Here is a 144,179-nt window from a genome sequence, read left to right as displayed (position 1 = left end):
ACAAGTGGTGTCATAAAATCAACAATATCGTATTTTTTCCCCAAAATATGTTCAATGAATATCCAAACCACACCCTCCTACTCAAAATAAACCATCTCCAAATATGCCGCCATCTGCCACCGGCTTCTTCTACATTTCCACCTGGTTCCTGATGCCAGCTCACCAAGGTTATACCTCCAACTGCTCCTATGTTATCTAGGTGCCAATACTGTCCCATGGAGAATGCACATGCCACTTTCACTAGGAAATGCTTCCTCTGCATCCAGAGATCACAGAGCAATACATAGCAACTTGCATCCTTTTAGGTTCATACTGTGACTCTCAGTGTCACAGATTTTATTTCACTCACTCCTTGTTCTTGAATCCCTCTTCTAAAAACTGTCAAACTCACCTGAAAAGTACAGTCCTGGGATTCTGTCTCCTCATCCCCTGAAGCTCCCTGTCTTAGTTTGGATGCAGCCTGCACTCATCGAGAAACAAATGGTGGCTTAAATAGGATAAAAGTTTATTCCTGTCATTGCACAGTGAAATAGGCGGTTCTGCCATCTTGAAATCCCGGGTTCATATCAGGGTCCCAGGCATTTGTTCCAGTTGTTACCATCAACTAACCATTGGGAAGAAGTGCCAGTAGAGTGATGGTGGCCAGTCCCTTTCCTCCTTCTCAGTACAAAGCTTATGCATCCTGACTTTGTATCCAATCAGGCAAGTTCCCTCCCCATCCAGTATATCACCAAAATAGTTAAATGTCAGCTATTGTTCTCTAAGGAGTGGAGATATTTTTCTAGTTTTGTCCCTGATGTCACTGCCCTCTACCCCTTCCAGTTCTCATTCCTTAAGCAAAGAGATTCCTGGAAGGCCCAGATACTTAAAGCTGCTCAGACTAACCTGAATTAGGCAAATCTCCATAGCATCCACTTAAAAGTAGTGAGAATTGGAGAGACAAAGTGGAATAAGACACATACTAGGAAACAAATCCACTTTATTTATTATTCATTTATTTGTATGACAGAGGTTCTGCCCTTGGCACTGGGCATACTGGTGAATTAGGCAGGCATGGGTTCTGTGTTGGACATCCCTATTCACTCTCCACTTTTCTCCACACTTCCCTTGCCAGATGACATCATGAGTATCCTCATCCTTGGATTCCCAGCAGAAATTTGGAGGGAGAAGGGAGAGAGAAGTAGGGGACGTCTATGACCCTGGTTCTCTTCCTGTTGAGTTGGTGTATCCTTCAATCAAAGTGGACTTCTGCTCAGGGGGTTCCCCTGCACATGATTCTTTCCTCCAGCTGCAGTGACTTCTCCCTTCTCTGAAGGGGTGAGAGAAGGGAACCCCAGGCTCTAATGTATAAATAAGGTGATTGCATCATCTAAGATCTCTAAGATTCCTTCCAGCTCAAATACTTCCCAGCTCTAATGTTCTGATTCTACACAAGAAAAATATCATGAATATATTGTATTTCCTGAGAAGCAACAGAGCACATTTTGGTAAAACAAAATAGTCATTATTTGTACAGCCCTGTGTGGTCTTCGAAGGCATTTCTTCCTATTGTTACTCAACTCACATGACCCTGAGACACAGCAATATTTATTGTGTTTCTTTTACAGGTGAGGAAAGCTTCTAACAAGCTTCCCAAGACAGTGCTCCTTTCAGAGTGTTTTCTACATGTCATCAGAGTGACCTTTCTAAAAATAAAGTCTGCCCCTATCTATCTCTTACTCAAAACTTTCAATGGCTCCCCATTGCTTACATAATAAGGTACAAGGACCTTACCAAGTCATGCAAGGCCCTACTGCCTCCCCAGCCTCATTACCCACTGCTCCCTCCTTATACTCTCTGGCTCAGCAACCCTGACCCATTTGTAACTGCCCCCAACACATTCTGTTGTAGGAGGAGAGAGAGAAAAGAGAGGTGTTACTGCAAACAGAAGTAAAAAACATTTGCGATTGAGGAAGACTTCAGCAGGGTCAAGAAAGATCTGAAAATGCTTTCATAGTTAGGGGGCACCAAGGGCTTTAGAGAGAGCAACTCTGGGAGGAATGGGACAGAAGTGAGGAGTGGGGACAGCTGGACAGACGGCTCTGTCAAGGAACTTGATCTTTAGAGGAAAAGAGGCAATACAAACATAGTCAAAGAGAAAGCCAGGGTAGACAGCAGACCTTTTTAAGTTATAGATTTAGGATCGATCATATTGACAGGTTGATAGGGAAAAACAACAAAGAAGGGTACACTGACAATACAGGCAAGAGAAAAGGCACCTTTATGAGCAAGCTCCCTGCCCCCATAAAGCCATCTTTGAGCAGCCCTGCCACGTAACCCCAGACTAGGCAAGGGGCATTGCTTCTTCCCCAGGACACTGTGTACACCCTGTTGTAGCTCTATCATACCAAATTAAAATTCTGTGTGGATTTCCTCATCTCATACCCTGTAAGCCACTTCAATGAGTTGACTGTTGCTGCCCCGTAAACTTGGGGCGCTGGGTGGCTCAGTGGTTTGAGTGTCTGACTTCAGCTCAGGTCATGATCTCTTGGTTTTTGAGCTCAAACCCTGTGTTGGGCTCTGTGCTGACAGTTCAGAGCCTGGAGCCTGCTTGGATTCTGTGTCTCCCTCTCTGTCTCTCCCCCACTTGTACTCTCTGTCTCAAAAATAAATAAACATTAAAAAAAATTTAATAAATGCCCACAAACTTCGTGGCTTAAAACAACAAAAATGTATTATCTCAGAGTGCTGGATATCAGAAGTTTAATATGGGTCTTATGGGTCTAAAATCAAGGTGTTGGTAAAACTGTGTCCCTTCTGGAGGCTCTAGGGGTGAATCCATTTCCTTCCCTTTTCCGGCTTCTAGAGGCTGCCCGCTTTTCTTGAGTTAAGGCTCCTTCTTCAAATCACTCAGACCTCTGCTTCCATTATCACATCACCTTCTCTCTGACTCTGATTTTACTGCCTCCCTCTTTCTCTTATAAGGACCCTTGTAATTACAGTAGACATACCAGATAATTCATGATAACCTTCTTATCTTAAGATCCTTAACTTAACCACACCTACAAAATCTCTTGCCAGGCAAGGTAACATATTCACAGATTGGGAGGATTAGGATGTGGACTTTGGGGGGACCTTCAATCTGTTCATCACACCCTTCAAGGGCAGGTCCTCTATTAGTCATTCCTATATCCCAAATGCCTGGATAGTAGTATATTCTCAATAAATGTCAGTCATCTTTTCTGTCTACACTTTATACAGTGTTTTCACGTATTCTTTTATTCAGTTTGTACAGCTACCCTATTGGAGAGAAAATATTGTTATTTAGGAAAAAGTACACCGGATTAGAAATAAGGGATCTAGGTTATTAGTCCCAGGGTCCCCATTTCCAAATGGGCAAACTGAGGCTCAGACCATTAAATTACTATGTCATACCCAAGTGGTAAAGCTAGAATTGAAGCCCACTTTTTGTCATCTTAGTGCACTATTTTATAAGCCTAGAAGCAGGCTGTTTTACTATGCTGTGAAGGCAGGTCAAGATCCTGATCAGCATCTTATGCCAATTAAGGGGGTTAGATGGAGTGGGTATTTGTAACAGTCTTAACTTCTCCAGAGGTTAGGTATGCATTTACTTAATCAGTAACCCTAAAGAAGTTATGCTTTGTTCTTACTGAGTAATTTTCCTTTTACCTCATTTGATTTCCAACTGTTTATTTCCAAAGGAAAGAATAATCCATGAACTTTTGGACCTTATGGTGCCAAACATAGGCCACACTTCCCTGTATTGTACTGTTTGTGTGATTCCTGACATTGGCACAAGCCTCCATCCAGATGAAGCTGTTTTATATCCTCTCTGGAAATTTCCTCTGGTGCTCAGGCTGCCTGGGGTTGGCTGTGTTGGTTTGCAGACAGGAATTCTGGCTGAGGTCACCATTGCACTTTCCAGCTCTTTAAAGCTTTGAAGGCATATCTGCATATCTTCTCATATCCACATATCTTCCCAGACAAAACTCCCACCTTTGCTCCTTCTTTCTTTCTCACTGCAAATCCACTTTGAGGTTTGAGTCTTCCAGGAAATCCACTCAATGCAATCCTAAACCAACAAGTAGATGACATTTAAACCGGTGAGACCACTTATTTATGTCAATATCCATTACTCTAGTCCTCAAACATTTCCAAACTTCAGTTTATCCTACTTCTAATAGCACACTCTACTATTAACTATTCTTCAATACCTAAAACTTTCAAATGTTTAGGATGATCTTCAAATATTTTTGTCATTGTGATCATTGTTTTTAATTTCATTTCCTCTCTACCAATTTGTCCTTTTCCTCCTGCATTTCTTGCCTTATTATTCTGCTTTGCATCTACTCCCTTTCCAAAGTTGGGAAAGGATTTAATTCTTTTTTTCATCTCTATAGTGAATGTTAGTTGTTTTGCCTGCTAAATATCTCTTGTCTTTTTTTTTTTCCTTTTACAGGTAACTGTTTCTTTGGACGTAACTGCTTTTACCTCCCTCAAAAAGCAGTGTGATCTGGGGAGCTGCCAATATCGTTCCCCACACACGCAAACACACACATTTGTATACACACACCACCTGCCACAGGAGTGGACAAGTGACAAGGGCTGGTCCAGGTATAGTCCAGTAACAGCAATGTGATAGGCTTGTGACCTCAGTTGAGCAAATCTGATTCTTTCACTGTGATTTATATGCATTGAAGCAGGGTGGAAAAGGTCCATCTGTTCCTCCATGGTCACTGAGCTGGGAAGATTTTCCTTAAGCCTTGGAACAATGAATAAATCATGTGAGCTACCTTGGCCATTTGCATGGAGAAAATATATCTACCATAGGACAAAAGAGTACCACCAGGCAAAGGAGAGCAGAGACAGTAGAGATGCAAAGAGAGACTCCTGGTATCCAGCTGACCTGAAAGCCAGTTGTACTTCATTCTTTCTAGCTTCATGAACCAATGAATCCCATTTCTTTAAGTTAATTTTGTTACTTACAGTCAAAAAGTTCCCAATTAATACAGTGGTTTTCCCCCACTGCTTCTTTTTTTCTTTTATTATATTTAGAATCTTTGATACAAACTTTATTTCTTCTTTACAGCTAATCTTATATCCTAAATCATTGTTAACCAACTCACAATCCCCTAAAACCAATAATGGATAGAATAAAACTTCATCTTGCTGGAGCATCAATAACCCAAAGATATACCCTTTCCCAAGATTGAGATGTGCCTTCCTGGAATACTCAACCTCTGATCCAGTTCTGAACATTATGGTATGCAGCATACATTGAATACTAAAGAATGTTACAATAATTTATGTACATAAAAACCCTGGCTCTCCTAACTGGAGTCCTCTGGAGCCATTAGACTTTTGGAATAGCTCCAAGTGCAAAAAGCCCCGGGAAACTTCAACAGAGCAAAACAAAAAGTTCTCAGTGGTAGAGAAGCAATTTCTAAAACCCAAAATCAAATGAAGGAAACACAGAATTCTGAGGAGTTAAAGTCCTCCCATGGCTATGGGAAATGGAGGAAAAGACTCTCATTAGATGGCAATATCTATATATTTCATTATCCAAGAAATGTGAATAAAAAGAGAGAAAATGTAAGAGGCTAGAAAGAAGGAAAGTAGAAAAAAAGGAAAGAGGGTGACAAATGTGAATTAATATGGAGGTCATGGAAGAGATGGACTTTAGGGACAGTGACACCACAGGTGAGAAGTTGCTTTTCTGACACCATGAGGATGCCCACTGGGGGAAGATAGTTAAGAACTTGGCCAAGGGGAAAGAAGTCAAAGGAGAGTGCCAGCAGAACATAGGAGATCATAGGAGATGGGATTGGAAAAGAGGAGAAGCCACAGCCACCTGCCCTGTACCCCATACTCATTGAAACATCCAGGGACCTCATCAAAGGCACAACACCTGGCATATGGCTTAGTAGTCAGTGGAGTTATTTTCTGTTCACTGCATCAAGGCAGAACTAAGTCTTAACAGTTACTTTGCTGGCACCATATTGTAAGCAAAAGTTTGGCATCTCAGTGAAACTATTCCTCGATTCAAATTTCATTATTTTTTAATGAAAGGCAAAGTGCACAAATTTACAACATATTTGATGATCTTAAAAAAGAAAATAGACTATGTTCCCAGCTGCCCTAACTAGTACTGGATCATAGTGTTTGCTTGTTTGGTTGTCTGCACAGCTTTTGGGAGTAGGGAGTAGGGGAAGGAGGATAGGAATGGGGATCAGGGGCATGGACAAAGGCACTGTTATGAGCAAAAGGTAACTCCTAAAGTCCTGTTGAGAAAATTACCCAAGACAGGATTTCCCTTCTGACAGGCAATGAACGGTGGATGGGGGGTGGGAGGGGGAGGAGGGGTCCAGGAAGAGCAATATATGGTGAAAAAGCTTAAGCTTTCCCTTTCTCCCTTCTGTTTGTATTTCCCAAGCCATCAGTCACTTTTGTTAACCTCATCAATGCTTTGGGAAATTAAGGACAGGGCCTGGGTCCATACAGGGACATATCAGTTCAAGGAAAACAGCACCAATCTCGAGACTGTTATGGCAAGAGATGCTCAGAGCACAGAGAAATCACCGGGAACAGAATGATCAGCTGAAGGGAAAGCCACACAAGGATAGATTTGTGGGGCATGTAGACATTCTTTGGGGATTCTCAGGAATATGTGGGGATGAGTGATGATGAAATACAGCATTTTCTGGTCCTATGGAGAAGATGCTTACATCATCATCATCATCATCATCATTAATTATTCAGAGTAAGGGACCCTTAAAAACTAGAGAATTTGAGGACACAGTTTTCACTGAAAAGCAAGAAGAATGCTATAAAACATATATGTTGTTGAGGCATCTGGGTGGCTCAGTCGGTTAAGCATCCAACTTTGGCTTAGGTCATGATCTTGCGGTGCATGGTTCGAGCCCCACATTAGGCTCTGCTGACAGCTCAGAGCCTGGGGCCTGCTTTGGATTCTGTGTCTCCCTCTCTCTGTGTTCCTCCCCTACTCACTTTCTCTCTCTCTCTCTCTCTCTCTCAAAAATAAATAAAAACATTTAAAAAATTTTTTTTAAAAATACAAGTTGGGGGCGCCTGAGTGGCTCAGTCGGTTGAGCATCTGACTTTGGCTCGGGTCATGATCTCGCAGTTGAAGAGTTCGAGCCCTGCGTCGGGCTCTGTGCTGACAGTTCAGAGCCTGGAGCCTGCTTCAGATTCTGTGTCTCCCTCTCTCTCTGCCCCTTCCCTGCTCATGCTCTGTCTCTCTTTGTCTCAAAAATAAATAAACATTAAAAATTTTTTTTTAAAACATGCAAGTTGGTCAGAACAACATTGTTTATTTACCTGCTGTGATGTTGGTAATATGAAGAGGCAACTTTAGCCATTCATCCAAGCTTGCAGAGATATAGTAAAGATGCACTTTTCATAAACCAAAGAGTTCACACACTTTCTCTAGTTTCCAGCCATACAACTCCCTAATTATCCTATTTCTGGTTTAATGCTCAATAAAAAATCATAATGTTTTATGAATAATTGAAGCTGATGTAATCGTGTACATTTATACAAGGCTAATTTTCATGTCTCCAACCAAGGTATGGCAAACCAAAGTTAAATATAGTTGGAGAAAAAGATTCATTAAATCGCATCTCACCAGAGAAGCTGCAAGTGGAAAAAAAATATTTTGAAGATGTTTTCACTATCAGTGATGAAGAAACCAGAGAAAAAAATTAATTGCACTCACACAAGAAAACATCTCACCATACCCCACTAAAGTATATGATGATTTTTTACCATATGGAGGTTATTGTGATAATATAAGGCATTGCATGACTAATTAGACTTGTATGAGTGGCTGGTCACACCTGAAGTGTATGATGTCATTCCTAAACTCAGTCACATAGGAAAGAGGCAAGTCTGGAAATATGGAATCCAGAACAAATCTGAAGATTCTTGTACAACAAGAGGATATCAGACTTTTTCCCTTTTAAAAAAACTATTAAAGAACCCATTTATTTTTGGTAGAGCTTGTGGGTTCCAGGAATGAAGATTACATTTCTTAGTCACCTTTGTGACTAGGTATAACCAACCATACGACCAAGTTTTGGCCAATGGGATGCAAATAAATCTGGAAAGTGTCCCACAAGGGAGAAGGGATGATTTTCTCTTCTCTTTTCCCCTTTTTGTTGACTGGTATATTCTGTTTATGTTGTGTGGGTATAATTGGGGCTCCAGCAGACATCTTGGAATACACACAGTGCCCCTAAGGGACAGCACAGAGGTTAACCAGAGGAAGCCAGAGGGTCTAATGTACTTGGAGGATGTAGATTTCTAAGAAAGTGTTTATTGGGTGGCACATTTAAAAACTGATAATCAACTCATGGAGTCGAGCCGGATCCTAGAAAGTTACAGACCGAGGTCAATCGTTTTTACATCTCTGGGGTACAGATGGAATGGGACAGATCCTACAAGACCCGGAAGCAATTATACCTTGGAGGCCAGATTGTTCAGATTCATTCTACATAGGATCCTTCCAACTCTCCATAATTATTTCCCTACTTTTTTCCTTTACCAGGTAACAGAGTTTGGTTTGATTTGTTTTCCTTTTCCTCAAGCCTGAGTCTGGCCTGAGAGGACTTGAGGAAAGGAGCTTTATCCACGCTTAGGACAAAATGTAAAGAAGGAGGACATCCTGATGCTTTCAGACCCGTGTGGAGGTGGTAGCCGAAATAAGTAAGAAACGCCTAAATGAGTGGTTCTACTCACCCCTCCCAAACCAGCAACATCTTTTTGGAACAAATATGTTGTAACCCTCTCTCCATTACCCTAAGACAAAATTCAGAGGGAATACAACTGATCTACATGTATGAATAAAGAAGTTAAAATAATTCCCAAACTATAGTATGATAGAAAAATGAAATATAAAGCATGTGCGTTTTTTTCTATGTAAATGTACAAGTACGATCACAATAGAAAAGCGTCCCCACCTTTTTTAGTGTTCCCTGGGGAAATGCTCCCTTGGAAGGTGATAAAACTCTGGGGTCAGAATAATGTCTCATTCATCCCTACAGGAGTTTCTCCTTCCAGGAACAACACTGAAGGTGTTGATGGTTTTATTTTATTCAGAAATGTAGCATTTTCTTATAGCAATATTACTTCAAATGTGTTCCTTAGCAAAAAAATTTTCTATTAATAGGTGTTATGTTTAAAAACATAAAATCTAATAGTTTTACAAACATTAGTTTAAGCAAATTGGAATGTGTTTTTCTGGCTCTAGGACATTTCTAGTGACATTTCCTGAAGATGTCACTGTGCGCTGTGAGTCTAATTCCCAAACGTATTTCATCACAGAATCCTTTTTCACTGAAACATCTCATAAGTCCAGTTTTTCATGGAAAAGACTTATGGAAACTTTGCCTTACAGCCTGTCAAAGAGCACATCACCAGAGAGAAAGGAGGCCCTTCTGGAGGATCCAAACTCCACACATGAACAGCCTTTACTGAACTAATTCATTTTGCAGGAAGTGGCCAGAGCAGACTGTCTTGGAAGTCACAAATTTGCCATGTTCACCTGAATTTCATGAGAGGCAAATAAATGAGTAAAACTAATCTGACATCAGAGTCAATTTCAGGAAAGCACAATGTTAATGCTGTAGTGGTATTGACACGTATCTACACCCAGATTTCCTACTGCATGCACCTATCAATTTTAACAAGACATCACAGAAATTATCTATTTGTAACGTTGGCAATGAGGCATTCCTATGTGGCTTGATATCTTTAAAGAGTGTGTTTCACAAGTAATATAATATTTATCATTTCGGAAATTCCTATTTTGTGTGGGAATGTTTTTATAATCATTGTTTCATTTCACACACAGAACACACTTACGAGCTACCATTGGTCCTATCTTACACATAAAGAATCTGCAGCTCAGGCTTGTTAAGTCCCAACGTCACAGAATTTTTAAGGTTTATTTATTTTTGAGAGAGAGAGAGAGAGCAGGGGAGGGGCAGAGAGAGACAGAGACATAGAATCCAAAGCAGGCTCCAGGCTCTGAGCTGTCAGCACAGAGCCCGACACGGGGCTTGAACCCACGAACTGTGAGCTCATACTCTGAGTCAAAGTCAGACGCTTAACTGACAGAGCCACCCAGGAATCCCGGCAGAGCTTTTTAGTTGCAAAACTTGGACTCAGCCTGGGTCTAGCCTGCTCTAAAGCCCTTGTTTTTTTCCATCACCTCCCTTAATTAAGGGAAAATTTCAGAACGTTTTCCATTTTGAAAACAATCAGTTACAGCAATTACAAGTCAGCCATTAACTACCAGGAAAAAAAGCCGTCATGATTACCAGGATCACTCATTCCTTGAGGATGCCGTAGCCTGTGTTTTAGTGCACATATTTTAACTGATGAACCTCCACAGAACTGCTAAAAGTTTATAAGGGCTAAAAGATGATCATGTTTTTCTTCCTCCCTTGGTGTCACCTGTTTTAACTTCAAGGTGTGTTCTTTGAAAACCACTTGTTTCCAGTGACTCATTTTGAAATCACTGATTTCATCTTCCTGGTTCTGTGCAAAGCCAGGAAGAGAGATCAACACCACATTGTTTTCACCTTCAAACACATTTACCCTGTAACCGGAAGAATCCAGAACTGTTATTGTTAATTCGTTGAATAATATGCTTTTCTTTCATCTTTTCAGAAGAGCAGAAATTCATTCTGAAAACAGCGTGTCTTGCTTGCCATCTGTTTCACCCAATGGCAACATAAAGGATTCACCTACTTAGTCAACACATATTTACTGAACACCTGCTTTGTTCCAGACATTGTTCTGCATTGTGAGAGCGCCATAGCAAGACAGACTAGATCTTTTCTCTTTGGGGTTTATACTCTAACGACAAACGTACAGACAAAAATTGGCCTTTCCAGATAGTGAAAGGATCTATGAAGGAAATAAAAGGGGGTGGTGTACCACAGTGGGCCTGAGGTGAAAGCTTTCCTTAGATTTAGGCAGCCTTCCTGAGGAGGTAACATTTGAGCTGAGATCAGAATAATAATAAGACAGAAATGAGGTGATTTGGAGGAAGAGAGTTGGAGGTGGAAAGAAGAGCCTTAAAACAAGAACAAAACTTGGAAGCTTGAGGAATAGAAAGGAGTCAGGTGCACCTAGAAAGTGGTAAGAGAAAAGAAAAATAGTAGGTGAGATCAGAAACGTTAACGGCGTCCAGAGCCCACGATAGAGAATGTGGGTTTTATGCCAAGTGCAGCGAAAAGACATTAAAGGATTTTGAGGCTGAATTATTGACTCTAGTTTGGCAAAAATGGAGCAGCAAGGCCAGATAGGCCACAGACACATGAAAAGTGATTTATATCACTAATCATCAGGGAAATGCAAATCAAAACTACAATGAAATATCACCTCCCAGCTTCAGAATGGCTAAAGTCAACAACACTGGAAACAACAAGTGTTGGAGAGGATACAGAGAAAGAACCTTCTTGCACTGCTGGTGGGAATGCAAACTGGGGCAGCCAGTCTGGAAAACAGTATGGAGATTCCTCAAAAAGTTAAAAATAGAACTACCCTATGATTCAGCAATCTCACTAGTAGGTGTTAATTATCCAAAGAATACAAAAAATAAAAATTCAAAGGGAGACATGCACCCCAATGTTTATAGCAGCATTTTCTAGAATAGCCAAATTAGGGAAACATCTCAAATGTCTAGGGACTGATGAAAGGATAAAGGAGAAGTGGTGTATATATACACAATGGAATGTTACTCAGCCATAAAAAAGAATGAAATCTTAACATTTGCAATGACATGGATGGATCCAGAGAGTATTAGGCTAAGCAAAATAAGTCTGTCAGAGGAAGACAAATACCATATGATTTCACTTATATGTGGAGTTTAAGAAACAAAACAAACAAGGAAAGACAAAAAAAAAAAGGAGACACCAATGAAGAAACAGAGTCTTTTCTTTCTTTCTTTTAGTGAGACGGAGGGAGGGACAGAGGGAGAGAGAGAGAGAGAGAGAGAATCTTAAGCAGGCTCCACACTGAGGGGGCTTGACCCCACAAGCCATTGGTCATGACCTGAGCCAAAATCAAGAGTTGGACTCTCAATCGACTAAGCCACCCAGGCGCCCCAGCCAGCTCTTAACTATACAGAACAAACTAATGGTGACTAGAGGGACAGTGGGTGGGGGGGATGGGAGAAATACAGGACGGGGATTAAAGAGGGCATTGTCATGTTGAGCACCGGGTGTTGTATGGAAGTGTTGCATCACTATATTGTACCCCTGAAACTAATATTACACTCTATGTTAACTAACTGGAGTTTAAATAAAAACTTTAAGAAAAAAAAAGAAAAAGACCAGTCAGGCCAATTGCAGATTTCAGGTGAGAAATAATAATGCTTGAACTGGATAGTTCAGTGAAGATGGGAAGAGGGAAATGACTCTCAGGGCGGAACTACCAGAATTGGCTGATAGATTGAGGAAAGTGAGAAGGGTTTCTAGAACCTTGCCTAGACAACTGGATTGATAATTGGTGATGCTTTCTGAACTGGCAAAGAGTAGAAGAGGCACGGATTTAGGGAAGGGATAGAAAATGCCACATGCATTTGCACATGTTAACTCTGAGATCCCTTTTAGTCATCTAATAGAGATGTCAAGGAGGCAGCTGAGTATACAAGAGGTCAGAGGAGGGGTCATAGCTAGAGATAGAGTCTCTTAAGGCCCTGATGGCTGAACTCTTTGCAAAGTGCTACCCCAGCTTTCCAACACAGTCATTCCCAATTCTCCAGGTGTAACTGACATGCCTGGAGAAAAATTTCTCCACAGAAGTATTAGTTTCAGTCTGATTTCCCACTCCCCCGGGGCTCTTTCTGGGCTCTCTCCCCTTATCATGAGTGTCTTCTCTAAACGCAAACAGTATTGGTAGCCAACTAAACTAAAATTAAAAAAAAAAAAAATGAAACTGAAAATCTTCAGTAAGGTTGTAACTTGCATTCTAAGACAATCTATATGACTTTTGTAGGTTTCTTAAGAAGGATGGCTTCTGACCACCAGTCTGACCCTTGTCCTTTTCACCAGCCTTCACCTCTTCTTCATTCACTCCTGCACTCTTTACTTCCCCTTTCCAGGTACCTACCTGCCTTCCCCGTTCATATAGGTCCTAGAGTTTGGCCAATCAAAACTAATCAACCCTTGGATGTTTAAAAAACATTTTTTTTTACATTTATTTATTTTTGAGAGACAGAGAGACAGAGAACAAATGGGGAGGGGCAGAGAGAGAAGGAGACACAGAATCCGAAGCAGGCTCCAGGCTCTGAGCTGTCAGCACAGAGCCCAACGCGGGGCTCCGGCTCACAAACCGCGAGATCATGACCTGAGCCGAAGTTGGAGGCTCAACCAACTGAGCCACCCAGGAGCCCCAATCTTTGGATGTTTAAAGTCCTACTTATCTCCAGGTATATTTGCTTTTTACCTGAGAGATGGAAAGAACAAAAGATCTTGGGGATCAAATAAATGGCCCTCAGATGGTTGGAATTTAAGCAGAATTTTCCAATCTTAACTGTGGCCTGCTCTGTCCATTGTTTTCTCGTATTTTCCATCTTGAAAATTCCCTTCCCCATGAAATTCTGACATATGCTATAACATGGATGAACCTTAAGGACATTATACTAAGTGAAATAAGCCATCACAAAAAGACAAATACTGTGTGATTCCACTTATATGAGGTACCTAGAGTAGTCAAATTCATAGAAACAGAAAGTAGAATGGTGGTTTCCAGGGACTGAGGAGAGAGAAATGGAGAGTTGTTACTTAATAAGGTAGAGAGTTTCAGTTTTGCAAGATGAAGAAGTTCTGAATATTGGTTGCACAACAATGTGAATATACCTAACACAACTGAATTGTATACTTAAAATGGTTAAGATGGCAAATTTTATGTTATGTGTATTTACGACAATTAAAAAATTCTTTTTAATTTTTTAAGTTTATTTGTTTTTGAGAAAGAGCACAAATGGAGAGGAACAGAGGGCGGGGGGCAGGGGGGGAGACACAAAATCTGAAGCAGGCTTCAGGCTCCGAGATGTAAGCACAGGGCCCAATGCGGGATTTGAACCCATGAACTATGAGACCATGACCTGAGCCAGAGTTGGATGCTTAACTGACTGAGCCACCCAGGTTCCCCTAAATTTTTTTTAAATACAAGCTAGTAGCTAAGAAAAAAAAAGAAAAGAAAAGAAAAGAAAAAGATTTGCAGCATGAAAGGATTCATTTCACTGTGGCTTTGAAGATGGAGGGGACCACATGGTGAGGAATTCAGGTGCTACAACCATAAGGAACTTAATTCTGCTAACAACCTAAAAGAACTTGGAAGTAGATTCTTCCTTGGATTCTCCCCATAAGAGCCAACCTGACACCTTGATTTTAGCCTTGGGAGACCCTGAGGAGGAAACCCAGTTAAGTCATGACAGACTTCTCATATACATATCTGTATGATAAATATGAGATAAGTGGGTGTTTAAGCCACTAAAAAAAATTCGTTCCTTAACCTCAAGCCCTTTTTTCCATAAGCTCCCATTCCACCTCTTCTTTCCTTTACAGTCACATTACTTGTCATTCACTTTCTCCTTCAGCTCTTCCAATGACTCTACCTTCCCCCCAAAATGTCAGTGACTTCCTTTAGTTTCCAGTTCCAGTGGACATTCCAAAAGTCTTCTCTTACTTGACCTCCGTGACATTTGATGCTCTGGGCTACTTTATTTTTTATGTAATGACTTTACTTTCTCCTTTGGATTCTGTAACCCAGTTCTCATCTGGTTTCCCTCTTACCATTCTTGCTGCTTCTTCCCAATCTCCTTGTAGATTCTGCAATCACTAATTAATTCTTAAATGTTTTGTCCTCCAGAGCTCTGTTATTACCCTAGCTTTCCCACACCATGTATTCTCACTGAAGAAGGCACCTACATACACAGTTTCAATTCTTAATTATGTGTGGATTATTGACTCCAAACATATTTCTTTGGCTTGTATCTCTTGGCCAAGCTTGAGATTTACATACGTAATTTCTTATGAGACAGTTACTCCTGGAAACCCCAAAGGGCTTCCAAGTCACTACATCCAATCAATCTTTCCTTACCAGATCTGCACATTTTCTTACAGTTGCAACCTTGATAAATATCGGTCTTTCTAACTCAGTCACCCTAAGTAGAAGAAAATAAGTGTTGGCCATATTCCCCTTCACCCATCACCACCTTCGCCACAATCCAACTGCTTAGCCAAGTTTAGTAGATTCTACCTCCTAAATATCTCTTAAATCTGCCCCTATCTATATGTACTGTCAGTCCTTAGTTTGTGCTCTTTCACTTTATGCTTGATTATAATAATAGTTTCCTAACTCTTTTCCTAACAATTTCCTAATTAGTCATCTGATTTTCATTTTATTCCATTACAATTCATTCTCCATACCAGAGTGACCTTTCTAAAATGCAAAGCTGATAATATCACTTCTCTTGATTAAACTTCCATAATAACTCTTCATTTTTTTTTTCAAATCTTTTTCTTAGCATGCAACACCCTACAAAGTCTGGCACTAGCCAAACTCCCTAACTCATCCTCTCTCTATGGACCTTTTGCTTGGGACGTAAGAAATTACTACGAATTCAATAATACATCAAGTTATTTCTTATCTTTATTCCTTTGGACATGTTGTTCCTTCTGTCTATAATTCACCAATGCATTCTTCAAATCTTAGCCTCTTTAAAACCTGTTCTAATGACAGTTGTATTTACGTGTCCTCGTTATATCCTTTAACATTGTACCCCGTGTAAATTGATAGCACTATGTCCTTCACAGCTCCATTAATAGTGGTCTTCTCTGGCTCTGCCATTAGAATGTATACTCTTTGAGGATAGAGGATGGGCCTTATTGACCTTGTACACCTAATATCTAACAGGGCCTAGCACCAATCAGTGAAACAAGTATATTTTAATACATGCATGCATGAATTGTTCTTTACTCATTGCTTATTGAGAGCTGGCCATAGTTGAAAAGTGACACCAAGACAAAGATATTATTTTTGCCAGCCTAGTAATAATAATAATAATAATAATAATAATAATAATAGCTAATACTTACTATGGGCTGGGTACTATGCCACTTTACCTTTGTGATTTCATTTTACTTAGAACATTTTTAAAGGATGTAAGTACTATAGTTATCCCATATTTTATTTTTTTCATATGAAATTTATTGTCAAATTGGTTTCCATACGACACCCAGTTCTCATCCCAACAGGTGCCCTCCTCAATGCCCATCACCCACTTTTCCCTCCCTCCCACCCCCCATCAACCCTCAGTTTGTTCTCAGTTTTTTAAGAGTCTCTTATGGTTTGGCTCCCTCCCTCTCTAACTTTTTTTTTTTCCCTTATTTTAGATGAGAAAACTGAGGCATAGAGAAATCAAGTAATTTACCCTAAATCCTCAAATATGAAATCAAGATTCAAAACTCGATCTTTCTGCCTCCATATATAAACTGCCAACCATATATAATAAGCTATATAGACAGTCTAGGCTTTGAAATACTCTTTTCCATTATCAGACAATGTACCAGACCAAAATTTTAGTTCAGAAAATTGAACGTATCAGTATGTGGTGAATATATGAAAATGAGATAATAAAAACAATGTTTTTTTCTTTTTTTCCCAAAACTATTGATCCACATACCTGGTCATGTAAGCAAACAGCTGTCCTCATAGTTGTTCATCTGATATGTGTTGTGTGTATGTTCAAATAACTTACCACAAAGCAAGTTTCACACTGGCTACATTTTGAAAAGTAGTCCTTTCTTTTATTTATTTATTTTTAATGTTTTTTTAATGTTTATTATTTTTGAGAGAGAGAGACAGAGCACAAGTTGGGGGAGGGTCAGAGGGAGACACAGAATCTGAAGCAGGCTCCAGGCTCTGAGTCAGCACAGAGCCCGACGTGGGGCTGGAACTCACGGACCTGTGAGATCATTGCCTGAGCTGAAGTCGGACACTCAACCGACTGAGCCATCCAGGCATCCTTATTTATTTATTTTTTAATTTTTAATGTTTACTTATTTTTGAAAGAGAGAGAGACAGACATACAAAGCACGAGTAGGGGGAGGGGCAGAGAGAGAGAAACACACAGAATCCGAAGCAGGCTCCAGGCTCTGAGCTGCCAGCACAGAGCCTGACGTGGGGCCTGAACTCATGAGCCTTGAGATCATAACCTGAGCCGAAGTCGGATGCTTCATCAACTGAGCCACCCAGGAGCCCCAGGAGCCCTCTTTTTTAAATAACATTTGAACTTTGGAAGTGCCTGAGTGGCTCAGTCAGTTGCGTGTCCAACTCTTGATTTCAGCCAAGGTCATGATCCCAGGGCTGTGAAATCGAGCCCCATGATGGGCTTCACACTGGGCATGGAGCCTGCTTGAGATTTTCTCTCTCTCCGACTTGCACACACATGCACTCTCTCTAAAATAATAACAACAGTAATAATAATGATGCTTGGACTGTTTACATTTTGTAGTAGAATGTAACCAAGTTCCTGCTGCACAGAAAAGGTATGATGAAATTGCCCAAAGCTCCACAGGGCCCATCTGTTCCTCAGTGTTGTGGGTGCAGGTGAAAAGAGGACTGGGCAACACATAGACTGATGAGCATTTCAGACTCTGAGTCCTCGTGGTGGTTTCCACCTCTGTGGCTTCACTTTGACTTGTCTTACTTTACTAGACTGCTTTGCAAGATTTTATTTGAGAAAAAAGAAGCTTTATTTTAAATAAAGCTGGAAAACCATTCAGATTATGAAAGCAAATTTTCTATGACTGTGTAGTAGTGGATTTTCCCAGGAAAGAATTTTTTTGGCTGGGGGTGTGCGGCGGCTTTCCTTTAGGATGCTCCTTGCGTATCTGCCACTTAAAACACGTTTTTCTCCTTTTGGTCAATGGGTTCTCCTCTAGATATGCTGAAGACTATAGGCCTGAAGCATAAAATAGACTTATCCCACTCGATTATAATACAACAGTTTGAATTTAGGCAGAGTTGTGTTTGAATTGCATATGTAAGATCATCGAGTGTAAATTTCAGGTGCACCTGAAATTCACATCCTACCTCTGCTACTTGCCAGTTGTGTGACCTTAGACAAGTCACTTAACCTCTCTGCACCTCTGTGTCTTCATCTGTAAAACAAAGTTAATAATAGAAGCTACTTTACAGTGCCGTGGTTAGGATCAAACAAGTTAAAATATGTAAAGCTCTTCAAAGAGCCTGGCATACAGTATGAGCTCAATAATTGATCATTCTACCGCTCTTATTACTTGTGCATGAGCATCCAATCCCTGAGGGCCACAGGGGCCAGCACTACTCCTGGCCAGCTCCATAAGAACGACACTGTGGTTTTCATTTAAAGGCAACCTAAACCAACATAGCATTCATCTAGTCCTCACCCCTATGAAGACCCATTGATAAGTCTGCAAATTCTACCTCTCAGGGGAGGACCCGGTTGCTTAGGAACCCAGAAGCTTCCAAACTGATGCTCATCCATGTTCTTCACGGTGGGTGTGCTATTCCCTGCCTGAGAATGTGGAACCAGATACGTTGTTACCTCTGGGAGGAATTTGTTGTTATAAGTAGAATGCAGAGAAGGAGCCACTGTTCAGCTTTTGTAAGAGAGGATATTGAAGCCCATGGCAAAACAGGAGGGATGAAAATCAGAGTTTGCTCAGAAATAAAGGTGTTCCTAAAGTTCAATAGCTTGGTTTTTCATCCTAGGAGCAAAACTTGAAAATTTGAAACAAAATTTTATTATAAACTCTAGATAGAGAGAAATAGTAGGGATTACAATTTAAAGGAAGGTGCCACCCACCTAAGCAATGAGAAGGAGGTGGAAGGAACTTCTGACTTGAGGGACAGTGGTCAGACAGGGAGATCTAAAAAAGACCAGAGAGTGGAGAGAATGACAGGAGGTTCCTGAGTATATCCCCAGTACAGCAGCCAGGTGTGTGCGGAGAGAGGAAGATGTTGCCAGAATAGAGATTGCCACGATAACCCGCGACTTGTTGATGTGGAAATCAAGAACATTGGTGCCAGCGCCCTGTTCCCCAAGCTGTCCAGGCTGGCCTTGCAGCAGTAAAGCAGGGAAGAGTGGAGGAAGCATCTGCAGAGGGGATCCGAGGACGGCATGCCTGACTCTGGTATGGCGCATTTGGTGTGGTGCTTATATTGTTTGGAAGGAACCCAGAAACTTCTGGATGCCTCACGGAATGTGGACCATAAGTGCTGGCTGTGAACTTGCTAGAGGCAAAGATAGGCCGAGCAGGGGATGGAACAGAGTCACCGGGGAGCTGAAGCAGTAACAAGAGTCAAGATGGGCCTCATTGACAGGAGGCAACGGCCAGGCTCTTTGGCAGCAAGCACTCTGTGCCGTCCATCCTGGAAGAACCAAACTGAGTCATAACTGCTGACGCTCCACAGCAGTTTTAATGTGAATAGAGGCTGACTCCCAAAGACCAGGTGCGAGATGCTAAAGCAGAGGCCCAGAAGGAAGTAAAGGAGGACAACATTTAAATGATTCTTCACCTCTAGTTCATGCAAATATTCCCCCACTCAGACTCCATCAAGTCTCTTGAAAGAGAGAACCTTTGCAGCTTCTGGTTACCCGAAAGAGATAGAGTTACCTTGAAAGGGGCAAGTTTAAGGTTTTCCAGCATTGCCAGAGACGAAGACACCAGAGCAAGATGAAGTCAGTCACCAAAAAAAAATTGAAAAGTACATACTTTGGCCCATCTAAGTGGTAAGTTATCAAATCCGACCCGTTGATACTATTACCGAGTATTCATAGTGTGATGGGAACTAAGAAAGTCAGTTTCTTCAACTATGGAGTTAGAAAAAGCTTTCTAGAGCAGTAACATGGAAAGCAATTTTTGAAGGGCAAGCAGGCGTTATCCAGCTATGAGGAAGAAGTACATTTCAAGAAATGCAAAAAAGATGACTCAAGGTACACTGGTAAAATTAAGAACAGCATGTTCAAGGAAAGCAAAGTTGTCTGAGAGGAGGCCTGAGCTTAGGAGCAAAGAGAAAGGAGGTTGAACAGGTAGGCTGCAGGACCCTGCCAATGGCTGTAGAGGTTGTGACCTACAAGGGCCTCCTAGTGGTTGGAGGCTGGAAAACAGCCTGTGCTCTGCCCCACAAGGACACTGTGTACCCCACAGAGGAGAGGATGCACCCTGAGGATGCAACCACCCTTTACAGTTCACGCAAAGACTTGCTTCGCCCTCCAAGTAGCCCACAGGGGGCGCCGTCTCAATTTTGCACATTAGCAGGGATCCTTTACATAGGGTCAGAATATGGAAGACCTTGCAAGTTACTTTAAAGAATTCGGACTATAAAGAAGAGAGCAGCCACTGAAGGTTTTCGGACAGCACTGTGACATGACAAAAGAAATTATTCCATAGCAGCTGTATGCAGGGTAGATTGGAGCCGAGAGATTGAGGAAGTTACTGCAGTGGTCCAGGCATGAAGCAAAAAAAGAGATTCACTGGTATCCATGGTAACAGAAAGGGAAAGATATGGAAATTATTTTGAAGGCAGAAACAACAGGACTTGATTACTGATTGGATATGAATGTATGGAAGAGGCGGTGGTAATAAATGACTCAGGGGTTTTGAGCTTGGAAAGCTATTAGAGTAAATCTGAAATAGGGATGCTGATCAGGAGGGCTGCTTTGAGAGGGAAAATAGAGAGTCTGGTTTCAAGCATGTTGAATTTCACATAATGATGCAATGTATAAGTGGAAATGCTCTCCATACACTAAAAAGGGCAAGTCTGGCGTTCTTCCTTTTCTTTCTTTCTTTCCTTCTTTCTTTTTCTTTTTCCTTCCTTCCTTTTCTTTCTTCCTTCTCTTTCTTTCTTCCTTTCTTTCTTTTCTTTCTTTCTTCTTCCTTTCTCTTTCTACTATTTTTGCTTTCTCTCTATAATTCTGACTGTGTCTGAAGCTTTTTCTGAGGGCTTTTGGGAACAAATTTACTGCTCTCCTTACTATTCGTGAACTCTGAAGGACGTTGTCATCATTATCCTCACCAACCTTGCTTTCAAGGTATCACAAAGTATTTTCCAACACCTATTTGTGTTTGTTACTTTTGTAGACACAGCTCACAGTTACAGATTCCATGCCCTTGAGAGATTTCCGCTCTATGACAGCCGATATTTACAGGATCATTGCTTAGAAAACACACAGAGTGGAATAATCATTGAAACGAAATCTACACAAGATTAGAAGTAGTATTTTTGCTCTACAAATGGAAATAGGAAAGAAGAGGAGCAAAAAGACAAGAGGAATGGCATCCTGCTAGATAAGACCAGTGGTGGGATATTGGTGGTTGGAGATAAAAAGAAAATTAGCTAGAATTTCTTTTCTGGACAGGGCTCATATAAGTCATCATCTCCTTAGGAAAGAAAGATGGATTTGGGATGCTGCTTAGATAATAACAATGATTATTTTCATTCATCTAGGACTTGACACTCTCTTTCCATTATCTCATCCTCTCCATGGATTCCAGGATTTGTACAAGAGCATGTAACTATTTTTTCAGGGAATCTGGGTCTCAAGCTCAACAAATTTCCAGTACAGCAGGCTGAATCACTTGAATGATGATAAGAGAGACCACTGTACTTTGTAAGGACTTTCAGTTACTTGAAAAAAATTAGAATGTAAGAACCCAAAAATATTGTTAAGGGCAGCTACTGTGGAAAGCTTTTTCTCTACCTTTTACAAACCTAGGTCCTTCTGGAAGAAAGATCCCAAGGGTGGGCTGCTCATCTCTGCCCATTTGAAGAGCACATCCCTTTCACTCATTTGTCCGTTTGCCTTTGCTGCCATTCCATGTATGGAGCATTCTGTGGGTTTGTGGGAAATCAGCTACCTGTTATGTGCTCTCCCACTACCTTAGAGAGGAGGGTCAACTTTGAGCAAAGAGAGAGGAAGAAATAACATGTTTTCTTCCTTTTCTACTTTATTAGTTTCCATTGAAGTTTAACATTGTGGGTCAAAATCTGGGCTCAGAGTCCAGTGACTCAGTTCATGTTTTTGGTCCACTGATGAGCAAATTGTTTAACTTCTGTGCCAGTGTTTCCTCTGCTGCTAAAGAGGTTCACTAAAGCCTTGGATGGACGTTGAGAAAATTAAGAAGTTCAATCAAGACGATGCCTTCTGGATACAGGTACCATTCACAATCAAAGTCAGCTGGTGCTGATAGAGTCCCATTCCCACCTATACAAAACTCTGGGATTAATTTAAGTTTCCTTGTAAGTTGTAACTATCAAACATTCACCTTTTACTTACACAATGTGTTTTCTTCAAGTTTCCCTTGAATTGTTCGCTATACTAAATAGAGGGACTTTTTCTCAAGTATCTTTATCTTTTGCAGCTAGTTCAATATATGAAAGCTTGATTTCTCTGCTACCCACACAGTTTCCTCTGGGGCCTTAGCCTTACCAGTATTCTATGACTCATTGCTTTACTTTTCATAAATAGATGCTAAATAACTGTCCCTGGGTCTGTTGGAAATGTCAAATAGAAATACTCAAGGAAAAATCTTAATTAACAAAGTTAGAGATTCCCCTTCTCCTTTTTTTTTTTGTCTCCTTCTCTCTCTTTTTTCCCCCTGCTCTCAGGTTGCTTGTCATAAACAGTGGTTGCCAATCTCTGTCAGATAACTGTTCACTGTATTTCTCCTTCCCCACAATACCCAGCCTTTTATTAGAAGGGGAAGTGGGAGTCTTTGGTCTTCCTCTCTCTTTCCTCTTATCGTTCATTTGTCCAGCCCCCCCTCCCCCCCACACACACACTATATCCTTTCCTCTCCTTTTTATTCACTCCTCCTTGTACCTAGGTCAATCATATGTCACTATTTACCCCAGAAAAAATTACTTCCTCCTACCAGTGACCTACTTGATTAGTCATCTTTCTTGGTTGCAAAGATCCCTAGGAATCCTTACTGGTTCCAACTCAAGGAAAATAAAGATACCCAGCGTAATTCCAAACCCAGCTTGAGAGCAGAAACTGGAGGTAGTGAGAACAATTGTATTCCAATTAAGAAGGTGGTCTAGAAATAGCGGTGGAAGAGAGAGAACACGTGTTGGGCATGGATACCACATTCTTTCAAGACAGTGTCTCCATGGGACTCTCATGTTTCTGAACATCTCATGAGTAGAGGCAACGACTTCCTTTGTTTTGGACTATCTTATCAAGGATATTTGTATAGAAAGTACCTTGGGAGATAGAGTGTTCCTTCCAGAGCAAAGGACTGAGCTACTTACTGTCCATTGTAGTGGATTTGGGATCCCCAAGCTCAGGGTTCCTCTCCTGCCATGCAACCTACTGCAAGTGCAGGTGTCACCTGGTCCTTTTTGTGGCACTTTGTAGGAACTGGGGCTCAGTGAACTGCCACAGAAAAATTTTGATACTCTGCTCCTTCTCTGACTAATAAAGTTATCTGTCTCTGACCCAGGAGTCTTGTGTCTTCTGCCAGGATCCATGCAGCTGTAGCAGGCTAATGTATTAGCTTACAAGTAGGGTAGAATCTCAACCCTTCACAGTTCTTGACAGTTTCCAGACATTATGAGGTTTTAGGCTGTCGGTAAGAATATTAGACAGATCATAACATAGAGGCAAACTTTTTTTTTTGCTATCAATATCTTGAAATAGTTAAATACTTCTCCCCCTCCCCTTTGTCTCCCGCCTCCATCTCTAATGTACTTTCTTAACCTTGATAATGATGGGCTTTAATGGCCCATTTATTCAGTGGAGTGGATTTCTAAAACCCATTTCCAGATTACAGTTTGTGTGCCAGGATTACATTTGTTTTCATTAATAGAGAAAGGAGTCGGGCAGCAGATTAGGGCTGACTTTTCAATCACTTAGTCAGCAAATGCATCCTGAGCAACTTTGTGCTGTTGTGTTAAGTGCTGCACAAAGCAGCCTCAGTTCTCAGGGCATTTTAACTTCCTTCACTCCAATGAAGAAAAACTTCCCTATAAAAAGAACCCAAATGTCCAAGCAATTCATACAGGCAGTAACCTGGAGAAACGTTTCTAGAAGAGGGCTTTTAATAGTATTCTCCCTCATCTATCCTTCTCCTAAGCAGGAAAGCAATCTCAGGACCCAGAGTCAATACACCTTTTTTTTTCCATTTTTTTTTTTTTTTAAGAGAGTCAGCACTCACACAAGGGGGAGAGAGGGGCAGAGGGAGGGATAGGGAGAGGGAGAGGGAGAGGGAGAGGGAGAGGGAGATATGTACCCTTAAAAAAAAAAAAAAAAAAAACACCTCTGACTTTTAGGGAACTCAAAGACTAAAATGCCCAGACCTACCAAGGCAACATATTCTGGTACTACTGATTTATAGTAATAATAAAATAAAACCTTGCCATCCATCATTTCCAGTTAATTCAATACAGCATGATAATTGTTGGGGGAAAGAAGGCAGTGAATCATGGTAAGGCTCTGATAGCTGATAAAAGAGCCATGTGAACACAGATACACATAGACATACACGGACAATCACAGACTAACAGACATACACGTATACACACACACATCTTCACATCAACTTGAATCATGGCATTTCTTTAACAATTGTACTCAAAGGATAAACACATTCAGCCAAAACTATAACCTGTCCTCAGTCCTTCTAAGTCTCTGTGATCCCTAATTCAGTCCAGAAATTAGCTTCCAACCCAAAACAGTCCTGACCACTTTAGTTTCAACCACTGTTTTCAGAGAGACAAAGCTAGCTAACTGGTGCAGCTTGGTTATATGTGAAGATGAGGTAAGTCTGAAACCTCACTGAGTTCTATTACCAGGATACCTAGCAACCAGCCACTAAGCTAGTGAAGGGTTTATAAAGGATGGAATATTCTCAGGCCTTGCATTCTTTCTTTCTTTTTTTTTAATTTTTTTTTTTAACGTTTATTTATTTTTTTTTTGAGACAGAGAGGCCTTGCGTTCTTTCTATGGGAAAAAGCTGTTCTCCTCTCTCTGACCTACCCAACTATTCACAGCTGATTGCTTTTAGCAACACTGCCTGTTTTCTTTGTACTGGTTTCCCTTTAGAAAAAGGACTACAGCATTCATCAGAGTGTGCCACAGGCACTGCTTCTGTTGTGGCCCCAAGACAAGAATGAGAACGAGTACCCAAGGGTGAAGAAAGATCCTTTCTAGGGCTGCATAACCGAATGGACAAAAAATGGTTAAAGACCTCCACCTACACCAAGAAGATCAAGGAATTAGCCTAAAGTTAATGACACTTTCATGATGACAAAGACTGCTGGGTCGTTCTACTTGGATGTTGTTTTCTCCTCAATTAAAAGCCGGAGTTATATATATAACTATACACACTGCTTCCACTAAGTGAGAGGGCTGAAAAAAATTAAAACGTGAGGCATAGGAGTTAAGTCATTCTTAGGTGACCAATGCTGTGAGCTGACTGAAAAAAAAAATTAACCACAAGTTCCAGCCTTACACAGAGCCAGCAGTAGTACTTAGGGAGAGGGGTAATTAGAGCTAAAGAAACACAGCTGACAGAAACTCATCTTAAAGTGTGAACTCCAACCAGCTGCAAACAGAGAGCCTAAGAAATCTCCATAGTCTAAGAACTCTGATTCGAGAAGTCACTGTTCCAAGACAGACCTATTAGAAACATGGAACAGCATGTCACATAGATGATAATAAAATCATGTCCTTGAATTTGACAAAAAGTGGGAGGAAAGATGGAGACCTATATGTGGATTGAGCATAGACATTTCTCTTAGGCATTCCTGGCTAAATCTTTTACCAGTTCCCTGATGAGTTAAGATCCTGTGATTGCTTGAGTATACACTATTTGTAGTTTCATGTGTGCATGTGCACGTGTGCATTTACTTGTTAACTATTCAGAATTGGATGTAGTACATTCTTTGATATGTGTTTAATTATCCTCATTTAATCCTTTCTGTGTTCATTATACCAACCGATGTGAAACTCTCCCACAAATACTGTGAGGGATAAATCAGCTGGACTGGATGTGCCCAAAGGACAATCATAACCAAGATTCTGGTGACTAGAATAAACATTAGCAATAGCCCTTCCAGAATATTGCTTCAGCAGGATTATTTCTATCTGGGTATGCCACACTACATACTGGCAGATCACAGGGCTGCAGAAGAAGGGTCCCAAGGGATTTGGTTGCTATATATAACTCTTCTCAAAGACAGTGTGATTTGACAGAACTAAACGACCTACCTACCCCCAAATCATCTCCTTCACTAGCCTGACATGTGCCTAAAATTCTTCACTCCCTTTGTTAAAGCAAGCATAATGTTAAAATGTAATTGGGAGAAAGGAATGATTAACACTTTTAGCTCTTAATGTTACAAACACTGAAAAGGCCATTTCTTCATATTAACAAGCAAGGGGTCTTGAATACAGTGAACATAGTTTAAACTTGACCCAAATCTAGAATTGGTTGCACAAGTAAAAATGTAATTATGAACTTTAAAAAAGTTTGAAGTCACAACAGTACTAGGAGAACAAATTTTAGGTTATCATAGGCATGAAACGAGGTTGTTTTCATGGAGAAAGAGGATGATGAGGCAACAGATCCGGGTGGAATGGAAGAGTGTGGGGCCATCATCGCCAGGGAGCCTCACAGCATTTGTAAGAAGAATAGGAAAACGGGAAGGGAAAGGGAATCAGCTGGTTCTAAAAAACAAAATGTCACAAGACTGCCCTAGGTGGGACTTTATGCTTCCACTTAGCCCTCAATATTTTTGCTGCAGGCTTCAGGGGAATAAAAAGTAAAGGAAAAGTGAGCAAATATAAAATATCTTACTTTCTTCAACACAAAATATGGAGAAAGTGGATGCTCAACTCACTATTTTCCGAGTCCCTATTCTGAGTCAAGTCCTGAGCCCAGCACTCTTCTTCCATTGGGCCAAGGACCAAGCCATAGAATACATGTTACCATAGCAACCAGTGAAAACACCTCACGTCCCACCAACACTGAACTTTCTAAATATTCCTAATATTCATCTCCAATAGAAATAGACTTTTCTTCACACTTCTGAGAAAGAGCTGCAATTATCTATTGTTTATTAATTAATTTATTTATTGCCATAAAGTTTAGCAATATCACGCAAAACCTAAGCCCTGGAAAAGAAATAAAATAGACCTTCAATGGGCATGCAAGTTGTTTTTCTTTGAAACACTACCATCTACTTGACATCTGGGCAGAATATTAAGAGCTCTTAACGCAACTCTCAATTCCATCTGCCAAAATGAGCTTTAATAATATCTTTAAGAAATAAATTTCCCAGCCCCTACCCCTCAAAATGTCACAAAAGAGTTAAAGAGTTAAAATTAAAGTTGTAAGAAATACTCAAACAAAGGCATGATGATACTTTTATCCAGTTGGGAAGCTCCTTACTTCAGATTTAAGGAAGGGTGGAGCGGGAGTCTGACCTTGCCTGGTCACCTAGTGCTGGCTCTTCCTGTCTTGGTTGGAGGGCGCCACCTACTGCATCTGCCCCACTACTCTCCTCACAACCATCCCTTCCTCAAGGCCAAGCATCCCAAATGCCCATGGCTTTGCAAGCCCAGAGCCATCTCTAATATTTATAAGCATCAATTGGACAAGTGTGTCTTGAACTGTAGGATAAAGAAAGGGGTAAGAACGGCCAGCTTTGAAGCTTGGAAAGAGTCGTATATTGGAAATTTGGAAGGAGGGTTTTAGATTTCTTCTTACCACCTAGCAGCCTGGTCTGACACACTCTGCTCCAATCCACTTTTTCAGCCTCATCTGCCACCAGGTCTCTGCACCAGACTGGATTGCTCATGTCCTATATTTTTTTCTCATGTCTTTGCCCATTTCATTCCCATTGCCTTGGCCTCACCACTTAGCCCAAACCTGTCTATCTTTCAAGGACTAGTTAAGAGTATTTTCCTCCCTTCATGAAAACTGTCTTGTCAGTCTTTACAGTTCTTCATACTACACGTGGTCGGTAACAGTTACTTATCAGTGAAACTGTCTAGTGGCACCTCTTATAAGTTTTATTATGTAACTCTTTCCTGGTCCTATAAGTAGGACCATGTTTTGGGGTGCCATTGCCAACAGGTTTTTAAGTTCCTGGAGGGCAGCAGTGACATGAGATATTTATCCATCTCACACAGCACCAAAAATAGGGCCTTGGACCAGTAACTTTTTCTTTATCTCATCATTTCTTTTTCAAAACTTCTTTCATTGTGTTCTGTGTAATTCTTCAAAGGAGCTTATCTTTGTAAGAGGTTTCTGAATTCAGTTGTTAACCACATACCCTACATTCCCTTATCCACACAGCACAGCGGACAGAAGGATGGAGTGAGTATAGGCAAAGCCAAAGAATGAGTAATTTTTTCTTTGCTTCTAGGGATTCCTCACTATCCAATAAGGCAATGTACTTAATTTTAATTACCCAGTGATGCTATGGAAATTCTTGAAGTCCTTGTTTTCATTAATATTTAGCAACAGGTTAAGGATATAGCCAGCTCTAAAGTATAATAGCTAAGACTATAAATTTTAGAGAAAGAGAAAAAATTGAGTTTTTTCCATTCCCATCTCTACCATTTAAATCCCATATAACCTTGGGCATGTTTCCTGACAACATTAAACTTGTTTCTTCATATATAAAATAAAGATAACATTCACCTAATGGGATATTTGTGAGGAAAAAATGACTAATGTGTGCAAAGTGCTTATCACGGTGCTTAATAGTAAGCATTATTGGTGGTAGTATTTATATTCATAAGGACTAGCATGGAGCCTACCCCATAGGAAGTACTCAAAACACACACACACACACACACACACACACACACACACACACACACGGAAAATAGAAAATAGACAATAGACAAGAATAGACTCATCCCAACCCAGGCCCAATGAACAGATCTAGCCAACCAAGCAATGGGCAGCAGGAATATGTAAAGTTCCAACTCCAGGCCCCAACCCTCAATTCCTATCATTTGTCCCCAAAACTCATTGATGACAATCTGCTCCTCTCACTCTCATCTTCTCTGTCTGAACTTTTCTCCCAACTTCTACTTCTGGCCACTTCTTATTTGTGGACACAGTAGGACATTCCCCTGTAGCCTGGCTGGTGTGTTCTTAGGCCAAGTTGAGCAGCCATAGTCTGGGGCCACATACTCTCCTCTGAGAAGAGGTTTTCTTTCCTTCTCATCCTGTCCAGGGAAGACTTCCGATCTCTCCAAGAAAGGGGGAGGGGCCACAAATATCCAAATGGGCAATTAGCTAACAAAAACAAAAATATCCGTCATCTACTTGAGAGATGACTACACATCCAACTTTGTGATCATATTTTCACTTGTGGCTGAAAAATAAAGTATTCCACATTCTAACATGTATACTAGTCTGTCTATTATTAGAGACTAATATTCACTACTGTTAATTTTTAACACAGCCTATAATGTGTGTCCTACTATTGGATGTGCCAAAGCCTCTTGCAATGGGATGCTGAATATCTACATATAGAGGACCCAAAAGGTGTGAGCTTGTCAAAGGCTGCCCTGCTTTGTTTGCTGTGTTTTGTTTTGTTTTGTTTTGTTTTGTTTTGTTTTGTTTTAGCACCATTCCCTGGCAAACTGATTCTGAGAATCACTGCTTTTCCTATTATTTTGCTTTTAGCCAGTTGTCAATGAATTATCCCTCAGTTATGGACTGACATTGACTCAAGGTGTTTTAAGTGCAAAAAAGTATAAGGCTTAAAATACCATACCTTCCAATGGTGTTTACACTTCTATATGGGAGTCTTGAAGAGAGTCCCAAAAGAATGAATCTCTCAGGGTAAGATCTCAGATATCTTGACAGGGGTTGAAAATTACATCTGTTCCTGAAATTATATCATTTTGGGTCCCACTTACTCCACCATCCGCCAATGTTAGAACTCTGCACAGACTGAAAGTAATAGAAAGATGGAGATTAACATGTAAAATATGAGGCTCTCTCCTTTCACTTAATTTCTGAGGTTAGAAGCAGAGTCATCTACTCCAACAAGAGTTTTAGAATAAGTAAGGCCAGTTGTGAAAAGTTTTCCCATGGTTTGGCTTCTGCGGCTGCCTTTGTATGAAAAGTAACAGCTCCTTTCCCTCAGGTAAAAAACCTGCAAAGCCTGTTCCAATAATTTTGAAAGAATATAATTTTGATACTGAAACTACCAGCACAGAGAGAAAGCAGAGACGTCCCTTTTAAGTGGGAGAGAGACAGAGAGGAGTGGGAGAAGGAGAGCGAGATCGGCAAAATGAGTCCTAAAGACTGGACATAAAGCTATATAATTCAGCCTACTTGATATTATTTTCAGGGGGCTCAGGGCACCATTTAGTCCGCTCCATGGCCCTAACGCTAGCATGTTGTGTTGTCCCTATGCCAAGTTCAATATCACAAAAGTCACCAATTCATTTTGCTAACAAGAAAAACAAGTATACCTTGGAGGAGATGGTGAAGAAAGACTAAAGCAACCAGTACAACACACAATAGGATATTAAGAATGCATATAGTTTGGCTGAGATGTCAGAGGACCAAAGAGGAGGGGTGAAAATGGTAGTCAATGCTGAGCATGGCTCAGGTGGAGAGCCTCAAGGACAACTAGACACAACTCTGGCCAGAAAATAAAGGACCTGCAGGTAAGGTATGGTGAAAGGAATTAAATCCCCATTCTGGAAGTATATATGAGCTTTGTGTATCAGAGTGAGCTTAAGTGGAATAATTCCTAGTCATTAAGTCATGACCTTGAACTTGGGCAAGGTCAAAGAATTTTACTACATGAGAATGTAGTAAATGCAAAGATGTGACAGAGGAGAGATTTCTAGCTTCATATAGTAACCTCTGAATCGATATTTTATCCTAATTAAACTTCAATCTAACTATGGCAGGAGATCCTTGCCTCATATAATCCAAGATTTATTTCTGGGAGAAGGAAATATGCTAACCCAGAAATATTCCATGAAACTAATTGCCTGGTAAATTTGCGGTGTTGGGGGCGGGGGGGGGGGCGCTTTCTACAAAGTTATTAAATGGAAAAGCTGAAAGAAATTCTACTCTAAGGTCAATAGACTAAAATCAACCCATCAATGTACAGTGTAGGATAATGCAGAGAATGTGTATTGGGGTGGATGGTAGGGAAGTAGAATTATCTCTGGCATCTTTTCCAAACTACACATATCGCCCCACACATAGATTGTGTTGGAGGAGAAAACTCCCACCTTCTCCCCCCACAGATGGGTGAGAAGGACAGAAATCATCAGATTCACTGAGTGAGAAAAGGATGAGAAAAGAGCAAAATGAGAAAAACCATGGCCTACAGTCAGATGAAACCAGAATTAAATTTAGGTTCCTATACATATGAAGTATGTATTGTCGGGGGCTATTATTTAATTTCTCTCTGCATCTATTTCCTTATCTTCAGGAAAAGGAGAGAATCGTAAGAGTTACCTTACAAGTGTAATGTAAACATTAAATGAGATATATGATAATGATATTAAATAAATGTTAGTGGAATCCAAATTATATTGTGCCATTTATAACTATGATATTTTATTAAATAAATATGTCAGACTCTGCCCACTGTTTTCACTTTGCCTTATTTTTATTCATATCAATTTGCCCTGGTTTGTACTAAGAGGATTTCCTGTATTGTATAATTTTAATCAGTTTGTGGGAAAGGAAGTTCTCAAAGGAAAGACTCTTTGCTCTACATCCGATGGAATCACTGCTGTAGAATTTAGAAAGTTAAGAAATAACTCATTTGTAATTATTTGATTTCACATGGAAATTTCCTTTGCGTTTGGATTTCTTTTTGTTGATGTCACCGGCACAAAGTGCACTGCTGAATGTGAAGGTATGAAGCCAGTATTAATAGAACAAAGTCGTAAAACTGTACCAACAAGCCCGAATTTTATTCTCATTGATGTTATCAATTAACTAGAAGTTGAACAAATAATTTTCTCATATTATAAGGTAGTCTGCCCAAAAGTCTAAGGAATGCCACTTATCCATCAAAATAAATAAATATGGCATAATTCTAATGTAGAATACCACCACATAACTAGGCTTCTGTAAGTCAATGCTCTTATGAATATAGTCTTATTTACCCTTTTCTATTTATATATCACTAATATTTATGTGTTATTAATATTTACCACAGTCAACACTGTGTATATACTAGGAGCACCATAAAATTTGCAGTTTAGTGGATCAAATGAGAAGATTATGCTGAGATTGACATACTCCTTTCTTTACCTCATGGTTTATTTGCCTAACTGAAGGTTACTGTGCTCTTTGGGAATTCATAAGGGCCCTTGGCGAAACTGACAAAATAATTCATTTTCCTAGAGTTAATATTCATGTTGGAACCTTCAGAACCCCAGAAAAGATCCAGGAGTAAAAGGAAACTCCAAAGTATTTTTAAGACCCCCCCCCACCACCAAAGAAGTTTCCTCTTTTCCCCATCACATACCTCTGTCCTTGATCTACCTAAAATTCTGAGAAAACAAATCAAGAGAGTTAAATTAATAGAAGTGTGAGTTTATCATTATCTCTCTAAGTAAAATTATGCCCAGGCTTTACAAGCTGCATTCCTTCAGCTTCTATGCTGTCATAAACTGCAGTTTCATTTAGCTGAGGTTGAGAATATTGGAGAGAGTCAAGGTGAACATCTAGCAAAGAGCTTTGGAAACACTCCAGGGAGAAAGCTGAAGCCATTAGTCACCGGAACAACAAACGAAATGAAATCGTTCTAGAGTTTGCTCCTTCACCTCTCCCCCACCTCTACTTTCACTTGGTAACCAGTGAAAAAACCATTAAGTACTGGTCCTATGGCTGTCCATGAACTAATATGCCTTTTCATCTTGAACCAAGAAAATGGGATGTTTCTAATACTTCCTCTCAAAGATGATTTTAAATGTAGCTATAGAAAACATCTGAGAGTTTTTTTAAATCATGTTATTAATAAGAAATAATTCTTAGATACAGAAATCTTGCCTAAAGAACCTCATTCTCTGGAGTTCTGATAGTACAGAACAGATACTCACAAATGTTTAATTACAAAGTTTCACTCATAAAACAGGTATCTTACAAATGAAGAAACTAAGATTCAGGAACTGCAAATGGTTATGTCATGCAGCTAGTTAATGAAAAGCAAGTTGTTTCCTACGCTAATTATCTTACTTTTTTATTACTCATTTATACAGAAATTCTATGATATCCACAGTATTATTGAAGGGCTGTGAATGATACAAACCCAAATGAGTCATAGTTCCTGATCCCAAAGTTACTCTTATTAGATACTTTACACAGAGCAATAATAATAATTGCTGTTTATCAAAATTCATCATGTGAGGAAAACTAGATCAATGGCAGGGTCACGGACATATCCTTTAGATAGGAGAGTTATGTTCCTCAGTTTACAGATGGGGAAGCTACGATACAAAATAGTCATGTAAATTGTCTCAAATTATGCAATTCATCTAAAGCAGAGGTCAAACTTGAACCCAGACCTTCGTTCTTAACTATATCAAATCCTACAATGGAACCTTAACCCATATCCCCAGAGGCAATGGGAGCTACTTCAGCTAAATGTAAAAGGAATTTTTGAAAACAGGTTTATTAACTCTGGAAGAACTTATCATAGGAACCTACAAAATTTCATCTCCCCTCACCCCCAGGTGATGTAGAAATGAGAAGATACTGTATTAGAGGTTTCATGTAAGAGTGGGCTCCCTGATTGCTTAGTAGGAAGTGATACCAAAGGACATTTCAAGCTTTCTTCCATCCTAGGGCTCTAAGGGAAAACAATAATAATCAAAACAACAGAACAAAACAAAACACTCTTCTGTGTTTTCCCTTAACATTCAAGAGAGCTTAAAAGTGATATATTACAAATAAAGTAGTGACACAATACTCTTGAGAAATACTCTTGAAAAAATATGCTTGGTCTATGAAGTTTTAAGGTGGTCCCAAGGAGATTTTTCAGTCTTTCATAGTAAAGCCTGATACCGGAATTTGGGCAAAGGTGTGTGTTTGTGTGCAGTGACTAAGCCTGTGTGTGTGGGAGGCAAACATTGCAGATGGCTGAAAAATATGCTAAAGCTCGAAGACCCATGTGATGGCTGGCATCCTGAAAGAGAGACAGATGTTTCCTCAAAAGAAGAATTTTAGAACAAGTTGTTTGCTGTACTGTTTGGGCTTGGTTCTTTTGCTGCATCTCAAGGTCATATCCACATGAGAAAAATTCCAGCAGCAACTACGCTTCTCCCTCTGTATCCTAAGAAAGAGACAGAGCACCAGGAAAGATCCAGCTAATTAATCAAGGTCTTTATCGATACTGCCTTTCATTTGAAATACTTTTTTTTTCAAGTTTTCAAGATGTTTTCATGTTCTGTAACACTTGCTTTGGGAATATTGCCTTTGTTCTCACGCTGTGGCCCCCTGCAGTGCACCGTGATGTTCTGTACTTTCTTTTTCATTAAAACCAATCCTCTACTATTTATAATACAATATCTCTCTTCTCTGCTACAGTATATGCTCATTTCATGGCAGGCAGCATGACAATCTTGTTAACCCTAAAATTCCAAGGGCCCAACACAATGCCAGATGCAGAATAACCTCTCAAAAACATTTTTGAGTTTCTCTACTCCTGAAAATAGAGATTCTCAGATATTCTAGAGTGGCAGAGCCTAGATCGGCTCTTTCACTAGACTGCTGGAACCAGATCATTGATTTATTTGTTCATTCATTTCTTCAACAAATATTTTTGAGTCTACACAATGTGCCAGGCACCGCTGGGAGTGATTGGGATTTTGCAGTGAAGAGAACAGACAAAAACTTTTGCCCTCATGGAGCTTGTGTGTTAGCCCAACGACTTTTGAAAAAGAAATGTAAAAATCTAACTGTTTTACTACAAAATAATTTAGTTTTCAGAGTAGATAACATCGCTAGGTATTGTACAAATTTTCAATCTCAATCAGGGGGGATATATTTCTAGAAAACCAATAGAGTTTGAACCTGAGAAATATAACTTAAAGTTGGAGGACTCTATCATAATGATTATCACGCTAGCTGCATACTACTCCGTGCCCCCCTTTCCATGTGTGACTTCAGAAGCTCCCAAAAGCTTTAAACATGAATACGTGTGTCTTATTTTTTATTGTCACCTACCAGGATTCTGGATGGTAGGCACTAGGTTCTGATAGAAATAGAAATGTGTGGAATGTGGGAGTATTCATATGGGAGTATCCAGAGAAGGAAAGTATAACTAACATATACAGAGCTGTTTGCATGTGCTAAGTTATGAAATTTTCACATGCATTTCCTCAGTTGATCTTGATGTTCAACAAAAAAATACACTAAATCGTACGACCTCCCTTTTATTTTCTATCAACTGAGGAAATAGGAATAGAGCTAGAGATGTGCCTTCACATACCAATAGAAATTACAGTTTTTGCAACGGCCGGAGTTCCTAAACCACAAATTAACTTCCTCACTAAGGGATTTCTGGACTTGCTTAAAGGGGGAATAAATGAATGATCTCAGCAGACACTAAGAAAGTTTGTTGTTCGTGACCCTGTGCCAAAAAAGAAATAGAAAATCATCAGACCAGAGAGAATGGCTATCTACCTTCTATTCAGCCAGGCAAGATTTTATAGGAAAGATAACAACTGGCTAGAGTTGATCCCATTTAAAGAAATCCTGACTTTTTAATTTCTCCACTCCCTTTCTTAATGGCATCCTTTTTTCCCCTGTCCTTAAGGTCACAAACTTTTCTCCAGCTGAAAACACAGCTGCCTCACAGAAAATCTGCATAAGAAAATTAATAACAATAAAACCCAGAGGAATCAGGAATGTAGTGATAAGGCTGCTTTATACTTTTCCCTTATCCAACTGGGAACTTCCTGAGGGCCTCATTGCTGAGTGCTAGAAGGCCAAAGGAGAATGCTGGAACACATACATAGAAGAGTGCAAAGGAGGGGGGACAGGAGGGGCCAGGGGGAGGAGCATACAGAAGAGGGAGCAAAGGGAATCTTAAAAAAAAAAAAAAGAAAGGTCTGCAGCTGGGGCTGGCCCAAGAACAAATGGAAGGTCAGTAGAGGGGGCTTAACCCAATCCTCTCCATCTCTCTTTCTTCTCTACAACGTTCTCATCTCTTCCAGTCCCCACCCCTTCCCAGCTGTGCTGCTTCCCACCCTCTCAACCACCTGAAACAACAAATGCTCCAAATCAGGAGTTAGTTTTGTGCGTACAGTGGAGCCCCACTTTGAACAAATTTATTTTATATTCTGACCCTAGAACCTAGGCTTGCCACTATTTTGTTTTAATCTTCAACCACAAACAAATTCATTGTCATGTATTAAGGTTGCAGTGGCTTAAAGGTAAAAACCAGAATGGAATATGCCTTGCAGGCAAGCTTTAGAATTTACACCTGTCCCCCATTCTCCTCTAGAGATGTAACAGATTCTTCAAAGGCAGAATGTTGTGAAGGGCCAGACAGCAGAATATATGTACTCTTTCTATTCCAACTTTGATCGACATCAATGGTAATCAAATTTCAATATGCTTAACAATTATTGAACAGCAAAATATTTTAAAACCACGTATAGGATATCTCCTAGGCTATCTAAGGGCTTTTCAGGCAAAATTGTTTCTCTATCAAGTTTTTATATAGTTCTGACTTTTGAATATGCCTGGCTACAAAAGGCACTTCCACAGTATGTACACTTTCTGGGGAGAAGGTCTATAGCTTTTGAAATATTCTCTAAGGAGTCCACAACCACCAAGGGTGAGAAGCACTGCTCTTCCCACATCAGCTCCCCCATCTCCACATTCTGCTCCTTGAGGAATATCCTATTTTCTTGCTAAACTATTGTGGCTTAACTGATAAATGAATCTGAGTTAAATTTGCTTACGGCTCCTGCCCCTAAATGGCACAAACGGCTCTAGTGCCTGAACCCAAGGGATTAGATACACTGGGGGAATTCCAAGAACTTTGACAGAATCAGGAAGGGAAATGCTTGGGTAAAGGAGTCAAAAGGGTTTATAGAGCCTCTTAAAAACTTATCTTGTATGTAAGCTCTTCCTCCTCCTCCCAGAACTTTCTTCCCGCACCCACATCATGGCTGCTCCGTGGTGATATGAGGGGAACTCTAAATAACCTGATTCTGAGGGTCTTCAGAGGAGTAACATAGAAAGGGAAGCTGAAGAGAATAAAATCAGAAAATCCTGTAGCTAGGCTTTTGAGATCCATCACATGTCTTCAGGTCACACAAGTACACAGGAATTACAGATCCCAAAGCAGTTCAGCAGAGTGAGCATACTTTTCCTTTAGAAAGTATTGCCCTTACGTGGAGGCTGACACCCAGGGTTACCAGCCACCAATTCTAGATGGAGAGAAATAACACAGGCAACACCAATTCCAACTGGCACACCGGGAAACTGATCAATCTAAAGAATCCACAAGTTCTGTGCCTTTGGGGAACATTTTCAGGGCATACCTACTTGGGCCAAGTTCTCTTCCCTTCACAAAGCAAAACCCCATACCCTGGCCATCACGACAACTTAGATCAGATCATGCATGGCGTAGAGAAATACAGAGAGATGAATCCAGGATCTTTCTGAGCTTTGATTGCTCAGATGTTGCTGAGCAACTACATGAAAAAGATGGCTAGAGATAACAAACATCTTTGCACTCCAAACATTGCATCTGAACCTTGGGCAATCACAAATAGAAATACACACACACACACACACACACACACACACACACACAAATGCAATTCAGTGTAAAACCCATGAAGAAAGTAATCTATCTTCAAAGAGAGTCTGGGATGTAAGTATTATGAGGCACAGCAGACTAGCAAGTGAGGCCCTGGATAAAGGATAAAGTAATATATAAAATATATATAATATTATATATATATATATATAATATATATAGTATTACTATTATATATTATATAAATATTACTATATAATAGTAATAATATATATTATTAATTATATAATAATTGATAAATAATTAATAATTATTATTAATTATTATTATAATAATCATAGTAATTATTATTATTATTATTACTCAACTAACTAGTAAAGTTCATATCATTTAATTTCATAATATAGATTTGTTAACTATCAATTAATTCTTTTATTATCTTAATAAAATACAAGACAAAGAATTCCCCAGATACTGGTAAAAAAAGGATTTCTGGACTGGGATGAAACTTCACTGGATTTTGCGGTCAACATTCTCGTCCAGACAAAAAGGTTAGGTAAAGAGCAAATGTTCTTATTCCGTCTCTTTGTTTTACACACAGTAAATGTAGTAGATAGGCCAATATACTTCTCCCTCCAGTGTCCCATAGAATTGATTTAATCTGTGTAGGTTTTTAAAAAGATACAAGTTCAGGGTCAGGAAGTAGCATTGTTCTTACTACAAAGCTAACAGGACTGGACATAAAGTGACTTTTTGCCTCAGCCGCATAAACGTGGCCCCATATTACCTCATCTGTCTTAGTGCCTGGCTTCAAAGATTTGCTCATTCCCATAGTTCCTGCCTGTATTTCTGTCGTCTCATAATTTTCTTAAAAATATCCCTTGCCAGTGGGAGTTCTTCCAATTCTACCCACAAAAGCTAGCATCATTATTGTAAAAAAGAAAAAAAAAATGATCACACTGATGGCCTTGGTATGATCTCCCTTCTGCCAAACTTCATTGGGAATTTACCAAGTCACTGGTCCTCAACTCACTGACTTAAAACAAGGGTTTGGTCCAGAAGATGATCTGTAAGTTACACATTCACAGGAAATGTGAGTGCATGACTTTTCTATAAAAAATACATCCACTTCACAACAAAGAAATACTACTACACAACTACTGAAGTTGAACTAAGAAAAAAATTCATTTGTTGTTGGTGAAAATGCAAATGGTATCACTACTTTGAAAGGCCGTTTGGCAGTTTCTTATAAAACTAATATAGTTTTAGCAGCAATGGTGCTCATGGGTATTTACCCAACTGACTTGGAAACATACATCTACAGAAAAATCTTCACATGAATATTTATAGCCGCTTTATTCATAATTGCCAAAAACCGGAAGCACCCAAGATGCTCTTCTATAGGTGAATGGATAAACAGAACTTGGTACATCCAATCAATACTATTCAGCGATAGAAACAAATGTGCTATCAAGCCACAAAAGGACATGAATGGATATTTTTTTAAATCTTTTATTTATTTATTTATTTATTTATTTATTTACTTACTTACTTACTTACTTTACATCCAAGTTAGTATATAGTGCTATAATGATTTCAGGAGTAGATGCCAGTGATTCATCCTCTGTGTATAATACCCAGTGCTCATCCCAACAAGTATCCTCCCTAATACTCCTTACCCATTTAGCCCATTTCCCCCACCCACAAACCCTCCAGCAACCCTCAGTTTATTCTCTGTATTTAAGAGTCTTTTATGTTTTGTCCTCCTCCTTGTTTTTATATTGTTTTTGCTTCTCTTCCCTTACGTTCATCTGTTTTCTATCTTAAATTCTTCATATGAGTGAAGTTGTATGATATTTGTTTTTCTCTGACTAATTTTGCTTAGCGTTATACCCTCTAGTTCCATCCACGTAGCTGCAAATGGCAAGATTTCATTCTTTTTGATTGCTGAGTAATACTCCATTGTGTATATACCACTTCTTCTTTATCCACTCCTCTGTCAATGGACATTTGGGCTCTTTCCATACTTTGGCTATTGTCGATAGCGCTGCTATAAAAATTAGAGTGCACGTGCCCCTTTGAAACAGCACACCTGTATCCCTTGGATATATACCTAGTAGTGCAATTGCTGGGTTGCAGGGTATTTTTGTTTTGCTTTCCAGAGTGGCTGCACCAGCTGGCATTGCCACCAATAATGCAAAAGAGATTCTCTTTCTCCACGTCTTCGCCAACATCTGTTGTTACCTGAGTTGTTAATGTTAGCCATTCTGACAGGTGTGAGGTGGTATCTCATTGTAGTTTTGATTTGTATTTCCCTGATGATAAGTGATGTTGAGCATTTTTTCATGTGTCAATTGGCCATCTGGATGTCTTCTTTGGTGAAGTGTCTATTCATGTCTTTTGCCCATTTCTTCACTGGATTATTTGTTTTTTGGGTGTTGAGTTTGAGAAGTTCTTTATAGATTTTGGATACTAACCCTTTATCCGATATGTCATTTGCAAATATCTTTTCCTATTCTGTCGGTTGTCTTTTAGTTTTGTTGATTGTTTCCTTTGCAGTGCAGAAGTTTTTTTTATCTTGATGAGGTCCCATTTTTGCTTTTAATTCCCTTGCCTTTGGAGATGTGTCGAGCAAGAAATTGCTGCGGCTGAGGTCAAAGAGGATGTTGCCTGTTTTCTCCTCTAGGGTTTTGATGGTTTCCTGTCTCACATTTATGTCTTTCATCCATTTTGAGCCGGTCTGAAAAAGCTACATACCATATGATTCCAATTATATAACATTCTGGAGAAGACAAAACAATAGAAACGGTAAACAGATCAGTGGCTGCCAGATGTTCAGGTAGGGGTATGGTGGGTAGTAAGTAGTTTGAACAGGTGAACTGCAGGGCTTTTTTAGGGTGGCAAAACTCTTCTGTATGATACTGTAATGGTGGATACATGACAGTATACCTTTGTCAAAGCGTACAGAATATTACCATACAAAGTGCTACCTTAATACATGCAAATGGTTAAAAATCATTTTGGAAGTCAGGGGATCCCAGTAGTGAAAGCAGAATGTGACAAAAGAATCAAACTGTATTATAAATGTATGGACAACCTCACTGAGCGGGTTGGAGGGCTAAGGTGCTGACCTAAATAACTTTAGAGATCAGTGGAATCTGTAAGTCTAAAGGCAAAGGGACTGTATATGTACACCAGTTGATAAAGTTGGTTCCCACAAAGTCTAGGTTAACAATTCTGAAACCACTTTACATGGATACTGGAATTCAACAATTAAGTAAATGGATAGCAGATGGTGGGAACCAGGTTTCTCACGATTAGTATGGGAGATTACATATAAGCAGTGGGAGGAGCCTACAATATCTAGGAGTTAGAGTAGGAGGCATCAGAATCAACTACATACATAGCTTCATACATATACAGATGACTACCTATGGAAATGTTTATGGATATGTGTATAAATTCCAGTAAGAATATACATGTATATCTCCTTGCTCTGTCATCTGAGAGGATTTTGAAGCAATGATACCCCCCGTAGCAATGTCCATATCTGCTGCCCAGAGCTTAGTTTCTAATACCATTCTTCAATAAAAGAAACTATGTCCCCTTAGAGAAATAGCTGATTCTAGGACTCGGGCAGAAAAGATACAAGATGACACTAAAGCATCCTATAATGCCAGAAAGTAAGCAACTGTTTAAAACAAAATCTAGCAAAAACCCTGCTCGGGTGGGGCTATGTCAAAGGCGTATAGGAGCCAGCTGAAAGAGTTGAATGGCAAAGGTTGGAATAACTTGAGTAAACAAAACAATGGAGCATTGGATTCTAACTGAAGACATAAAGTAAATATCCGTGCGTTGACACTGATATGATTGAATACAGAAATGGGGGACAAGAAACAAACGCGTACAGAAGAATTCCAAATAATTTATGTTAGTCCTCCACTCTAAAGCAGATGGAGCACAGTGCTCCACAAGTGACTTTCTTCCAAAGAGTACAATGGCAAGGAGAAAAACAGAGTAACTTTACAGTGGAGAAAGCTGACAAATACCACCTCACAGCAGGTGACCAAGGTGAATATCAACAGCCAGAGGTCATACTGATAGTATGTACCCTTGATATAATGTAATGGCAACGGCATTTTACCTCTGTGGTCATTCTCCCAGACACGTTACCCAGTCTAGCCATGAGAAAAAAATCAGACACATGCCAATTAGGGGACATTCTATAAAATATCTGACTAGTGCTCCACAAAACCATCAGGGTCCTCAAAACAGGGGAAATTTGAGAAATTGTCACAGGTAAAAGGAGGCATTACTACTAAATGCAACATATCTTCGCTAGGATTCTGAACAGAAAAAGGACATTTGGTAAAAAAAAAAAAAAAAAAGGCAGCAAAAGGAACAAAGAAATGGATAAACAAAAAACATCAAGCTAAAGATATCACAGGAAATCTGCATAAAGAATGGAGTTAGTTAACAATAACATATCAATACTGGTTCATAATCGGACAAATGTTCCATACTAATGTAAATATTAATAATAGAAGAAGCTGGATGTGGAGTATATGGGAAGACTGCTATCTTTACAAGTCTGTAAATCTAAAACTGCTCTAAAAAGAAAGTTTATTTTAAAAATTATGCATTCAAGGGGCACCTGGGTGGATCAGTCGGTTAAGCATCTGACTTTTGGTTTCAGGTCAGGTCATGATCTCAAGGTTTCATGAATTTGAGCCCCTCGTTGAACTCTGTGCTGACAGCACAGAGCCTGTTTGGGATTCTCTCTGTCTCTCCCTCTCTCTGTACCTCCCCCATTCATGCTGTCTCTGTCTCTCTCAAATAAATAAATAAACTTATAAAAAATAAAATAAAAATTATCCATGCTACCTTCAGCAAATGTTGCCATACTTTTGCATTGGACTGTGCTGCACTGCATATAAAGCAGTGAGCAAAACAAAACTGGCCCATGCCTTTGGGGAGCTTATAGTCTAATTTGAAGCAGTGACATTCAGCACACACACAAAGAGAGAGAGCACCTATGTTGTGAGGATTTCATTAAGTCTAATGGCCACAGGGTGTGTAAAGATGTCGTGAGACTGCTCCCAAAGGGAGAAGTGACATATCCTTTATTCTGGGCCCCACAGCCGCGGACTGCCTTTTAATCCAGCCAACGAGCGCTTTGTTGATGACAAAGGGGACTCTGGAGAGGGTGGGGGTGAGGGGGACATGAATGGACCTATTGGAATCAGAAGACCTGGGATCACATTCCACATTCTAGTCATTTCAATTCCTTGAGCTACAGATTCTTAACCAGTAAAACTTTAGATAATAATACTCTTCAGAGTTGGTATGAAGATTAGATGTAATTGCATAAATTGCCGAGCACATTTACTGTCTACTTCCAGCAGCTTTGCTGGAACCTCACACAAGTCTCCTCCCTTAGTCCAGACCACGTTCTACTCCAACACGTTGTCTTCCCTTTTGTTGGAGAGATCCCAACTACAGGTTTGCTGAGTATGGTTTCCCCTTTCTCCCCTAATTTGCCTCTCTCTTCTTGAGAACTCTTGTCTCTCCACACCTGCCTTTTTTTTTTTTATCTGTAAAAGCCTGCTGTGCAATGACGCCATAGCTCAACAGAGCTGCCCAAAATGGAAAAAGTATATATATTTTTCTAGTTGCTTTGCTTTCACATAAGGAAATGCAATTTATCTTGCAGAGGGTGAAAGGAAGCTTTATCCAATTTATTTCTGGAAGCAGGGAATATGCAATAGAGAAAGGAAACACTAGACAGTCCATTTGAACTTAACATCTAAGCAACTTTATCTCATTAATTTGTACATCACTAATTGAGAATTTTTGACAATTCATAAAGAATTCATGCGCTTCTGTTGAATGAAAATGAAAGCAGCTACAGTGTTAGGTATCTTGTGGTATATTCTATTTACATTAACTGACTTGATAGAAACACAACCATGTTAAGTTATATTAAACATCCAGGAGCACACCCTTTTAGATTTTTTTATGTACTGGATAATTTAGTCACAATCATTCAGGATATGTGATGTAATATTAGTGTCACCATGGCTACTTGTAACTGAACCCAAGGGCTCAACAAACATACAAATTTGTAAAATAATGCTGTAAAATAATTGTAAAATTTGTAAAATAATGCTGGAAATGATGTTAGGATGGAAATGAAAGGAGAAAGCAATGTGAAACTTCAAATTAGAGGATGTCCTGGGGTGAACTGTCACCAGAAGTCATACAAATCTATTTAAGCCTGAATTCATTGTCTGGTTAATTTTAACTTTAACCTAGTTCGATTTTAATTTTAACCTAGTTCAGGTGACGATATCTAGCACCTATTGAAGAATTGGCTCTCTCACCATCGTTACCAGCCCTGAAGCAAACATAGAATTAAACACTGTCCTTGCCTCCACTCCCCCATCCTAAAATCTGGAAGTGTTAATGACTATTTAACTAGGTTGATGGTAGTATATCTAGAGAAGAAGATATGACCTGTATCAAACACTAAAAATACTACAAAGAAGATTCTGATGCAAATACGTATTTCATATCCACCTATGATTTCATAAATATATACTTTATCCTACCAAAAATCTTTACTCATTCAAATATATTATTATTTCTCTACCAGTTTTAGCTTGAATACTATTTGAAATATTTTTCTTACAGTACTTCCAAAAGTATTATGAGACAAGTTCATATATGAAAAGTTTGCATGCCTGACTTCTATAGAGAAACCAAGATAAAAGTCTCAATGTCCTTTTGTTTACAATTTTCATTATTCATACTCCACATTTTCTAGGCTTCATATTTTTCAATGCCTTGTTTGTAAAACGTATGTCATTCATAAATGACATATGTCATAGATGATGTATGTCTGTTTCATAGATGATGACATACTTTCAGAGGTACTAAGGGCCTGGATTAAAGTCATACAGTAAATAAGAGAAGGACCCAGGACCAAACTGCAGGTTTCCTGGACTTTACGAGTCCATACTATTTGCAGGACAGCTACAGTGAGAGTTGTTTATCAAAAGAACTTATTATGGCGATCACTTTGTAGTGTATACAAATTCCAAATTATTATGTAGTACATATGAAACTAATATAATGTTGTATACCATTTTTACTTCAGTAAAAAAGAACAATTTTCAGTTTAGTGGTTTATAGACAGAAATACACGAGACCGAGAATGTTAAACAGTGCAGTATCAGAAGAAAATGAAATCACCTAACAATCTGTTCAATTAATCAATGAAGACAACAAATCACATCAGAAAAAGAGTGGAGTCCAGAACATTAATTAATTGAAGAGAGCCTCCTTCATTCACTGAGATATAATTAGTGATGGGGTATTTTGGATAATCTTGAGAATTCTGAAAAACCGGAATGATTTACAACAGGAAACGTAGCATACAATGTTCAGAGACAAACATACCGCCCTTCCTTCCACACTTGTATCATTCGAGATTCTGTCAGAAGTGACAGACACTAACTTCAACCTGCTTAAAGCAAAACATAGGAATTTATTACAAGGACACTGTGCTGCTTCAGAATCTAAGATCATGTGTCTAGGGCTCATGATCCCAAAGACTCTTTTCAAACATTCTTTGCAAGAAGGCTTTCTTTATCATCTGAAGGAAAGGAAAAGAGACTGGAGTAGGAAGAGACATCTCCACAGAGGATGCAGCCGGTAGAAAAATCTGAACAGACCTGTTTCTGCATGCTCAAGATGGTAACTAAGGATTCCGCCACTTAAGTGGAGAGACTTGGGCAAGGATAGGATTGGTAAATTCCTACAGTTTTATAAATGAGGGCTAAGAAGCCAGTGAATTCTGGACATTATGCTAATGTGATTGCATTTCTGCCCACAGACTGGAGAAGCCAGAGGACATGAGTCACACATATACCAGAGATGTGATACAAAGAGGGAGAGAGGGTTTCTCCACAGACCAGTGGAGAGCACAGCATGAGATTTCTGCACTAAAGCTTCCCCCATCAGTGGCTCTGGCACAATCAAAGAGCTTTAGTACTGAGGAAAGCAGGAGGTGGGAGGTAGAGGGGAACCAAGGCAAGCGCCCTGGGCAGTAACATCTGCTCTTTGGCGTTGGGAAATCTGGCAGCAGACCTTACCCTAGGCAGCAGAGTTAGGGCTGGAAAGAAGTAAAAGGATGGTGTTTGGATGGATGCATTATGGTGAAACACTCTAAGGATAACTCAGACGTAATCTGTAAAGGTTTTAAAGGAGTCTGGGGTGAATTAGGCAGAGCCAGAGAAATAATACATTCACACTGCTATTCTGACCTTCTCCTTTTATCTCTTACTTAGTGTGGGTTGGGAAACATGGTGTATACATCACTAGAAATATGTGAAAATCCCTCTATCTCTGTATCTATAGAATTCTCAGTGTTGCCTCTGAACCATACTATTTCATGGTACTTCGTGGTATAGAAGTTTTGTGCATGTGTTTGCCCTTGCCTGAATGCCTTCTGACACACTGTAGGAACTCAATAAACCTTTGTCATTTGTGTCCTGATGCAAAAAATTCTCCCTATGGTATTAGTCAGGATGTTAGGAAGTGATACATATGGACTATAGCAACAAAGATCTTTTGAAGCCCAGACAAACCTACAATTTTCATTTTAAAAGACATGTCTATATCATGTAATACTTACATTTCTGAAAAGTCTATATGTTATAATGAATTACATAAAAGGCAAATGACATTTTATTGATCAATGAAAAATTCTAGAGTGAATTCATTTGGAAAGGAAATAATCAATCATCTCTCTTTCATTTCTTTGTAGATTGGTAGTTCCTCTCTAGTAGGTTTGCAGAAAGGGGATAGCACAGCAGAGTGAAAAAAGTAGGACTTAAAATCAAAAAGACTAAGAATCAATCTCTATCTGCCATTAACTAGCTCTATGTCCTGAAACTGCTTTCTTAGATTTATTGAGCATTAGTTTCCTCATCTGTAAAGTAGGACTGTTATTGATCTCACAACTTACTCCGAGAAACCATGTAAACAACTTATACATAGCAGTTGATCATATGCAATATGGCATGCTTTATATTATCTCTCTCTCTCTCTCTCTCTCTCTCTCTATATATATATATATATGTGTGTGTGTGTGTGTGTGTGTGTGTACACATACATACATTACATATTACTAAACTTATAAACTATCCATATATGTATCATACCCACATTTTTTATTTCCAAAGAAAATAGTATTTCTAGAATTTTTAGTGTGTATATAGGAAGTAAAAATTAGAAAAAATATGTAACACAGGTAAACAATTACAACTCCTCAATATTCTGGGTAAGAACAATTAAATTTACATTTTTTACCAATTTTTTAATTTTACTGAAATTAACATATTAGCATACTATTTTATTACTGCCTAGATAAAGTCGACAGTTTCACCTCAGTTCCTACTAAATGAAAAAATAAGTGAATTAGATGCATCTTTTCTACATTTGATGCCTCCATCTGTATGAAAACCCCAATCAACTGATAGTCAGTAACTGCCTTGGGCACAGGACTGTTTGGAGTATATCTGATAAGATCTTACTAAGTTTTTTTTTTTCCATTAGAATGATATACCCAGCTTCCCTCAAATCCTATTTTTGATGATTTTATTGATCCTTTAAATTTTGGGAAAATAGCAACGCATTCCAAAAGTCAACTTCAGATGGTTTTTGTTTTGTAACAGACATAGTCACAGAGATACCATGACCATTAGCTGCTGTTTAAACTTCAATATTTGTAGATTACAGTTGCAAAACGAGCCTCAAATATGTTCAAAACCAATGTGTTTCAATTGCAAAGTTTTTCCCAAGAGAGAAATTAGAATAAATTTTGTATGGTAAAATCACTGCTTTGCATTCTGTGGCCTTAGCTGATTTCTATACTAATGTGGAAGAATTATAGGAATCATTTCTGCAACACATCCGTCATTAAGTTTGCTGGAAGATGGCTGTTTGAAGGCTTAAAGAGGCCAAAACATGAGTTGGAATGATGTGTGCCTCAATGTTGGGAACTCTTTGTGTCAAACAAATCTGTCAGTGTGTTTATTTTCCACAAAGGACATTAGTTCTTATTTTTAGACTCTCATTAAACCCAGTAAAGCAGGTGTCTGCATAAACTGAAATTTCGTTGATATGCTTGCTCTGCATACAGATAGAAATTACATTGCCCCTTATTATTGGTAGTGCTTGCCTTAAAAGCAGAATCCTAAAAGTATTTTAATAACTGAATTTTAAAAAAGCTCTTTCGTTTCTCTGTAACTCACTTGGTCAAACCCTGTTGTCACAAATGTAGTTTCAAAGAAAAAGAAATCACTATTTAGCAAACTGTTGGCTTAGTACCAGCCAGTGTGCTATGACTAATCTTAAGTGCTTCAAATCAAGTGATACAATTTGATATTTGGAAATGACCCTGTAGATTATCATATTGCCCAACCTACTTATTTTATGGGTGAGCAATTAATGCCCAGAGCTCTCTCTCACACAGATCTCATAGTGTCAAATGCTGATGTACCCAATTTTGTGAGCCATCTTGACTCACAGGATATAAACATGAAAAACCTGAAAGGTTTTTTAACCCCAATAACCAATAATAGTTATGCTCTGGTGAACACCCCACACCGTTTCCAGCCCATATCATTTTCCAGGCTGTGTAGCAGGCTCCCTGAAGGTAATTTATTCTGGTTCCACAGCTTTGTAGACTCTTTCAGTTATTTAAAAAAAATCACATTTTGGATCCTAAAACTGTGCTATTCACTTAGCTTAAATCTCAGATTTGATTCAAAGTCCTTTTCTTCTTCTCCCCAGCACAAGCTAAACACCTGACTCTTGAAGTTTGAGAGGAAGGTGAAGACAACAGGGTTATTGACCCCTCCCCTCTTCACCCTTCCTCATCCTGTCATCTAATCCTCCTGTGATGTGGAGCCAGGGAGGAGGGAAAGGGAGAAGAAACTGTGTCTTCTGTACTCTGCTTTGATGAGGTTTCCATCCCTTTCCTGTGGTCGTATATCCTTTCCAGCCTAACATGGGCCAGCAATCCCTTGACTGTTGTTGACATCCAAATAATTTCAGATCTCTTTTTTCTCTTCACACTTGATTCCTTGCTGATCTCACCCAGTCTGGTGGCTTTTAGTAACTTCTGTATGTGAAGATCCCAATATCCAACTGCCTAGTCATTGTTTCTACTTGGGTGGTCAGTTGGCAGCCCACACTTAACCTGGCCACAAAACGTGCTCCAGGCTTCCCCATCTCAGCCAATAGCAACTTCATCTTTCTAGTTGCTCAAGCCAAAACTTGGAACAAAATCATTCCTTTCTTCCTCTTGAATCCCACATCCAATCTTTCCACAAATTCCATCATCTCTATCTCCAGAATTATATCCGACATCCACATTTGTCTATTTCCATTGCTGCCCCCCGTCCAAGCCATCATTGGCTCTAGCCCAGATTATTGCAATGCTCTTCGAATGGATCTGCCTGGCTTTCCATAGTCTTTCTTAACACAGCAACCAGAGTGATCCTGTTAAAACCTATATCAGATCGTTTTATGCCTCTGCTCCAAATCTGACAGAAGGTCCCTATTTCATCTAGAACGAAAGCCAGGGGCGTTACAATGGCCTAGCTGGCCTTATATGATTAGCTTCATCCCCTATTCTACTTTGGCCTCCTCTCCTGCTACATTCCTCCTCACTCACTCCACACCGAACACCCTCATTCCCTGCTTATCCTTAACAAACACTCTAGGCACTTTTTAAAAATTGAAGTATAATTTACATACTATAGAACGTGTAAATCTTAAGTGTACAGTTCATAGGGTTTTGACAGTTATAAATATCCATGTAAATACCACCCAAATCAAGATCCAGAACATTTTTGTCTCCTCAGAAAGTTTCCTCAGGACATTTTCCAGTCAATTCCTTCCCATGCCCTTAAGCAACAACTTAAATTTCTGTCATCACAGATTTCGTTTCACCTGTTCTTAGCCTTAATGTAAACAGAATCAAATAGTATATATTCTTCTGTGTCTGGATTCTTTGATTCAACACAATGGTTTTGAGATTCATTACTGCTGTAGCAGTATTCATAGCTCTTTATTTTTAATTTATGAGTAGTATTCCGTTGTATCCATTGTATGGATATACCACAATTTATTTACCCATTCTCCTCTTAGATACAAGGGATGTTTTCCATTTGGGGCTAATATGAATAAAGCCCATATAAATATTAGTACACAGTCTTTGTGTGGATATTTGTTTTTGCTTCTTTTGACTGGAGACCTAAGAGTGGGATTACTGGGTCATAGGGTAAATGTATGTTTAACTTTATAAGGCAACTCTTGCCTCTTGGCCTTTGCTTTTGCTGTTCCCTTTATCTAGAATGCTCTTCCTTCACTTCCTCAGCTCTTTGCCAAAAGTCACCTTCTCCACAAACTCTACACTAGCCGTTCCAACCCTCTCCTCTACCCCACCCTAACACTCTCGCTAGCTCTAGTTTTTCCGTAGCACTTTTCCCTTGTAGCATACCATGCAATTATAACTTATTATATTGATCGACTGTTTTCCTTGTTTTCTTTGAAGACAAGGGATTTTTTTTGTCTGTTTTTATTTATTAATGTGTCACCATTGCCTAGCACAGAGATTGATACTTAAGGAGACACTCGTATGTGGCACCTGGGTGGTTCAGTTGGTTAAGCGTCTGACTCTTGATTTCGGCTCAGGTTGTGATCTCACGGTTCATGAGTTTGGGCCCAGCATCAGGCCCTGCACTGTCAGTGCAGAGCCTTGCCTGCCTGGGGTTCTCTCTGTCCCTCTCTCTCCGTCCCTCCTCTGCTCGCTCTCTCTTTCTTTCTTTCTCTCTCTCTCTCTCTCTCTCTCTCCCCCTCTCTCTCTCTCTCAGAATAAATAAATAAGCGTAAAAAAATTTTTTTAATAATTGTTAAATGGAAGGAAGGGAGGGAGGAAGGGAGAGAGGAGCGAAGGAAAGAAGGAGTCAGAAACAAGGGGACAATGTCTGAGATGTCTCTCAAAATGCCAGGACATCTCTACTCTATGTGACTTCTAAGGTCTCCGAAGCTGCTGAGACATTGCCAAATTCTTCCCAGTGAATTTCAGCACTCACTCCCGTTCTATCTGAGCTATTCGTGGAAATCCCAACTTTTCTCTTCAACACGTGCAACCTGTTCTCTTGTGCAAAAAGCCTCAAAGGCTTCAGGTGGAGTTACTAAAATGTTTCACCCGTCAGGAGATAGTCGACTTCACTTCTGCTTTCTGTGTCTTGATGTATCCATATAGGCTCCCTCCTTATCCCTTCCTGCCCCCCCCCCCCAGTATATACCACCTGTTTGTGAGAGAGGTCTCAGACTTCCTTGCCCTCTCTTATGAGCAGCACCTAACCTCATCTCCACTCTGTCCCCATTTTCTCTGACCCAGTAGGCACTCCTATACTCCACTTCCAGAATTCCTTCAGCTGAATAGATTCATGGTTTGTGTTTCCTTTCGGGGCATTCACTACATGGAAGTAGCTGTTATTTACCATATTACCTGGCAGAAAATTCTAAGAAGCTACATTTCTTTTGCCTTCTCAATATAAGCCCTCATGACAGTACTAGGATTTATTTATTTAGGCTTCTTCTTTTGAGAAAATAAAACAGTGATGGTCATGTGTGGGGAAAGGAGATACATGGGAACTCTGAAACTCTGAACCTTAGACTCAATTTTGCCATGAACCTAAAACTTTTCTAAAAAATAAAGTTTATTAATTAAAAAAACGAAGTGATAGCTTTGCCTTGTATATAACAGTGAATTTATGTAAAAATCACTGCCCATTCATTTTCTACTGGTCCAGTAAAGGAAACGTGAACTCATTCAGAATGTAAGCAAATTCTGTCATCATGTAAGTCAATATCTGTTACTATTACAGTTTAACAAAGCGGTTTGTCTCAGAAATCTTAAAATGATTATCAGTGCCCATTTCGGCCAGGGTATAGCCCGGAAAACACAACTCAAAGGATTTAAAACAGAGATACTTAATGCAGGAAGTTGTTTGCACAGGTGGCAAAGGAGCTGAGAAGCCAAATGGAATAGTGGGAGGGAATCCAGAAATTACTAATATCATGGAACCATTGCTATCTTTAGGCTGGAAAGATAAAGAGAAGAAGCAAAGTTACCAGAGCCCTGATGTCAGGGTCACCAAGCAGAAGCCAGTTTCATGGCAGGCCTGTCAGACAGGAATTAGTTCCATGGAAAATACATAGTTCATCCAGAGATACCCACAAGAAAGAGAGGGACAGAGAGAAATGCCCTGGCATCTTCAATTCTCTCACCCTCCAATCTCCTGCATGGCTTCCTGTTGGCCACCCTGACCCAGAAGCCAGCTGACGCATGAACCTGGGAAACAGCCCACAGGAATCAGCCCAGTCAGGCAGGGGAAGGACAAGGAATAGAGCTGAGGGCAGCAATCAACTCTGGGCCAAAGCTAGAATAAACACATATTGCAGAATTTGGAAAATGTTCAAAAATTTCTGTCAGAGTGGATGATTCCCTATATAGTGCTATTCTGGAACATTTCAAATTGCATGTATCAACATGAAGGAGCTTATGCTTCTTCAAAATGCCAAAAGTCCTGGCATTCTGAGAGAGAGAGAGAGAGAGAGAGAGAGAGAGAGAGAAAGAGAGAGAGAGAGAGAAAGAAAGAAAGGGAGGAAGGAAGAAAGACAACCTAGTGATGAAACATTATTAGAATAAATCAATATCCCAGGAGAACTTCCCAATGGGGGTCTTGTTGGAGTCCATCACACAACAACCCTATTCTTTTGGCCTCTCGTGGCATAGAGATTGGTGGTAATGAGGCAAAAAAAAAAAAAAAAAGCGGCGGGGGAGGTTAGAAGTTTTCGTGTTATTTCTGGCTCTTCCAGTTGCAGCATAGGAAGAAAAAAAAAAGAAGGAGTAATGGTTCAAATCTTATCTTGACATTAATCTCAAAGGTTGGTATATTTTTAGACAAATGAAACTAGTCAATAAAATTGGAAGATATGGTTTCCTTTTCATCTTTTTGACATTGTGAAGTTATTTCGAAAATTAAAACAAATTATGTCTGAAAAAAGATTATGACCCTAAAGTCCAAGGAATTCATGTACTTCTTAAGTCTGTAATTTTCTAGGCAGACTGCTATGACAAGACTAACAATTAGCCATTGTTGTAGAAGGACTTTGATAACTCGGGAGCAGTAAAGAGTGCCCAGGATTTTGAGTTCCAAGACATGGGTCTGAGTACTCCTTGGAGTACTTTCCTAGCTGCACATCTTTGGACAAACAACTTGACAACTCTGAGCCTCAGGTTATTTGAAATAAAACCATCACAGGCGTGGTATCACGCCACAGGGTCATTGTAACAACCTAACAAAGCCGAGTTTGTGATCGTTACTGCACAAATGTTAGCTATTGTTGTTTTCCTTTTTATTTCAGGGACCCAGGAATGAGCCTTCCTTTTAGCAGATGAAAATACATGGGCGCAAACATTATGTAGTCAGAAGCAACCTAAAATAGCCACTGTATAATTAACCCAGTCTTCAGAAGAGAAAACAAGTACAGGATGAGGCAAGGAAAAACACAGACGATTTTCGATCCCTTTCTAGTTGCAGCAGCTGAAGGAAGACCCTCAAACCCACTTAGGCACCCAGCTGTGCTACTGAATCTTTACAGCCCTCAATATTCCAGATGCGTACTGCTCACCCATGGTTGGTAAGCCACTGAGCAAGCAAACTGATGATTTTCCATAAAAACAGCGGGCTAAATCACCATCAGAAGAAACAAAGGCTACCTGGACATTTTTTTATCTGAAAATGATTGCCAGAAGGGATGGGGAAAAATTAGTTTTGTAAGTCCAAGTTTCTTGTAGTAGTTCTCTTATCTAAGTACCTGCTGGGAAGCAGCTTGTTGTAACCAAATCACCAAGCTCTGGTTTCCCCTTCAGGGCTGTGTCTTCCTCTCTAAGTCAGAACCTGAGTATGATCTATTATAGCCCACTCACTCTCCTTCTCAAATGACACTTTTCCTTCATGAACCACTTTCCCTTGTTTTCATAGAGTGACTACCTCCATTTTGGTTCCTTGGAGGAAGTTGGCAAAGAGTTCATCGTGCGAGGAGTATTTAAAGACCTAGAGTTGCATGTACTCTTCTAGGCACTTGGGGATACATTAAGGAATAAATGAAGTTCTCTGTCCTTGTAAGGGAGATGAACAACAAATAAAAAATGTAATAAAGAGGCAAATTATATCATGTGTTAAGGACAACTGTTATAGATTTTAAAATGAACTGTGGGGGCACCTGGATTGCACTGCTGGTTACACACCTGACTTCAGCTCAGGTCATGATTTCACAGTCTGTGGGTTTGAGCTCTGCATCCGGCTTGCTGCTGTCATTGCAGAGCTTGCTACAGATCCTCTGTCTCCCTCTCTGTGTCCCTCTCCTGCTTGTGCACTCTCTCTCTCTCTCAAAAAAAAAAAAAAAAAAAAAAAAACCCAACAACAACAACAAAAAACCGTGGAACAGAGTCAGCAGGATTACAACTGCTGAGTCGGGGTTGGGGAGAGGAGTAGAAAGCTCTCTTCTGTCTGTTCAACAGTCGTTATTCAGAACAGTGAGGGCTCTGTGAAGACATTCATCCTTTCCTCTGGAACAGGGTTTCATACTGGCAAGGAATAGCTTTGTTCCCTTCCCATTTAAGCAAGCAAGTCATAGAATTTTGCAAAGTCCTTTTGACTTTTTTAATTTCCAGATCTGATTTTGTGGAAGGACATATTAGGATACCCTGGTATCCTAATTATCTATGTCCATTATATTTCATTAGAACTAATTTGGCTTCTCTATCTCTAAGTACTCAATCTTTCCATCTTCCCTTCACGAATAGAATAATTACTGGTTCGTGTCCTTTGACGTCAGAATAGTACAACCACTGTCAGACTTCTAGAAGTTCAACCCTAAAGCTTTCATTTGACTCCCTGGACCTCATGTGAACTTCCACAGGCACAAGACTATCGTAATAAAAGACATACTCACTCTGGACGAACTAGTGAAGCAAATGAAGGCTTGGAGGGAGCCCTGCACGGCTCATTTCCGAGACTCTCAACCCATTTATTACCACACTTCCCTTCTTCTCTTCCCTTCCAATGTACAGTGTTCTGATGATGGCCCTGACTTGTGCATATCTCCACTACTCAAAGCTTACCCCCTGTGTGGCATTACCTTGAAGACTTTCCACATAAAAGATAAACCAGTTGGTTGGGAATGAATTAGTTGACACACAGTCACTTAATCCAAGTAAAGGGATTTTTTAAGTTTATTTATTTATTTTAGAGACAGAAAGAGAGAGCAGAGAAGGGGCAGAGAGAGAGAATCCTAAGCAGGCTCAGCACTGTCAGTGCAGAGCCCAATATGAGGCTCACACTCATGAACCATGAGATCATGACCTGAGCTGAAATCAGGGGTCAGACACTTAACCGATTGAGTCACCCAGCACCCAGTAAAGTGATTTTTTTAAAGGGGGAGGACAGCTTCTGGCTTCATCTTAGTCAGTGTTGTATCTACAGAGCTCAATACATGTTAGTACTCACCATATGTTTGATGAATCAATGAATGAACAACATTAATACAGGACAATGTAATCTGACAGAAAAAAAAACAACGTGAATTTTGTTCAAGTGGTTGAAATTGAAACTGTATTTCTTCTATAACCTTCTGCTTTATACCCTCTTCATGAATACTTTCATCTCACAGTGTTTCATGTGTGTCTGCCTGTCTCTCCCACTGGACTCTGAGCTCTCTGAGAGACTCTGTGTGTTTAGCTGTGTTATCTCCTGTCACTAACGTCCAGGGTGGGAGAACACTTGTTTCCCCACTTATTTTCCCCACTTGCCAGAGAGGAATGTCTACTCCCCTCCTCCGAAGAGAAAAACATGGAGGAACTGATGCTGGATGGGCCGAGGCTTGAGAGAGAGGGCCTCAAGTTCATCACCAAGACAGTTCTTGGCTTTGTGCTAGGAAGAATTCAAGAGCAAGCCATTTAGAAAATGGGACAAAGATTTATTGAGTATAGAAGTAAGGAAGGAGCTACTCCATAGACAAAGTAGCAGTCTCTCCTCCCAGATAAAGGGTTTTATAAATTCTTGTAAAAATTGGCCAACCATACAGGGAGGGGCTTACTGTATCTTTGGGTTTATCACTTACATTGGGCGGTTAGTTTTTCCATTGTCTTAGGGTTGTGCAATTACCCACAGGGAGCAATTTTAAGCATGTCCAGGCTTTACGACTTTTACTGTGGGAGGAAGTAGGGTCTTGTGGTCTTCCATGAGTCAGATCTTGTGCCTCTTTTTATGACCTGATGACTTTTAGGTTAAGGGTCACCCTAAGACCAAAATGACTTTCCTTTGGTCACCTTGTCTCCCCAGCCTTCCTTCCCTCCTGCTTCAGAACTTCTAGTATCTCTCTAAGCCTTCTTTCCCTCCTCTCTGGATGCTTACTTCATTGTGAAATGTAGGAGAGGAAATCAGACAGACCCATCCACGTCCCCTTTCGAGCCAGACTGCTCTTCCAGGACCTGGGTGGGTAAGTCAGCCTCACTCAGGAATAAAGTCTTAGATGGCTTACTGCAGATGCCATTTCTAAACCACAGTGTATAGTCAGCCTCACCAGAAAACCAGTTTTGCATCTATCTTCGATTCCCACATGTATGGCTAAATCAGCTCTGAATGCCACTGTTAAGCAAGGGCCTGATACACGCTCAAAAATGAGTAAGCTTAATGAAAGGATATTGTCAGGGATTTTGTGATGCTTGAATAGAAATGTGAAGAATGACCCAGATAAGCACAAGGCAATTCTAACGCTCAGGAAAATGGGGAGTCAGCTCTCACTCAAAAGTCCAGGAGTCATTAATTTATTTAGAACTCTAAGGAATAGGGATCAGGCTAGGCGGAGTGGAAAAATGTCTAAACTTGACTCTGTGTTTCCTTGTCTCCACTCTGATCTGGGGCAGTTCCCAGCAATACCTGATATCTTTAGCCCTAGAAATGTCCTTCTTGAAGGGTGATATGTGGGATTCTGCCTGAACAAGATAGTCCTTAGAAAAAATAAAAAGTGAAAAAGGAAGAAAATAGAGCATTATGGTCAAGAGTATGGGTTCTGCAGAAAACTGCTTGGGTTCAAATCCCAGTAAAGCTGCTGCTCATTATGACCTTAGCAAGTTTTTTGAGCACTCCAGGCCTCAGTGCCATCATTCCAGAAAATAAAGACACGTCATAGAATAGTTATGTGGATTAAGCGAAATAATCTCTATAAAATATTTAGTACACATTACATTTAATGTAATAAATACATAGGTGCCTAATGAATGCTGGCTTCCTTGTAAACGTTTGACAATTTTATTACCTCCTTGCTCTTAAGAGATTTGCAATGAATATATATATGCTTGTGGGTCTGAAATACCCTGCACTGAAGAAACACATGAACTCTGTTCAGTACAGGACTTCCTAAATCTATTTCACCATGAACTCTTTTTTGGTAGGTTTTAAAGCTATTCTGAACATCCACGCAAAACTTTAGGCAATATTGCCATTAGACTGTGAATATAACTGATGGACACACACACCCCCACTGACCATCAAACCCTAACAAAAAGGAGATGTAATTCATAAATACCCTCCCATTTGGCCAGTGACTCATTTCTGAAGCTGAACAGTTTAGCTTCCCTTCACCATCTGCCTTTTCATGACCAGTGCTGTGCACGGGCCTTAGTTAATTGAACATGCAAAGTACCACCCGCAGGCAGTGATCTCAGTATATATTTTGACTCATCATCCAACGAAATCAGAGATGAAAGCAACATCTAATGGCTTAGAATACATAAATAGCCATTTCCATTCACTTTTGATTACCCTGCAGAGGAATCCGGTCACAGATGAGCTCAGTAAATTCACAATATGTTATCCTCAATAGCCAAGCTGAGCGAAATCACCTAATTTGTTAGCACATTAATCCTCTAAAAGTGTGCCAACCCTAATCCTTTTATGGCTTCAGATTGCTTAATGGTAAAGCTAAGAGGACCCCCAGGGATGCCCAGGTGTGACCTTCAGTTAGTCAAGTGCAGACAGTCTCCTGGTAACATGGATACAAGTTGTGCTGCCTCAATCCCTGGATTATGCTGGTGTGGCAGGTGCTCCAAACTCCCGTTGGCATGATGGGCCTTTCTCCAAGTCATCTTGGAAAAACGTCCCGTCTTTTGACAGCTACTATGACATCGTGCTTACTTCTGAATCCCCAGTGATAGGCATAATACCAGGCACATAGAGGTCGCTTGACGTGTATCTAGTAAACAAAAGATAAGATAATTGATTGGCAGTTACCCTCAGCAAAGAAGAAAGAGAAACAGAGAGAGAGAGAGAAATGGAAAAAGGATTTTTTAAACTTCTCAATCTGAAGGTCGAGGTGAAGACTCTCTTTGCTTGATTCTATCTGTGAGGAATAGTTCTGAAATGCTGATAACTTCAGAGTACAACTGGTAGAATAATGTAACAATCGAAAAGCACAGACTCCACGCCATGCTATATGGGGTTTAATCTTGGATCTGTCTCTTAGTAGAGGCGAGTTAGTTAGCCTCTCTGTGCCTTAGTTACTAAACTATGAGACAGGGATAATAATAAGGATTGTCATGAATACATAGATTTTATATATCTATATCTATCTATCTCTGTATTTATATCTATCTATCTATCTATCTATCTATCTATCCATCCATCCATCTGTATATCTGGTACAGAGCGAACACTATGTAAACTTGGGCCATTACTATGTGAAGGACAAGGAACAGAGAAGTAACAAGTTTATGAACACTTGTTCCCATGTAAATTGCCCTCTCTTCATGCTCTGTTCCCTTTTCTGCATCTCTTAGTACCCACTTCTCACAAGGCTGATACAACATGTGGGTCCAAAAGCCCAGCAGGGAATAGTATATATTTGTTTGGCCTTGCCCTCTACTTAGATCTCTCTAGAACCTAGTTGAAGTGATGTGTGGTCAAGGACACCATTAACCACGTGGCAGACTTGTGCACTTCAGTCTTCCCTTTTCTTTACCTTTGGCATTTCTCACTCATACCTTCCACCATCCAGATCTCATGATAAATTCTAGCCATGCAAAACCCCCATAACTGTACCAACGAAGCTATATTCACATCCTAGCTTGGATATCAAGTTAATATAACACAAATTCTATAATTAAAGGATGATTATTACTGGCTGACCAGTGGTCATCTCAGGGAATCAATCATGCTTCATAGCAGACTTCCTTTCTCCTGATGCAAATGTGTCTTAAAAAAAATTTTTTTTAATGATGATTTTTTCTTGAGGGAGAGAGAGATGGAGTGTGAGTGGGGGGAGGGGCAGAGAGCGAGGGAGACACAGAATCCGAAGCAGGCTCCAGGCTCTGAGCTGTCAGCACAGAGCCCAACACAGGGCTTGAACACATGAGCTGTGAAATCACGACCTGAGTGAAAGTCAGATGCTTAACAGACTGAGCCACACAGGCACCCCGAAAATGTCTTTTTAAAAATCAACCTAATTGAGAAATAAATGATATATAATAAAATGCTCCCATTTTTAAATATTTAGTTTAATGAGATTGGACAAATATATTCACCTGCACAACTGTCTTCAATACATTTCCATCACCCCTAAAAGTTCCCTTTCGCCCCTTCGTAGTAATTGATCTCCACCCCAGTCCCAGGCAACAACTCATCTGCCCCTACAGATGAGTTTTGCCATTGCAAGAATTTTCTATAAATTCACTCTGTGTATTTTCTCATCTGAAACGTGTTTATTTTTATTTATTTTTATTTTTTTAACATGAAATTTATTGTCAGATTGGTTTCTATACAACACCCAGTGCTCATCCCAATAGGCACCCTCCTCAATGTCTATCACCCACCCTCCCCTCCCTCCCACCCCCCCCCCCCCATCAACCCCCAGTTTATTCTGTTTTTAAGAGTCTCTTATGGTTTGGCTCCCTCTCTCTCTAACTTTTTTTTTTCTCCTTCCCCTCCCCCATGGTCTTCTGTTAAGTTCTCAGGATCCACATAAGATGAAAACATATGGTATCTTTCTCTGTATGACTTATTTCACTTAGCATAACACTCTTCAGTTCCATCCGCGTTGCTACAAAAGGCCATATTTCATTCTTTCTCATTGCCAAGTAGTATTCCATTGTGTATATAAACCACAATTTCTTTGTCCATTCATCAGTTGGATATTTAGGCTCTCTTGCACTGTTGCTGGGAATGTAAACTGGTGCAGCCACTCTGGAAAACAGCGTGGAGTTTCCTCAAAAAATTACAAATAGATCTCCCCTATGACCCAGCAATAACACTGCTAGGAATTTACCCAAGGGATACATGAGTGCTGATGCATAGGGGCACTTGTACGCCAATGTTTATAGCAGCACTTTCAACAACAGCCAAATTATGGAAAGAGCCTAAATGTCCATCAACTGATGAATGCAACATGTTTTAAGGGTTACCCATGTTGTTACATGTTTCAATGGTTTTTTGTTTTGTTTTGTTTTTTGCTAAGTAATATTCTGTGTGTGGTTAGACTATAATTTTTTTATTCATTTATTTGTTGATGGACATTTAAATTGTTTTCAGTTTTTGACTATTATGCATAAAGCTTCTATGAACATTCATGGACAGCTTATCATGTGGACATATGCTTTTATTTCTCTAAGTAGATTCCTAGGCATGATTGCTAGTCCTATAGGAATTTTGTGTTGATCTTTGTAAGAATCTGCCAGACTTTTTTCCAAAATGTTTTACCATTTTATAGTCCCATAAGTAATTTACAAGAGTTCCAGTTATTCTACATTCTTGCCAATATTTGCCCTTGCCAATCTTTCTAATGTTAGTAATTTTAGTGGGTGTGTGATTGTATCTCATTGTATTTTCAGTCCCTGATGATTAGTGATGTTGAGCATCTTCTCATGTGCTTATTGGCAACTCGTATGTCTTATTTGCTGGAATATCTGTTCAAATCTTTTGCCTATATTAAGGTTGGCTTTATCTTATTAAATTCTGAGAGTTCTTTATATGTTCAGGATACAAGTTCTTTGTCAGATACATGTTTTAAAAATATTTTCTCCTAAGTTTGGCTTTTCATTTCCTTAATGGTATCTCAGGAAGAGCTGAACATCTTAATTAAGATAAAGTTCAATTTTTCAAATTTTTCTTCATATTTCTTCATATTTCATATTTTGTGTTTCTAAGAAATCTGTGCCAGCACGAGGTCAAAAAGATTATCTCATGTTTTCCTGAAAAAAAATGTCATAGTTTGGCCTCTACATTTAGGTCTATGAGCCATTTCAAATTACTGCAGGAGAATGAGGTGAAGTCATGGATGTTTGAATTACTTTTTTTCTAAATGAATACCCAGTTTCTTGTAATGTCTTAGTCTGGCTTTGTCATCAGAATAAGGCTGGCCTCATAAAATGAATTAAGAAGCATTTCTTTCTCTACTGCTTTCAAAAAAGTTTGTGTAGACTTTGTATTATTTCTTCCCTAAGTGTTTAATGGAATTCACCAATGAAGTAATCAAGAAATCTATAGTTTTCTTTGTAGGACATCTTTTAACATTAAATGCAATGTCTTCTATTGAGACAAGCTATTTAAGTGTTCTGCTTTTACGTATGTTAGTCTTGGTAAATTGTGCTATTCAAGAAATGCTTGTTTCATCCAAGTTGTCAATTTTTTAGAACAAATTATACATAATATTTCCTTATGTCCCTTTTAATTTATAGTGATAAATACTGTTTTATTCTTGATATTTGTATGTTATGTCTTTTTTTTAAATCAGCCTGGCTACAAGCTTATCAATTTTATTCATCTTTTCAAAGAATCAGCTTTTGGTTTTATTGATTTTCTGTTAGTCTACTTTCTTTTTAATTACTTTCTGTTTTTACCTTTATTATTTTCATTTGTTTATGTTAGGAGTTTATTTCCTCTGTGGTCTTCAATACCATCTTCTTTTTTTTTTTTTTTTAATGTTTATTTTTGAGATAGAGAGAGAGAGTGAGTGAGTGAGCAGAGAGAGAGGGAGACACAGCATCCGAAGCAGGTTCCAGGCCCTGAGCTGTCAGCACATAGCCCGACGGGAGGCTCAAACTCACAAGCCCATGAGATCATGACTTGAGCCGAAGTTAGAAGCTTAACCCACGGAGACACCCAGGAGCCCCATCAATAGCATCTTCTTAAAGTGGAAACCTTGATAATGTTCTTGTTTATCCTGATAGTAATTCCGTGTTCTGAGTCTAGTGGAGTCACTCTTTCTTTTAATTTGTTTTTTCTTGGTAATTTTTCATTCTTTTACTTTTAATCTGGGTTTTGATATTTAAGGTGGGTTTCTCATAGGTATCATAGAATTGAGTATTGCTTTTTTTAATCCAATTTGACTGGCCTGGTCTTTTATTTAGTGCCTTTAGTCAATCTACATTTCATGAATTCTTTATATGGTTGGGTTTAAATCCACAATATTACAATGTGCTGTTTATGTATGTCTGAATAAACCTTTTTCTTACCTCAGTTTCTGAAAGATATTTTTGCTTAATATAGAATTCTATTTTTTTTCTTTTTTTCAGTAGCTTATATCTGTTTTTCCAGTATGTATTGGCTTGTATTGTTTCTCAAAAGAAATTTGACATCTTTATCTGTGTTCTTTTTTTGCATTATAGGATAATTCTCTTTTCCTTTAGCTGTTTTAGGATCTTCTCTGTATCACTGATTTTCAGCAATTTGATTAAGTGATGCCTTGGTGGGGTTTTTTAATGTTTATCTGACTGTTAATTTTGATTAGGATTTGCTGAGTTTCTTGGATTTATGAGTTTGTGGGTTTTATCAAATTTAGAAATGTTTTCCCTTTATTTCATCAAATACTTATTCTACCACCTTCCTTCCTTCATGGATTCCAGTTATATGTATGTAGAGTACTTGACATCATTGCAAAGATTGCTGAGGCTGTATTCAATTATTTCAGTCCTTTTTCTTTCTGTTTCCATTTGGATAGTTTCTATTCCTACATCTTTAGCTTCACTAATCTTTTCTTCTACAACATCCAGTCTTTTGTTATCTTTATCCTGTAACATGTTTATTGTAGACATTGATTTCTCATTCGTGGAGTCCCATTTGTTTCCTTTTAGACATTTTTTATTTCTCTCCTCACTAATTTCATGGTTTTCTTTAATTCCTTTAGCACATTTATTTAGAGCAATTTTAAAGCGATTATATGTTAATTCCATCATCATTTCTAGGTTTTTACCACTGACTTATTTTTTTTTCTGGTTATGCCTCACGTTTTCTTGTTTGTTTACATGTCTAATAATTTTTTAAGTCTATTTCTTTATTTTGAGAGAGAGAAAGTATATGAGCAGGGGAAGGGCAGACAGAGAGGGAGAGAGGGAGAATCCCAAGCAGGCCCTGTGGTGTCAGGGCAAGCCCAATGCGCAGGGATAGATCTCACCAACTGTGAGATCATGACATGAGCAGAAATGAAGAGTCAAATGCTTAACCAACCGAGCCACCCAGGCGTCCCCATGTCTAGTAATATTTATTGGATGCTGGGAACCTTGACTTGTTACAATCTGCATGCCTGGATTTTGTCATCTTCCATGAAAGTGTGTTTGTTTTGGCAAGCGATCAAAGGTGAGCATGATCATTTTGAAGTTTGTTTTTAAGGTTTTAGGAATGTCTAGAGTAGCCTTTACTCTAGAGTTAGTCTAGCCCCACTACTGATGTGTGAACCTTCTGGGGTCCCTATTTAATATTAAATGAAGCCTCACTACTTTGACTACTTGAAATAGTTTTTAGTCAAGTATGATCTCTGAAAATTATTGATTTTACAGCTCCCTAGTGGTTCGTTGCTTGGCTGGGAGGAGTTTTCATGCTCTGCATAGATTAGTATTTAATAATAGACTCCAGTGGACCTCTATGCAAGTTTCTGGTCTTCGTTCTCTGCTTTCTAGTCTCCAATTCACTGACCTACAAATGCCAACCACTTTAGCCTCCTCAGCTTCTGGTTTCTGGGTCCTCCACACAACGAGACCACTGAGCTCTACTCGGCTGTCCCTCTACAATTCTCCATCCAGAAAGTACAGAAAACTGGAATAATTGAAAGAGTGACTTCACAATGCCTTTTTACCTTCTCTCAAGGATTACAGGCTGGCATTGTCTGTTGTCCAAAGTCTGAAGACAGTTTATTGTATTTCTGTCCAATTTTCTAGTGTTTTTGGTGGACGATAAAATCCAATCTCAGTTACTCCATCATATTTAGAGGTGGAAGTCAAACATTGTGTTTTAATTGCTGTTACACTGCAGACAAAATGCTTTTCTGATTTAAGTAAAAATCACATTAATCTACAAAAGACTTAACCTTCCCCCTCCAAAGACTACAGTAATCCCTTTCCATCATTAAACAGATTTAAGGAAAAGCCAAGCATAAATGGTCAAAGAAATCCTGCTTTGGTCGAGTTGGCAGCATTTCCATTTAAAAGGCTATGTGTCCTTTTCCCTCAGCAACACTCCCTGCCTCACCGCTGTTCCTCAGCCACGTTCTTGGTTCTGGATTCCCCATGAAGTACCTCATGCTCCTCATTCATTCCAAAATGTCTCTCAACAGAATTTCCTGCCCAATTAGCCATCTGTTCAGAGTCCAACTCTCCATTCAGGGACCATATCTGTGGGCCACACTTCGGTGGTGGTGGGAGACTAGCTCAAGGTTTATTGCTTTTGACCAAGGTAACATCTGTTCTTTTTAGCAGATACCTTCTGGAGACAACAGTTCTGCCTTTGTTGTTTAACCCAAAAGAGTACATCTAATCAATCCAGGTAAGAACAAAGGCCTCTTGGCCAGTCATTGGGAGTGAACATCTTAATTAGATCAAGTCTTTAAGTAATCTCCAGGTTGATAGTTAATAAAACTGAGACCTTTTAATATTAAATCAAATTTTATCTCTTGACTTCCAGTCTCCAGAAGAGCAATAGAAGGAAGCATTCAAAACAATTCCTACTTAATTGACTTCCATGGGATAATATACCTGACAAGTTTTTATAGGTTAGTTTGTTGTTGTTCTTGTTATTTTATTTTGTTTAATTTTTAATTAATGCATTTCACTATTTTAAGTAATTTGTTAAATAGGGTATCTGCAGTAATTTGCTTATTAATTTGGAAACATTTCGTGCTTATCATGTGTCATGCCCTGTGTTAGCCATTCCCTAGGTATGAGTGATATGGTTACCAGTCTCAAGGAGCTCACAGTCTCCTGGAGGAGCAGATGTGTAACTAGATCATTATAATATAGATACAATATAGATCACTATAATATAATATTGACGGACACTTGCTCAGAGTACTATAGGAACACAGAAGAGGGAATAATCTTCATGCCATAGGAAAAACTACCCAGAGAAGGTACCATTTCAGTAGTAGATTATGGTCAATATAACTGAGTGTCTCAGGATTGAGAGTTTTGAACTAGAGACATCGTAGAAATACAGGGAGCACAAAGTTAAACACTACAAAGCAAAATAGCTTTTTCCGGGACTGCTGATTTAAGGCTGAGCAAAGATACCCGCATGGTCAGTGCAAAGATGGAAGGAGAGAAAGCAAGAGAACAGGTCTGATGCAGCTAATTGCATGAAGACAGAAGCTAGAACTCTGTTCAAAGGCTGGGTAATGACAGCAAATAAAGGAGAAATGTACTTGACTAACAAGCATGTTCTTCTTAGGAGCCATGAACCTCTCCATCTCTGAAAATTCTTACCACATTTTTGGATGTGTGTGCATATACATTTTTCTGGGAAGAAGTTTTTTAGATTTGATCAGGTTATCAATTTGGATCAAGATCACATAACCACTACATGCTATGAACCACTGCTGTACAAGTAAATCATCATGTTGTGGCAATAAGTTACAAAGCCAAAACCTCAAGTTACCTGTGTGACCTTAACTACATCCCTTTATCTCTCTACACCTAAGTTCACCTTGTGGAATTGTTGTGAAAGTCCAAGAGGCTAATAAAACATGAAGTGCTACACTATTGCCATCTATAAAGATAAAAACTAACTTCAATAAATACAAATTTACCAATAAATTAATGTTAGAAGTTCCTCATTGCTCTTTTAAATATGGCATATGCAGGGGCACCTTGCTGGCTCAGTTAATGGAGCATCGAACTCTTGATGTCAGGGTTGTACGTTTGAGCCCCATGCTGGGTGTGGAGATTGCTTAAAGGTAAAACCTTTAAATAAAAAAACATAAATAAGCAAGTTAATACATAAATGAAATGAGGCAAATCCGATTTCGAGGTTAATTCCTATTTATATGTGAATGCGTGTCAATTTTTAAAAATTTTTCAACATGGGGGCACCTGGGTGACTCAGTTGGTTAAGCCTCTAACTCTTGATTTCTGTTCAGGTCATGATCTCATGGTTCGTGGGTTTGAGCCCCATGTCAGCCTCGTGCTGACAGTGAGGAGCCTGCTTGGGATTCTCTCTCTCTCTCTGTCTCTCTCTCTCAAAATAAATAAAAAACTTAAAACATTTTTTTTCTAGTGTGAAAGTTTTCAAACATATGAAAAGAAGAGAAAAAAGTATAAAACCTCCCATGTACCCATTTCTGTAATTATATAGCCAATGTTGTTTCATCTATACTCCCATCTCTTCCTCCTTCCCTCACTGGATTATTTGGAAGTAAATCTAATACTTCATATTATTTTATCTGTATTTACTTTAGCACATTGTTAAAGAATAAGGACTGTTTTTTTTAAAAAACAAAATGATATCATTTTTAACCTAGCAATAATGTCATTATCATACCCCAAAATTACAGTTAATCTTCCATATCATCAAAGGTTCAAATTTCCCCGGTTATCTTCCTGAGTCGGTGTCCAAACAAGGTCCCACTGAGCCTTTGGTTGATAGGACTCCAGAGGTTCACCCCATACTGACCTTCCCTGATCTTCCCAGCACCCCCAGAGCCCTGGATGCCCTTCCCCTGAACTCCAGAGCTAGAGCTGATCAGGCCAGCTTCAGGTGGATCGGAAAGTTATTTTTGTTGCCATAATCCTTATCAACCAGGGGCTAGTCAGATTTTTCTTTGGGCTTCCGCTTTGATTTCCCTGATAAGCCAGTGACCGTTTGTCGACTGCTTTCATGAGTAACTGTGGTGGCTTTAAAACGTGGCTACTAATTCTTTGACACGGCTTCTGTTGAGAAATGATGCCCATGCCCACTGGACTCTGGGTAAGTTTTGACTTCTTTGACTAATACAGTACAGCAGAAGTGACACAATATGACTTGCACACTGGATCATAAATGGCCAGGGAGCTCCCATTGATTTTGCTGGACTGGTCCACCATGCTGTTAGGAAACTCATACTACATGGGGACTGCGTGTGGGCATTCTAGTTGACAGTCCTGGTTGAACCCAGTCCTGGTTGAACCATCCCACCAAGCACCAAACCCACAGTTGAAGAAGTTTCTAGGTGATTCCAGTCCCTATTCATTTGAGTCACTCCAGGTGGTTGAGTGTTCCCAGTTGAGACGCTGAGGTGAGGGACAAACATCCCCACTTAAGTTTTATTAGAGAATAGCCTGTCTGAAATCCTGATCCACAGAACCATTAGCGTAACAAATGGTTTATGTTGTATGCCACTAAATTTTGTGCTGGTTTCTTACTAATAACCACAGTAATAACCACCCTAGTTCTTGTCATGCCTGTTTCCTTTAGAGAGCTAAATCCTCTCAAACTCTTGTCTCTGTGCAATACACTGAGTGCCCGTGATTTGAAAGGCCAGCTAGAGAAACAGAGAGATCTTATGATTCCCTATAAGGAATTCAATGGAATTGCTATTGTTAATAAAGTGACTCATTCTGACCCCAGGCTATGCCCATCATCACTAAGTCCCGAGTGACGTCGTTCCAATTTTTCTGGAAAATAAACCTTTATTTTTTTAAGGTTTTTTTTTTAATGTTTATTTATTTTTTTTGAGACAGAGAGAGACAGAGCATGAATGGGGGAGGGTCAGAGAGAGAGGGAGACACAGAATCTGAAACAGGCTCCAGTCTCTGAGCTGTCAGCACAGAGCCCAACGCGGGGCTCAAACTCACGGACCATGAGATCATGACCTGAGCCGAAGTCAGACACTTAACCGACTAAGCCACCCAGGCGCCCCTGGAAGATAAACCTTTAGATGCCTGGGTTTATGATGGTGGGAGAAGGGTTTGAATAGTCTAAATTTCAATCAATCTTCATTAAGCCGTCCTCGCCCTGCCTCCAATTCCCCAGTCTTTGCTGGGTCCTGCGGAGTGAAGCCTCATTGTGGCATCCTTTCTGCAGACACTTATGTTTCAGCTGTTTTCACTTGGCTAAGTTGACGTCCACCAGGTTTCTCCCTTCAACGGTATCTGTTGGCATATCATACCTGCTGTGGTTTCCTATCCCCTTTACTCCATCCTTGCATATATGTATCCTGTTTTATTCATTCTCGGGCTTCTGATATCCTGGACAGGGAGAGTGGCTGGAGAGCTAGCTGGTCTTATTTTCTGAATGTGGAGTCGCACCCATTCCCTGCTTTCTCGTCTGCCTCTCACCTTAGCCACACGTGATGCCTGATACTGCTGATTTCTGAACTCAAGCTTTCTTTTGTTGGCTACAGACCTTCAAACAATCTTATTTTCAGCTCCGTGCCTCATTCCCAACTTCCACAGGACCTGACACCTCCAAGTTCTGAGCCTTGTAAGCTCTCTGTGGGGTGGACTGTCTCACTGCAGGGAAGTCTCTTCTTTTGCAGACTCCACTTTTGTGAAGTTCTATCCGGCTTTCATAAAGATCTTAATTTTAACAGGTGAAAAATTAGGAAAATTTGAACACTGATAATACTACTAAGAGATTATAACTGAAAAAATTTTTTAATGTTTTTATTTATTTTTGAGACAGAGAGAGAAACAGAGCATGAGCAGGGGAGGGGCAGAGAGAGGGAGACACAGACTCCGAAGCAGGCTCCAGGCTCTGAGCGGTCAGCACAGAGCCCCACGCGGGGCTTGAACTCACAGACTGCGATCATGACCTGAGCGGAAGTCGGACGCTTAAGGGACTGAGCCACCCAGGCGCCCCAAGAAATGATAACTTTTAAGTGATAATGGGATTAAGAGGTATGTTTTCAGACCCTTTTTCATTTAGATATACATACTATTTACGAGTGAAATTATATGATGATTAGGATTTGCTTCAAGATAAATGGCGGAAATTGGGTATATAGATATAGATGAAATAAGATTCACCTTAAACTTGAGTGAAACAGCTGGTCACCTTTCCTTCTCCATGTAGTCTCAGACTTTCCTTTCCAGGTGGTCTCTTTAGCAGTGTAACTGGCCTTCTTGCATGAAAGATTCCCCAAGAACCCAACACTGGAAATGGCCAGACCTTCTTATAGCTTAGGCCCAGAACTGGCACAGAATCACTTCCTTTGCATTATATTGGTTAAAAGAAGACACAGGGCCATCCCAGATTCAGTGTAGGAGGGAACTACACGAGGGTGTGATTACTGGAAGGTGTGATTCGCGGGCTACGTTTTGGAGACAGCTATCACACCCACATATTAATGGAAACTTTACAATTTTAAAGTTAAGATGTCTTCTCTTCTTCAACTGAGGATGCAGTGGACCAGCTACTTGCAGTCAGTAGAGAGATCATGATCCTTCTTTCCTCCTACTGAACATTTGTCCTCTTCTGTGGCTTGCCTGTGTTTCTGACCCAGCTAGCATCAAAGCAGGGACATGCGAGGGGAGTTAGCAGAGTGGGAGTTCTTAATGATACTATTATAAGATGGCCTCACTCTCTGGTTTTGGCAAATGTTTAGAGCTGATGCCTTGTGATGGGACAGGTGGCACTGGTACCTTCTTTTGAGATCTTCCTCCATGCCACTGGGAACTTTTTATTGGACTTCCCATGACTTGGACGAGATACTTTCCTATGGCTCACTGTGTGGCCTTAAAGCCCAGGTTTTCCTCTTGACTATTCAATGAACATATTTTTTCCAGTTTATTTATTTATTTTCAGAGAGAGAGAGAGAAAGAGAGAGATGGAGGAAAAGAGAGAGGGAGAGACAGAATCCCAAGCAGGCTCCTCCCTGTCAGTGCAGAGCCTGACATGGGGCTCCAACTCATGAACTGTGAGATCATGACCTGAGCTGAACCCAAGAGTCAGACGCTTAACCGACTTAGTCACCCCAGTGCCCTATTCAGTGAAGATTCCTTGCTGGACTCTCCTCACTGCTCATCTCCTACCCACCCAAAGCAGCAATCTTGGGCGAAATTTGGAACAACTCCAAGCCGGCTGAATCACATTTCCCACATTTGGAAAAACTACTCAGACGTCCTTGACCCAATAATCTCTAGGAATGGAAATTAATCTTGATATGGCAACATTTCCTTTGTTAGGGCCATCAGAGAAGCTAGTCAAGCCAGCCATATCTAGTAGATGTGCGATATTCCAGGGAGAAGTCAGACACCAGTCCATTCTGTCCACACAGTGGCAGGAAACATATCAAGTTCTTCAAGTGAACTCATTGAAGATCCCCTTTTTGAAGGGCTACACCCCACAAGTACTTCCTTCTGAGAAGATGAAGGGCTTGTAGCTCAGCTGTTTTAAAAAAAAAAATCTTCTCCTAGGTAACACTCTCAACCTTCTTAGACCCTTAGTGTTGGGGAAGGGTTGAAGAATTATGTCCTGTGTTTTCAGTGACCTCCTTTCTACAGGTCTTCAAGGATGGCCCATCTCACTTTGGAATCTGCTGTCTGTTGAGTCTTAGTGTCTCAGTCATGACTTTTCATCGCATGTCCTGTCACAAATGATCTGGATGCACAAGGCTGAATTCATCACCCAATTCCTAATTCAAATGTTTGTGTTGCACTCTTCATATGCTCCCAAAAGGTACTCTGAGACAGGTGGATTGAGAACAGTTACTTAAAAACCACAGACAACATATATTGCTTTATGTTTTAAAAATAATTTGTATCACAACATCCTCATATTTATTTACCCAAAGGAGAGACTAAATACTGACAAATGCCCTTTTGTCCCTCTACTCTGTACAGCCACACAGATATTTATAGTCTAGGAACCAGGCCACTTTACTGACATAGATGATCAGGCATTGTGGGCCCATCTTGGTAACCATAGGAGCAGGCAGCCAATGACAACAGAAGCCTGCGTGTGGCTTCTGTTTGCTCAGTGCTGCTATGTTGAAGGAATCACAAGGTGATGTAAAGAAAACATTCTATAAAATGCCTTTCATTCCTTGGAAATGATTTCTAAAAGATTCATCTGAATTCCTGCAGCCGTTTTTAAACTGTCAACTTGTATTAATAAAATTTATATTAGAAAAGACTGTAAGATAATTTGAAAATGATGGAAAGTGATAAGAATGCAGACTCTATTAGCAGTTTGGTTGTCCCATAGGCAAGGGAGAAATGATTTTTCTAGCTGCATTGACAATTAAGAAATAAAAAGAGGAGCTTCGAATAGAAGCTGAATGCCCCAGCCCATGTGAGTTCCTGATACCTGGCAGATCTGAGCCATTACTAATGAATTAGGGAGGTCTTAACCCTCTCAAAGAAAAATCCACATCACATGAAATGTGCAAAAATTGAGCAAAACCTACGGGGAAAGGATCATTTAGGAGCCATCCAATACATTCAATAACTTGACTCAGAGCATACTATTCAGCCCAGTGGGCCCTCCAAATCCCAGGCCACCATCATTCACGGCGACACAGGCTGTGCATTATATAACCCCAGGACTCCACCGTGCTGTTGAAATAGACAAATACGTCTCTGTTGTGTCCCTGTCAAATCTTTCTGAGAAACATTTCTTAGTCGGCCATGGTAGGCTTCTGACTTAGATCCGTTGATGCCTTGACCTATTATGTTGTCCTTGTACTGGGTGCAGGAACTCCCTCACAGGTAAAAGGAGGGAGGACCTAAAAAAGGTTGCATTTAGTGCAAAAGTGGTACTGGCTTTAGGGAGAAAGAGAAATGTGCCCAAAAATTCAAGACAGAAATTTTTAAAGCAACTCTTTTAAAAATAATACTTCTGAATTCAAAAAGAATCTGTTTGAAGACAAACTCTTTGTGAGCTAATCCGTTGACTGAATTGAAAAATTGTACGGTCGTAATGTGAAAAAAACAATTGCTTCTTACCATATATAACAAAATCTGTTTTAAAAAGGAGCCTTATGGGAATGCTTGCTCTTGTCCCAGAAATGCTGTGGCCTTTCCTCCAATGCAACTGGCAGTGGTATTATTTGGCAGTGAAGCGCTCCACCTAGTGGGCATAAGTAGGAATTTAGGCAAAAACAGTACAATCTTAAATACATTTCATTTCCTCTTTAATATTTAAATCATGGAATTAAGAAGAATAGCTGCTTCCCTGATGGGCCTTAAAAGCTATGGTGTAGTAGAAGACTTGTGTTACGTTCAAAGCTTTTTAGGCCATTGTAAGAGTTGAGATGTAAAAACCACTTTAGGATTTTGAGTGGCACAAGGTTTCTCAAGCTCAGCACTATTGGCATTTGGGGCTGGATAATTCTTTGTTTGGGAGGCGGGTTGTTATGTGAATTGTACGATGTTTAGCAGTATCTCTGACCCATACTTAGTTGACGTCAGTAGCACCCCACCCCCACCAACCACCAGTCTTAACGGAGAAAAATGTCTGCAGACATTGCCAAATGTCCCCAAGAAAGCAAAATAACACACAGTTGAGAACCATTGGAATAGAGTGATGACATGGTAAAACATCATTTAACAGGCTCACTCTCTGCTTCTCTATTGAGAATGGCCTGCGGGCAAGAGAGATACCAGCTAGGAATGGAGATAGTGAAAAGCGGTCAAATTCTGGATATATTTCGAAGTGAAAAGCTGACCGAAAATTTGAAGGAACAAATACGGAGAGAGAGAAGAGTCAAGAATGACATCAGGGATGTTAACCTGAACAATTAGAATCGAGTTGCCATCAACTGAGGTAGGAAGACAGTAAGAGGAGCTGGCTAGGGATTTGTTTGGACTTGGGGGTATAGATCAGGAACACACAGTTGCAGGCATGTTACATTTGAGAGGCTTTTTAGACACCCAAATGGAGATGTCAAGCTACATTGGATATATAGTCTGGAAATTAGAAGAAAGGGTCAGGCTGTTGATATAAATTTGGGACTCTTAAGACTCTTAAGACTCTCTATCTTATAGAGAATATTTAATGAGCTTATCTAGAAAGTGAAGAGTGGAAGCAGGAATCAAAATTATACTGTAATATGATCATAGCCATCATGGATAATTCCATAAAAAATGTACAAAACAGATTTTGGTAGAATTAAAGGTGGTCTTTTTTTCACCTTTATTTCTACTCAATTTTTTTAAATATGAAATTTATTGCCAAATTTGTTTACATACAATACCCAGTGCTCATCCCAACAGGTGCCCTCCTCAGTGCCCATCACCTACCCCCCCCCTCCCTCCCAGCCCCCATCAACCCTCAGTTTATCCTCAATTTTTAAGAGTCTCTTATGGTTTGCCTCCTTCCCTCTCTGTAACTTTTTTTTTCTCCTTCCCTTCCCCCATGGTCTTCTGCTAAGTTTCTTAGGATCCATATAAGAGTGAAAACATATGGTATCTGTCTTTCTCTGTGTGACTTATTTTACTTAGCATAACACTTTCCAGTTCCATCCACATTGCTACAAAAGGCCATATTTCATTCTTTCTCATTGCCAAGTAGTATTCCATTATATATATAAACCACAACTTCTTTATCCATTCATCAATTGATGGGCATTTAGGCTCTTTCCATAATTTGGCTATTGTTGAAAGTGCTGCTATAAACATTGGGGTACATGTACCCCTATGAATCTGTACTCCTGTATCCTTTGGATAGATTCCTAGTAGTGCTATTGCTGGGTCGTAGGGTAATTCTATTTTTAATTTTTTAAGGAACCTCCACACTGTTTTCCAGAGTGGCTGCACCAGTTTGCATTCCCACCAGCAGTGCAAGAGGGTTCCCGTTTCTCCACCTCCTCTCCAGCATCTATAGTCTTCTGATTTGTTCATTTTAGACATTCTGACTGGCGTGAGGTGATACCTCAGTGTGGTTTTGATTTGTATTTCCCTGTTGAGGAGTGAGGTTGAACATCTTTTCATGTGCCTGTTGGCCATCTGGATGTCTTCTTTAGAGAAGTGTCTATTCATGTCTTCTTCCCATTTCTTCACTGGATTATTTGTTTTTCGGGTGTGGACTTAGTTTGGTGAGTTCTTTATAGATTTTGGATACCAGCCCTTTGTCCGATATGTCATTTGCATATATCTTTTCCTATTCCTTCGGTTGTCTTTTAGTTTTGTTGATTGTTTCCTTTGCAGTGCAGACGATTTTTATCTTCACGAGGTCCCAATAGTTCATTTTTGCTTTTAATTCCCTTGCCTTTGGAGATGTGTTGCATAAGAAATTGCTGTGGCTGAGGTCAGAGAGGTTTTTTTCCTGCTTTCTCCTCTCGCGTTTTGATGGTTTCCTGTCTCACATTCAGGTCCTTCATCCATTTTGAGTTTATTTTTGTGAATGGTGTAAGAAAGTGGTCTAGATTCATTCTTCTGCATGTTGCTGTCCAGTTCTCCCAGCATCATTTGTTAAAGAGACTTTTTCCATTGGATATGCTTTCCTGCTTTGTCAAAGATTAGTTGGCCATACTTTTGTGGTTCCAATTCTGGAGTCTATTCTATTCCATTGGTCTCTGTGTCTGTTTTTGTGCCAATACCATGCTGTCTTGATAATGACAGCTTTGTAGTAGAGGCTAATGTCTGGGATTGTGATGCCTCCTGCTTTGGTTTTCTTTTTCAAAATTACTTTGGCTATTCGGGGTCTTTTGGAGTTCCATACAAATTTTAGGATTGCTTGTTCTAGCTTCTCTACTCATTTTTTGTATTGTTATTCCCCCCCCCTTTTTTTTTTTCTGTATGTGTTTATAAAGTGAGCTATAATTTGGCAGGGGTGATGGTGGTGGTGATTGCGTTACTTTTTATTATGAAAAAAAACCTTAAACTTACATAAAGTGAATAGTTTAATGAATTGCCAGAACCCAATTACTCATTTCCCATAATTAACAACTCACAGACAATCCTGTTTCATTTATATTCCCATCCACTTCGCTCCCTGTATTATTTTGAAGAGTACTAAACATCATGATATTTCACTGTAAGTAGTTTAGTAGGTGTCTCTAGAAAGACTATTTAAAAAATTAAATGTATTTGGGGCACCTGGATGGTTCACTCAGTTAAGCGCGCAACTTCGGCTCAGGTCATGATCTCACAATCCATGGGTTCAAGCCCCTCTTTGGGCTCTGTGCTGACAGCTTAGAGCCTGGAGCCTGCTTCAGAGTCTGTGTCTCCCTCTCTTTCTGTCCCTCCCCCACTTGCACTCTCTCTCTTTCAAAAATAAATAAACATTTACAAAACTTTTAAAAATTAAACATATTTGCAAATTATACAAATATCAAATTATTATGTTGTATGCCTGAAACTGTTACGTGTTAATTATATCTCAATAAAAAATTAAACTAGCTACAAAAATACCATTATCACACTTAAGGAGTTAATAAAGTTAATAATTCCTTAATGTCATTAAACATCATTTAAATTTCCAGTTGCATAAGTGATTAAATTTTTTTTTCAATTTTTAAGTTTTCTTTGATTCAAGGTCCACACATTGTGATTGGTTGGGATCACCTAAGTACCTCTCACTCTACAGGCTCCTCTCCATCACTTTCTTGAAACAATATCCCAATTGCATCCCTTTGCTGTCATTCACCACAATCTCTGTCCTATTTCCTGAAAATTGGCACATGTCTGATCATATGTACATTTGATTCTTTTCTGGAAAAAGTATGGGTAGAGTATGTTCCTCAATAAGAAAACACGTGATGTTAGAAATGGGTCTCTGTGTATTTTGAGCAGCGGACCTAAATATAAACAATGTTTATTTTCTCCATCAATTCAGTAGAAGTTGCAAAGTGTTAATATTGCAATTTTAACCATTCCTTTTTCACTTATTAACTGGAATGCCTCTTCAAAAGAGACTGTACCCCTGTTTATTACTTACCTACCCAGATGTACAGTTTGTATGAGAACTGTAGGAAATATTGTTTCTTTTCTATTTATTTACCAATTTTTGAAATAATGAGTTAGCTCTCTAGCATCCCCTAGTGGTGAGCAATTAGTGCTTTGTTTTTTGTATGGTGTATTTATCTAGTATCATTCTGAATCATGTATTTAAAACTTATGCAGTGTTTGGGGTGCCTGGGTGGCTCAGTTGGTTAAGCGTCCGATTTCAGCTCAGGTCATGATCTTGCGGTCCGTGAGTTCGAGCCCGGCGTCGGGCTCTGTGCTGACAGCTCAGAGCCCGGAGCCTGTTTCAGGTTCTGTGTCTCCCTCTCTCTCTGACCCTCCCTCGTTCAAGCTCTCTCTTTGTCTCAAAAATAAGTAAACATTAAAAAAAAAAAAAAAAGTTTAAAAAAAACTTATTCAGTGTTTCAACGCATTGTGGCTATGATTTTCTATATTGATGTGCAAATTGTACAATCTTCCAATTGGCTTCTGAGTCTTTTTTTTTTTTTTTTTTTTTTTTTAATTTTTGGGACAGAGAGAGACAGAGCATGAACGGGGGAGGGGCAGAGAGAGAGGGAGACACAGAATCGGAAACAGGCTCCAGGCTCCGAGCCATCAGCCCAGAGCCTGACGCGGGGCTCGAACTCACCGACCGCGAGATCGTGACCTGGCTGAAGTCGGACGCTTAACCGACTGCGCCACCCAGGTGCCCCACTTCTGAGTCTTTTTGAGAGCATACTAAATAGTCCTTGATAGTTTTTTATCCATCTGGCATGACAAGATGATGCATACTTTTCCTACCAAATATCTCTGTTTTTTCTTAGATAAAATATCTTGAGTTTATACTGGTAATTCTAATTAAAAACATGACCACACAGATTTTGCTGAATTTGTATCTCTTACCTCTTTAGTCAAGAACACCAGTCCTGAGCCAACAAGTGGAATAATAGAATATCCCGTAATTATTGCTTTATTCCACAAAATCTTATCCCACGCAATAATTTCAGAATAACAATACTGACACTGTCATCAACAATAGGATTTTGGTCAACAGTGTAAAACTATTTTTGCAGTTCCTCTTTTACCTTAGAACATATTCCCACTAAGAAGGCACAAGTTATTGCATTTTATAGCAATTAGAATAATCTTCTGTGTGGTTATGGTACCAACTGGCTATATATTTAGGTACAATTGTTTTGTTTGTTTGTTTGTTTTTTTAAGATAGTTTTACTTTATGGGTGAAAGGGAGTCGGAGATACAGGCTTCCAGTTATGGAATGAATTAGTCATGGGAATAAAAGGTCCAGCACCAGGAGTGTAGTCAATGATACTGTAATAGTGTTGTATGGTGACAGATGGAAGCTGCACTTGTGAGCATAGATACCGTAATGCATCAACTTGTCTAATCGCCAGGCTATATACCTGAAACTAATGTGTCCCATATACTCAAATAAAAAACTTAAAAACTTTAAAGATGGTTTTACTTTATAACCTTGCAAAAGTATTCAAGTGACTCCAAAGTCAAATCAACGAAACATGGTACGTTCAAAGAACTCCAGACTCTAACCGTGTCTCCTCCAACATTTCTGCCCCATGCCTAATTGGTAACCATTTTAAACAATTATGGTTAAGGTTTCAATTTTTGAAAAATATAAGCAGATACTTTTGTGTATGTGTGTACACCCCTCCCTTTCTCAGCATGCTACAACACCCTTTCCTCTAGTTTGCCTTTCTCACTTAACAACCTACTGAGTAGTAGCTGAGTAAATTTTACAGTTACATAGATTCCGTTATATGGATATACAGTTTTTTTTTTCTTTTTAAGCAATCCCTTCTTTTCTTTTTAATTGTTTTTTAACGTTTATTTATTTTTGAGACAGAGAGAGACAGAGCATGAACGGGGGAGGGGCAGAGAGAGAGGGAGACACAGAATCAGAAGCAGGCTCCAGGCTCTGAGCCATCAGCCCAGAGCCCGACGCGGGGCTCGAACTCGCGGACCGCGAGATCGTGACCTGAGCTGAAGTCGGACGCTTAACCGACTGAGCCACCCAGGCGCCCCAGCAATCCCTTAATTTCAATTGTTTTCTGTTACTGCTACTGCAAATAACTGAGTTGCACATATGCCTCTTCATTTTTGTAAGACTGTGTTTGGGATAGATTCCTAGAAATTGGATTGCTAGGTCAAAGCATAACTATATATGTAATGCTGCCAGCTCTTAAAACTCCATAGGACTATTTTGCAATGACCATCAGGAATGTCGGAGAGTGTGTTTCCCTACAATTTTGTTAACAAAGTATGTTGTCAGGTTTGGAATATTGCAAACCTATAGGTGAGAAATGGTTAACTCCACAAACTTTTATTTTTGATTTTTTTTTCTTATTATGAATAAGGTCATCTTTTCACATGGTTAAAAAGCATTTGCAGTTTCCCTTTGAATAGTCTACTCATTTCTCTGGCTCAGTTTCTATAGGGCTGTTGGTCTTTATTTTAGAAACAAGTCAATTATTATAGTCAAAATACAGTTCTCAACCCTCTAATCATGTAACTTCTCAGCGTGTATTTTTTTCTTGAAAAGTAGTGACTAGCACAAAAATTCCAACACAGTTATACCAGAATCAAACAGGAGAGAAAAAAAAACACTGGGCTTGTCATCTACTATCCTCTTGTCAATTAAAAAACAAATTCTGCACCTTACATGCTGAGACATTGCTTAGAATTGAGACTTTTCTCTGCCCATAAGCTTGTCTTCTCCATCTGACATCCAATGGATGATGTTCATCCAATGGATAACCTCTTAGCTCTGTCTCACAGGACAACTATACACGTATCTCTGTAATACTGGTTTTCAGTTGTGTGGCAAACTGTCTAGGTACAAGTCACTTAAGCCAAGCTACCTCAAATTCTTTTTGGAAGATGGCAAGGCATTCATAAAAGTCAGTACTCAAGTCATTTACCACTTCCTGCTCCACTTCCCTGGCTATAAAATAAAGCAGTTGGAGAAAATGATACCTACAGTCTTTTTAAAGCATTGAATTATCTGGTCTTACATCACTTCCTTTCCAACTCTAGTAGAGACTACCCAAACTGCCTTGAAAATGTAGTTCCAAGTAATTTTTCCAAGTTCATTCCCCAATTCTTTTCAAAATTTCCTCTACTCGTTATCCCTGAAAACTTTTCGTGCTTTGTTTTTTATTATTTTTTTTTTTTCAACGTTTTTTATTTATTTTTGGGACAGAGAGAGACAGAGCATGAACGGGGGAGGGGCAGAGAGAGAGGGAGACACAGAATCGGAAACAGGCTCCAGGCTCCGAGCCATCAGCCCAGAGCCTGATGCGGGGCTCGAACTCACAGACCGCGACATCGTGACCTGGCTGAAGTCGGACGCTTAACCGACTGCGCCACCCAGGCGCCCCTCGTGCTTTGTTTTATATACCACTTGTTTTCAGAGTGTGGGCATTAAGCCGGAAACATCAGCATTACCTGGGAGCTTAGAAGTGTAAATTCTCGGGACCGATCCCAGATTTATGGACTCAAGAAATTGGGGCAGAGGCCCAGCAACACGTGCCTCACAAACCGCCCCCCCCCCCCCCCCATCCCTCCCTGTGACTGATACATGCTCAAGTTTGAGAAAGCAGTGACTTAGACTAACCTTAACCACAATTCTTACATTGCCCTTGCTAAAGCTATTAGCTTCTTATTACACCTTATAATACCAAGGTTAAGTTCCAGATATTTTTTCATGTTTATGGTCTCCCCAACTGGACTATAAAGAATCAGATCCTTAACTCAGTTCTATCAAATAACATTGCCTGGTTTTAGTCATGTTCCAAAGTTTGCAAAACCGTAACTACCTATGGCTTTATTTGCTTTATTGTTACCTTGAAAATATCTCAGTATCTCAGTAAGAGTTACCTGAAAGCAGTCTTACTGAACATGCAGCAAAACTAAATGTTTGCCTCAGCCAGTTCTCTCAAATCTGCTGTTGTAAAGCCTCATCCTGGGAAAATGTAGATGGAAGCTTACAGGTAGGCTCAGTAATGGTCCTCTAAGATGTCCATGTTCTAACCTCTGTGAATATGTTACCTTATGTGACAATAAGGAGTGCAGAAATGACTAAGGATTTGAGATAGGAAGACTCCTGATCATCCAGATGGACTCAATGATGTCCTTGAGAGGGATAATAAGAGACAGCAAAGGGAGAGAGCATGACTGAAGAGAAAAGACATAATGACAGAGGTAGAGGGACTTGAAGATGCTACACTTTTTGGCTTTGCAGATGGAGGAAGGGGCAAAGAGCCAAGGAATGCAAAGAACACAGTTCCCAGAAGCTGGAAAAGGCATGAAAACAGGTTATCCCCTTGAGCCTCCAGAAGGAACCGTCCTGCCAACACTCTGACATCAGCCCAGTGAGACTGATTTTGGACTTCTGGCCATCCAGAACTGTGAAAGAGAATCCATCTTTCCTATTTTAAGCCACTAAGTTTATGGTATTTTATTACAGAAGCAATAGGAAACTAATACAAAACTTTTTTGACAAGTTTTTATTGTGAAATATTGGATTTAGAAAAAAGTACAAAATGTCAACAGTCAGATGTGTACAAGTACAGTATTTCAATAGTCTATACATGTGAACAGCTTACCAGGTTCACCGCAGAATGCATCTTGAGACCAATACAATCTAAAAAGGACTGCAATATTCACAGGCTATTAATACATAAATAACTTGGGCCAAAACGACCCTCACTGGTAAATGCTAATTAATTGCGGAAAACGGGCTAAAAAGCACAATACGGCACACCATAGTATCTCCTTACAGGTCCACATTTAAAGAGTATCAGCTCATTATGTCAATACACTACAGATCCAGGACTGGGACTCAATTACTAGTTTATACAATTGCAAAAAAAATTAAGTTATAGAATACGGTCATGGAATAGAGAGATGGTATTTAATTAGGACTAAATACTGTGAAGCCCCTAAGAGGCTTTAGCCTTGGAATTTACAAAGCTTAATCATTTAGACTGATTTTCAATTTTTAATCTGTTTTGTAAAAAAAGGGGAAAGGGGCACCTTGTTTTTTAGTAGCAGCTCCAACAAGTTATAAGAACTATTACATAATTTATTTTTAAAATCATAATGACCTCTGTGGACTGATAAATGGCTATGAAACCAGAATATAAAACGTTATAAATTTTAAAGAAAGGTAATGAGTATCTTACGAATTTAGCAAATCCTGCAAACATTAAAATCTGTGTTAAGAAGGCATTACCTACCATTGTTGAGAGTACTAAATTTAGGAAGATTATTGCATGAAGAGCTCATAAAAATAAACTGATTTAATTTTTCCAAGTCCGACTGATTCAATCTTTTTGCTATTACTTCAAAATTACCCTAGATTACATGTTTTCACATTGGACAAAGAATTAATCTGGTATCAATGTATAATGACAAGCTATAGGAATAATCTCCTAAAACACCAGTTATCTTAAAAACAATTATAATCATCCTGTGTTCTGAGGAAAGATGATCTTTGATGTGACATTCATAATCATTGTTTGTTTAAAAACAACTTAAAACTAATAAATTTAATAACAGTTTAATTAAAACAAATTTAGCCTTGCCCATAAATTCCTAAGAGAAGGCACTCTCTTCCACTCTATACAGTATATCTAGCAATGCCTGTTGCTTTAAAATTGAACTAAACGTCTGAACTGGCATTTATTAAGGAGGAGATCAATTCCATTAAAGACTGGAAACCACCGGATCAGAAAATAATTAGTCAATAACTTTACATAACCTATCCCAACCTACCTTAACCTTTAATAGACAATTTTAAAGACTCTGATATAATTTTTTTATAAATAGTGCCTGTATCTTACAGTAGATTCCAATTTATTCAAAGATAATCATGGATTGATTTAAGTTATTTAAATTTTTCCAGATTTGCTTTAAACTTACAAATCAAGTACGGTGTACATAAATATTAACTTAGATAACCACATATTATAGGGAAAGCAGATATATGGACCACTGCAGAAAAATTATAAATTTTTAAAAAACTTTTATAAAACAAAAAGAAAGCAAAATATGTAACTCACAAAATATGAACATGAAGCCATAGGACATAAAAAATAAAATTACTCTATCAGAAACGATTTAAAATTAAATCTTTGGGGAAGTATTTTTACATAATTCAATGAATTCAGTGACCAACAGCTTCTCATATCACACACAAACCACAAAATCATCTAGAGTCTATATGCATTATCAGTTCTTAATGCAAACTCAAACATTTTACTAACAACTTTGATTTCCTTTTGAAATAGGCTTCTGTACATATGCATTTATATACAAACATTTATTAAACATGATTTTAAAACAAACTGTATGTACAAAAGATCGGCATTCCTATAAATAAAAACATTAGGTGGCAAAAAGGCACTTGTAAGTAAAAATCTACAGTAGTTTGTACAAAACAGAACACATTTTACCTTGGATACTGTACAATAAACATTAATTCCTATACGAATAATGAAAATACCAGTTTACTAACTAATGTTAATGATGTAACTTTTAAAAACATATTTACATATATTCTGAAGTTCATTTAATAAAAGCACCATGATTTTCTAAGTTCATGTTGATGCAAAGTAAAAACACAATTACCAAAAAACCAGTGTTCACCATTTTCCTTGTTTAAAAGTTTTTGTATTTCTAAATTGCAAACTTTTATCTGAAATTAGCATAGTGTAAAACACAAAACAAAACCAACCCAAACCCTGTTGCTCTGACTTCTGAAAACCGTAATCTATTATTGCCTGTTGCATTTTATAAAGAGCACTACTCATGCACTCCTTTACAAGTGTTTAATACTATTGCTGGCAAAAAAGTTCCTGGATATCAAATAATTAAAAAGTAACTTCAAACCAGTTGAAGTTTTATTTGAACGTTTTACAACTTAAAAAATGCTGTGTATCAGTTACAAAAGTGAATAGGAAACACGCCAATTCATTTGGTGTGCAAAAATATTTCTCCACTACACAGAATTTAAGGGCTTCACAGAATTTTTTTTCAAATGTACATTTTCAGCAGAAACACTACATGAAAAACTACTTTCTCAAGGGGATGTTAGTACGCTTCCACTTTTGTCAAACTTTTTACCCTTTGACAATGCTGCGACCTGTTTGAGTAGTTCTCTGTTTTTGGCCTGTGGGAGACAAAAACATTTAAGATGAAAAATGCTTGAAATATTAAGTCACACTGAAGAATACTACTTATTTAATGCTGTTCTTTTCACTTATAGAACAAGATTTCATTGAAGCACTTAAAATAAATGAAAGAATTAGTATATTTAGGTTCATCTCTTTAATGTTGGATATGGAGAAGGAAAATTTTAGATTGGTTTATCACCCCCCTTTGTAAAATGTCAATGTAAATGTCAAAGATAAAATCAGTTAGAAAAAGGCAACTCAGAGTGAATCCATTTAAAAGAGGGCCAAATTTTAAATAAGGAAAACATATTTAGTTCTTTATCTAAATGTAAATGAGATATTTACATTTAAATATCTAAATTTTACATCTTTATCTAGATGTAAAATGAAAACAATGAAAATAAATTTTGTAATGACTCAAGTGATGATTTGGGAGGAATACTGCCCAAAAACTGTACAAAATCTTTCATATATTTACCTATTTATAGAATAAGCATAAGAGGTCCTTTTTGCAAAAATATTCACTCTTTATCACTTTGCCAATTTTCTCAACCTAATGCTCTTCAAACAATTTTTTTGAAGCACCCTGTCTGATCTTATTTGTGTTCCTTTAATTGCCCTAACAGTCATTTGGTACTGGTTTTGACGTAATTTGAACATTTACACACCATCACTGTTTTCAGATTTGTGAAAGGTTGAAACTTTTTTTTCAAAGATTCAAAATTTCACTTTGCCCTCAATCTGAACTGTTTGTGCACATCATGCAAACGTTCCACAGACCACTGACAAAGACACTGTCCTTGAAACAATGCACTATGACAATCACCAGTGTTTAGTGAGGAGGAATGTGTAAGGAGGGACGACCTTCAAGTGAGTATTTTCACATTGACTGCCTTTGCCTCTCTTAACTGTGGAAGCACAGGTAATAAGGGCCCTCCATATCTACAAATACATTCATAATCAAATACCTTTGGAGTTTTTCAGCCCAAGTGTGGAGAGTGTTGACAGTGGACTAGAGTCTGAGCACTGCCCTAAGAACAAATTTTTTTCTCTGGTTTAGGGAGGAATACCATTTATTCTCCTTCACAAATCTCAAGATTTTTTATTACCTAGATATACTTTTTAACCTCGGTGCTTCATTTTCTCTAATTTGGCCTCTGTAGGGCAAGAGAACACCCTGCCCCCTTCTCTGTGTCCCATCTTAAACCAGTTTCATGAAACATACACCTTTTCCAAGCTTTGTACCTCCACTCCCCCACTTTTCTTCAACCAAACTCTCCCCAATTAATACCTATTACCTCCTAAATGCAAATATTCATAGAACTATCTCGTATTTGCGCATCTAATCATTTTTATGTTCAACTGCATATACAGCATTTCTCTAACAGTTGTTAAATAAGATGGTAATTAAGAGTTTCAATTTCAAATTCAATTTCAATATGAAATCTAGAAAATCATAAAGAATTTAAAAGGATTTTTGTTTTTCCTTTAAAATTAAACAGTTTGAGAAACTCAGAAGACAAATAATGAGAATGTCTGGTAGTTAGTGGTAAGTCAAGTGAGTATACCAATGATCAACTGGTTTATTACTCGGCTGACCAGTCTTAGCCACTGTTATTAGTTTCAAATTGTTTTCTTTTTATTGTTAGCTACATGTTATGTATCTTATAATTATAATAGACTCTTGCTAAGAACAGAAATCTTAACAGAAAATTTAAAATACAGATTAGTGAAGGACATAAAGAAAATTATGTTTGCAGATGTGCCTCAAAGAGATTGCCATCAGATCTACGTTTTCTTTATGCAAAGCCTTTTATATTGACATACCAAATCATTAAAAAGTTAATATTTGAATTATCTTTCCTCAGTCATCAATGAGAAGCAAACACAAAAATTAAAGAGTTCATAATTTTCATATTCTAAGTATGAAACACAAGAACATTAAGTGTTGAAAGCAGTTCTTCCTTTTAATTTTTTAGCAGCTAATTTTCACTTTGCCTTTATATATTCAGTCTCCTAATCACATCACTAATAAACTTAGTTGCTGATAAGTTATGCAAGAAAAAAGCCTTTAAGAAAAATAAATAGTGCATCAGTTGTTAAATGGAGACAAGCCCAAATGTGTATTATTCTAATTTAGGTACATTAAAACATTTTATAATGCAACACTTAAATATGTATGCATTTAAAATTTTTATCCTAATGTTATTTCTTTATTATGCACCCTGAAAAAAATCATTTAAGACTCTTAACAAGTTAAGCTAAAAATGTTTAGAAACACTAGCCTAAAGGAAAGACTATCTGAAATCATACAGATTTTGTTACAAAAACTCACAGTCTATTTTCTCATATGTAAAACAGAAATGTCACCACCCCGAGAGGAGTTGAAATAACTAACCAAATATATAAAACACTGAGCCTAACACAGAGGCTGATACATAGTAGGCACTCAAAGCTTGTTCCCTTTCTCCCTTTATTAGCTCCTCAACAAAAGGTAGAATTTTTTATTTGGTAGTCTTTTTAGACAACTTAGGTTGTTTATTTTGGTATTTTGCATAATTTTGCCTTGTGACGCTCACTGATTTATTTCCCAGGTTTGATAATTAAAAATGTTTTGAGAATTATTAAAACAAAGTAAGTCTTCTGCTACAGGTTCAGTATTTTATCACAAAAAGATAAGAAAAATAGTTAACTATATTTACACACCTAGGCAGAAAACCCTACTCGTACATGGTTGAAGGGAGTACAGTTAAAAGAGGGCATACAACTGTAACAGAATGTCTCCAGCAGTAACACAAAAGATATAGGGAAGTGGTCTGATAACAAGGATTAAACAGAAACCTGAGTGACCCGAGTTGGTGGGAACACAGGAGAAAGTACAGTTTAATCTGAATCAGAAGATGTACGTTTCTACGTCAGTTCTGATTAATTATATGACCACCATTTCATCTGTAAAATGGGAACTCAAAGTTACTGTAAAGAGCAAATAAGACAGCTTATGTAAAATCATGTTAGAAACGTCATGCTTCTATATAAACATCAATTGCTCTTCTATTATATAAACCTCAGCAACCGACCAAGAAAAGTTAGGCTTAAGATACCAATCAGACTAAGATGTCAAAAAGAAGGTCCTCTGTGCTTACAGCAGGAAAATAAAACAACAAATTGCTATTTTGAACACTGAGAAGTACTAAGTTTTATCATTTTATAATTTATCAACAGCTTCTGTTGCCAGGTTATCATTCAGTATTAATAACTGAATGAGAAAACTAAGAATACCATAAAGCAAATATTTGCTGGTGGATGATAATGTAGAAAGAACCCTAATCATATGGGTAATTTCTCAGGACAGAGGGCAGATGGACATTTCCATAAATCAACACTCATTCAACAAATTATTTGAGTGCCTACTATGTGCTAGGTTGCACACAAGGTTTCCCTTTAAAACTCTTTGTAAGATCATTAATGTAAGCATTAAGACTAGGGCTATCACTCAAATTTCAGCAGGTTCCTAGATGCACTTTACAATTTTATTCAATTTAAGCTACCTTCAAAGAAGTATGAGGAATTACAAACCAAAAGGTAGGAACAGCACATTTACCCTGATGCTACAATGATTAAAAACCCAGGGCAGTATTAATCCTTTCCTTCTGAAGCTGCACTTTTCCATCTGCAGTCTATGAGCTGGCATGCATCCTCTATGCTTTTATGACTTAAAACTACTGAACTTTAAAAACCCTGTTACCCAAAGATTAATTCTAGAAACGTCAGAATCTATAAATCAACAGAACATGTAATTAATTTAGTGTGGTCTGATTTCTAAATTTACAAAACCTAGGTGCAAAAAGGCTTAAAAAAGGCTTAAATAAGGGAATAATCCGTGTCCCTGCTGGATGCTCTCCATCTCTGCATGCCGGATATCAGATACTGCCGTCTTTGTCACTATGGGGACCCTTGGCTTCACCATTCAGTTGTACATACACTGAAATCCTCCTGAGTATGCTTATCTTGAGGCTGGCCTTGGCCTAGATCACTAGAAGCTGCCCACTGTGGCACACAGCAGAATCCTACTGAACACCTTGAACATCAGTATGAAGGTTAAAGTGCACTCTTTTGCCTTTCATCACTGCATGTGGCATAAATTTCCTCCACTTGAGGTCCCTAAGAATTGGTTTTGTATGCCCACCTCCCATTATCTGGGAGAAAACGGGAAGAATGCTTATAAAACGTACTAAAGACCTTATTTTCACCTTAGTTTCATGAATCCAATTTTTAATTTTTTGCTTTCACCCAATGATCAATTGAACATACTCCATCGGTATCCTCGTCTGAAAACCCTGTATCAAGTTTAGACAGAAGTTTTCAGAATTAACAGACTGAATCCCCTATCAAGTGATTTCAAGCAATAACACTTAAGGGGAGCAGGATTAAGAAGTATTATAAAACCAAGATTAAAGTTGAAAAAGCACCAAATACACCTAAAATAGGGACACCAATACCAGTCCAAGATATTACACTATTAATTATAAGTAAGGTTAGCCCTCCTTGCCTAACAGTTTACATAAATGTTATTTACCTGAAGTTGTTCCACAGTTTCTTTGTGAGCTTTTTCCATACTGTTCATCTTTGTTCTCAAATTTGACTCTTGATACTGAAAGTCCGCTTTTAGTTCGGTTAGCTGAGAGATAAACAAGCATATATACATAAATATGTGTGTATGAAAGTGTAATATATATACATGCACAAACACATTTTCAACATACTTCATTATAAAATCACAATTCATTACAGAAGTGGAAAATGTTAGCAGTTTCCTGAGTCTTATAACCTATTTAGAATTTGTTTTGTGAAATGAAAGCTAGTACAGTGTATTTTAATGGTAAGATAATACCAAACTGTCAGTAAAACTTTTGAGAAGATGCCTCTTTTGTTTCAATTTAAAGATGGTTTCACTGGACATAGAGTTTGGCACCTACTATGCCAACAAAAACGTTTAATGGCCAATACCGGGGAAAAATGCTTCAATGACAACATACTTCATATTATACATAAGCAAACTAAATGTTAATAGTGGTTTCAGGTTAAAATATTCTTTCATGAACAAAAAGGAAGGTTTCACACTGGGTGAAGTACAAAGAGGAATGGTTCTATCAACCATAAGCTATACTGCTTTTACTTTAAAATTTATGTCCAGAATTATGTATCTAATACCACCTAAGACTTGAAGAAAAATTAAGAACAAAGCACAGAAATACAACTAACACGGAATGAGAAAGAAAAGGGAGTTACTTTAAAATTTTGGCTAAATTAGACAAATTCAAGAAAAAGTCAGTGATTTGAGAAAGCTACATTCTTTTCTTAAGTATCAGTGGCATACATAAAAATACAAGATATTTATGAGCTCAAACTAAAAAAATAAGTCCATATTTTATCATTTCGTTATCAGAACCATGGAGAAGAAAACTTCTGGTTATTTTCAAATGGTTTTCATTACATGAGCTTTAAAGGTTTGCACTTCTGTTTTGTAATTAGCCAGTAACCTCAAAGATGTGTAACAGCAAAAAGAGAAAGGAATCATGGTGTATTATATTCTTATTGTCTGAATAAAAGCCCTTGCTTTTGCCAAATTCAAAGAATAACTGAATTCTCTCTCTGTTTTCTACATTAACAAAGGAATTCCTGTTCTGAAATGTCAATTCACATCAGATCAGCTAAGATAATTATTCTTGTCACTCCACTGTGTGTTGCCTTCAGATTATGAATTTATGGAAGATAAGAATCAGGTCTTATTTATTTATTCATCTTTGAATCCTCATGATTTAGTACATGGCTAGCTCTAGAAGTCACTGAATAAAAGTGAAATAAATTCAAGAAAACGCCTTGGTTATCTTACATTTACATCATAAGAAAAAATAGCAAATATGTAGTTATTTTAGGCTAAGAATTATTATGTTTCTTAGGACACTATTATTTCCTTTCCTGTTAGTGTTTTTGTAAAAAAAAGGAATGCTAACAAAAGCAGAAAACTTCCAACAAAGTGCACTTACATACAAGAGTCATGCTATGGAAAAAAAATTTCAAACAGTCAAAATTCCACAATTCATTTGGAATGTTTTATAGTCAACTTACTGTTTCATTCAACTTTTACCTAGATTAATACAGATAAATCTTTATGCAATAGCAATGTCTCTAAGATTTTGTGCATAAAATAAATTTCCATAAAAGCTCAGTAATTCAAAAATTTTGCTAATTAAAAGAACCATAAAAAATATGACAATCATTACTATCCTATTTTCAATCTTACATCAATTCTAAATTTCATATACTGAATTTGCTTAAAGTAAGGTCCAAATGTATTAAGATAAACTTAAAACTACTAACCATCATGGCATAGGAAAACTGTAACACAAAAGTTGTGAAATGCCAAAGGAAAAAGTTCAGATTCAAGCAACACTATGGATACTCAGAGACCGATAATTCATACACATATTTATAATCGTGTCTTGTTCACAATTTTAAAAGGAATACGTTTAATGTTTTCCTATTGCATAAGATGTTTGAAGTAAGTCAAATTAGATAGTCTAAGAGTATAAACAAGTACAAAAATAGGTTCTGCCCTCAAAGATGACCCAGCATCAATAACAGCAGCTATGAACACTCAACATGTGGCAGGAGCTGTTAGTACTTCATACTTTCATGTAATTGTAACAACTATCTCATGAGATGGTATCAATATTCCCATTTTTAAAATGAAAAAAAAAAACAAAAAACTGAGCACCAAAGATGTGAAACCATTCTGTTCAAGTTCACACAAAAAAAGTGTTATAACTTTTCACTAACCTGACAATATATTTGATATTCTTAATCTAACTGATAAACAAAGTCCTAATAAATACATTTACTTCCTATAAAATGATCTTAGACACCTAACTCTAATCACTGACTACCACACAGGAAATTCCCTTTGGACTACTTTTCACCAGTTATTTGATCTGGAGTGAAATACATACATGATTAGTATGTCAAAGACTCAACTACCCTCTTAAATCGTAAGAATTCACATAATATTTCATTTACATGTCATTTCCAAATGAAGACATCAGGCCTATTTCTACACTACAGGTTTAGTAAAAACTAATGTTCAAATATTACAATTCTAATTAGCCCTCAGTTAATTCTTACAACTAAAATTCTGAAAGACCATTTTTACCTATCTTCACTAGATGGCTTATGTTCCAGTTTGGCTTCTGTAATGTGTCTCGTAAGAATCATACACAATAAACATTACCAAGTTATTGAAGTCTAATAAAATTTGCAATTACCCAGCAAAAGTCAAGATGTAAATCTTACCAGGCTTCAATGAACCATGTCCTTACCTTTTTATCTTTTTCTAAAATGGTCTGGTCTCTCTGCTGTAAGAGACGTTTAAGTGACATCACTTCTTCTTTCAGTTGACTTATAAGGACAAAATTGTCTGTTCCCCCACTATCTGCTGACTGATTTATAGAGCTACTAAAAAGAAAAAAGTAAAACACAGTTAAATGAAGTAGAAGGAAAATTAGCAGGTGTTCAAATTGCATAAATTAGACAATTCCACAAACATCCTTAAGGCTAATGCAAAAAAATATGTACCTGACAGAAATGGATGCAACTGGCAAATTACCTTACTAATGGCACACATTACATACACCTGCAGAAATATAATTCAGTATTAGCTTTTAGGGGGTCAATACTTCTAGTGTAAAGCAATAGGCAGCCAATTTGTACAGTAACATCAGCAAACTTTTGGCTAATGAACTAAAACAAACTCACGCTCCTAATACTTTAAATTTAAATACATTTTCCAAGCAGGTCAATTTAAAATATCACATTAGATTTGTGTTTCACTGAAGAATAATTAAGATAAATAGAATGTTCTATTCAGATGTTTTCCTTTTTTTTCTTTTTTCAAAACCCAAATTTATTCCCCAAATAGAACAACAGTTCAGTGCCACTTGCTTATTGCCAAAATTAAGTTAAAATTTTTAACGGATTATGGTTACTCTTCTAGGTGACTCAAAAAAGTCAATGTAGAAGATACATGTTTCTATTCTTTTACCTAGTAATAGCTGGCAATCAACCATAACTGTTCAACTAACTTGAATTTTCACAGCGCTAAAGGAATTCATTTTTACCTATCTCCGTTAGATGGCTTAGATTCCAATTTGGGCTTTTTCTTTGGAGTTTCATTCTGAATTGCTGCAGAGGATTTATGGCTGAAATCAAACATTAATAACAATAATTAGAGTAAAAAGGGCAGAGGCAGCACCTGATAATTCTTCTTCCTCTAAAATATTACCGATCATCGATTTTTTAAAAGCGTAAGTAACAAAGTTAAAGGGAAGTCACGTTAAAAAGAAAATACGTCTCAAAATACTTCAGAAAATATGTTAACATATTTACCTCTGTTTCCACAGTCCCTGCTCTTGTTCTGGACTCAGATTGCTGATTCTGAAAAATACATAAATGACATCTAACAACAACATTTATTTAATACATCTATGCTTAACAGCATTCTTCCCAATGGACTCAAATTACACAGGTTTAGAATTTTTTTATTCAGAGAAGACATACTTAAGTTTTCAAACTAAGATAATATATGTTGAATAAATCACATTCTAGTGAGATAACTTCTAATCAAGCAAGTACTACCCATCTTAAATTCTTTAACAAAAGTACAGTTATAGGGATTAAATTCTCTTCACCAGGATAAGGTTCTACAGTTATAAAGTAGGACAGTCATCATACTTAGGCTGCCCTTACTACTTCAGACAGAAAATATTTGATCTCTAAAGTTAAGGCCTTCTTAATAATTCTGTATGAAGATTTCTCCTTTGGAGTAACTCCTGTTGCTCAGAACAGTGTGTCAACTTGAACCAAGAAATGTCTTAATTTGTTTCTTTCCTAGTTTTCCTTAGAACCCTTTCCAAAGTCTCTAGATCTTTCTCTGGTCAGTACTCTGGAACAGTCATGCTGAAAAAAACTGAGAAGTTTCACAATAAAAACGAATTTTACTTTTACTTACAATTAAATGCTGTATTATGAATTCTTTCCCAATATGCCATAACACTAATAACCACTTTATAATTCACTATGAATCCTACATGCTTTTCTCCTGTACTTGTGTATCAGCCAATCCTGCACTAACCCTTCGTTTATTGATTTGTGAATAGAGCATCTCCTATGTACCAGATGCCACATATTTATACCATGTAAGGTGTTAGAGAAGACCTGGGCTGTGTGACATTTTGCCAGTTACTTAAAATTCCTGAGCCTTAGTTCCCTCATCTGCAAAATGGTATGATATATACCTTATAAGTGTATGAGACTTAAATGAGTTTACGTACATAAAAGCACTTCATACACTACTTGTGTATATACAATAAATACAAATACGTATATACATTTGTGTGTATAAAATCCACTATTGTAGCTGTAGACGTTTTTAAAGCAAAAGTAAAAAAAGAAAAAGTCAGACTATGTTCTTTAGAATCAGTCATAAGATAAATACCAAGTTGGAGAAATAATGCCGTAATTCTATAAACCTGAGTTACTCTTTATTTGTGGCAATAAATGGCAACCCTACTGAGGAATTCAGTTGCCATTTCTTTTACAAATTTAATTATAAGCATTAGCAAACCATATAGCCACACATGAATAGCACTATCCAGATCTCCAAGTGATCTGGAACAGTTGGTGTGTTCCAATCACATTAATAATGTGAGAATAATCACATTAATAATGATTTAAGGAAAACACTTGGAATTCTCATCTTTGCTTTCTGAGATGGCCATTCCTGGATCCAGACTGATCTGTTTTTGTTGTCCTCTAACCCCACCCATTACTATATATTACAACATGTATGCTCCTCATAATTGTTCCAATCTAGTGAACTTAAAATAGGATCTCACAAACGGACTGCCTACTCAGCAAATGGTCTATGTCCATTAAATACAAAACAGTATTTTTATTTCTTAAGCAATAAAAAGGAAAAAAAAAATTAAAGGTCAATACCATCCTTATTACCTTTACTTTTGAAACCTGTTATTTTTTCAAAAGATGAAGTTACTGTCACAGAATGATCTTTATAAACATACTCTCACTGTGTCCTATCACATGCGAAGAAAAATTTATAAAGGACAAAGGAAAGGGATGCTTCAGTTGAGTTTCAGGAATATATCATTATGACAGTTATTTTGTCATATGTTTTCTTAAAAGAGCAGAAAAAAGATGTACATTTTGTTCCCTGGGATATTCTGACAGAAACACCGTAAGATTTCTTCAGAATAGCCAGATTAGAAGTCACTACGCACTCCACTATTGTGACATTCAGAAAGCACGATGACAGGGTAAGGCAAGTGGAAAAAATGCGACTGAACATCACTACCTCAATAAAACCTCGTAATAAATGCTTGCCTATAATTTAAAATCAAATCTGTCTATTAGAACTATATTATATTCTAAAAATATCACGTATTCTTAAATGTTGTAGGCATCAATTTGCTATAAATGAATTTATGTTTTACCTATCTAGACCTTTAAAGACTCACAGAGAATTCTGGTGAAAAATAAATTCTTCTAAAAATTGGTTATCATGTCACTGTTTTTTCCATTTTGATTTGTATTTATGTTGTAATACTCTTGATTTTTCCATGAAGACTAAAACCACAGTTCAAACAACTTTATACTACACACATATTACTACAATATAACTTTTTCCTCCCAAGGCATTTTAAAAATCAGTTTAGGGGCGCATGGGTGGCTCAGTCGGTTGAGCGTCCGACTTCAGCTCAGGTCATGATCTCACACTCTGTGAGTTCAAGCTTCGTGTAGGGCTCTGTGCTGACAGCTCAGAGCCTGCAGCCCACTTCAGATTCTATGTCTCCCCCTGTCTCTGCCCCTCCCCTGCTCATGCTCTGTCTCTCTCTCAAAAATAAATAAAAACATTAAAAAAATTAAAAAAAAATCAGTTTATATTCAAACAGAATTCCTGCCTATGTGTTTTGAAAAAGAACAAAGTACTACTAGTTTAAGAGATTATTTTTCATACACTTTTGGAACCTTCACGATTTAGAATGCTTCTATCATGATCACAAATGAGTCTTATAATTTGTTCTGCAAAAACATTGAACGTATGTATCCTAGTCACTGGTTTAATTAAAACAAGTTACAAATTAATGATAACTGATAAACATAACTCCATATGACTGTGATTTGTATTTATAACTGTAAACATTTTTACAAGTAAAATCCTAACAATTATTTAAACAAAAAAAGAATATTGAGGCCTTTGATAACATAAACCAATGAAGCATTAACTAACTCTGGTTTACTTGTATTTTGACTTCAAATGATCATAATTTTATATAATAATTCTTTAATGCCCTACCTATATTTTTATGGTAAACAGCTAAACACACTCCTGTGTATAATTTTATACAGGCTTACCTCAAAGATACTGTGGGTTCAGTTCTAGACCATGCAATAAAAAGAATATTGCAATAAAGCAAGTCAAATAAAATGTTTTTGTTTCCCAGTTGCACATAAGTAATGTTTATACCATACTATATAGTCTATTAAGTGTGCAATAGCATTACATCTGAAACAATATACATACTTTAAAATATTATTGCTAAAAAAATGGTAATGCCATCTGAGTCTTCAGCAAGTTATGAATCACTGATCACAGATCATGAGATAAAGCTGTTGGAAAATGGCTGCCCATAGACTTGCTCAACAGGAGTTACCACAACCTCTCAATTAGTAAAAAACAGTATCTATGAAACACAATAAAGGAAAATATAATAAAACAAGGTATGCCTGTACACTGAATAAAGTAGGGAAAAAGCCCTAAACTCAAGATGCTTACTATGTACAACGGAAACTAGCGTCTGCAAAAAGTTAAACACTTATATACGCCATTAAAATGCCAAGAGGATTTTAGAAAACATGACTTCAAAGTACTTACTTGTGATGGCTACTGCTGTGACGATGGTGATGGTGATGATGGTGGTGATGATGTTTTGAATGATGCTGGTCTTTTTCAGTAAGAGATGAAGAAGATGAGTTTGAATGTGAAGATCCCAGGCTCTTCCTCTGTTCTTTTGTCTTCTGTAAAACTCTCTTGTATGATAAAGTACAGAGCCAGCATAATAACTTTCCATCAACCTTTTTAAAGAAAATACTTGTATTAAAGGTACCTCTAAACTGAGTATAAGTGAAAGCAGGTAAGATAAACTATTCAATTCCTGTGTGCACACTCGTGTTCTCTCTTACACACACACACTGAGATTGTTGCAAAATGGAAATAAAATTAGACTTCACTGAAACTTCAGAAAACGCTTGTTTGGCATATCATAAAATTGGTGAGGATGATATATGGACCTCCATTAGTTTTGAAGTGTTTTTTAATTTGGAGAAACTTTTCTTATTACAAGGAAAAAAGCATAAATTGATAATGTGCTTCAAAGATCTTACCTAAGCACTGGCCTGAATTCTTAATTCACTGTGTATTTACTAAATGACACAGTAGTTCCCACCACAGTGAAAACTGTTAGTTTTGGAAACAAGGAGAGCTTAAATGACATATACAGTTGATTCTCATTATTCGCAGGTTCCTATTTGCAAATTCACAACCTACTTGCTAAAATTTATCTGTAATCCCCAAATCAACTTACAGTGCTTTGGGGATCATTCGTGAACATGCACACAGCAGCAAGAAATTTCTGTAGCCGGAGAGCAAATGTTCCCTGCTGAAGTTTAACAAGGTGACACTCTGCTGCCTTCTTTCAGCTCTTATACCATAAACAAGTGTCCTTTGCATGGTCTATCTAGTGCCATGTTTTCTGCATTTGTGCTTTCTATTGATGATTCCACTGCTTACAATGAACCCCAAGTGTAGTGTTGATGTATAGTGCTCTTTAGCACGAGAAGGCTGTGATGTACCTTATGTAGAAAATACACATGTTGGATAAACTCCATTCAGGCATATAGTGCGTTTGCCATGACTTCATTTAATCAAACAACAATTTATATCAAGTAAGATATCTTTGAAGAGAAGTATTCACAAAACAAGATTAAGTATTGATCAACTAATCACAACGTTGTGACCACAAGCAAGAACCTAATCCTGTACTGCCCCCTTAGGAGCAATAGTTCAATATTCGTTAATTCAGTGTTTGCAGCAACTTTATAGAACCTAACTACCACAAATAATGAGGATCAACTGCACATGTGTCAAGCGGGAAGGGAAGAGACTTTTTTCCAAAATTAAGACTAAACCTGTAGAAAAAAAATTTTCTTTCTTCTACTTGTTCACACAGTAAGTGGTGGAGGGACATGTCTTACAACTAGGGTACAAATACTGCTGTGGAGGAACCTGGGGAGGAACCTGCTTCTCAAAGAGACAGTCATCCTCCAAATCAACTGAAATTGACAGACAACAGGAGGCCTGTGTGAATGCTGATCAGCAGAGGAATGCCACAGGCATACACATACTTTTTAAGTCACTGTAGGTAGAGAAAAACAAACAATGGTTGAAAACTAAGCCCCGAATCAAAAGGCACAAGACTAACTTTGAATTACACATGTTAATGTGCCATCAGATATTTTTTCACACCAGCAATTTCATGCAACCAGCAAAAGGGTAAGTAGCTGAAAGGATTTAAAAGCAATTAGTAATTCTGAACAAGACGTTGGATGACCAAATGGTACAGAACAGCCATCAGAGAATATTGTTTCAACATATAGTAATCTCAACTAATCAACACACATTGTACGTGATGCAACAAGAAGAAAATGCACTGTCCCTACTCTTCCATCTAACTATTTGTTTTCAGGGACCCAAAGGACACATCAGGTATTAGTGCATTCATCACAATAACTTCCCACCTGTGTGGTGTTTTAGTTAATTCTCAGAAGATATCATACTATAAATACCTTTCTTCTTCCTTCCTCCTTTCGATCAAAAGCACACTGTTGTTTGCACTGTTCACAGGTCTGAGGTGGTCCGTATTTTTTTTCTGAATTTGTACAACGCTGACACTTTGTACCAATAAATGCTGCAATTATGTTACAGTATTGACAAGGCTTAGGCTGAAAAACAGATACACACTTTTACTACATTTGCTCAGTAAAACATAGACCAGTATACAATATATTTCTGGGACTAATTAAGGAAACAAGTAAAAAAATTTTGTCAGGTATGTCGCCCTCTCATATTTAACAACATTTATCATGTTTCCTATTTATGTATGAACATTTATTTTTAGAGTCATGCAACTTTTTCTTAACTCTATTAAATAGCTACATAAGATCATGGAAATGTATTTATGACTGAATAGTATATCATATAATATAAAAGCTACATGTGACAAAGATCCCGAAGACTGAAAATAAAGGTACATACTGATACAAAAGTTTCCTATATTCAGCATTTAGGAGAATGAACTAATTTCATATCCTGGTTAGCTTAATTACTCTTTCATTTATTAAAAAAAACACTTAACAACTTCTTCATCTACAGGTAAAGATGATGAAAAGAATATATATTATATGTGAGCTTTCAACTTAAGAACTGGCACAACCATACTCAACCTAAATTATGATAAACATACCTTGATTTTCTTTGATATTCAAAAGACAATTCAGGATTTTACAGAAACTTAAGGCCAGCACTTTGGGTAACCATGACTTTACTATACTAATGACTGTAATATAAACATAACACAAAATTTCTTCTAGAATAATGTCAAGATTTTGTGAATAAATGCCTAACTGTGCTGTTATGTAAAAACTGTCAGAGGTTCTGAAGAGAGGATAAAAGTGTGATTATGCAAACTTTAGATAAGTGGGTTCTCCATAACGAAAAGTTTGTTTGCTATGTTTGAGTCTTTATGGAATAAAACCATAAAGTTCACGATCAAATTCAATATACACATGTCCATAAAATGACTGTTAAATGTTGTCATCTTCCAATGAGACTATCTACAGAAAACTTCTTTCCTGAAATATTTCAATGTGTTGAATGTTTAAGGACATAGCAATACATATTTTTTACAAGGTCTGTCTTTGTGAAAAATGTTGACTAGTAACAATAACAAAATATAAAAATGTAAGACATACTTACTGTGCCAAATTGCTTCACATTTTGAGCACACTTCTTACATATTGTATTAGTTTTGCTGAAAAGGAATTGAATATAGATGAGCAAATTTACATAGCTGAGGTAATTAATACACCACTGGACTAAAGCAAATATAGTTTGGATCTGACTGTTTGCTTTAGTAGTTCTTAAAACTTACTCTAAAATAGACCAAAGATCTTTTTAGGGATGTGTATTATCCAAATTCAGTCCTTATTCATTAACTTTAGATAAATGTCTTTATACATTTTTATCATATATTTCTTGGTATAGAAAACAAAACCCCCCAAAATCCTCGTGTTTTCTATCCAGTTCCAAAATCTTCACGTTTGCCACCATTTATGGACAGCATCACATCTCCGTGCCTACCTAACCTTCCTCAGGGTCTTGTCCACTAGGATGATGCCAGGATCCACACATGAAGAAATTATTTGTCCTTCTCTTTAGGCTACTCTCTTGTATGTGCCCCGATCCTTAACAGGAATCACCCTCTTAAAAAGTATGTACTGTTCTTCTACTGGTAACAAGTTACTAGATTTCACCCTTGGAAGGTAGTTGGTAATATTAGAGACCTTTCCTCATGTCCATGTCATCACTGATGTTTTGTCTTTTTTTTTTTTTTTTAAGCTTCATAGTAACTGTTTGTATTTCCATTTTTTGACAGCAAAGCTGTACACTTTCCATGCAATCATTTATTCTCCCTCTCTTCATGTCTAAACTGAAGTCTAGGTGACAAAAAGACCATTTTTTGGCAACACGGTCTCTCTCACCACACATAAACGGTTTACAACTTAAAATTTAAGAAGCTAAACCATCATTTAAGAACACTTTAATACAAATACGGGACGACAACCCCCAAGTGTTCCTTACAGACAGTGCTGTCTTTAACAATCAAAAACTGTTCAGTATACAAACCTCTCTTGTTGAAATTCTGATCTGCAGTAAGTACATTTTACAATAGGATGCGCAATCCGACATTCCTGTAATAAGACAATATATTAGTATCTATCTCAAAGTCCCAAATTTCACTTTTCCGGTAGAAGATTATTACACAACCTAAACATCTCTAAAACATCAACAATACCTGTCCCCCAACGGACCCAATTGAGTGATTTATCATGTAAGTGGTCAATTACAGCATACTTCCTTAGGGAAGGCATAGGTGTCTTTGTCTTTATTTGATGTGGGGGTAATGCTACAAATAAATTAAGAAAGCTGTCAGGGCCGATTTCAAGGGTTGGTTAAATGTGAAACTACTTAATATTTTGCACCGTTGCTCACAGACAGCATCCCGGCTTTAATGGGATGGGAGGAGCTCCAAATCATAGAGCATTCTGTCCCCAAACCAGTCGCTTCGCTTTCCTGGACAGGGAAGAAGGATGCCATCAGCTTTGCGGCTTCAGGTTCCTAGCAAGAAAGTGCAAAAACCGTCCCCTGCCTCCCGGTGGAAGGAGAGGACAGACCAAGCAGAAAACCGAGATGAAAACATCTCCACCCCAGGGTCTCTGCGGCATAGACAGGTGGCTGCCTCCTCACTCAGCCCCACCCCTGAGACCCCTGAATGTTGTTGGGGCCCGGCCCCCTCCTGGGACGCCTTGGAAGAGGGCAAAATTTGGTCTTCCTCTCAGGGGCCTTTCCCATCTGATGCCCACGTCCTCGGATAAAGGGGTCCCGGCTGAGGAGAGCTCCAAGCTCCGAAGGCGCCGGCGAAAAGAGCCGGGCTGCAGTGCAGCGGACACCCAGCTCCCTCGGGTTCCGACCAAGGAAACCCCGCCCGCCCGCCGCCCAGCGCCCACGGACCTTGCAGAGCTGCTGGCCCTGGGAGAGCTCCTCGAACGGATAGCGCTGGGTACACTTGGTGCAGGCATACAGGGCCGAGGCCGCCATCCTGCTCCTCAGTCTCCTCCTCTCTTCCACCGCAGCCCGCTCCGAGGCGGGGCCCTACGGGGAAGTCGGGCGCCGCCGCTGCCGCCGCCGCCCGGGCCGCGGGCTCCTCCTCCTCCCCCTCCCCTGCCTCGCGCCCACCAGAGCCTCGGCGCGAGAGCCCGAGGCCCTGCGGTCGACACTGTCTCCCTCCGCCTCCACTTCCGCCCCCAGCCCTCTCAGTGACGCCGTCCCAGCCGCTCCCGCTTAGGCCCCTATAGCGGCGGAGGGAGACGAAGAGGATACTTCGATGCGGTTTAGCTGCGCGGCAGCGGATCCGCTTCCTTCTCGGCCTCCCTTCCCCATCTCGGATTGGCTGGGAAGGCTACTGCGTCACTCGGTCGCTCCTCCCAACCCCTAACCCCGGGTACGCAGGGAGCTCCCACAAAGGGAGGAAGTTGCTGGCCAATGACAGCCCGACGCTATCAGCGCGCGAAATCTGCTTCAAACTCGCCCCGCCCAAAGCCCTCAGTAGCTGTATCTAGCAGCCAGTCGCAGGTTTGAGTGAGAACTCCCCAATCCAATTGGGCAACTGTTGACGGAGGTTTACTCTCTGCCTCCAGTCTTTTTTTCCCCTTGACTTCCATTGGACCAAATCACTAAAGCCCCTCCTGATTCTATTTGTTATTGGCCAAAAGCTAAGTACTTCACCTGGAGAGGCGTCTCTGAGTGGGGCTCACGCTCTCTCTGGCGTTTAGTTCAAGGGAACTGATGGAGTGTTTGAACTTCGCATTCTCTTTCATTCAACTTCAGTCATTCGATTCAATTGCCACTGGAGACACCACTGCCCCAGGCCCATGTTTCCTCCTACAGGAGGCCCGCCCCTTTCGTAGAGTGCCGACAGAGCGGTCCGGTGGCCGGCAGGATCAGCGGACCCCACAGCTTCTGCTATGCGCTACCTTGTGACGTCAGCGAGGGAAGAGGCGGAGTCTCTCCTACTACCGGAAGACGTCCGCTTTTTTGATTGGCTGTGCAAGACGTCCGTTAGGACGTTGTTGCCTTTCCCGTGTGCACCGTGAGCGTGGGCGTCCCCGTGGGGGGTGTGCGCAGGGGTTCCCAGACCCGGCACCAACGCCCCAGCCCCTTCCATCAGGGGTTGGGCTTAGGGTCGCCCCTGGTGGGCGGCTCTCGAATCTTGGGGAAGAGCTTGAGAACCCGGATCCCCCCAGGGCTGCGGAGGTCCTTTGGGGAGGCAGGAAGATGGCGGCAGCATCGGTCTCTGCGACTTCTGGTTCTCAGTTCTCGGTAAGAAGCGGTAGGCGTTCGAATAGGCTCGGGCCTGGCGCCTCTTTGCTTTTCCTCACCCTTCAGAGTGCTCTCGGCCCAGAGTCTCACCCCATCCTGGGGAACGGCCGGGAGTGCTTGGTCGTCCGTGCTCCGCTGACGTCCAGTGCTCCTCTGTGAAGGCTGCACCCTTAGTATCGAAATAGGCCTGGCCCGCCTCCATTCCTTGTGCTCCCCTCACCTTCCGGCCTAGCAGTCCAGGTTGCCGAACATTGCCAGCATTCGCTGGGATGTCTGCCCACGCCCTGGCCTTGCGAAAACGGTGCTGCTTTGGTCACGTGGGTGTAACGGCCCTTTTTGAAGAGTCTCCGAGACCAGGTAGGCGCACGGGTTGGCTTCATTGGCGGCGGCTGCATAGTCCGCAGCTTCAAGTGCTTACTCGTTGCTGCTTGTGCTGATTCCTTGCCTGCAGCGCTTCCCCTCGTACATTCCCAGTAACTTTGTTCTCGCTGGTCTTAACCCAGAGCGCGCGCGTCCGACCGCCAGTATTACTTTGATTGCAACGTGTACGCGCCGTTTTAGGGCGATGGGGGAAGCTGAGCCTTAATATTGTTTTCGCCTCCACAAGGGCCACCAGCCGGTTCAGTCACTTATTATTTGTCGAATTGGGGTGTCGAACGCTAACTAAGCGTTTGGGGATCCGCCGCATTGGGAATAGGCAGGAAATGTGAGGTGGCCAAGGGAGCCTTTATGTCTTCAGTTAGCTAATGCTGAGTGCCCGGCATACTTTTAGGCTCTGAGATTGATTACGCAGGTGAACAGGATGGAATCCGTGCTGTGAAGAAGCAGCCACTGAAGAGAAACTACCTGTAATTAGGTTGTTCCCCAGTTCTGTTTGAGAACTGCTGCTCTACTAGAAGGACCTAGGCAGGAGTGGTTAGCAGCGCTTGGATAGGCTAGAAGCTGTTTTCCTAGTAAGGGAGATGGAGTTAGCTAGCTGGGTAGGGAAGGAATTGTAAATGCTGGTCACCAGAACTGAAAAGAAGAAAAAGGCACCTCGGGCGTATCTGGGTAGGTGCCAAGGCAATAGGAGCTTTGGGGAAACTCGTTTGGAATGAGCAGAGGTCGTGTGGCGGTAGAGTTGGGTTGAATTGTGGCAGTAGGTGAAAACATGAGAAAAGAGGGATGGGGAAGGAAACAGGAGATTATTAGGGTAAAGTTATGTCATAGACGCTAAGGGGGAAAGTTTAGGGAGCACCAACAGCAGAGTTACCTTGGGGAAGACAGTTTTCCTCAGTTTCACCTTTTGGTGACTTAAGATTTGCCCTAACGAGCCCAGAAGTAACTCAAGAGTTGTAGCAGAATGGGAGTAACAAGTGTGCAGAAGGGAAGGGAAGATTAAGGAGAAGGATTGAATGAAGCACTTAGAGTTTATTCAGGAATTAGGTCAGTGAAAGGGAATAGAAAAAGAGGAACTATTAGACTATTAGGAGGAAGTGTCTGTAAGTAGTTGGATGAGATTATATAGGAGTTGTGGTTAATTGGGAGAAGAAGGCTTTTCACTGCTTTCAAAACTTAGACTGAGCAAGAAATACTCCTGTAAATGTTAATTGAGCTGTACTTTGCCAAGTCCATCTAGCTGTGCCCGGGTACTAGGATGTGATGTCAACCCTTGACCCCTCAGGTAGCCTGGACATAAATTTCAGAGAGTGTTCAATAGGAAAGCACATATGTTTTTTACATGCTTAGCTCAGCTTTAAAGTGGATTCTAAATATCAATAATATACTTTTCAAATATCTAGGACCTTTTGGAAATCAAAGTGTAACAACCGTCTCAATTTGACTTGCTACATCAGAATGTCTAATTTGAAAGTCACTGTCTCAAAACAAAAATGACTAAGTTTAGTTTGTCAGTGTGTAAGAAATGGCCCTGCTTAGACACTTTAATTGCCCTGTCAGAAATAAGGCTGGCATTTCCAACAAAATTTAAAAAACATTTTAGCTTAATAAACAGATGATCATAAAATAAGGCAACACAAAAACACCTTTTAAAACTACAGCATAAACTCAGAGGCTACTCATATTCTGATTTTATGATTGTGAGCATCAACAATTCATTTGTATTCAACGCTGATAAACCCAGCTTGGAGCTAGCAAATAGTGCTAAATAGAGGTGCTTTTACTAGGCAAGGATTTTGACAGATGCGTTCAGGAGGAAGCAGCTACCATGTAAATCTCAAATGTGAACAGGATGGAAACAGGTGATACATTCACATCGTTTTGTTGTTTTTTTAAGTATATTTTGCAACAGCAGCAAGACAAGTAACAACAGCAGGTAACTTTGAGTGATTGCTATCATTTTCCTAGTGGCTGTCTCAGGAAAGCAACTGTGGTTGGCGCAGTGATTTTCAGTGGAAGTATAGGCAGCATAGTGTTGAAGACTGTCTTTCCTGTCCGTCCCTTTTTATTTTCCCAGTAACCATAGTCAGAACTTTAAGTGTCACTTTGGATTTAATAAGCTAATCTTCCTAACTGGTCTCCGTGGCATTTTAGCCAGGCCCTTTAACTCTTTCTTTCTCTTAAAAGTTTTATGAATATAACACAGATTCTTATAACATTGAATATATAAAACATTTATTTTGGAGAATAATAAAATGAATACCTTTATGCCCCTTTTTGCATCTTCCTGCTTTTCTCTCACATACACACCACCACTATACGTTTTGAAATTCTAATAAAATAAAATTCTATAGCAGTAACTGGCAGTCATGATTTTAAATGCTTTTCATATATTAAGTCTTTAGTATTTCCATTTTTGAATGAGGAACAGAGAGGTTAAGTCAGGATTACACAACTAGTACATCATAGAGCCAGTTTGTTCACTAGTTTGCCAGCCATTCCAAAAGAGTCCTTTTGTGATCATTCCTATATGTTCCACAAGTGCAACAATTTCTCTAGAGCAGCAGTTTTGAAAGCATGTTCAGAAGACCTTTGGGAGTCCCTAAGTCCCTACAACGGGATCTACAATTACCTTCCTTACCCAGCCACTTTGTGGGAGACCAGATTTTCTTAAACGTCAGCCAAAATAACATCTAGCAGAGTGAATGCAAAAGCTAATCTAAGAATCCAGCAGGCTTCTTTTACATCAAGAATTAAAGAGATTTGTAAAAATGTAAAAAAAAAACAAAACACTTTTCATTAAAGTTTTTGGATGATAGTTATTTTTCATTCAAAAGATACCGTATGTTATCACTCATATGTGGATCTTGAGAAACTTAAGACCATGGGGGAAGGGTAGAGGGGAAAAACGTTACAGAGAGGGAGGGAGACAAACCATAAGAGACTCTTAAATACAGAGAACAAACTGAGGGTTGATGGGGGATGGGGGAGAGGGGAAAGTGGGTGGAAGGCACTTGTTGGGATGAACACTGGGTGTTGTATGGAAGCCAATTTGACAAATTATGTTTAAAGATTATATTTATGGTAACATCATGGGTATATTGTTTTTAAATTAGTAAGTATCCTAATGTTTAGGTATAACCCACATGAACAAAAAAGCTGCTTGGGGTCTTTAGTAATTTTTAAGAGTGTGAAGGGGTCCCTAAACCCAAAATGTTTGAGAGGGACAGCAGTGGTTTTCAAACTGCAAGTTGGGCTGTGGCTTATAACTAGGTGGTGGGTGGTGGGATATGTTTAGTGACTTGAGGGACATAATCTTTAAAAAAAAAAAAAAAGAAAAAGAAAAAGCTCAGCAGATTTTCTGTGATTGAAATTGCAGGGTCATAGAAGGTGCACCTTTGGCTTTATTTGGTGATGCTGAATTGTTTTCTAAAGCAGTTGTACTAGTGTGTTCCCACCAACAGTCACCTTTAATCCGTATCCTTTTGAACAGGTGGTATTGTCTCACTTTTGAATTTTTGCCAAGAGAAGTGTGAAATGTTATCCTGTTCTTCTCACTGTGCTCCCCTGATCAATGTTGATAAGACGCACCTTTTAGTTTTTCATAAATTTACTAGTTTTCATGTTTTTTTTTCCCTTCTGTGAAATGCCTGCTTGAGTGTTTTGCCTGTTTTTAATTGGTTTGTCTTTTCCTATTGATTTATAGTCATTCCTTATGTATTCTAGATGTCAATCCTCGTCTGTTAGCTGAATTTTAATTGCTCTTTGGCTTGTCTTTTTAAGATATCTTTTGATGGGAGTTTTTAATGTTCATGGGATAAAATTTATTAGTCTTTTTATGTTTAGTACTTTTTGGTCATGAAAGTCTTATATCCTATGCTGTTAATGACGTTCTCACACATTTTTCTTTCCAAGTTTTAAAGTTGGAGCCTTTTAAATCCTTAATTAATTTGTGAGGTAGGAACCCAGTTTAATGTTTCTACTTAAGATCCACATTTGCTACATAATTACTTGTTAAACTTACCTTTTACCCAGTGGTTTACATTTCTAGCTATCAATATATTGATTTCCATATGGGTGTGTATGTTTCAGTGGGCTCTTTGTTCCAGTGTTACATTTGTCTCTCCTTGTGTCTATACTCACTGTCTTAATCATTCTCCTTTTTGTCTGAGAGAGTACCTGTCTTCCCTGTTCTTTAAAGAAAAATGTTAGCAATTCTTGGCCTTTTGCAGTTCTGTAATAGAAATTATAAAATCTTCTGTTGGAAATTCAGTTGAAGTTGTATTGAATTTCAGGTTCAATTTGGCAATAACTGAGGCCTTTAAGATATTGAGTCTTCTGTCTGAACATATTGTTACTCCAGTTTTTTTTTTATCTTTAACATTTTTCAGTAAAGTTTTATAATTTCAAATCTTGTGAATCATTTATTAAATTTGTTTTTAGTTTGTTTTTTATATGTTTTCATAAATTGCATTTTATAGCTCGTATATAGAATTAGTATTCATTCCTTTCATATTAACTTTACTCGGCAAGTTTTCTTAAACTCGAACTCTTTTTTTTAATATTTTTAAGTTTATTTATTTTTGAGAGAGACAGAGACAGCGTGAATAGGGGAGGGGCAGAGAGAGAGGGAGAGAGAGAGAATCCCAAGCAGGCTCCACGTGTCCATGCACAGCCTGATGTGGCGCTTGAACCCGTGAAACCGTGAGATCATGACCTGAGCCGAAACTGAGAGTTGTATGCTTAACCGACTGAGCCTCCCAGGCACCCCTAAACTCTTAATTAATTCTAATAATTGAAGACTCTTTGGTATTTTCTATTTAGATTATAACTGAAATTTTGATTCCTCATTTTAATCTTAACATATGTTACTTTTCATGATCTTAATATGCAGGCTACAAAATGGAGCACAACATTGATTAGAAGTTGTCTTGCAGATATCTTTGCCTTGTTCCTGAATTTAAAAGGAATGACTTAAGTTTTGTACCTTAAATACATTGCCATGATTTTTTTGTAAATTTCTTTACTGCTATAAGAAAATAATTCTTTAATAATGGCTGGAGAGTGAATTTTAATGATTGTTTTTTTGCATTTGTTGATGATCATATGGATTTTGACTTGAACATGATGAATGTTCTAATGTGCACCCAGTCTTACATTCCTGCAATAACCCCACTTTGATTATACTGTCTTATCTTTTCTATATAGGTGAGTATGGTTTGCTAAATTGTATTTAAATTTTTATGTACCTGATGTCTTCCAGCCATGTTGCATATTCCATTTGAAAAGAAGGCAAATAATACACATTTTTCACCATCCTTCATACTTAAGGCAGTGACAGAGATGTTCAGTAAATATTTGAATCTTAAGTGTTCCTAAGTAGAAACTAAAGTTGCCAAGGAAGAAAGTGGTCAGGTTAAACATTTTGCCTTTAATCCTGAAAGTTTCTCTTAGGATCATATCATTTTGGTTGGAAAATATTTATTGAATGCTTGGGGTCTTGAGGAGTGCTGATTAGGAGTTAGACTTGGGTTCTTTAGTAGCTATGAGACCTTAAGCAAATGGCTTAAGTTTTCTTAGCCTCGGCTTTTTTCACTACAAAATGGGGACAATAATATTTGCTGTGCTTCCTTCATGGGGTCCTTGTAATAACTAAAAGATAATATGAATGTGCTTAGAAAAAACACTCTGCTGACAAATCTAAGACACTATGTTCAGGGTTCTGAAAATGAATCCCAAATACAGTTTTCAGAATTCTAAAGTGGAAATGCTTTCTTACTTGTCAGGATGGTTGTGAGGGTCAACTCATAATGGAAATGTAAACTATAAAGTGCCATGCAAGTTTGAGGTTTGTGGGTTGTTTTTATTTTGCATATGTATATATTACATGTATAATTGGTGGGGGGAGCATAAATATTCTGCTTGAAAGATCCTTTGCCCTTCAGTAGTTCTCAGGTGTTCATGATTGGATGGCCTGTGGCACTGAAAACAAGAATTCCCTTGAAATCTTCCATCATCTCAGATGACTGTTGTCTTTAGAAAGGCCCTGTTTGCAAGGTTAGCTCTTTGGTAGGCAACTGTGGACTAAAATGGTAAACTGTTTCCTACACTGATAGAAACTTTAACCTCGATGACAAGAGTGCCTCACTGTGCCTAAACTGTACAATGTGGTTTATGTTGAACACCAGCTTTCTTTTCGAGAGTTGGGAATGTGACCAGCCCCCCAGTAAAAACTTTGGCCACTGAGTCTAAGGAGCTTCCTTGGTAGATAACACTTCACAAAAGTTGTTACTGTTGTGGTGCTGTTGTGCTGGAGGAATTAAGCACATCCTGTAGGACTCCACCCAGAGAGGAATTTTGAAAGCTTGTACCTGATATCTTACAAATTTCACCCCCATGCATCTTTTCCCTTTACTGATTTGCTTTGTATTCTTTTGCTGTAATTTATCCTAATCACTAGAATAACTATATTCTGAGTCCTGTCAGTCCTTAGCAAATCATCAAAACTGGGCTGGTCCTGTGAACTGCTGACAATCACAGTGACAATAGTTGGAACCTTCCCTAAATTTAAGTTCCCAGATACCAGCCAGGAACCAACCTTGCAAGTAGACATTTCTAAGTATAGCAGTCTCATGTCTGCTGTGTTCTCTTTTTACAGTCTTTCTATGACGTTTGTGCTCTTTGTTGTTATTTGTCATAAAGGAAATTATAATTTGTAATTTATATTTTATAAATATATTTGCAGTTATACTTTTAAATTTATATACTTTATTGAGTAGGATAATTCAGTCTATGGACAATGCAATTTTCCTGTTTTGCAGAGGAATTGTGTAATTCATTCATTCAACAGATATATTAAACTTCTATATCGAGTGTTTTTATTGGAATTTAAACTGTAGTGGGAATGACTGTGTTTTTCCAACATGAATTCTCCTGTGTCATTTGGGTATCCGTCATTCAATTCAATTCTGCCACTAACTAGCTGGAGGTAGTGCAGGCCACACACACCATAAAGGAGCTAGGTCCCACATGACTGCCCCTGTTTCATTAGCCACCTGCAAGTCCCAGGTGCCCTAAAGGTTTTTGCACTTCTGGCCACTCAACTACAAATTAAGGAGTTCACATGACCCTTCCTCCTCACGTTTATTAATTTGCTGGAATGACTCACAGAACTCCGGGAATAATTATTATCACCGCCCCCCGCCCCCTTTTTTTTTTTTTTTTTTTTAAACTTTTAGAGAAAGTGAGCGAGCAGGAAAAAGGTAGAGGGAAAGAGAGAGAAAATCCCAAGCAGGCTCTGCACAGAGCCCGACTTGACTCGGGGCTCTGTCCTACGACTGTGAGATCATGACCTGAGCCAAAATCAAGGGTCAGACATTCAACCCATTGAGCCACCCAGATGCCCCAGTTATAGCTTTTTTTTTTTTTTTTTTCTCCTTTTGTTTTTATAAAGGATGCAACTCAGGAATAGCTAAATGGTAGAGATATATAGGGCAAGATGAAAAAGGGCTTCTGCGACAACTCTGGAACTCCTAGAACCTTACTGTCCAAGAGTTTTTATGGACATTTCATCATGTACTTATGATTTATTAAATTATTGGCCATTAATAATTGAACTCAGTCTCCAGCCCCTCCCTTCTCCCTTCTCCTAGGGTTAGGGTGTGGGGCCAAAATTTCTGACTCTAATCACTTGGTTGGTTTTTCTGGCTACCAGCCCTCATCCTCAAGTTACTAGGGGGTCCCACTATTAACATAACAAAGACTCCTGTCACTTAAGAAATTCCAAGAGTTTGTGAATCTGTATCAAGAACCAAGGACAAAACTATGTTTTTTATTCCACAGGGCATACAAATAATAAATACATAAAATGGGGTAAGTTTTTAAAAAAGAATAAAGGAGATAGGCTGACAGAAGGACGCTACTTTTGATAGGGTAGTCAGGGAAAGCCTTACTGACAGACTTTTGAGCAGATGACTGAATGGCCTGAGACAGGGAGCAGATAAACATAGTAAAAGAGCATGAAGTGTACTGTGGATTTTAGAAATCTAAAAGTTGGTCAGTATAGCTGGGAAATGATGAAGGGGCAAAGGTGGTGTGGAGAAAGAGTGGGAGGGAATCAAGTCAGGGTTAGCTTGGGGTCAGACACGTGGGGCCTTAAAAGCCATTGTAAGAATTTTGGATTTTATTCTGTGATGGAAATCTGTTGGAGGGTTATAATTAGGGGTATTACTCAAATTAATTTACTGTTTTAAGTGATAATGATTACTACTTGGAGACAGACTAAGGAGATGTGGACAAGAGTGATTAGGAGACTGTTAATGGCAGTCCAGACAAAAGATCACAGTGGTGTCAACCAGGGTATTACTAGTGGAATTGATGAGAAATTGGTGAGTTTCTGGGCATACTCTGAAGACAGAGGCCCAACAAAATATACTGAAAGATTAGATATGGGATGTATGAGAAATGATTCCATCCAGGGGTTTTGACCTGGGCAGGTGGGTAAATGGTGGTACTGATGGTTGGGTGTGCTGGGAGAGGATCAGGTTTTGGCAGTTGGGTTCAAGAATTTGTTATAGACATGATCTGAGGTACCCTTATTGACATCCAAGTGGAGATAATGAATAGGAAGTTTAATTTTGAATCTAGAGTTCAAGAGAGGGACTTCTGGATTCCATATTTAAACTTGAAAATTTCGCAAATAGAGGCTTTTCAAAGCCCTCAGTGTTGCTAGGATCAGAGGAACCCATGTAGATGAAAATGGAATGAGATCATCAAAGGAATTAATGTAGAAGAAAACCAGAAGAGGTGGAAGGACTAAGCTCTGGGGCACTGCAGCATTTAGAAAGAGGAAAGAGAGAGAGCCAGGGAGATTCTTAGGAAGAGACCTGTGTATCAGGAAAACCAGAGTGTGGTCTATCTTCTAAGGAAAGTGTTGAGATGAAGTGATCTGTATCACATGCTTCTGAAAGGTCGCCGAATTCAGCAATATAAGTCATTGGTGAGGTTGAGCTTTTTCTCTGACTTGGTGAAGACTCAAGTGTGATTGGAAAGGGTTAAGAGAGTGAGGTGATTAAAAGGCGGCAGCAATTACAAATAATTATTTTGAGGACTTTGTTGTAAAAGCTAAGAAATGAGGCAAGAACTGGAGGGGAATCCTCAAATTTAGGAAAGCTTTTGTTTTGTCCTTAATGACAATGTGAAAGATCTAGTAGGGAGAAAAAGCATCAGGAGGGGAAAAGGTTTTATAGGAACCAAGACTAAATAGTAGATGGAGATAGGTCCGTTAAACAAACTTCATTCCTTGTTTCAAGGGAGGGAAGGCAGGTTATATGAGAACAGGTGTAGTTAGGCTGGTGGTTCTCTTTGGAGAACTGGTTAATTGTTCAGTGAATCACCTAGAATATGGTTCCCCTGATTCTATAAGGGGAGGTGAGATAGGCAAGTCAACTGTTTTGAACTTCCTTTTCTCTTGTCAAACAAGGAAGTATACTAGATTGTTTCTATGGTTCTTTCCAACTCTTAAAAATACTACTTTTCTAATCCCTGAAGTTTATAACATCCCCAATTGTTTTTCTCACTTGGAAAAATTGGCTACTAAGAACACATACTGTTTTTTCTAATTATATTGCTATTCTTAGGTGTTTACCTAACACTTTGTCATCTTAATTTTTAATTGTACAGTTCAGTAGCGTTAAGGGTATTCATATTGTTGTGAAACATCTCCAGACTTTTTCGTCTTACAGAATTCTCTCTCCATTAAATAGCTCTCCTTTGCAACCTCCCTGGTAACCACCATTCTACTTCCAGTTTCTATGAATTTGACTACTTTAGGTACCTTATGTAAGTAGATGGGGCGCCTGGGTGGCTCAGTTGGTTAAGTGTCCAACTTCAGCTTTGGTCATGATCTCATGGTTTGTGAATTCGAGTCCCCCATTGGGCTCTGTACTGACAGAGCAGAGCTTGGAGCCTCCTTCGGATTCTGTCTCTCTCTCTCTCTCCCTCCCTCCCTCCCTCCCTCCCTCCCTCCCCCCCTCTCTCCCCTCTCTCCCCTCTCTCCCCTCTCTCCCTCTCTCCCTCTCTCCCTCTCTCCCTCTCTCCCTCTCTCCCTCTCTCCCTCTCTCCCTCTCTCTCCTGCTTGCTTTCTCTCTCTCAAAAATAAATGTTAAAAAAATTTTTTTTTAAGTAGAATCATGAAGTATTTGTCTTTCTCTGGACTGGCTTATTTCACTAAGCATAGTGTCCTCAAGGTTCATCAATTATGTAGCATATAATGGGATTTCCCTCCTTTTTAAAGCTGAATAATATTGTATATATATACGACATATTATCCTTTACTATTTTTATTAGACACATTTGTGTGTATATGTAATGAGTTGCCAGTTTTGTGTTTCTTGGTTTAATTTTATTTCAAAATAGTTCTTATAAATAATTTTTGCAAGGCCATTTTATTTTCTGTCTTCCTTTTGCTTTTGGCTGATCTGTTACTCTTTCTATGCTTTAAACTTCTGGTAGCAAATGAGGACATTGACCCAACCCATTCGTAGTAACTGTGACTTTGCTTAAACCCAAACATTCAAAATGAGATGGCTGACTTAGAAAATGGAGTACATTTTTAATAGCTTTTCAAAAGAATTTCATTATAACTTGAATCTTTATATAGAAAGTACTTTCATAATTTGCTGACCCAACCTGAGCAGTATTTTTATGATACATATGTGACAAATTTTGTTGAAAGACAAGTCTTTTCTCTACCCGGTTTTATTGAGAAATAATTGACATGCGTCACTTGCCCAAGTTTAAGGCATACAACATGATGGTTTTACATATATTGTGAAGTAATTACCACAGTAGGTACAGCTAACATCCCTTTTCTGATATAGATACAAAGAGAAGAAAAATAATTTCTTTTCCTTGTGATGAGAACTTTTAGGATATACTGTCTTGACAACTCTCCTATATATCATACAGCCATGTCAGCTGTGGTCATCATGTTGTACATTACATCCTTAATACTTACAACTGGTAGTCTGTACCTTTTGACCACCTTCCTCTAATTCCCCTTTTTCCCAGTTTTTCAACTCTGGTAACCACAGGTCTGATTTCCTTTTCCGTAGAGTTTGGTTTTTTGTTTGTTGTAGATTCTACATAGAAGTGAGTTCATACAGTATTTGTCTTCCTGTGTCTGACTTCACTTAGCATAATGCCTTCAGGGTTCATCCATGCTTTTGCAAATGGTAGGATTTTCTTGTTTTGTTATGGCTGAATAATATTCCATTGTATATGCCACAACTTATTTATCCATTCATCCATCCATGGACACACATTGCTTCCATGTCTTGGCTATTGTAAATAATGCTGCTATGATATGAACATGGAGGTGCAGAATGCTGGATTGTATCATAGTTCTATTTTTAATTTTTTGAGGATCCTCCATATTGTTTTCCATAATGGCTCTGCCAATTTACAATCCCAGGAACAGTGCACAATGGTTCCCTTTTCTCCACATCCATGCCGGCTTTTGTAATCTTTTTTCTTTTTGATGATGACCATTCTTAACAGGTGAGATGGTAATCATTGTGGTTTTAATTTACATTTCCCTAATGACTAATGGATGTTGAGCATCTTTCATGTACCTGTTGGCCTTTCGAGTTCAAAGGAGAAATGTTTCAGGAGGGATAAATTTTGAACTTTTAGTTTTATAAGAGCTAGTAGGCAGTGAATTTAATGAAGATGGTTTATTTTCATTTGTTTTGGTTTGGGTTTTTTGGGTAAATCCTCTATGCATAGTTCTGTTAGTATCTGTGCAGTGTTCAATAATTCTAATAAAAATCGTTTTGAACATCTTAAGTGAATATACAGGTGATTTATGCTCATAAATATATATTGTTAAGGAATACTTACTAACCAGTGACTTTGAATGGTAGTTGTTAAATAATAGGATTGTAGTAGGTTGTATGAAGACCTAAGGTTCTCTGTGAAAAATCATATTTAAAATTAAGCTAAGTGACAATTTGTGGTGCTTTGTAAGAGCTTTAGCAGTTTTATATATTTTAAGAATTGAAATCTTACCCTGTTTTCCAGTCATCTCCAAAACCTGTCAGTTTTCCAAAAAGTTTGAAAAATGCCAACTCTTTTTTTTTTTTTTTTTATGTTTATTTTTGTTTTTAAGAGTGAGAGAGACCGAGCACAAGCAGGGGAGGGCAGAGAGATAGGGAGACACAAAATCTGAAGCAGGGTCCAGGCTCTGAGCTGTCAGCTTGGAGCCTGATGTGGGGCTTGAACTCACAAACTGAGATCGTGACCTGAGCCAAAGTCGGACGCTTAACCCGCTGAGCCACCCAGGCGCCCCGAAAAATGCCAACTCTTAATCCTGTCCGTGTGAAAACACTTTTTATATAGACTTAACGTTGATTTCCTTGAGTACCACTTTGAGACTTCACTCCTATACCCCTTCCATGCTCTTTGCCCTCTTCTTTAGTTTTCATAGCCATAGTGTGTTCTGTATTTGTTTTTTTTAAATCAGTGGGAAAATTGCATGATTTTACGTAGAAATAGTCTTTGGTTTTTAATAGAATGCAGATACAGTGTGGTTATTGTGATTGTCTTTGTTTATTCCAGGAGGTTGTTTACCGTTATTGTAAATATTCATTGTCCCTTTGTACTTTTCTGGATGTAGATTGTTCTGGAGCTGTATAGTATAATTCTGCAAAGATAAGAGTTGAGAACTTACTTTGCTGTGGTTATTTGAATAAAAAAAATGAATGAGAATTTTGAACAACTAGCAGTTCTGTCTTCCACCCTAGCTTTCAGCTTCTCCATTACTTCCCCCACTCCCGGTCTGCCTACCAATAGGAAGTCACCTACAACTAACAACATGCCACAGTTAGCATCCCTGCACTGAAATTATGTGGAACGTAATCCCAAATTGAACTGAATCCCATTCATGACAGAATGAATGGAAATAAAATTTTCATTTGTGTGGAAACAAAATTTTATATTTTTGGGTATTTGATAAGCTTTAATGTTTTCTAATTAAACCCCCTCTTCCACCTTTTTTTCTTAAGTAAATGTAAATATTTTGAGGCAATGACTATGCCTTTCTGTTTACTGCAGAGTCTTGGACATTTGATAAATATTCAGGGAGTATTTAGTTGAGTAGGGATAGATTAATTCAGTCATTTTGTAACAGTTTCAGATACTATAAAATTTACTTTTCTGAGTATATTTTACATTACATTTTTTTAATTTTTTTTTTTTTTTAACATTTATTCATTTTTGAGAGACAGAGAGAGACAGAACATGAGCGGGGAAGGGGCAGAGAGAGAGGGAGACATAGAATCTGAAGCAGGCTCCAGGCTCTGGGCTGTTAGCACAGAGCCTGACACAGGGCTCGAACCCACAAACTGTGAGATCATGACCTGAGCCAAAGTCAGACGCTTAACTGACTGAGCCACCCAGGTGCCCCTTACATTACATATTTTTAAGTAAAATATATTAAACATAATTGTGAGTATATTTAAGTATTTCTGTGCAGTATTCGTATTCAAGTTGTGTGAACATTATTTCTTTTTTATAGTGTCTGGCAAATGGCTATATGTAGTCAAATGTGAAACACTTTGGAAGTTTTATTATTTTAAAGTAATGTTTGAATTCTGTTATATAGTAAGTGGGCTCTGTTTTTTCTGTTATCTCCATCAGTGGAATATGGGCAATACATGAACAAATGTGTCTATGTATTTATATCCTATTGGCATTTTAAAATTTGAAAAGTAATTTCTGTATTTTTATTTTTCAGAGGAGCTTAGCCGAACCTTCAAGGTCTAATGGAAATGTGGCTCGCCATTCCTCATCTCCATATGTAGTATATCCACCTGATAAGCCTTTCCTTAATAGTGATCTACGACGCTCTCCAAATAAGCCTACGTTTGCCTATCCGGAAAGTAACAGCAGAGGTAACAGAGCCTAACAAAATAGATTGGTTTTTTTTGTTTGTTTGTTTGAATAGAGCCTAACAAAACAGATGGGGTTTTTGTTTGTTTGTTTGTTTACCCACTGCTTAAAAACCGTTATGTCTTCCATGTATTTTTAAAATTAGAGGAAAGTCTATTTTCCCCTTCCTGTTTCTTCCCTTCTCAAAATATAGTACCTTTCTTCTGTTTATTGATCGTTGAACACTATCTTCCACCAAATCATCAAGGCTAAATACTTTGGGAACTCTGGACTGCTCTGTCATCTGTAGTATCAGTCAGGGACCAAAAATCGGTGTTTTGCCTCTGAAGCATCCCAAAGACTTATTTGTTCTGTCTCTCCATTCGCATTGCTTTAGTTCAGGCTCTCATCATCTATTGCATAGGTAATTGTAATGCACTCCTACATGATTGCTTAGCCTGTGGTTTGCCTTTCAGCCCCATTCCTGCCATTTGCTGTTTTCCATCATCTCTCCCACTTAAACAAATTTCAGCACCTCCTCATGGCTTACATAACAAATTCGTAGATTTTTCATAAATCTACGGTATATTGACTCAATATACCTTACCAGTTTCATCCCTTGCTTCTCTTCTGTTCTTCCTTACCCACACATCCTTCGCTCTGGCTTCTTTGAAATACCTGTATATTTGTTCATGGAGCTTGCCATCTGTATTAGCTTTCTTGCTGTCTTAACAAATTACCATAATTCAGCAGCTTTAACACAAATGTATTATCACAGTTTCTGTAGGTCAGAAATGTGGATGGGCTCAACAGGGTTCTCTGTTTAGGGCCCTACGTGGCCGAAAGCAAGGTTTTGACTGGGCTGTGTTCCATACTGAAGAGTCTAGGGAAGAATCTGCTCTCAGCTCATTCAGATTTTTGTTCAAATTAAGTTACTTGTGGTCATAGAGCTGAGGTTCGGTTGTCTTGCAGACTTGCAGTCAGTGCTGGATTTTGCTCCTAGAGGCTGTCTGCATTCCTTGCCATGCTTTCTTTATGTCCCCCTTCAGCAGTGGTGAGTCAGGTCTCTCTTCATGCGTCATATCGCTCTGACTTCTGCTGCTGCATCTTTCTAGCCACAGCCGGGGAAAATTGTCTGCTTTTAAGCGTTCGTGTGATTGGTTAGATTGGGCCGAAAATGAGGAATAATCTCCCTATTTTAAGGCTTGCAACTTTAGTAACCTTTCCCAAAGTCCTTTTTGCCATATAGCAGGTATTCAGAATTTCAAGGAGTAGGACATAGCTATCTTTGGATGTCCATTCTGCCTTCCACACCAGCCATGTGTCAGGCTTACAAGTCTTTCTCATGCTGTGCCCTCTTTTTGAAATCTTTCTGTTGTAAAATTATAGATGTTATTGGATTGATAAAAAAAAAAATTATAAAAGCTTAATGAATCCTAATTAAACAGTTCACAACACCATGATCTGAAGGGATAAAAGAAGCCTGTTTACTATCTTACACATTATATTTTCTTGTGTTTACTTTCCTCTTCCATCACCGTTTTTGCTCTTCTCTCTCATATTCCTTAAAACCACTAGTGACGCACAAGCAGAATTTAATATTATTGTTAACACACTGGTCTAAATACTAAATAAACATTTCCTGACTCTCTGCTCTATGAATAAATCTGCCCCGTTTAACTTTTCTTACTCTTTCATTCTTTAGTAATTACTTTTCTCTGAACTTATCTTAGAAGTTTCTTTATATAGAAGTAAATATCAGAACTGGATGTAATGTTGTAGTGGGAGGATTGATACCTAATTCCTAGACCACGTATTCGTGGCAGACCTCTGTTGGCATGATTATTGTGTGTGTGTGCTAAATTATTACTAAATCTTACCTGATTCTTCTCCACTGTGGGCTTTGTATATTTTTTTGTGCTTTTTTACCATATGTTGTTTGAATGTTTTGCAAGTTTTATTTTTTGAAATTGCCAAAGTCTTTAACTGCTGTGTTCTGATGAGTAGCACTTTATCAATTGCTCTAATTAGCATTTTCTTTATTATCATCATCTTTGAGACTCCGTATCCTATAAATAAGAGGTTTCTAGTTAGTAAGTTGAGTATCGAATATATTAAAAAACTCCAGACTTTGGGGCACTTGGGTGGCTCAGTTGGTTAAGCATCCGACTTCACCTCAGTTCATGATCTCGTGGTTGGTGGGTTTGAGCCACGCGTCGGGCTCTGTGCTGACAGCTCAGAGCCTGAAGCCTGCTTCAGATATTCTCTCTCTCTCTCTCTCTCTCTCTCTCTCTCTGCCCCTCCCCCACTCATGCTCTGTCTCTCAAGTCCCTGTCTCTCAAAAATGAATAAATGTTAAAAAAAAAAAAAAACAAAAAAACCCACCAGACTTCTGGTTAAATTTATTTTAGTAAGCACTTTTGAAACCTCATTATGGCCTAGGTTTTTACATTGGTGACTATACTTAAATATTATTATCTACCTTGTACTGTACTACACAATCAGTTCACAGTTTACAAATGTCAGTTTAACCTATATGTGGTTGAAAGATAACACTTCTTTTATGTAGAGAATCATTAGTAAATACAATTGGCCTAGTACTAGTGATTAAACACAAATTTTAAAACAGCAAAATGTAGTTGTGTGGTAAAGTGAATATATTTCATTTAATTTTCACAGAACAATTGTATAATTATATTCAAAATTTACACATAGAGTAACATCTCAAATATGATTAGTTTAATATGTAATATTATAACTCTTTACTCATTCCACATTTTCCCCAATTGTTTAGTGGACCCTCAAATATTTATTGAATGAGTTAAGTCTTATTTTGAATAGATACTCCCTATTAAAAAATTTTTCTTCTTTACATGTAATAAATGCTTTTCTTTTTTTTTTTTTTTTTGCACTAATACTTTAGGGGAAAAAAGACTTGTGATTCTTCTTAAGTTCTAGTTTAATTTTTTCATTTGATAAATTACCATTTCACTTTGCACTCTGCTAATAACTTTGAAAATATAATTTGACTAATGCCATAGAAAGGGATAATTAAACTATGTTTCTTGTAATTCTCATTTTCATACTCATTTTGCGTTTTAGTTAGAAAAGTGGTGAACAAGAAATTGGAAGTTATTGGTGCCTTCAGAAAATGTATTGTCCTTGGAGCCCTTTAAAAAAATGGTAACTAATGTATGTCATTCCAAAAAAGTTTAACCTGTTGTTTATGTTATTAGTTTAATGCATTTCAGATGATGGTAGTATGCAGAATGGCTTGGACATTTGAAGCAAGGTAACCAAGTACGAGGCAATACTACTAGCCAGTGCTTCCAAACCTTTCATTTCATCATAGTACATGTGGAAAATGAAATGATAATACATGTACAGCTCATGGAGGTAAACTGATGGGGCTGGTGGCGCCTAGTCTGGTATCTTTTACGGTGCCAGGCCACTCATGGCTGAGAGCTTAGAGAGAAACAGTCTTGAACTATTACAAATTTGTGTCACACTTACTGGAAAAAGTTCAGTATTCTTGTGATCAGTGAGAGGAGTCAAGTTATGGCTATGGTGTTAGGTATTAATAACAATTTACTGTCCATCTGTTCTCCTGAAGCATTTGTTCTCAAATTTTTTACTCCAAGAAACCCTAATAAACCCATTACATGTTTGCATAAACATTTTAATGAAGAATAACTATTTTCCAAATTTAAAAAATATACTGTTAAGAGTGACATTGTTTTATTTTATACTTTATAAATCTACTTCTGGCTTCATAAAAGACAGCTTGATTCTCCTCTATTTTTGCATTCCATTTGTGTTGATAAGTTGTTTTGACTGAAGTATGAAAAAAAAATCTGGCCTTACACAGATGTGTAGGTAGAAAATAAATAGTATTCTAATAATTTTTCCAACAATTTGTGGATATTTTTATTTGATACTACTCTAAAACGTGGCTATTGGTAGTTTCTTAAAATTTAGTTGCATTGTGGAAACTGAAAACATTGGTGAATTTTTCATATTCTGGGATCTCAGGGCCATGTACCTGATTAACTAGGAGGACTGACCTCACAAGTTTCAGAAGTGGTTCCAGTTATGGCTGTGGCTTATTACAGTAGAATCTGAAGGAACCCAGATGCAGGCTTCTAAATTTCTCTCTTATGGAAGTCACACAGAAAGACACTTCTTCCTACAGCTGTAAACTGTATGATGTGTGCAGTGTTTCTGCTCAGGAAAGCCCACTTAAGGCTCAGACACTATGGCTTTTATTTGGAGCTGGTCACACAAATATTTGGCGCCTGCACAGTCATGCTATTCACCATAAAACACATTGTTTTCACAATCGAGACAGGCTTGCCCAGAAGGATTTAGTGTTAGGCATACAAAACAACCTTATTAATTAGTAACATAGGGAGCATTCCAAGAGCCTAGTTTCCAGAGGCTAGCCAAGGTTCAGGCCTTCTGTATAAACTCTTTCGTGTGAGAATTTATTTTTTAATTGAAATATAGTTGACATACAATATTACATTAGTTTCAGGTGTGAAGCATAATGATTGGACTCTTCTGTGTATTCTGTTCTCCCTATAGTAAGTGTAGTTTGCTATCTGTCACCATACAGTGTCATTACAGTATTATTGGCTATGTTGCCTATGCTGTATTTTTCATCCCCGTGACTTATTTCATAACTGGAGTTTGTATCTCTTAATCACCTTCACCTATTTTGCCCATCTCCCACTCTTCTCCCTTCCAGCAGCTCCCTGTCCTCTGTATTTATGAGTGTGTTTCTGTTTTTGTTCGTGTGTCAGGTGTGGGATTTTTGTTGTTTTTGTTTGTTTTGGGTTCCACATACAAGTGAAATCATTTGGTATTTGTCTTTCTCTGCCTTATTTCATTTAGCATAATACTCTCTAGGTCCCTTCTTGTTATGTATCAGCAAGATTTTGTTCTTTTTTTATGGCTGAGTAATATTCCATTGTATATGTATATTGATCCATTATGTATATGTGTGTGGAATATGTAATATTTTATTTTATATACCACATCTTTATTCATCTATGATTTGCTTTTGTATCTTGGCTGTTGTAAGTAATGCTGCAATAAACATAGGAGTGCATATATCTTTTCAGATTAGCATTTTTGTTCTCTTTGGATAAATGTTCACTAGGGGAATCACCAGATCATATGATATTTCTGTTTTTAGTTTTTTGAGGAGACCTCCATAATGTTTCCATAGTGGCTTCCCCAGTTTATATTTTTATCAACAGTGTGTGAGGGATCGCTTTTCACATCCTTGTCAACACTTGTCACTTCTTGTCTCTTGATACTAGCTGTTCTGACTAGTGTGAAGTGATATCTCACTGTGGTTTTGACTTGTATTTCCCTGATGGCTAGTGATGTTGGACATCTGTTCATGTGTCTGTTTGCCATCTGTATGTCTTCTTTGGAAATGTCTATTCAGATCTTCTTCCCATTTTTAATTGGATCATTTGTGGGGTTTTTGGTGTTGAGTTTTAGGAGTTCTCTGTATATTTTGGATGTTAACAGCTGATCAGATACATGATTTGTAAATATCTTTTCCCATTCAGTAGGTTGCCTTTTCATTTTGTTGATGGCTTCCTTTGCTGCGTAAAAGCTTTTTAGCTTGATACAGCCCCAGTAATTTATTTTTTTGCTTTTGTTTCTTTAGCCTAAGGAGACATATCCATAAAAATGTTAATAAGGCTGGTGTCCAAGAGATTACTGCCTGTATTTTCTTTTAGATGTTCTATAGCTTCAGGCCTCACATTTAGGTCCCTAATCCATTTTGAGTTTATTTTGGGGCATGGTGTAAGAAAGTGGTCCAGTTTCATTCTTTTGCATGGAGCTGTCCACTTTTCCCAATGCCACTTATTGAAGAGACCATCTTTTGCCCACTGTGTGTTCTTGCCTCCTTTGTCATAGATTAATTGATCATATAAATGTACTTTTATTTCTGGGCTTTCTGACCTGCTCCATTGATCTGTGTGTTTATTTTTGTGCCAGTACCGTAGTGTTTTGATGATTACAGTTTTGGAGTATGTCTTGAAATCTGGGATTGTGATACCTCGAGCTTTGTTTCTCTTTCTCAAGATGGTATTGGCTATTTAGGGTCTTTTGTGGTTCCATACAAATTTTAGGATTATTTGTTTTAGTTCTTTGAATAATAGAGTTAGAGTTTTGATAAAGATTGCATTGAATCTGTAGATTGCTTTGGGTAATATGGACATTTTAACAATGTTTCAATCCATGAGCATGGTATATCTTTCCATTTTTTTGTGTTGTTGAGGAATGTTTAAACAAATAATTTTGCTGATACATAAGCCATTCCAGAATGTAGAAAAGGAAAGCATATACCCCACCTTGGGTCTTTTTTTAATCCAGTACATCCCTGTGATACTACATTTGCTGACCATACAGAACAGAAAATCGTGTGTTCCAGCCAATTGCATTAATGACCATAAATGCGGAAGTAAAATACTAGCAAAATCATACACAATTATGTATAATCTAATGAAGGAATGCAAGAAATGTTTGGTACTACAAAGTTTTATTTAAAAAATTTTTTTTTAATATTTATTTTAGAGAGAGAGACAGAGTGTGAGTGGGGGAGGGGCAGAGAGAGAGGGGCTAGTCCAGGCTCTGAGCTGTCAGCACAGAGCCCAACATAGGGCTTGAACCTACAAACCACCGGATCATGACCTAAGCCGAGGTCAGACACCCAACTGACTGAACCACCCAGGCACCCCTACAAAGTTTTATTTTAATAAATACTTCTTAGTGGTTTAGAAGAAGAAGTTTTAAAAAACCTCAAATTGATATTAAAAAACATTTATTAATTTTCTCTTTTCATCTTACATGTGTTATATAATTATTCCAGGTATTTTAGAGAATTATTTAATTCCTTTAAATACTAATCTTAAATCTGGACTCTTCTATTCTCATAGTCTTTTCAGTTGATTTTTTAGTTTTCTAAGTTGTATGTGTTTCATGTTTATGTTTAATTACACTGTAGTGTCACCGTATACTAGGAGTAAACTGGCTCTATTATAAAATGTATCAATCTCATGTTTGGGGCCTGTAACATTCTAGGCACTAAAATTTGGTGAATGAATGAATTACATTAATAAATGGAAAGGTGTGCCTTGTTTTGAGTGAGAACCCTCGATTTTTAAGACGGCAGTTCTTCCGACCTATTATGCGGTTTCCATGAAGTTTCACGGAAATTGTTGTTTAGGCAAAATGGTTCTGAATGTTTAATTGGTAAAAATAAATAACTTTGAAATGTTTTAAAAGTTTATATAGTGTGGGAGGGATGTTTATAAGGTTTTAATAGTTAAAATACTAGAATAATGAATCAGAATAAAAATACTGAAACTGTAATTTCAGGTATGTGTGTATGAGACTATGGTAGAAGGTATATGTGTGTTAGTAATAATAATACCTATATATCTTAGTACTTGTGTGAATTTGGTATATGAGGCAATCGCCCTTTAAAGTTCTTCCTTCAAAACAAAAGTATCTTATTTCACATAAAGAATTAAATGTAAGAATATGTGAAACTCTAAGTGTAACAAAAGGAACATGTAAAGTTTATGTATTCTTGACATTGAAGAGCATTCTATCTTTGTAAAGAACTTGATGCAAAAGATTTCTCATTATAATGATATAAAAAATCAGAACAGCTTTATACTAAAACTGACAGCATCTAAACTAGAATTAATAAACTAATAAAATCAAAGGGGCAACTTTTTCTTAAGGAATTCAAAAGAAAATTGGCCAATAATATATATTTAAAAATCTTCAAACTTTTAATAGAAATGCAAATTAAAATAACCAGTAGTAGCTTTTGTTTCTTAATCAGACTAACCGAAACAGAAATAGTGTAATAGTGGGGTGTGTTGGCAAAGACACATACTTTTAATGAAAGTATAAATTGATACAACCCTTTATGAAGGTACTTTACTTTCAAGAGCCTTTCAAATACGGATGTTTCAAATATGGATATTCTTGGACGCAGTAACTTCATTTTTAATTTTTAATTATTATTATAAGGAGATAATCTTTTAAGATGATCTGATTATATGAGGGAATGCTCAGTTTATTATAGTGCTAAAGTGAAAAAGAAATCATAAATTTTAATCTCAATTTATTTTGCATATATCAGAAAAGATTGAAAGAAATAACCAAAAATGGTAGTCCTTATCTCTTGGTAGTAGGATTATAAGTTATACACACACACACACACAGACGTATGCTGCTTTTTTATATATATTCTTCTTTTATATATTACTTTTATAATCAGAAATTTTTGGAGGTCAGTTTAAAGAGTGATTAGAATTTTTCCTATATAATGAAAAAACTGAGACTTAAAAAAATAATCCTTTTTGTGCTTGATATCTTTAACTTTACAATGGGATTCTGCATAGGATTCTGTTAATAAAACAGAAAAAGATTGACAGTTAATATACTTGAGGTTACGTATGAATTTTGTATGATTAATTTTGTATGATTAAATATTTTTACCATTTTATAAAATTTTTGTAATCTTTTGCCATAATAATTTGTTTACTTGAGTACCTAGCACATTTCAGAGACTCAGAAGATAGCTTTAAGTAGGTTTAAAAAAAAAAAAAAAACAATTATGTGGCAATAATTAACATTCCATTGTTCCCAAAGAGTGATTCTCTCCTGGGCCCACCTGTCAATTTTATTTTTTATTTAGATTTGCATATTTAAAAATAATTTTTTTAGTGTTTACTTTTGAGAGAGGGAGAGAAAGAACACAAGCCGGGGAGGGGTAGAGAGAGAGGGGACTGAGGATCCAAAGCAGGCTCTGCTGTCAGCATGGAGCCTGATGTGGGGCTTGAACTCACCAACCATGAGATCATGACCTGAGCCAAAGTCAGACGCTTAACTGACTGAGCCACCTAGGGTGCCCCAAGATAAGTATGTTTTTTATTGAACTTTCTCCATATATATTGTTACATTATTCATGTTTGGATTTGGCAGCCATATTTTCTGCTCTGAAGAATCTTCAAGATAAGATTCGACGCTTAGAACTTGAAAGGATTCAGGCGGAAGAAAGTGTGAAAACCTTATCTAGAGAAACAATTGAATATAAGAAAGTATTGGATGAACAGATTCAAGAAAGAGAGAATTCAAAGAATGAAGAGTCAAAGCATAATCAAGGTTTGTTTAATTATGAAGGAAATGAAACTTACAAATACACAAAATACAAAATGAAATACACAAAATAAGACTTGTAAAATTATTCTAAAAGCAAATTCACGATAGTGTTTTCTAGTGGTCAGTATCTTTGGGCACTCCAGAACTGCATTATACTTGAGTACATTCTGAGGAACACGTGGTGATGCCTTGCATTATATTTACTGATCCAATTCAAGACAGATTGGACTAGCATATAGAAAGAGAATGACTTAGGTCATCTAGGCTTCTAGAGCTATTGGAGAGGGTTTATTGTATACACAGTAGACTTAATTCCCATTAACAGCTTGTTACAACTGTTGTATGAGTGAGCTAATTTCTGTTTATGTATTCTGTTTAGAATTGACATCTCAGTTATTAGCTGCAGAAAATAAATGTAATCTTTTAGAAAAACAGTTGGAATACATGCGCAATATGATAAAGCATGCAGAAATGGAAAGGACATCTGTCTTAGAAAAACAGGTATGGTGCCTCACAGATTCATTCACAGCAGTAGCTATGGGGGAAATTAGACTGACATAAAGATCTTTTTTTCTCAGTGAAGACTAATGGTTCTGTTATAATAATCATTTCTCCTTTAATCCAAATCACTGATAGTAGTACCAGTAGTTCATTTTGAGAAACAACTAAGTGTAAGCTTTGAGAAAAATGTGATTTGTTGTTTTAACATAGCTATAAAGAGGCTTCCTTTTTGGATGACCCTCACACACACTGCATATCTTCTGCACACAGCTTTGATAGCTTCTGCTTTTGAACAGTATAACAGCCCACGACTGAAATTACTTGGGATCGTTTATAGGGTGGGGAAGAGGGTAGTCCGTTCAATCTGCCATATGATTGGAAATGGCAAAACATATATAGTAACATAGTCATTCTCTACTTTGGAATATTCCAGTTCTTAGCTTAGAAAGCGTCTATAAGTGAGATGTTTTGACTAATCTCTATTAAGCATATATATTAAATAACCTTGTTTATTTATCAGTGAATTTTATCATCAGTGAATTTTAAATAGCCCATTTTCATAAGAATGGTTCTGATACTGGAAATAAAATATGATTTCGCCAATTTTTAACTTAATGTATTTTTTAAGGGCAGCAAATATCCATAAAGGCAGATTGGAAGGATCCACTAAGGTGGATTGGAAGGAATTAGTAATTGACACAAACTCCTGGGGAAATTACTGCTTTATTTAGTCATATTCATATTTCTGTTAGTATGATATCTATTGCTATAGTCTTATCTATGAAGATCTACTATTTATAAATTCAGGTACTTAGTGTTTTGGCTTTTTACCAATAGACCTCAATTTAGCGTATTTCTACTACTTATCCTAGTTTAATGGTTTACCCTGTGACTGTCAGGGGGCATTCTTTTCAAAGCCTTAATACTAGACCTAAAAATAATAATAATCGATGTTTTGTATAGAATTCAGAGGAAGCATAAATTATTGATACAAAAAACATAATTATTGCCTTTAGAGATTAGCTGTGTAAGAGAACCAGACTCACTGAAAGTATTAGCCCATATATCTAAAAACTTTCAGCTGAGTATAACGAAAGTCTCAGGGTATAGAACCTACTGTTATAATGGTATATAGTAGGAGCAGGATTCCACTTGTATTTATTGATTTCTTTATCCTGTGGTTTCATCTTAACATTGTTTTCCTAGAATTTCTCTGTAGTATAGAAGTTCTGTGAAAGGCCAGATATTACTTATAGTATATTCTAAGTTATGCCCAGTATTAGTTGTGTTTTGTTTTTTTTGTCAAATTCTCATGTTTGTGTTTACTACTATTTTCCAGGTTTCCCTCGAAAGAGAACGACAACATGATCAAACACATGTGCAGAGTCAGCTTGAAAAGTTAGATCTTCTTGAACAGGAGTATAACAAACTTACCACAATGCAGGCCCTGGCAGAAGTCAGTGCATGATATTGGTTCTTTTGTAAAATTGATCATTTTATAATACCGGCTATTCATAAGAAGAAAAGTGATCTTGTAGCAAAGAAACAGGAATTTTTAAGAGGAAGAAATGTAAATTTGGAAAGGGTGTTCACATTTTCTAATCTTGATTTACATAAGAAGTTCTTTTTGAAAATGTTGGAAGCTTAAATGTTTTAAGCATCAATAAGACCTGTATCACTTGGTTTAAGTTGTTGCCTTTAGTTTTAATTGATTCACTTGGGAGGTGTTTCATACCACTGAGATTAACATTCCAAATTTAGCTTCCATGCAGCCTATATGCCTTCATACGGAACTGTATTCTTGGGCCATAGATTTTACCCACAATTCTGTTTAACTACCTCACAGCTACTTCACAAATGACTAATAATGAATCACAGAGGAGAGCGTCATGGTTACTGGCAAGCACAGAGTCATTACTAGAGTGAACAAGCTTGTGTTTACTGTGCTAAAATTTTATAGCACATTCCTGTGTTGCTGTATTAAAATTTTACAAACAGACACTAAGTCTTTCACTAACCACTTTTAATATTTATATCACTAGAAAAAAATGCAAGAGTTGGAAGCAAAACTCCGCGAAGAAGAACAGGAACGGAAACGTATGCAAGCTAAGGCAGCCCAGGTAAGCTGCAGTGTCAGCAGGCAGGCTTCCCAGATTTCATACACCTCTTTGTGTCAAAACAAAAGATTCATTGTGGACTTCTTAGATCATTTATATTTTGGAGGAGTCTACTATATAAATTCTCAGACGTAGCTTGATATAGAAAATTATTAACATTGGGGCGCCTGGGTGGCTCAGTCGGTTGAGCGTCCGACTTCGGCTCAGGTCACGATCTTGCGGTCCGTAAGTTCGAGCCCCGCGTCGGGCTCTGGGCTGATGGCTCAGAGCCTGGAGCCTGCTTCCGATTCTGTGTCTCCCTGTCTCTCTGCCCCTCCCCCGTTCATGCTTTGTCTCTCTCTGTCTCAAAAATAAATAAATGTTAAAAAAAAAATTTTTTTAAAGAAAATTATTAACATATTTTTGTAGGCGAAGAGTAAAAGTTGAGCAGTTTTTTAGAGTTGTTCAAATTGTGGGTTTTAATCAGCATTTTAAAAAAATCAATGGACTAAAAACCATCAGAGTAATAATACATAAGGATGTAAAACTTCTCACTTGGGTCACTGTTGGAAATGTTGGAAAACCATCATTTAGTTTCCTGCTTACACATTTTCCTTTCTCTTGGTGGCCTCAAAACACCAGGACAGAAATTGAGGTAGTGGGCTGCCCCAATCAATAGTGACCATACCAATTCACAAAAGCTACTGGATAAGGAAAGTGAGCTCTGTTTGCTCCTAGTCTTTGATTTTAGCCCATGCATTGACCACCAGGTAGAATAGGTGAGGCAGTGTGAATCCACACAAACATTGAATTTTTATGTATACCAACCAGAACCACATTTCTAAACGATGCAGCAATACTTTTGTTCCCAGTGAGTCTTACTGACAGGCTCAATAAAATACCTTGTTCGTAATTGAAGACTCTTTTAAGAGCTTATTTATTCAGATACCTCCTATTTTCCCTCCCACTTCCAGAGTCTTAAAACATTCATATGTATCTTTTCTCATATTAACACAAGAAGCAGGTCTTGATTCCAGAACAGTTAGGAGCAGAGGGTCTGCAGCTTAGGCTGTGGTCAGAGGCCAGCAGTGTCCTGAGTTCTGTTCATATGTGGGCTTGCAGGGCTGTAAACATCTTGTTATCCTTGTCACCTTGTCTGTTGCTTCCAGAACCCCCCAGAACTCTCTGATTTAACATAGTCTCTTTCTATTAAACCTGATATATTTTCTTTCTCAAATATTTACCTTGTGTTGTATTTTTTCCTCACTGTGCTGAGTTCTGTGGTCATGTGGCTTTATTTTTGATCACAACAAGTTTTGAAATGACTTGGTTTCTCTGCCCATTCCACTGTAAGGTCAGCCACTTTACTGTATGTCCATTTCCACACTTGTAACATGCAAACTCATAAATTGTGCTCTATATACGTTGTGGTGGTGAGTTTTATTGTACATGAAATAAAATTAAACAAGTTCGTTATTTTATTAATTTAAAAAGTTATTTTACAGTATTTTCACTTTTTCATTTAGCAGGCATAATATAGGGACCAAATCAGTTATTATATCAGTAAAGCTTTTTTGAGTTCTGAGAGTGAATGCTATTCTAGTAGAATACCAGTGACCAGGGATCGTACGTCGTTCCAAGTCAAGCCAACCTTAACTTGTATGGTCTTGGGCAAGATATTTAACCATTCAGAGCTTGGATTTTACCGTTGATGAAGTGGTCTTCATTTTATATCTTCCTAGTGTTGGAGACATCAAATGAGAGAAAAGACAATGAAAGCACTTAAAAATGTTAAAACTCTGCCACACAAATATATGACCATTACTGGGAAGAATTAAATAAACTGGAAGTTAAAACATTTTTAAAAAGTTGTTACTTTTATACTATTCAAACCCATTGGCTTCATAAGTCTCACACAGTAATAATTTTATCAGAGTAGTAATTTTATGTTCAATGAATTCTGTCTATTCAGTTGACTATGTATAAAGCATTGTTAGATGCGTGAGAATGTAGATGCTCCCGAGGGTAGGCATCCCTGTATTCCTTTGTCTCTGAATAGATTCTGTCCCTAAAGAATGCAGTCATTGTGGGAGTTAGTATTCTCGGTATTTCTTTTTAACTCATCCATTGGTTCTGAGTGTTCCAACTCCATCATAATTTCCTGGGGAACTTTAAAATACTTTTAAAAACAATGAGGTCCAGAGAGGATCCTGACAATCTGAATGTTTCTCCTAAACCCCAGACGATTTTGATACATAAGCTCGTTTGAAAACCATTATTCTAGACAAAGACAAAAGGTGTGATAGTATCTGCTGATGTACCTTCCAGTTCTTTTGGACATAAAATTTCCAGTTTTCATTTTCTTATGATGTAAGGGTGTTAGTTTTTAAAGAGGGAGAAATGTATTTTGCTCTCCAGCTGCATTGTGTCTGGCACTGATGTAGTTGCCATGTGTAAAAAAGAAGAAAATATTGAAGTATTGGTTTGGATTCAGATATATTGTATTTAGCTCATTAGGTATAATTTATGGAGCAACTACAAATAATGGAGCTAAACGGTTCCAAACTGTGGGGAAAAAAAAAAAAAGGATAAGTTGTAGCACAGTACTTCAGGATAAAATGAGGGACTTGTATTGATTTAAAATATTTGGGGTGCCTGGGTGGCTTGGTCGGTTGGGCGTCCAGTTTCGGCTCAGGTCATGATCTCACGGCCCATGGGTTCGAGCCCCGCGTCGGGCTCTGTGCTGACCGCTCGGAGCCTGCAGCCTGTTTCGGACTCTGTGTCTCCCTCTCTCTCTGCCCCTCCCCTGTTCGTGCTCTGTCTCTCTCTGTCTCAAAAATAAATCAACGTAAATAAATAAATAAATAAATAAATAAATAAATAAATAAATAAATAAAATATTTGGAAAATGTTCACAGATTGATTCAAGACATAGTTACGCAGCTATGATATGTTTTTCTGTTTCTCTATTATAGGTTTCTACAGATCTTTACATGGCAAATCTAATAGCTTTTATTTCTGTAGCATTAACTTTAGGCTGTCCTGTTTTTCTTAGTTGCAGACTGGTCTAGAAACAAATAGAATTATCTTTGAAAATAAGGCAGCTCCATGTGTTCCCAGTGCAAGAAGAGTTAAAAAAAAGAAGTCAAAACCACCAGAAAAGGTATGAAAACAGGACCAATAAGTCAAAGTGCTGATTATTACTGAGTATAATTTGTGTGAAAATACTCCTACAACTGTGTGGTACCCAGGCTTGGAATAAATCTTCACTCTCCGTTTCTTCATTGGGAAAATGGGGATAAGTAGTATCTACTTTTAAATTTTACCCTGGTAGTGAGATGGTATATATGAAAGCATTTTAGAACTGCAAAACATTGCCCAGATCTGTATTATTCAGTGTTGCTCAGTGTTTTTATGTATATGTGAATATACATACATATATATATATATATATACCGGTTCGTAGACTGTACTTGCTGTCTTGGCGGGTACGATTTTTTTTCCTTCCTAGCCTTTCCGAGGCTAAGAGGCATGTTGTCAGGTATTACTAGGAGCTCAAGAATATACCAATATCAATAAAGCAAGTAGTAGCCCAACAGTACACTGAAATTTTAGATTAGTCATGTGAGTAAACTTGTAAGTAAACTTATCATCATGTGAGTAAACTTGTTGTTTTTTGTTTGTTTTGTTTTGTTTTGTTTTGTTTTTCCTTTCCATTCAGAAAGGTTCTAGGAACTATTTTACTGCACAACCACATTATAGATTATGCTTGGGGGATATGCCTTTTGTAGCTGGAAAGGTGAGTTGCTCCAACTCTGGATTTTTTTTTCCTTTACAATTTAGCTCTTTGAATTAAATCCACTCATCTGCCTGTATGCCTGTAAATGGTGAAAACATTTTTCTGCCCTTTTACTCGTATGGATCATAGTGATATAAGAAAGAGATGGAAGAAGGTTTTATGGGATTGGGGGAGCAGGGAAAAGGCTAGGAGGACTTTAAAGCAGATAAAGTATTTGTGGAAATAAAGATATGAACAATATCACAGACTCTGGTTTAGAGAAGGTATGGTTGTAGATAAGAGTAAATGAAATGGCAAATGGTATTACTTGTAGCGTTGGAATTTTAGTATCAGTCCTGCTCATTTATATTTAAATATAGTAGATATTTAAATAAATACAAATCACATCCTATTTGTCCTCACATGCATCATTCTCCAAGAAGCAGTCATAAATAGACCTGAATTTTATGTTCCTTTAGTGTTTAAATGTAGAGATGATAATTTTGTCAAATATCAGGAAGTACTAAGTGATTTCTAATAAGTGCTAAGCATTGCGTTAGTTTATAGCACTTTTTCATTAGCTCTATGTTGCTGGTTGTTTCTTGCATAGATGCCTTGAATACCCAACTAAGTAGTGAGTTTGAGAGGCTTAGGAAATAGATTTTAATCTTATTTATTTATTTCTTTTAACCCCACAATAAATCCTTGGTGAAAGCTTGGGGAGTGAACTAATTTTTAACTTTTCCATTTGCCCTTTGTGGATGTGTGAGGCACAAATCACTTAAAAAAAAAAAATACATGTATATATATATATATATATATGTATATATACACACACACATATATATGTGTATATATATCTATATATGTATTTATATTTAAATAATGCCCTTGTCTCTATGCTGTTCTTTACCCTCAATTTAATCTCTTGTTGGATTGCAGATTATCTTTTGACCTATGTTTCTTCCTTTGTCTCTTAATCCTACCAACCTGCTTTTGCTTCACCATAAAATCTGTTGGGTTGGAAGTAGAGGTTCTCAAGGGCTGACCAGCTGCATTAGCATCACTGAGTACTGCATTTGAAAAAGCAGATTATGAAGCCCCACCACAGTCCTACTAAGTCAGAATTTTCTGATGGGGGCCTAGAAAGTTGTGTGTGTGTGTGTGTGTGTGTGTGTTTGTTTTTACTGTTCCCTGATTTCAGTCTAATGTTCAGTTAGATTTGGGACCCACTTAATAAAGTTCTCTGCCTAGTGTTTTCATTATGTAAATATCCAAAACAGTGGTTGTGTACTCTGTTCAGATGTATTTCTAGACCACTTTATTTGTAAGTTCTTAAGTGAGTTGAAATCTTTCACTGTGTAAATTCTGTTCATTGCTCTTTTTCTGCTCTCAGGGATCCACATGAGCCCTTGACTGTAGGGAAATATTTAAACTTTTGAAAATAACTTTATTCTCATCTCCTTATTCTATTTTGGGTTATAAATAAACACTTCCTTTTTCTTCAGCTATGAGTTTTTTTTTACCACCTCATCACTCTCTTTCTAAATTGAATGTAGCCCTCTAAATGCAGTGTGACTAGCACAGAATAGTCTTTGTCACATTCTGGGAGTCTGTCAACTCAGCCTAGCATCATATTAATGTTCTGTGGGAAGCTTCATCCTCCCTCTCATTAGTTAAAAAAAATTTTTAATGTTTATTTTTTTGAGAGAGAGAGAGAGAGAGAGAGACAGAGCGCAAGCAGAGGTGGGGCAGAGAGAGAGGGAGACACAGAATCTGAGACAGGCTCCAGGCTCTGAGCTGTCAGCACAGAGCTCAATGCGGGGCTCAAACTCGTGAACTATGAGATCATGACCCTAGCCAAAGTTGGCCACTTAACCGACTGAGCCACCCAGGCATCCGGCACTCGTTAATTTTTAATGTTTATTTATTTATTTTGAGAGAGAAAGAGAGAGGGAAGGAGGGAGAGGGAGAATCCCAAGCAGGCCCCATGCTGTCAGGGCAGAGCCCGATACAGGGCTTGATTCCACATCATGACCTGAGCCAAAATCAAGAGTCAGACGCTTAACCCATTGAGCTACCCAGGTGCCCTTTAGAGTCAACTGAAGTAACAGGTATTTTCCTGAAGCTTTGGATCAGCTGCTGTAGGTCCTATACTTGTGGATTTAATTATTTTATACAGAATTTGTAAGTAAATGAGACTCTAAGTAGAGTCTCACCCTATCCTATATTATATTAGAATCTAATTCATTATTTGTATTATTCCCAAATATAATTGCCTATCTTCAGTAATTCTCATTGAAGTCATTTAATATAAAGGTTGAAAGGGACAGATTCAAAGATCAGTCTTTTCAACCTGAGCTCTCTTTCTGAAGTTGTTGGTACTCTGTGAAATATTATTCAAACAGCTAAGAATGTGCTGTCACCTAGCCGAGTGTTCCTCAAACTATTGTGAAGGTCCAGTTTTTATTTTTAATTATACATTGTCATAAACCAATACATATGTAAAATGCAATAAAAATGATTTACTAGAAAAATGAAATTAAAGACACAAAATACACGTCCTGATTTTTAAACTAGATTGAACAGACATAAAATTCCGTTAATGGGTACAATCAGAAAAATAACAGGAAAAAGAATTTTTAAAACTATATACTGTTTATTTTGAAGCATATATAGGCATTAGTATAGTGAATATATAACTTGTATATATCAAATTACAGGTGAAATAGTGATTGCACATACTCATATTTTCACACTTTAAATGAATACCATGTAGATCAGCATTTAAGTTGTTATTGAGACAAATGAATTTGGTTCTTGATATTCAAGGCTGTATTGATGACTGCATAGCTACAAGGGAGAATGTATAGCTAAACCATTTAATTGTAGTTGAATTTAAATTATCTTGATAAAAACGTAGATTAACTTTTATTTTGAAATGATTCTAGATTTATAGGAAGTTGCAAAAATAATAAAGGTCCGTGTACCTTTCATCTGGTTTACTACAATGGTAATATATTACGTAGCTATAGTATCAAAACCAGGAGACTAAATCCACAGACCTTATTGAGATTTCTCTAGTTGTACTTGTACTTGTGTATATATGTGTGTGTGCATGCACACCCATGTACAGGTTAGGTCAGTGTAGTTTTATTACATGTAGGTTCGGTAACCACCACCACTCCATATCTACAGTTTTGCCATTTCACAAATGGGAGTCATACAAAATGTGATCTTTTGAGATTGACCTTTTTATTCAGTATAACTCCCTTGAGATTCATCAAACGGTTGTGTGTATCCATGGTTCTTTTCTTTCTCTCAGTTAAATATTCCATGGTGTGAAAGTATGACAGTTTAAGGATTCACTTATTGAAGGACATTTGGGTTGTTTCCAGTTTTGGGAGTTTACAAATAAAACCAGTGTGAGCATTGTGTATAGGTTTTTGTGTGGACATAAGTTTTCACTTCTGTGGGATAAATGTCCAGGAATTTGATTGCTGGATTGTATGTGTAGTGTATTTCTTGTTTTTAAACTACCCAACTATTTTCAAGTGACTGTACCATTTTTCATTTCCAGTAGCAGTGTCCCAGAGATGGAGTTTTTCCACATCCTTAACCAGCATTTAATATTGTTACTTTTTAGTTTAGCCTTTCTGCTACGTATGTTTGATATCTCATAGTGCTTTTTATTTTATATTACCCTAATGGCTAATGATGGTGATCATCTTCTTTCTCATGTGCTTATTTACCATCTGTGTATCCTCTACTGAAATATCCATTTGTATTTCTTGCCTGTTTTAATTGTTTTTGTTTGTTTACTCTTAGGTTTTGAGAGTTCTGTGTTTTGATACAAGTCACATATCAGATATGTAGTTTGCAGATATATTCTCCCAGTCTGTAGTTTTTCTTTCTTCCTCTTAAACTGTTTCACAGAGCTGCTTTTTGTTTCGCTGAAATCCAGTTAATTGATTTTTGCTTTCTCTGGATCATACTTCTGTCAGGTCTAAGAACTCTTTGCCAGGACCAACATCCTATACATTTTCACTTATGTCTCATATATTTTACGGTTTTATGTTTTATGTCTAAATTTATGATCCACTTGAAATGATTTTTGTATACAGTATGAGGCTTGTTAGGTCAAGGTTTATTTTTTTATTCTGTTCCATTGATGTGTATGTTTACTTCTTTGCCAGTACCATTTTGCCTCGATTATGTCGATTACTGTGGCTTTATGTATAGTAAGTCTTAACATCAGGAAGAGTGATTCTTTGTCCATTCTTCTTTCTCAAAATTGTTTTAGCTCCTCTAGTTCCTTTTCTCTTTATATGAATTTTAGAATAAACTTTCCTCTATCCACAAAAAAAAAAAGTCTTGCTAGAATTTTGATTGGAATTGTGTTTTATTTACAGATCAGTTTAGGAGAATTGACATTCTTGTCATGTCAAGTCTTCCAGACCATGAGTACAGTGTAGCTTTTTTTATTTAGATCTTTGATTTCTTTCATCAGTGTTTTGTGGTTTTTGGCATATTGGTCCCATATCTGCTTTATTATATACTCACATATTTTTTTTTGAGCAAATGTAAGTTGTAGTTTTAATTTAGTTTCTATGTGATCATTGCTAGTATAGTAAGTTTTTGTATGTTGGTCTTACATTTTGTGATTTCATTGAATTCCTTATTAGTCCTAGGGATTATTTTTTTAGATTGGTTAGAATTTTCTATGTAGAGAGGTATGTCATCCTGTAAATAGGGACAGTTTTATTTTTTTAATTTGCATGCCTTTTATTTCCTTTTTTGCCTTACTGCACTGGCTAGGATTTCCAGTATTACTTTAAGCAAAAGTGGAGAGAGTGGACATTCTTGTCTTTTTCCTGATCTTAGTGGCGGAGAACATTCAGTCTCACCAGTAAATGCAATGTTAGCTGTAGGTTCTTTGTCAGTGCTCTTCACCAACTGGTGGAAATTTCCCTCTGTTTCTGCTTTTTTGAGTACCTGATTGGGTGTTGGATTATTTTATATGCTTTTCTTTATTAGATGGTATGGTTATGTGATTTTTCTTTTTTACTGTCAATATGCTAGACTACACTGCTTTTTTTTCTTTTTAATAATTGAATTAAATAATTGACTAGTTCAATTCAGTTATTCCTGGAATAAACTCACTTGGATAGGGTATACATACTTCTTTGTATATAATGCTGGATTCAATTTGCTACCTGGCAGTAGAGTCTAGGATAAAGAGTATCTGTTAGCTTTAGCACAGTGGCTTCCAAACCTGACTGGTCAGAATCACCTGGCAAAATTAAAAATACACATTTCCAAGCCCTGACCCACACTGATTGAGTTTGGAGTGCTGCCTGGGGATCTGCATTGTAAACAAGCTGTCTAGATGATGCTTATAGAGCCAAGTTAGTCCAGCCATCTTTTTGTAAATTAAAATAGCATATTGAGATTATTGTTTCATATTAAAAATGAAACCAGAAATTTTGAGAGGGCTACCAGCTTTTCGCTATTGTTGTTTATGTTATGTTTTCCTGTTACGTTTATGTAAACTTAGATCCCCCTACTATTTGAGGATAGAGAAATGAATGCAGTGACAGTCCTTACCACCTGGAAGCACATATGCTATTTAACAGGTGAAACAGACATGGAAACATGATTATAGTGTATTGTGATAAATTCACTGAGAGAAATGCTCTGGGTGATCTGAGAATGGACTACTTAATTGGACCAATTCATTACCTAGAGGTTTTAGGGAAGTCTTTAAAAGTTATATATTTGAACTGTGTTTTAAAGAATGGTAAAATGGTGCCACACAGAAGAAATGGCATGTGCAAATACAGTTTATGGAAATAATACAGAGAAATTAGGGGATGATAGGACAAAAGGCCAGGGAGTATAAGTTTTAGCTCAATGATAGTAGACCCTTTGTCTATGCTAAGGAGTTTGGACATTAGCGTTAGTGGGCTTAACATCAAAGGATTTCAAATAGGAGAACAAACTGATTACTATTAGCATATTATTTTAGGAAGATAGCTGATAGCCTTATTGAATTAGAAACTGAGGAGAGCGATGCCAATTGCGATCTTCCTATAGCTAGTGGAGATGGTTGCATAAACCGAGGAATGACAGTAGGGTGGAGAGTAAGAGGTGGATTGGAGGTATTTCAGAAGTTAAGTCCACGGGACTTGGTAATTGGATTCACCCTAGGAAGTTTATATCATAGGCTTTTTATGGGTAGAGATCTTTTTATTCAGGGAGTAAACAAAACAGATTTAGACGATGTGGCTTCAATTAATTCTCATTTTTCTTCAGTCCACCAGTCCTAGCCATGCTGTGGTAGCCAATGTTCAGCATGTCTTGCATCTGATGAAGCAGCATACTAAAGCCTTGTGCAATGATCGAGTGGTCAACAGTGTTCCTTTGGCAAAGCAAGTTTCTTCACGAAATGGTAAAAGTAAGAAGGTGTCAGTAACGCCTCCCTCCTCCAGCAGCATTAATGAAGAGTTGTCAGAAGTCTTACAGACTTTACAAGATGAATTTGGGCAAATGAGCTTGTGAGTTTTAGTTTTTGTTTTTTAAATTATATTTAGTTGTAAAACTTTGTTTTAAGTTCTTGGTGACTTCATTAATCGTATTGTTAATTTATTCTATTCAGCAAGTATCAGAGCACAGTTCTTGAAGCAACCACTGAGCGATTTACTAGGACCTTAACAAATGCAACTGTTCTGGGGGAAATCTCTCCCTTTTTGAATAGTGTTAAATGTTTTGAAGACCAAGGTTCACACTTCAGTTTTATTTCCTTGTTTGGGAGCTTGATATACATTGAGTTTAGTTAAACTTGAATAGGTTAGGATGTATTTGAAGAACAAGATCCTTGCTTTCTTTCTGGGCTTTCCTTTCTACGTGTGTAATACTGTAGGAGGTGGAATAAAAATAATTAAGCCTTTGAAATTAAGAACTGTTTTTACATTTACCTCCAGTGCCTTTCTTGAACCTTTAAACCATCTTGTTGCTCTGTTTAAAAACTGGAGTCATTTTTAATGCACAGAGCAGTGGTCCCATGGTGAGTGGGACATGGTGGCCCTAACCATGAAACAGGAAGCTTTATCAAGCCCTACTTTGTTTTTTATGTAGTGATCACCAGCAGCTTGCGAAACTTATCCAAGAATCCCCAACTGTGGAACTGAAAGACAACTTAGAGTGTGAGCTGGAGGCGTTAGTGGGAAGGATGGAGGCCAAAGCTAACCAAATAACTAAAGTTCGAAAATACCAAGCCCAGGTAACTTAATTTCCCTTTCCTTGTTTCTAATGATTATAAAACAAGAACAAGGCAGAACCAAAAAACCCTTTTCCCCAAATACATTGATTGATGACATTCACGTGTATCACAGATAGGGAGCTACAGGAAGTATTTCTTTAGGAATCGGAGTTAAGTGGGCTAAGAAGGAAGACGCCATCTTGTAATCTGTGAGAGTAGATTTTATCATCTATGACACTTCTTTTGAATATTGAATATATTTAATATTTTTACCTTTATAAGAACAACCTTTAACTTCTGTGATGAATTTAAATGATTCCACATTTTCCGAAGTCTTTTAAAAAACACCTGGAAATTCTTGATTTCTAAAGGAGTAAATAGATATAAATATGTGAAAAAAAAAATCTTTATGTTGCTAATTAAATTAGTAGAGCAGCCATTTATTTAATATCTACTAAGTGCAGTGGGGAGGCATACTCCCAAATTTTCATCTGGAGAGATACATAATGATTCGTGTCAGAGATTATTGGGACCACTGGGAGTGGGCTGGACACAGGGCAGAGGGGCCGAGAACAGCTCGGCCGCCTGAAGCTCTTCTCGATCAGAGGTTGTGAATGAGTGTAGGTGGGGAAAAGCGGACAGATCTGAGGTAGGTCTTGGAAGTAGAATGATCAGGGCAACTTGCTGCTGAGTGTCATTTGGAGGGAGAGGATGGTGGTACCCCTGATGGAAATGGAGAAGGCTGGGAACAGAACAGGTATGGCTGACATTTACTAATGGATTGCTCTATAATAGGCACAGTGTTAAGTGCTTGTGAATATGTCATCTTACTTAATTTTCGTAGAAGACTTGTGAACTGGGCGTACTATTTTACAGATAAGGAAAGCTGGGTTGAGTGTCCTGGGAGGTAGGCGTATCCTCAAGTGAAATTAAGTAACTTCTGTGTGAGGACATACCAGCTCACTGGTGAATGGCAGAGCTGGAATGCAAACGTGGTTCCTCTGAACTCCAAAACCTGGGCTTTTAAGCATTTTTTGTAAAGTTCACATTAAAAAAAAGAATAAATAGGAGCAAATGATCGCTGCAGGAGTAATGGTCTAATTTGTTTCTTATACATCAGGCTCAACCTTATTCTCTCTAACGGAATACCAACCTAGCAGCAGCTTAAAGTAAAAGTAAAGCTCTGTAAAAATAAGTAAATATAAGCTATTTTAAGTTTTTCTAAAGTAGTGAAATAACAAAAACCTTTTGTTAGTATTAATACATTACCATTATTACATCTCTTCATCCATCTGGAACATGTTTCATTACCTCCTCAGACTAGTTTCTAGAACACCTTTCTTTTGTTTTCTGTAAGACCTTCCCCAGACCCTCTTGTTTCTTACTTGCTCTGTTCTGCACTTTGGCCACACACGGCCTTACCTTCTGAAACAGCATCAGTATTGATGTGTTTACTTGCATTCACTCGTTTGTATGTTGCTTTCTGTTTTTAAGCACTTAGCGTCAAATCACTTGTACCAGAGATTTTTGAAGACTTTATAAAAAAAAAAAATACACTTAGAATGTATTATTGGCATTTTAGCTTGTATGAGAATTAAAAATACCAGTGGCCAGAAGAGGACATTTTCATTGAATCCTCCTTTTTCCCTGCCTTGGTTACTTGTTGTAGCTGGAGAAACACAAGATAGAGAAGCAGAAGAGGGACTTGAGGACCCCCAGAAAGACTCTTGATGAAGAAGGAAACAGCAGCAGTCGTTCTTCTGGAATCACAGGGACCACAAATAAGAAGGACGTTGCCAAACCGAGACCTGGCGAAAAAAGCAGGAAAAATCTTCAGTTGTTGAAGGACATGCAAACCATACAGAGTTCATTACAAAGCAATAGTTTGTGTTGGGATTACTGACTGGTACCAGGTCATAAATTCTATTCAGATAATCTGTACCTCAGAAATCAGATTTTGGCAATTTACCTTCCAGGTCTCATACTCTTATGTTGGAATTAATGAATAGCAGGTGTTAAGGGGCCCAAGCTTCATTACACAGGCGTCCTGTGTTACGTATCATGACTAAATGTTAAACCACCTAAATGGAAACCAGGGGAGTTTTAAAGGCTAGGAAGCCACACACTCTGCATCTTTGTTTGAGATGAATTTGCTGTACTGAAATACTGCACTTTGTAAACAGATTACCAATTTTTTACTTGTGGGTGTGATTTTTAAAATAATTCCTTAGATATCTAAGTAAAATTAGGTTTAAATTATCAAAATAGGAGGCTGTCCCATAGGCAATGTTTGCTTAAAAAGTCTCATTTTTAATCTTCCCCTGGCATGAATCGCCCATTTCTCCTTTCCAATACATCCATTAAATATACTTTGTTTCGACTATGGATAGAGGTTTTCTATGTGTAAGTATTTATACGAATTTAAGAGGATTGGTTTGTTTCACTTTTTGACATTTCGAACACTGATCAATATTAAATACACTTCTATTGATATAATCTATCATTAAAAATTTTTGAAAGACCCAAGCATTCATTGTCAGTTAACTGCAAAAATTATAAAGCATTTTTTAAAGTATAAACGAATTATTAATGAAGTAAATGAGGTTTCTGAGTGAAGAGAAGAGGAAGTGTTGTATAGCATATGCATATGTTGTTTTTAAATAATACCTGTTTGTAATCATGGTATTCAGTTCAAGGCATTGTGGTTTTTAATCTTAAAAACTCAGAAGAGCTCCTGGGACCTGTTATCGGTGTATAGTATGAGTGCAGTATTAACTGTACATGTGCCATTGTCATTGTGTTAATAATGTAAATCATAATTTTGAATAGATCAAGACATGTTAACTTTTTATAAATTTGCCACTGAAGTCAATAAAGCAGCTTTATTAAGGAAACACTGAAATTTTCCTTAACAGCCTGTTAGCGAAGGCTATATTTGTTGTAATCTCTCCAAAAAATGCATTTCTAAATAGGACATTAACATATTACGAGAAACATTAAGAATATATGCTATTATATAATTTATTTGCCTATCTCATGCTCACATAGAAACTAAACCCGACAAGATTGAACTGTCTCAAGGCCTAAAGAGTCCTAATGAACACATTAACCAGGTGTTAAAGAGATTTCGTTTTTATGCCTCCCCTGGGATCGAAATGGAGTTCTGGGCTTTTATCTGGGTAACCAGCATGAAATGCAGTGCCTCTCTGGGCACTAAGCTTATTAGGCCTCTTAATTGAGTTAATTTTTTACAGAGTTCTTGATTTAGGGTCCTTCCATTTGGAGCTATTTGTGAGTGTTCTGAAATTGTATGTAAACCTTTGCTTGAGTGTGCGGTTTTGTATCTTCATTGAATTCACGACAGTGAGTCCACAGACCCAAGGCAATCACTGCTCTGGTGATATGGAAAACATTTGTTGTGTCTCAACCACCATTTCAAACTATTAAACTTTTGTTATCTCTGTGTTTGAATTTCAGGTCATTAAATTGTAGGAGACTCATTTTGCATTGTAGTGGCTCTATGTCCTAATTAGAAGCTTAATGGTGTTAAAACCCAGCCCATCCCTTGGGTAAGAGTCAAACTAAAATATCCACTCCAGCCTTTAATACGCTCAGGTGAGAAGTGAAAATGAGAAAATGCCAATGCCGCTTCAGTTTCCTTATCTGAGAGTTTATAGCAGAGGAGTACGTGGTCACACATCTACTTTTGTTGTAAGGGCACTGTTGAAATGCATTTCAAATACAAGTGTCCTCTATGTGTAAGATGCCAGTCTGGATACCAGGCTAAGTAAGAAAGGTATGCTTACAGGTAGGTGGTAGACATCTGAATTACGTCAACACCGTGTGGTTAACGCAGTGTTGATAACATGGACACAGCGCTGTTGGGGACACAGAGGAAGGGGGCAGGCATGGCAGAGAGGAGTGATGAACAGGGGGTAACATCCTGGAGGGAGCAGTGATCGCTCAACTCTGGAGAACTAGAATTAGCCAGGAGGAAGAACAGTCAACAAGAGAAAAGAAACAGTCTCCAAGTCAACAGGAGAAAAGAAAAGTGTCGAGGCCGGAATCTGCAGTTGACACGGGAGAGTTGTGACCAGCTGAGTGGTACTTGTACATAGAAGTTGAGGTGTGCAGGTGAGAGTAGAAGGGGAAGCCAACAAGTTACAGGAGGCTAAAGAGCTTAGACATAACCACATAGGTCTCTGTTTTTTATAGCCCCAATGATAAAGGAACCAAGGGCACCTGCACCTCCAGTAAGTAGTCTGTCAACTCCAAGTTCTGTTGGTGTGGATAAATATATAAAAAATGCTAACACTCTCCTCCCCTGCTTCCACACCCCCCACCCCCCCCCCACCCCCATGAATTGTGCTTTTTTCCAAGCTTTGTTAGAAACTTTTTTTTTATGATTTAAATAATTTCTACACCCAATGGGCTCAAACTCGCAACTCTGAAATCAAGAGTCATAGGCTCTGCTGACTTACTCAGCCAGGTGCCTCAGAAATCTTTTTAATGTGTAAGGGTGTGTGTGTGTGTGTGTGTGTGTGTGTGTGTTTGAATAAATTTGACATAGAACTGTGTGAATTTAAGATCTACAGTGTGTGACTTGGATACATTTACATATTGTGATATGACTGCCATTGTGGTATTTCACATTACATACTTACAGTTCAATATTGTCTCTATTCCTTATACTGTGCATTCGATCTCTCTGGCTTTTTAATACTACTTGTTGCAGCTTTATGTCCTTAAACAGCATCAGTCTTATCCTCTTCTGCCATCCCTGGTAACTACCTCCTCTCCTGGTGATTGCTATTTTACTCTTTTTTACAAGTTTGACTCCTCCACATATAAGTGATATCATAGAGTATTCATCTTTGACTTCTCTCAGCGTAATGTGCTCAAGTTCCATCCACTTTGTTGCAAATGGCAGGGTGTCCTCCTTTCTAATGGCTGAATAATACTCCATCGTGTACCTATAGCACATCTTTTTTTATCCATTCATCCACTGATGGGCATTTAGGTTGTTTCTGAATCTTGGTTATTGTTAATAATACTGTTGTAAACATGGGAACACATACATCTCTTTGAAAGTCTGTTTTAATTTCCTTTGGATATATACCCAGGAGTGGAATTGCTGGATCATAAGTACATCTACTTTTAATTTTCTGAGGATATTCCATATTGTTTTTCATAGTGATTGGACCAATTTGCATGCCCGCCCACAGTGTATAAGGATTCCCTTTTCACCACATCCTTGCCAGCACCTGTTGTCTCTTCTTGATATTAGCCCTTCTAAGAGGTGTGAGATGAGAACTTAGGGTTTTGCCCTGCATTTCCCTGATTAGTAATGTTGAGCATCTTCATGTGCCAGTTTGCCATTTTGATATCCTC

General features: G+C 38.1%; 2 protein-coding genes across 4 annotated transcripts; one reads left to right on the top strand and one right to left on the bottom strand.

Annotated features, from left to right (window-relative positions):
* Positions 1 to 80,610: 80,610 nt before the first annotated feature.
* FAM76B (family with sequence similarity 76 member B) lies at positions 80,611 to 101,022 on the bottom strand. 2 transcript variants are annotated; one of them, XM_042907008.1, is made up of 10 exons: positions 100,277 to 101,022; positions 99,392 to 99,456; positions 98,462 to 98,516; positions 97,273 to 97,428; positions 95,303 to 95,502; positions 91,738 to 91,785; positions 91,470 to 91,550; positions 90,672 to 90,804; positions 87,872 to 87,973; positions 80,611 to 83,291 (listed from the first exon to the last, which is right to left on the bottom strand). In XM_042907008.1, the coding sequence occupies exons 1-10, from the start codon at positions 100,361 to 100,363 to the stop codon at positions 83,202 to 83,204; spliced, it is 1,017 nt and encodes a 338-aa protein (XP_042762942.1). In that variant the 5' UTR covers positions 100,364 to 101,022; the 3' UTR covers positions 80,611 to 83,201. The 2 variants fall into 2 exon arrangements, with proteins under 2 accessions (XP_042762942.1, XP_042762941.1); XM_042907007.1 differs by having other exon boundaries at positions 90,672 to 90,807; positions 100,277 to 101,021.
* A 270-nt stretch (positions 101,023 to 101,292) lies between these two features.
* Positions 101,293 to 140,986, top strand: CEP57 (centrosomal protein 57). 2 transcript variants are annotated; one of them, XM_042907006.1, is made up of 11 exons: positions 101,315 to 101,644; positions 115,818 to 115,974; positions 124,976 to 125,155; positions 125,532 to 125,653; positions 126,993 to 127,109; positions 127,696 to 127,773; positions 130,805 to 130,912; positions 131,471 to 131,548; positions 137,843 to 138,084; positions 138,665 to 138,809; positions 140,458 to 140,986. In XM_042907006.1, exons 1-11 carry the CDS (start codon positions 101,600 to 101,602, stop codon positions 140,689 to 140,691), a joined length of 1,506 nt encoding a protein of 501 aa, XP_042762940.1. In that variant the 5' UTR covers positions 101,315 to 101,599; the 3' UTR covers positions 140,692 to 140,986. The 2 variants fall into 2 exon arrangements, with proteins under 2 accessions (XP_042762939.1, XP_042762940.1); XM_042907005.1 differs by lacking the exons at positions 130,805 to 130,912; positions 131,471 to 131,548 and having other exon boundaries at positions 101,293 to 101,644.
* The last annotated feature ends 3,193 nt before the right edge of the window (positions 140,987 to 144,179 follow it).

The sequence above is a fragment of the Panthera leo genome, chromosome D1 (assembly GCF_018350215.1).
Source record: "Panthera leo isolate Ple1 chromosome D1, P.leo_Ple1_pat1.1, whole genome shotgun sequence".
Lineage (NCBI taxonomy): Eukaryota > Metazoa > Chordata > Mammalia > Carnivora > Felidae > Panthera > Panthera leo.
Note: the sequence above shows the minus strand (reverse complement) of the source record. Positions and strands in the feature narration are given on the sequence as shown.

Coding starts and splice junctions, on each gene's coding strand:
- FAM76B (XM_042907007.1), bottom strand. CDS start 100,363: ATGGCGGCCTCGGCCCTGTATGCCTGCACCAAGTGTACCCAGCGCTAT. Junction 99,457..100,276: donor AGGGCCAGCAGCTCTGCAAG/GTCCGTGGGCGC, acceptor GTCTTATTACAG/GAATGTCGGATTGCGCATCC. Junction 87,974..90,671: donor TTTTAGAAAAAGATAAAAAG/GTAAGGACATGG, acceptor TTTATCTCTCAG/CTAACCGAACTAAAAGCGGA.
- CEP57 (XM_042907006.1), top strand. CDS start 101,600: ATGGCGGCAGCATCGGTCTCTGCGACTTCTGGTTCTCAGTTCTCG. Junction 125,156..125,531: donor AGAGTCAAAGCATAATCAAG/GTTTGTTTAATT, acceptor TATTCTGTTTAG/AATTGACATCTCAGTTATTA. Junction 127,774..130,804: donor TGCAAGCTAAGGCAGCCCAG/GTAAGCTGCAGT, acceptor TGTTTTTCTTAG/TTGCAGACTGGTCTAGAAAC.